This window comes from Thamnophis elegans, chromosome 1 (genome assembly GCF_009769535.1).
Source record: "Thamnophis elegans isolate rThaEle1 chromosome 1, rThaEle1.pri, whole genome shotgun sequence".
In the NCBI taxonomy this organism is placed as follows: Eukaryota; Metazoa; Chordata; class Lepidosauria; order Squamata; family Colubridae; genus Thamnophis; species Thamnophis elegans.
In genome coordinates, this window is record NC_045541.1 from 21927462 (window position 1) to 22050651 (window position 123190).

Consider the following 123190-nt stretch of genomic DNA (forward strand, 5'->3'; position numbering starts at 1 on the left):
CTTTCCCTGTCATAACACCAGAACAGCATCTTCCTCAAGATTAGGAAGGCACCACATCTGACATTTTGTTATAGAACATTGTAGACCTGTTTCTTCTCCCAGACGTGGGGTAAGACTCTCTTTGTGTATTTTGTGTTACATTCTTATGTGGTCCTGAATATGTGTTCTTTTTAAAATCTTCAAGGGAAGGAGGGAGGAAGGAAGTCTTATCATAAAGGGCCTGATTGTAAGAACGTATCCAGCCAGTTTGCCTTACTCAGTTTTCTGTGTGAGTCCTAGCTAACTTTCAGCCTCCTGCGGTTTATTTTTCTGTTTCTTTAATTGTGGTTTGAACTGCATTGCAACATAGCTGGTATAGTATACAGTGGCCATGTAAAATATAAACCAGGATAACTGGGTGGAGATGTATTGTAATTCTAATGGATGCTGGAGATCCACCGCTCTGTAAAACCCTCTTGTGATTTTCAGAAAGTCTTTAGATATAGTTTTATTTCACCAGTCTTCAATTTTAGCTAAATTGTATTGGCATTCATTGGAGGAGGGGGGTGTAGTTTGATTTACTATAAATGTGTTTTGAAAAACAATTTTGTTTTATTCTTTGTTGTGTTTATAGTTGTCACTTACAACACACACAAAGCCTTTAAAGCTTGGCAGGCAATAAAAGCTGCAAAATAAATACATGCATGCAGGAAAAATTGAATAAATACATGCATGCAGGAAAAATTGACACTTAAAAGTCAGAAATGTTAGGAAGAATAGATGTCCAACCATAAATAGAATAAGGAGGACTCTGGGCAGCCATATGAATATACAGTCAATTATCCCAGCATCTTTAACAAGGGACAATGATTATCAAGTGAAGAATCAGGAACAACAGCTCAACTGAAAGAATAAAAGGGTACATCAAAGTCAAGAGCCACAGGAAGCAAGTCATCAGTATGAGCCCTGCAGTGACTGGATTTGGCCAGAACTAAGTGAAGGAAGCTGGAGCAGAATATGGATCCCATAGGGGAAAAAAATTCACTGAATTTGTTGTGTGTAAAAGGTAAATTAAATTGGTTTGATTCACTCAGAGGTTGGTGTTTGGGGTTATTCTGTCCTCCTGTTCTTAAATATTTTCACTCACCTCTAATGAGGAGGTTTCTGGCAACTGTCTTTTTTTTTAAGGGGATGTTCTGGTATTTTTCTGATCTTCTCAACCATAATGGGATGAGCCATTTGATATTTTCAGACAACTACAAATCTTCCTGAGAAATAGCGATCCAAAAGAAACTGAATCTCTATGATTTCTTCTGTGTTGCCATCTTAATTTTTGGGCAGATCAAGCTAGATCAATATTAAGGCAAAGAAATAATAATTATCTTAGATTTAGAAGCTCAAACAAAAATTGCTACTTTTCTCCCAATAACCAATATACCAATAAGCAAATATTAATGTCTAAACTAGCTTCACACCTATATCACAGTCCCCAAATTTAGGAAAGCTGTACCCTAAGCTCAATTTAATGTTCTTCCTACAGTTGTTTTTGAAGGGAAAATATAGGAAAACTCCATAGAAATTCTGAGGCTGCCTTGTGACATGTAACCACAGCCATTGTTCTTCTCATATTGCCAGTTTCACGGGGACATTCACCACCAGTTGAATACCCCTTTTATTTAAATTTCTAGGGACTCTGATAGCTTTTATTTGCACTTTTTTTTTTGACCAATGACTAAAATAAAGTTCTTTCTGCCTATTCTTCTGAGTCTTCTTCTGAGTCTTCCTACTACTTTCGTCTCTTGTGTTTTTACAAACACTATTCTCCAAATCCATTTAGTCCTAAACTTAAGAAGCAGATATTTAAATAATGGAACCACTTTGATTTCTTTGCTTCATAAGATAACGGTAAAGGTTCCCCTCGCACGTATGTGGTAGTCATTCCCAACTCTAAGGGGACGGTGCTCATCTCTGATTCAAAGCCAAAGAGCCAGCACTGTCCGAAGACGTCTCGGTGGTCATGTGGCCGGTATGACTAAATGCCGAAGGCGCACGGACTGCTGTTACCTTCCCACCAAAGGTGGTTCCTATTTTTCTACTTGCATTTTTTAATGTGCTTTCAAACTGTTAGGTTGGCAGAATCTGAGATAAGTAACGGGAGCTCATTCCATTATGCGGCGCTAGGGATTTGAACCACTGAACTGCTGACCTTTTGATCGACAAGCTCAGCATCTTAGCCACTGTCCCTTTTCTTTGTTTCATAGCTGAGTGAAAAAATGAAATCACATTCCTCTAAATCGAAGCTTGGCAAAGGGTTAAATTCAGAATAAACATTCTTCAAAGTCTATAGTCGGACTATCACAGAGGCAAACAACCTACTGTGTTCTTATGTGGTCTGCTAAGTTATGAGTTCTGTTCCACACCTACTCTTCCCTGTCTTTCAGCAGGCTCTGTTTAGTGTTCTGCTGCAGTCACTTTCCATCAGCATGATTAGTCTGCTTTAGGAGTTAAATTGGAGACAGTTGTTTCTAAAATGGTGCCGGAAGGAACATGGAGGGGGAAACATAGGCAAATATAAATGTCCACAGTCTACACAGCTTAATATGCTACTAATGATATGATGCTTTCCATACTGCCAATACATTCATTTTCCCAACTTTAATCATGCTTCCTTAAACAAAATTTGTCTGAGAGTTCTTTATGCAGCCATGCTGGTTTCTTTTGGGAGCTGTTATTTTTCTTCTTCATTGGTATTGTGCTAGACTGGGCTTTTGTAATCTAATGTAATGAGCCTGATGCTTTGAGGGCAATGAGTTGAATCCGATTGGCCTTCCTTACCTTCAGCTTGGCAAACTTTAAAGCCATTCACAAGTGTCCTTCAAGAGCAATAGATTTGTTAATTAATAAGAAGCCCTTAAATCCTCTGCCAAGAAACAAAAGGTTTAGCATGCTCAGCTAAATCCAACTGTGTGGATTGCATGACTTGCATTTTTCTACATTAATCTAACATTCCCCCCATCCCCCATTACTGTTGATCAACTAAGTAGTAGTGAGTAATAACAATTCATTAGCTCTGTGATATGAAGTGTGGAAACAAATGCCTCTGAAATTGGTAACCCTGAAGTGATAGTGCAGCATTTAAAAAGTGTGATTTTTAGGGTCTTGATACTACAGTCATAGCAATAATCCAATATTCAAAAGTCTTTCTTAAATGGTACCAGGAGGCAGTGGTGGGTTCTGACTCCCGTTGCAACTGGTACCCTGCAATTGGGCCGGCTGTCTACCACATGCATGCTCATAGCATGCACATGCGTACCCACCACTTGTGACTCACCAGCTGCTCGGCGGAATGTCGTGCAGGCGCTGTACACCCCATGCACATGCACAAATGCCCCGATCAGCTCAAGTAGAGGTAAGGAGAAAGGGAGGGCAAGTGGGCCACAGGCACCATACCAGAATGGTACCTGGCATCTGTACGCTCGTACGGGGGCATACTGTTCGTATCTCACCACTGCAGGAAGGGCAGAATTAAGAAAATATAGTGTAGTTGACAAGAACAAGGAAACAACAACTACATCAGTGGTGGGATGCTGTCGGTTTAACAAGTGGTTTGCTGAGCGCGCACAGCACTGAAAATGGAGCATTTAGAAGCTCAACTGCTTACCTTCCAAGTCAGCAACTAAGTAAAACAGCTGGGGGGGGGGATCAGCTGTGCCACAGGATTGAGATGAGCTAGAAAGCCGGAAATAAAGGACAGGATAGAGCAGGGGCGGATGGGCGCGCCCAACTGATCGTCGGAGCTACCAATTCACCTGAACCAGTCCGAACCGGTAGAATCCTATCCCTGAGCTGCATGGGTTTAATTAAGATCTCTTTATTTAATGAAGTATAGGTAGTCCTCGACTTACAATAGTGACCGCTTGAAGTTACAATGGCACTGAAAAAAGTGACTTATGACCACTTCCCACACTTACGACTGTTGCAGCATCCCCATGTTCAAGCGATCCAAATTCAGATACCTGGCAACTGACTTCTATTTATGATGGTTGCAATATTCTGGGGTCATATGATCACCTTTTTCAACCTTCTGAGAAGCTACATCAATGGGAAAACCAGATTCACTTAACAACTGTATTACTAACTTAACAACTGCAGTGATTCTCTTAACAACTGGGGCAAGAAAGGTCATAAAATGGAGCAAAACTCACTTAACAAATGTTTTGCTTAATCACAAAAATTATGGCCTTCACTGAGGTCGTAAGTCGAGGACTACCTGTAAATACAGAATCTCAGAAACTCCAATAGCTTTTTCCTAGCCTCCTTTATAGCAAGTTAATTCAGGTGGATTTTCCTTGAAATGCTTTTTTTCCAGATATTTTCCACACTTGGCCTGAGCTCTCATTTGTAGTGCTTCCAGGCAAACGGAGCTGCCTATCTTCTACCTGCATCACAACACTCCATGCGTGCCAAAATAGGGGGAAGCTTGTAGCACCTGCAGCTTCTTTCCTCATGTTGAGAAATGTAGTGAGGTCCTGTGGATGCCACTGATGGTAGTAAGAAAACACTCCTACAAAAATTGGATTGTCCTACGGTTACAGAAGATGCAAGGCAGAGGTGGGTTGCTAATATTCTTACTACTGGTTTGGGTGCTCCTGCACACACGCGACACTTCTGTGCATGCGCAGAAGCATCTGGGTGGGTGGGCGGAGCCTCCTGCCGCCACTACTACTGATTCGGCCGATCTGGGCTGAACCGGCAGCAACCCACTTCTGATGCCAGGTGATTTCCACCTGTAGAATATGTATTAATATCAGCAACATTAGGTTCTCAAAGGAAAAAAAAATGTTTATAAGAATCTGGTAAAGGAAAGTGAAGAAATGAGTTAGAAATAGGCCAGAGTAGATGGGGCATTCTAATGGAGGTTGAATTTTCAACGTATAGCTTTCATTGACAATGATCCATATTTAACAAGGGTTGATTCCAGATTAAGATGCGTCTAATAAGGCTGGTGTAAGACGGCTTTTTCTCCCTTGCAGTAGAATTCTAGTTCCAGAAATGAAATGTATTGAAAATTGGAAACTCCATTATGAATGGAGGAGATAAAAGGTTTCTTTTGGCCAGAGAATGGAGCTGGAATTGTGAAGATGGACATTCTCATAAAAGAATCGCCTTGTGGTCATTGCTAATAAATAAGCTCACTTTAACAGAAGCCAACTGTGGCAATTTAGCATTTTTGAGTATGTTTGTTTGTTTATTGAATTTATATTTCTGCCTATTCTCCCGTGGCAACTCAAGGCAGAATATAGAATATAAATATACAGAATATAAAACCACATTTAAAACAATGAAAACTAACAAAACAAAATCAAATAAATTAATATAGTACAATGTAACAAAATCACATTCCAACCCCCACCACAGGCAACAGCAGATCACACGGGCCATTTAATGGGCTCCATCCCACTGGGTTCCCCAGGCCCGCTGGCAGAACCAAGTCTTCAGCGCCTTCTGGAAGAGTATTAGAGTGGGGGCCATTCCAAACTCTGGGGGAATGATGTTCCAGAGAGAGGCAGCCACCACTTCTTCTGGGTCCCACCAGGTGTATCTCACTCGGGAATGGGACCCACAACATTCCCTGCCACCCTGCTCTGATGGGTCGGGTAGATGTGACCGGCAAGAGATAGTCCCTCATGTTACATCACACCACCCACTCTTTTTCTAACGATGTCTTTGGGCAATGGAGAGGCATTGTTGGAAATTCAAATGAAGGCTTGAGAATAGACTTGTGGGTGCCAATGCAATGGCATGCATATTACTTGCATTAACAAGTGTCTTGTTTACTTCTCTTATTCTATATCCTACTTCTCAAACCAAAGCAGAAGATGAGTTCAAAGTTACAGATGGACATGTTTATTGCCAGTACAGGATCTAACCGATGTGAAAAACCGAGCAGAAATAAACCCCGTGGTTATTTCCATTTTCTGAAAACAGGACAAAAGAAAATCAATCTAAAAAAGAATGATTGCTGTTAGAAAAGCAGGTGAAGGTGAAATACAGATCAGAAGACAACGGCATCAATTCTTTTTTTTAAAAAAAAAACAAGATGAACTCTACATCTGTTATGGAATTATCACGAAAGGATCCAACTCCATCAGGGAGACTAAATAAACAGAAGAAATATAAATCAGTCTTTATCTTTTTGCTTAAATAGATATTTCGAACTTCAGGCTGGAAAAAAGTTTCAGAAATTAGCAGCTCCGTGTATCTGAAAAGTGAAAAAGACTCACTGACTGTTTTGCTGACGGAATATTTAATCCCGCAACCTCACAGGATGAGCTGTATTAATCAGTTAATGAGACAGAAGTATTCCCCTGAGAAGGGTCCTCTCAGTACAGTGAGCATGTTCTCTTGGAAAAAATAAAGGACCAACTTGAAAAGGAAACAAATCTGAAAGAGATTCATAAGGATAAAACCTTTTATCTTTGCCTTACACCCAAAAAAAATTCAAGATCAAAGCCAAGGAAAAAAACTTTACAAAAATACATAGTAAACTTTTAAAAAAAATTCTAAAAACAAACAGCACAAGTAGTCCTTGACTTACAAAAATTCATTCAGTGACTGTTCAAAGTTACAACGGCATTGAAAAAAGGGACTTTAACCATTTTTCACACTTATGACCGTTGCAGCATCTCTATGGACACATGATTTACATTCGTATGCTTGGCAACGAACTCCTATTTATGACAGTTGCAGTATCCCGGAGTCATGTGATCCTCTGTTGCGACCTTCTGACAAGCAAAGTCAATGGGGAAGCCAGATTCACTTAACAAATGTGTTACTAATTTAACAGCTACAGCGCTTCACTTAACAAACGTGTTACTAATTTGTTGTGGTCCAGCAGGATCCGGTTGAGTTGCTGATGGACTCGGATAGCGAGGAACCATATGAGTCTGCCCTGGATGATGTGGAGGACCCTGAGCAGGGTTCAGACTCAGAGCAGGGACCAGAGAGGCTGATTGGCCACCAGGAGGCGCCTGAGGCATGGAGTAATGGGGAGGATCAAAGGCAGTTTGTCCCTGATGCTAGATTGAGAAGGGCTGAGAAGGAAGCAGCAACTCCGTAGGCAGACTCACAGAAGATGATTAAGCACAGGTGGTTGTTGATTGGCCCCTCCCAAGAGAGATTACAGGTGAGGCGTTGGGAGGGAACCTTTGCAGGAAACAACCGTTCGAATTAGTAGTTAAGAAAATCTATCTGGATATTCTAGCCGTGTCTGTTCGTTTGGACTATCTCGTTTGAACTATCTGGGTTGCTGCAGAGCTACTCTATTGAATGTGAGTTGCCTGGGCCTTCAGCCAAAGGATTCATTATCTCAGTAATTGAACAGTGGCAAACAGCCAAGCCTGTGTTCTGGTTTATCCACAGGATGGGAGGTCAGAACACTAATTTAAAACTACAGCGAACACTAATTTAAAACTACAGCGATTCACTTAGCAAACGTGTTACTAATTTAATAACTACAGGGATTCACTTAACAAACGTGGCGAGAAAAGTCATAAAATGGGTCAAAACTCACTTAACCCATTTCTCGCTTACCAACATAAATTTTGTGCTCAGTTGAGGTTGCAAGTTGAAGATTACCCGTAAATTTTGTTTTTAGAAGACAATTCAATTTCTCTATTTTCCACGTGAAAGACTGTGCATGAAGTGGTACCATTTCTGCAGCAAAAGTTAAATGATCAAAAGGTGTTACTGCTTCCTGGAGAAGAATGTCTACTCTGTCAGGCCTTATTAGCCAGGCAAAAACTACAGGAGGGAAGGGCTCCCCCAGATAACAGGAATCCATGCTATATAGGGCTTTATAAGGGATAAGCAGCAGTTTGATTGTGCCTGGTAACCAGTGTAGCTCATGAAAACTAAGGAGTCTTATCAGCATGGCTGCCACTGCTCAGGCTCTTGCATTCTGGATCAGCTGAAGCTCCAAGCACTCTCCAAGGACAGCCCCATCTAGAGAACCTTACAACAGTCGGTTGGAACATTGTATTTTCCAGAAGAGGGGGAGGGAATGGTCACACGTGGGTTGTTGTCAAAGCCTGATTGGTCCAAAGACTGAGAGAAAACGCTTAAATACTGGTGCCTTCCAGTCCTATCCCAGTTTCCTCTCAGTCTTTTCTGGTCCAAGAACTGTTGAGAATTACTGGTAGGATTACTTTATTCAATTTGGTCTTATTTGGTTTAATTGGGCATTTAAAAGATTTCTAAATTACTAAATTCAGCAGCTGCGGCCCCAAGGGACAGTTTACTGCCCCAGGCGGTGGGGGAGGGCCCAGTGGGGCATGCTGCCTCCCCCCCGCAGGCCCAGAGTCTCAGCCGTCCCCGGGTGCGGGGGTGCCAGCTCTCCTTTCAGCTGCTGGAGAGGCTGCCTTCTCCCTTAAATAGCCAGGAGATGCAGCAACAGCGCCAGGAGGCGCGTGTGAGCCGCTTGCGGAGCCACCGTTTGATTAGGGCGGCTGCCGCGTTCTCTCTTCGGCTCGGACCGCTACGAGCATTCCTGGGGGAGGTGGAGCGTGCCTGGGAGCCGCGTGGCCTCCCCCGTCCTTGCCTGCCTCAGCACGGCCTTTCAGCAGGCCATCGGAGCCGCAGACCGAAAATGAAAGTTCCAGCGGCCATGTTGGCTCAGTCGCCACGTGTGCGAGGACCGGGCCTCGACCCAGGTCCATTGGCTGGTGCGGTCTCTTCCTTGGAATGGCAGGCAGCAGAGAAAGCAGGCCCAGGTCCCGGTGGGGCCTACAGTGGCTTGGAATCCTCCATTCCTTCCGGCTGGACGCGTAAGTGGGGAAATGGAGGGGGGCTTGGAGTTTCCCCAGGGCCAGGTGGCAGACCTGGCGGCAGGTGAGAAAGCCCTTGCAAGGGGAGGGGGAGGGTGTTCCCCCCCCATGTCTTCCTCTGACCTGAAGTCCTTCTCGTGGGAGGAGGTCAGGGGCTGCATTGTGCAGGAACAGTTTTGTGGCTCCGAGGTTTTCACATTGCAATTAACAGTAAGGTCTAAATAGCTTGAAATAGACCTATACTAGTGTCCCTTTATTATAAGGCTAGCTGATGAGAGCTAGATGGATTGTAATAGACTATACGAGTCTCCCTTATTTGTTTATCAGCTCAAATACAACTATATATATATATACATATATGTACAAACGCACTTTACAGCTGTGCTTAATTCAATGCCAGTAAGGGATGACTAGCAGAGAGAACTTAAGGGCTTGCAATATTAGTCTTCCTTTTGCTACTGGTGCCCGGGGATTCTACCCGGGCCTACTCTGGGTTGGCTCTGCCTTCCTCCTTCAGAGGTTAGCCATTTGGGATCTGTTGTTCTGTGGGGCCCAACAGAGGGCCGTGCACATTTCTGGGGACTTGCATCAGATCTACATGTATGAGCCTTTGACCTTTATCCCAGGGTCTGGGGTTGGTCCCGCCTCAGGCCTTTTTTTTCCCCCCCAAATCACTCCTAGGGGTTGGTTTTCCTGCCCTGGGGTTCCCCTTCCTTCCAGGTAGAGTGGGGTCCCTCTCTCCCTCCCCCACTCAGGGGATCCAGGGGGTGGTGGTGAGTCTAGGGTCTTAACCCGTGTGCAGGTAGGCTCTCCCGGGGCCTGGTTCTGCCTATGGTGGTACGGAGGATTAGATGGTTCTCCGCCCCTTCCAGAAATGGAGGTCTGGGCCGCGCCCATGTTGGGCTATGTTCCCCCCTACTTGATCCGCGGTCAATAAGGAAAATGGAAATTTGCTAGGAAAATAAAGTGGACTAAAAGTTAAAAAATAAATAAATAAATAAATAAATAAATAAATAATAAAAATAATAATACTTAAAAAAAAAAAAAAAAAACCATTTCTATTGAGGCCAGGGGTTCTTCCTGGCCTGCTTAAATCTGTAGCATTCCTTTTTGGAGATTGTGTTCCAAGATGTCAGGTGGTGAGTTTCTGTTGCAGGCTAATCCTATCTTTGTTATGTAGAGTAGACTGGCTCAGGCCTTTTAATCGCAGCTGTGGCCCTGGATGGGCCCATCTCTGGGCGTCTTGGCTCAGACTGTTTGCTGTGCCTGGGGCAGGCTCGGTGCATGGCCAGCTGGTGGGGGGGGACCTTGATGCCTCCACCCACTGATCCTGGCAGGACCACGTTCTGCCACGGCCATGGTCTGGAAAGAGATCTCGACTCCTCCCTTGGCACGGAGGCGCTGACCATTCAGTGGATGCTTCCTCCGACTTGTCTGGGGGCCTGGGCCATTGGCTCTAGAGTAACTGGGCCCTTGCCTGGGCGATTCAGTTGCAGTCCGTCACCTTCTAGCGGCTGCCCTGGTTTCATCGGGCGCGCTGGGCTTCTAAGTTGTCCTCCCGTTGCCGCTGCGGGGGTCTCCCTCTGCGGACTCAACTCCCGGTAATTTAGTCAGGCCTCGGTCAGTGACTGGGGCAGCGCCGGGAGCGCTTTCACGTCCCAGGGAGCCTCGCCGCCTGGGTCTCTTCTGACTCGGGGCGGCCCCGCCCTTCCTCCCTGGGGCGACTGGGGCTCGCTCAAGTTTGCGTCCAGGATGCTGACCACTTCGGTCACGTCGCCCGGGCTTCATTGCCGGCGTCACTGACTGAGGACCGGCTCGGCCCGCTGTCTCTGGATGACCATGCCTTCGAGAGGCCTGACCCCTGGGGGGGGGGCTCTTCCCGGTCCAAGGATGGAGACACGGGACAGTTCGCCCACTTGTGACAGCTGAGCCGGATCTAAATCTTCTTTGTCATGTGCCAGCATGGATTTCCGATTCTGTCAATAATCTTGCGTTTTTCTCTTCCATTTGTAGGCAGTTCTCCAGCTCATCCCTCAGGAGCGCCTACGGCTCCCTCCTCTGGTCCAGACGGTCCAGCCACGAGGGGGGGGCAGCACCCCTTCCGCTCAGGGGGGGGGCTTGACCTCAGGTCGTCCCATTGGAGGCCATCAGCCGCTAGGCATGTTCTCAGAGCGGCCGGCATTGGACGCTTGGGCACGGGCCTCTGCTTGCCTCGCTCCCGCGTTGGTTCTCTCCACCCCGCCGGCTCTTTGGGGGATCCCTCCGTCCGGGAGCCGGGGGGGGGGCCTGCTACCCGGTGGTTCAGGCCATTGCCCTTCTTCTCGGCCTTCAGGGAGTGCAGATGACTCCTCCGGATGACCGGGGCCTGGAACGCCTCTCACATCTGTCTGCGGTTCGGACGGGTGGCCGGAAGGCTTAACGGGCCCTCTCGTTTCTGCACCGCTCTAGTGCACAGGCGGGGAGAGCGTTCTCCCCCCTTTCGGTCCTTCGGGGTTTCAGGCAGGAGGCCCCTGGCCTGGTGGCTCTTCGGGGGGCTTATCTTCGCTCCTCGGCTCTGGCCGGTCATCGCGGGTCCCTGGGGTTCCCCCCGGGGCTTTTCCCTTGGTCTGGTCTCCGTTCTCTGGATTTCACTAAGACCTGGCGGCCCGGGCGGCTTGTCCGCGCCCCATCCTGGGGGCTCTGATTCCTTGGCGGGGCTAGCCTATTCAGGTCTCGGTTATTTAGCGCCCGTTCTAGGAGCTCGGAGCCCCGTCCTGTTCCTCGGCGGGCTTCTCCGGCGTCCACCTCTTCCCTTTCCGCTTGCCTGGTGTCGGTCATAGGCTCCAGGTCAGGGGAGGGGGTGTGTCTGTCCAGGAGCTCCACCTCGGCCTATGCCCGCTGGCGTAGGGCCTTAGGGATGTTGTTCGGTTCAACCTCCCTCTATCAGATCGGGCGAGATGTTTCTTGAGCAGGGATAGTCCCACCCGCCGGACCCTTGGACTCTCCTGGGGAGCCTCGTCCTGGTTAGGGGGCTCCCGGTTCACTCTCGGCAGGTGGTCGCTTTCGGGGCTTACCCTTCGTCACTGGAATGGCACTAGTGCTGTCCCGCCGGGCTCTGCGCTTCCCTTGGGCCCGTAGCTGGGCATCGCGTGACCTCCCGTTGGCACGGGGACCGCTCAGGCCCTCATCTGTCAGGGGGGGGGTCTTCTCCAGCCCTCGGCCGGAATGCTCGGGACTGGACGTCTGGGCGGTGGGGCCTCTGTTGCCCCCAGAGTCGAGAATCTCCCCGGGCTCTCCTGTCTCCGGGCGGCTCGGCAGCATCGGGCGGCCCTGACCAGGGGAGCGGGCCTACTCCCTCAGTCGTCGGTTCTTTTTTCTGGCGGATCTGTCGACGGTTCGACACTCCCTTGCTCGCCGCTTGTTCTATTCCTCCCTGGGGTTTCACCCATTTCCTGTCCTGATCTGTGGAGGGCGCAAGCGCCCTCGAAAGGAGGTGACCTGCGGTCTCGGTATGGGTTCCTCCCGTCCCCCTGGTTCCAGGTCTCCCCGGAGGGGGGTGGCATGGGGGCCCTGATCGTGGGGGTGAGCCATTAGGACCTAGGGGCCTTGGTTCGCGGACCTCGTCCAGCTGTCGGTGGCCCTCCGCGGAGGCGCCCGCGGGAAGGGTTGGCCTGGCAGCGGGGGAGTGGTGGTCCTGCTTCGCCTGGTCCCTGGGGTTGCATCCGGCCCATGACTCTTGTCCGGCAGCTGTTGGAGGCTGGTCTAGCCACCGGGGTCCCTCTCGACTAGGGATGCCTGGGGGCCTTACGGGCCGCGGCTGCGGTTCCACCTGGGTATCGTCCGGCGGTGTTATCCGCCTGGCTTCCCCTGGCTTCGCCTGCCTGGGCACCTTTCTCTCAAACGTCAGGAGTTCCTGAAGGAGGGGCCTGACTTCGGAAACCCACAAGTTTGTGCCGCCTGGTGGCGGAATTGTTTCAGCCCTGGAGGGGGTGGGGTTCTCCCTCTCTCAGGTTCCCCTGATCGAGCTTCTCGGGAGGGGGCAGCTTCTGGGTTTCCCTCTGTCCGCGGGTTCCCCGTGTGTTCTTCCCCCTTGTGCTCAGGGGGGGCTTCCTCGAATCTCTTCGGTATGCTCTTCGGCTGGCTCCCTTGTGGAGGTTGTCTCCGCCCGGGTTCGTGGAGTTGGGCACCCTGCTCTGAGGTCGTCCCCGTCGCCTCTAAAGGGCGGGGCGAGGCTTCGCCTTCCTCGTGCCTTCTTCCCGTAGGTGGCCACTTCCTCCGCTAAGCTCTGGCATTGGTTGGGTGCGCACCGCGCCCTGCGGCTCCATCGCCAGCGGACCGAGGGGTCCGTAGGTCGAGTCCTTGTGGACTGATCCTCCAGCCGGGGGTCGCTGGGTTCGAGCGTATCTTCAGCCACCGTTGGCGTTGGCTGCGCCGGGCCATTGCGCAAGCCCCCGGGGTTTTGGGTCGACGGGCCAGTCCCGTCAGAGTTCACGGCCCAGTCTATTAGGAGCGACACGAGCGTGGCCTTGGGGGCCGCGGGGGGGGCCAGTTGAGGCCGTCTGTCGCGCGGCCTCTGGATTCCCCGGCTTCTTCCTCCGGCGCTATGGTCTGGAAGCTTTGCAGATGCGAGTGTGTCCTTGGTGGCAGGACCCTCTGGGGGTGGCGGTTGAGGCTCCCCTTGGGCCCTGGTGGTTCTCGTTCTCCCTCCCTGGGACGGTAGCTTGGGTATGTCCCACGTGTGACCATTCCCTCCCCCTCTTCTGGAAAAAGGACGTTGGTCTTACCTGAACGTCTATTTTCAGAAGGGGGAGGGAATGGTCACAACCCGCCCTGAGACCTTTCCGTCGGGGCCAAGGGGAGGGCCCGGGTGGTTCCCGGGGGTTTTGTTGTGTGTTGTTTTTTTGTCTTTTCAGTTCTACCGTTCGCCTTCGAGGAAACTGGGATAGGACTGGAAGGCACCAGTATTTAAGCGTTTTCTCTCAGTCTTTGGACCAATCAGGCTTTGACAACAACCCACGTGTGACCATTCCCTCCCCCTTCTGAAAATAGACGTTCAGGTAAGACCAACGTCCTTTTTGTCCACTTCCACTCTTTTCGAGATAGCTGCAAGAATCTATTGAAGGGGTGTCAACTTGATTTCATTGAGGGCCACATCAGGGTTGTGTTTGACCTCGGGGGGAAGGGGGGGCAACAATAGGTTCTGGCAACTTGGTCGGTAAACCAAGTGGACTTTTAATGAAAATCATGTGACCACTGGCTGTACGTAGTGTTACTTTAGATTGGGGTCAGGACATTAATCACAAACAGCTAAGTAAACCAAAACAGCGGGGAGTTTCTGGAACTTGACTCATAAGGAAGTAGGCAAAAGGGAAAATCTTATAACCCCTTTTCACCACCTTGGGAATGCTAACCTTGGCAATGGGGTAATTAGCACGAAGGAAATTAAATTTTGCATTTACATTTATTGGAGAAAGGCTTACAGGACAGTAAGCAATAGGGAATAAATACATCAAAAGAAATGCGCTGGCACCAGTGGTTTGCCTAGCACACTCAAGGTTGCCAGCTGCATAGGAGGCAAACAAAAGCTTTTAGCATGAAACTGATTAGGCATTTCAGGGTCAGCAGTATGAATACTGGAAGGCTGTAATCAACTAATTCAGACTTGAGTTTATTAACTTGCTGTTAGCGCTGTTTAGAGACTGGCTGCACTGCACGGAAAGGCAGCTCAGCAAAGGATAATTTGCTCAGGCAATCTTTCTGCTTTTTGTGGGGGGAAATAAGAAAAAAAAGGATCAGGCACAGGTACTAACTGATTAGAATGGCAAACATTATAATCAGAGACAGAGATGCTGTGAAGGTTATAAATGCAAGCACTATAAATTCATCACTGTCGTAACTGTGAACCATTGTTGTCGGAGGCAGTCACTAAACAAAAGCTGCTTGTACTTCCTTTCACCATAAAGTTTTGGGAAAGGCAATTCTGAGTTAGACAAGAACCAGTGGAAAAATAAGTTGAATCAAGGTCCAGTCTCAGCCGGAACAGTTTTGCTAGGTTTTTACTCAACAAAATTCCACATGAATGGATCTTTAAGCCTCTCTGAAATCCAGCAAAATGTACCTAGATCAGACATTGCTCTTTAACACTTAAAAGGTAAAAGAGTTGTAACCAAGATAAGAAACCAAAGTATTCCAGTAAATGGAGACATCTGGCCTAATCCAGCTGTGGATGTATACACTGTAATATAGCAAGCTCTGCCATAGTTTACAAAACAATCTAAGTCAGGGGTCTCCAACCTTGGCAACTTTATAACTTGTGGACTTCCAACTCCCAGAATTCAACACTGGAAGTTTTGAAGAAGAGATTGGACAACTATTTGTCTGAAATGGGATAAGGCAGTGATGGCAAACATTTTTTGGCTCCCGTGCCAAAAGCGGGTGAAACGCAGGGGGGCCATGCACGGGTGTGCCACACCCCTATGTGCACACCACCCTGGCGCGGATGCGTGCGTGACCAGCACACACAGACCACTTTTGGCATGGTTTTTCACCCTCCCCAGGCTCCAGAGGTTTTCTAGGAGCCCGGGGAGGGTGAAAACAGCCTCCCCCTGCTCCCCCGGATGCCCTCCAGAGGGCAAAAAACAGACCTACGGGGAAACCAGAGGTTCGGGAATGGTGGCTTCTGGTTTGTCCGAAGGGCAAGTTTTTGTCCTCTGGAGCCTTCAGGGAAGGCTACGGAGGGCAAAAACGGCCTCAAAAGAAGGCCGAAGTCAGCTGGCCAATGTGCGCATGCGCACTGGCCAGCTGACAGGGCAACGCCTCGCCTGCCCTGATAAATGGTTCCATGTGCCACCTGTGGCACGTGTGCCATAGGTTCACCATCACGGGAATAGGGTTTCCTGCCTGAGCAAGGGGGTTGGGTTAGAAGACCTCCAAAGTGCTTTCCAACTGTTATTCTATTCTATTCTACTGAACAAGCTGTAATTTGCTAGTTTATCACACTAAACTATATACCAGCTCTGCTGGCTGGAGAATTCTATATACCATGGTTTTCAAACCACAATGAGTGGGTCCATATAGTACTGCTAAGCCAAAACTAAGTAATTTACATTATGGCTTAGTTAAATGTATAAACTAGTTCTCATGTTAAGCTTTCATATAAAAATATGGGTGTTCCATCACTAGAAGCTTTTAAGAATAGTTTGGAGAGCCATTTGTTCAGAATGGTATAGAATTCTGGGAGCTGAAGTCCTCAAGTCGTAAAGTTGCCCAAGGTTGGAGACCCCTGATCTGTGACTTGGCTTCTACAACTAAGCCATAAATATTTATAAACTACTGGGTTGATATGATAGGCTAAACCAAAACCAGGCAGATTACACTGATGCTTAGCTTATTCAGTAAACTCAACTGATTAGGTCCGGCTTCAGAAAATGTTATCTGGAAAACAATGGAGAGTCTAGTTAAAACAAAGTTTTATATTCTAAAAGACTGATCCTTTGTCCCTAAGTCTATCCTCCTCTAATGTGAATAACTTCAATCACTGCTTGACATTTAGTTGAAATGTTTCAATAAAAAGAGAAAAAACAAGCCATTTGAAAATGTATTAATTTAATCAACTTATGGAGAACATTTAGGACCATTTTATTAATAAGCAACTGATGTCAACATTGTAACAGTAGTTGTACAATTAACTTATCAATATGTGATCAATATGTTCTACATCATTAGCAGAAAATTCAATTCTTCCGTTAGCTAGTAATATAGAGGATTAACTTTTTAAATTTGATGTGCAACCCCAAAATGTTATGTTAAATGTATCCATGGATGTGCTTTTAAACTTTTTTTTATTGGAACCCCACTTGAAGCTTTAATCTGAATTAAGGTTGGCTGAACCCCCCCCCCTCCGCTTTTCTCCCATTTACGCCATGATCCAGACCCAAACTAATCACCCTACTGCTACATAAAAATCCACCACCATAAGGCAAATAGAGAGATACATTTAACGTAACAATCTAGTTCCTAATATAGGCACGTTTAGTATAAAGTGACTCCTAAATTAACTGGTTTTCTAAACTGAAAACAACACAACTCTATTCTTCTCCTTAAATTCAACATATGTTTCTGAAATGGTGCACAAACATGTGCCATTGAAAGATCTAAACACCAATACTCCGGTTTCCAATGTTGAATTTCAAGCTCTCTCCTGCACATCTTTAAGAAAACCAGATCTAACCAGTTACATTCCAGGCACAAAAGGTTGATTCCCTCTTGCCCATTTTCTGCTACTTGTTCTTTTTCACAATCTACTTTTGAAAGGCCTCCCCATTTGCCTCACTATATGGGGGAAATCACAGTTTGATCCAAGGTCCTTCATCTGTGTGGGGACATAGTTGTCTCATTCTTTACATCTCATTACTTGCTATGAATTGGAAGCAACTGTGAACAGTGGGCAACTGTGACTGAAAACTTGTTCTACCAGGGTGGCACCAAAAACATTTTACTAATATTAAGCTGATCCTGTAAAACTGATGTTCAAGGGTACTTCAGGCAGAATCTCCCAAAAACTTGCTTATGGCTTATCAAAATGGACTTTTTCTCTTGCAATTTTCATAATAACTTCAGTTACCTTGAAACCTATTGAAGAGTCATGCTGTGCAGTCTGCAACAGGGCCTACCATAGTCCTCACTGAGAGTGTCTGGAAAAAGCCCGTAAGAAGGCTAGAACCAGTCTGAAAGCAGCAAGGCACTTTTCCAGGCTCACTCATCCTCTCCATGAGCAGTCCTGACCAGTTATCACAATGTTGTATTAAGCATCTTGTCTTATTTAAAACATTTTCATTATTTGGTAAGAGCACCTGCTGGGAGGTGCTCATGCTATGATTAGACCCTCAAAAGCCAGGGCACCACACAGGCTTCTAGTTTGTCTCCAGCAGTTTTGCTCCATAAGGGAAGAGGTTTCTGAGCTTCCTTACCCTCTTGGCTCCTGCATGGTTGTGTACATTTGGATACGTGGTGAAAAGTATTGCAACTTAAATGATTTTGACTCTATGCGTATTGGATTCTCATGAAAGGGCAGCAAGGTATTACAATGCAGCAGTGGAGAAAAATTAAACATGCCATATACCAATATATCGCTTTCACAAGTCTGTCGGTATGCCTTGAAAAGATAAGCAACAGCTTCTTTATTTGGTGTATTTCTGATTCTTTTTTAATGAACATCACTTTTCAAAATTAGCATTCAGCTAGTGCATATTTTACAAGTAACTCCTGCTAGTACTCCAAACGATTTAACAATTAAAAAAGGTTTAGCAAAATAGGCATAAGTAAAGCAATTTACATTGTTCACAGTTATCTGCATTGTGTCTTTCTCCAAAAGCCTGTTCACCTTTGTGACTTCACAATTACTTTGATAGGACTGTACCCACATGACACAAGATAATACTTCATGATTTCAACACTCCTTTTTATCTATAAAGATATGGAACATATCTGCAAAATATATAATTCTGTGCGACCTAAGGAAAAAGAGGATTAAGAAAATCCCACCAGTAAAATAAACCAATTGAGCACCTTAAGTGAGACTAGAAATTTGGGGGATAGCATAAATTTGGTCACAACAAGAGAAGACAACCAGGAAATTAAACTTCTGCTTTAATTCTATCAAAAAGGCAACTTTATTCCCTGTAACATACATTTGGTTTATATTTGGTACTCTACAAAAACAAAATCCAAATCCTCCATGTATCCCCGTACGAGTAAGAAACTAAACCAGTAATGGTAAGGATACCTTACCCTAACCCAGAAGTAAAAATTAATGCCCATATGTGGCCGTCTTTAACTGGAATCCACTTGGATTCCATCTGCTGACAAACAGTTTTGTGCTTCCCTTCTCTATAGCCCCCTGCATCTTCATTAGAGTCTACTCTGAAGAAATGGGACTTTAGCGAGATGGAGTCACAGAGTATTTGAGCACCTCTCTCTTTGGCTGACTACATCTTAACTGAGACCAACGGGCAACTAGATGGAGTGATCCAAATAGCCAATCTCTATTGAATACAATTTTATTTCTGTGGATTAAATTTAGAAAATGGCTGCCTGTTTTGTAATCATGGTAATGCGCCATCAGTATTACAGCATAATAATGTGTATATGCCTATTCTAAAAGTATGTTTAAGCCATCTGCTATAGCAATCTTTAAGATTTGAACAAGTGTTGATTTTTGTCTTGGACCAGATAACACTCATGTTTCTGACTTTAGCTACATAGTTAAATTTGTATATTAAACTTCAATTTTGTTATCAAAGCAGAATAAAAGCTAAAAAATGTTTCAAGTACTTTTGTTTATATATGCTTCTTTACAATGAAACTGATTAAATCTCCTTCTTTCACAATAATGGATTTGGATGGGTGTAACATGTAAACAGTTTAGTCCCAATAAAGCGATCTTGATATAGGCATGCTTAGTAAGAATAACTTACTCTAAGGAGCAGCTCTTGGATTAGCATAAAATAATATCCCTTCCCTCAGCTTTTCTGCCAAAAGGAATTTTTGCTCAGGAGATTCTATTCTATCATTGACAGAATAAAATTCTAGACCCATTGCATGGTTTTAACTATCCCGTGAAATATTACATTATATATTTAATTTAAATGCTCTCGGATACTTTTAGAAACTTGGTATTTTGTTTTTGTGGGTAAACAACTTAAACATTGCTTTGATTTGTAAAGGCTGAAATCCCCCCCCCCCCCAAATGGAAGATTAGAACTAATAGCACTATTTTTATTCTATTCTTAGGAAAAGTTGCCCACTAAAGTAAATGAAGACTGATTATGAAGTTTGACATTTTATGTAACAATGAATTCCAATATCGAGAAAGAAAGGTTTACTTTTCTGGCTCAGTAAGGTTGATAAGAGGATTTAAAAACATTTAATTTTTTAAAAATAGTATCAGAGAGGAAAACATGTTTTGTCTCCTATCCAAATATCAACCTTTTTTTCCTCCAATTGCAGCTTGGTATTGCTTCTCTGCGCTTTAACTGTTCAACAGAAAATCGTATTTCAGTTAAATATATTGCCTATTTTTCATCTGCTTCCCCAAAGTGCTTTTCTATCAAGGAAGTCTCCAACCACTATCAGGTTCACTCTCAAACATTTCAGCACCTACAGCAGGAAAGCCATCCAAATAGGTTAGCAATTGCATGGATCTAACTATACTCTGAACTGACTGCATCTGAACAGTCTTCACTCTGCAATTGAAAGGAGAAATAAAATTTGCAGGGAAGGAAAAGCTTTTGAAACTAAGTCCATGCTATTTTTGGATACTGGGAAAAGCTATGAGAGTCAAATATTATTCTTTCCGGTACTTCAGTGTGGTGAGTAACAAGGTTATAAAAGGCTTCCATTCCCAAATATGTTATTGGGGTCCACAAATTGTTTGATGGATTTCAGCATCCCAAAGCCAACATCGGATACACATTCTTTCAGCCAGCGTTTTCGTAACTTGCCCACTGGAAGAAAAAAACAACAAAAAGTGTCTTTAATATTCACCATAATAGCAGGAACCAATTAATCTTATGGCCATGAATGAACAAACACTGGGTGATAAATGTTTTTATTCAAAAATGAGAAATGTTTTGCTTTATTTGATTTATTGAGCCCACCAGACTATCAAGCTCATTAAGTTCAATGTATTCCCAAAGGAAACCTGGATTCCAGACTGCCTTTTCTCTGTACAAAGTATGAAATTTAGATCAAGTTTAGGCAAAGATGATGTCTTGCATTAAATATAATTAAACCGAAGCAGCATATATTTACATGTGAGTAGAGAATTCTGTGCTCTGTTTCAAACAAACAATGCAGAGATTATAATGAACTAGACAAATGTTATTTTATGAAAAACACTCAGGTTATCAAATAAACAAGAAAACACATTTCTCAAAAGTAGGGTGACAGATTTTGGCTGTAGTTCTATCTGTATCTATATTTAGGAGTTACTTCCTCTGAACCCAGTCAAATACTTTATTTAACCAAATGTGAATAACTACACAAGGAATCTGTCTCCGGTACAGACACTCTTATTGTACATGCAAAGCAAATAATAACAACAATAACAACAATAATAATACCAATAAAATGGGCAGTAAAGACAATAATAAGAAATAATACTACACCCCACATTAGATGGAGTAATAGATATTAGGCATTGTTTAACCTACATCTTAGTATTATATTTGCATTCAAGACCATTGCTAGCTGTTACTATTTTTACATAACTTTTTGGGGGGTGTGTGTGGGGGGCTTCAAGCTAGTCTTGACTCCTACTGACTGCCTGGACAGGTCCCTGTAATTCTTTTTGCAATGTTTTTGAAAATGGCTTGCTTTCTTCCTAAATCTGAATGGCCCCAAGTCACCCCAACTGGCTGTGTGCCTTTAACTACTACCCCAAGCTGGTTTCCCCCCACAACTTAAAAAATTATAAATATGAATATAAACTTGACAGTTTATAACACACAGCCACAAAATTACAGTTGCTTTAAATGAAATCAGCTCTATCATTAAGCAAGTATTATAACAGCATTTAATTTTTGATTGAATAAATTGAAGCAAGTGTTGGATACAGCATGAATTTAAACCAAAAGCTTGATGTATTTGTGTGATACATCATACAAATGTAAGGGGAAAAGGAAGTCGCAAACAAAGGATGCTTCTTGTCTTAGATGCCTCCCTCTCCCACTACCCTCTTCAACTAAATCTAGGATGCCCCATGCTTGAGGTAGCTGGTTAAATTGCCTCAGGGATAATGAATGATATGAACAGAGTATTATTGTTTCTTTCCCCTGCCAACTATCAGCCTGTCACTAAGCTCTCTGGAAAAACAACAACAACAAGTCTGACCAGGAGCATGTTCTCAGCCACCGATGTGCCAACCAGAGCTAAAGAGACAATGTATAGTCTAAGCCACTATACTCCATTATCTGTAATATTGTTTAAGTGAATGTATCCTGTGGATATAGATGTAATTGTCTAAAAAAAGACTGAAAACAACTGGTCCAACAAGCTGGAGCACATTAAAGCCCCAGCAGGATGTCCAACAGCTAGCAGGCCTGTCTTTTTCCCCACCTCCACAATAATGCGACTCCACCAGGGACTGAACTGATGTCTGAACAGCCACCAAACAGCCACTGCATATTTAATGAAGTTGCTCACCGAGTGCTGGAAAACAGAAGGTGCTTGGACTGCATCATTAGTTCTGTCACTATGATAATTTACACATCTATCTTGTCACATTTTCTATGCTTTATACTTTTACAATAATAAATCTAACATACATTTGATTAGCGAACCGGAAAGTAAAAAAGCTGTGCAGCGCACACCGGTGGTCTTTTATGAACGTATTTGGTAAAGAAATTAACCCATTTGTAGCATAAAGTTGCAAACCCTGACTGTCAATTTTCACTGTGTTAGAGGCCCACAGTTGCTTTTTTGCAAGTATAACCAACCAGGCAAGGGGTCGTTTAAAAAAAAAGATGATTTTATTTTGCCTGGAAAATATAGAGCCATTTCTCAGATAAAATAACAGATGCCCCACCTGACTACATGAATTCATGAGGCAGGGTGTCTTGCAGTAAAAGGTACAACCTACTTTGCCTCTTTTCCATAGTGTGTAAATATAACACTGTTTTTTTAAATATCCAAATTATTTGTTACTTGCAATCACTGATGTACATATGTAACAAGCATATATATATGTAACACTCTTATAGTGAATCTTTAATCTTTATTCTGCTTTAAGTTTATAGTTACTGCTTTTATTCCACCTAATTCATTTTAATTAAGACCCTTTTTAGGTCTAGTGAAAGACGTAAAAGCACATTATTTTATTTTGCAGTCTTTAATTTCACAGCTACTGCAAATGCTTGCTTTTACACATCCCTTCAGCCAGCCTCTTAATATCTATAGTGGATTTGCTTCAGTGACATAGCTGAATAACAATTTACTTGAGACCTTGAAACTGCAAGTGAATATTCATGAACATCTCTTCAATAAACACAAAAAATACTGCCCAGCTGATAACTGCTAAATGAATCAATCAAACCATTTTTAATCAACAGAAACAAACACAAATGCAAAAGATTAAGCTATCTTGAATATTGTAGAAATATTTACGAACCTAGCAGAGTTTTAATTGCTTATTTTTATTCCAAGTGGTTATTTTATTTATCTAGGCTCAAAGATACTACTGTCTCTCTTCAAGATACTTATTTTAACACATTTGGTATATTATAGTGGACTATTACATTTAAATAACATGGACAGCCCTAACATGAGTGTTAACTACTGCACTATAATACACAGACACACAGATGCAAGCAAATGACAACGGTGGCCAGCCCACCTATACTGAATAGACTCATCAATGCAAAATCTACACTTCTCATGATTCCTACTCTGCATTTCCAAAGCTACTGGCAATTGGAAGATCAGCATAATAGAAGGGAAGTCAAGAGAAGTTGGAAATGTCCTCTACTCTCTCAGCAAATTTTGTCTTCAAAATACAATGCTTTCCCACGGAATGGAAATGTTTCTTTTTTCTCGTTTCAAATTATCCTTAGCTAACATTAAATGATATATTTATACACAAAATAAATACTGAGATGAAAGCAATAAAGTTATTTGCAAAGGGCAACTATTTCTCATGATTCGAATTTCTCAAGATTTTCTTTTTCTTTTTTTTCCCCCAGAAGAACTGATAGGAGTAAACACTTTGGTATAAACTGTCTACTTCTTTCCATAAAAGCAGTAAGTACTATGAAGATTGAGTTAAACATACTTTATATTCCTTATAGCCTCAAGTCCCAGACTACATCTGTTTTCTTTGATACACAAAACCAGAGTTAAAATAGCTCCATTTATCACAAGATGATTGTGGTAGGCAGACAAACCAGGCTGTCTGTTTCGGGATAGTGAAAGCAACTGTTATTAATCACAATTATAGGGTGAACTCTGAAGAGGAATTGCATCAATATTCTCCCTTCCACATGCAGGAACAGAAAGAAACAGTAAGAATGTCATGGTAAGGCCTAAAGGTCAGTAAATAATAATAAACAAGGATACTACCAGTTTAATCCCAAATCATAAATTACAGCTCAGAATAAGTATTAAAAGTCACTGGGGGAATTTAACACATGGTATTTGATAGAGCTACAGAAATGCCTTTTTGCAAAATTGAAAAATACAAAATTCAAAGTTTATTTATATGCTCTGCCAGAGAGCCAGACTCAAAATATGAAGAAGCCACAATTCTTTGGTCAAAGTTTTAAGGCTTCTATGACTATTGCATGCAACATTCCTTTGTTAAACTTGTCTCCAACTATATCCTTAGTTTTAGAATAGGCAATAAACATAAATAGAACATGAGTTACAGAAATACTACAGCCATTGTTAGCTGCTAAATTTCTGCTTAAATAACAAATGTAGCTTCATGTAGCTTAACTCATGGACAGGCAACCTAGTACTGTGGAGATCTGATGCTACAATCTCTTTCAACTGATCAGGGCAAGAGAAATGAAAGCCCAAATCATCTGTACAATAGCTGGTTGCCTACTCAATTGTTCTCTAGATCAATTCCAGACACTTCCATTGATTCTGCCTACTGGCTCTCAATGTTTGCTTCTAAGGCTGATGCAGGCATTCCCGCGAATGCCAAATTCAACATAGCAGCCACAACTCATTGGTCCCAGTAGCTCACTTCTCATTCCATTCTGCCCAGGAAGACATTTCAGATTCATGGTGAGATTTCCAATATCCAGTCTGTAGCAAATCGTGAGATATCTGCTAAGAAATGTTACAGAACCAATGCAGACTTAGAGCATTGCTTCTGAGTACTCTTGACTTATATCCTCATAGGGACATTTTGTTTATTTTTAGGTGGGAACCCATGTTTTCACATTTATTTTATACCCGAATGAGTGGAATATCCTAGAACTGAGCTCTTAAGTTGGAACTGTTCAGGCCATGCCTCCTGCTTTTCTTGTTCAATTTCCAAGCAATACAAAGCAGAATATGGAAAACAAAAGGAACCAGCAACCACTGTAAGAAATAAAGTATGCAGTGGGAGACAATCTATCTCCTTTGTCATCCTACAAACTTCAGGTACGTTTGCCTGGATGAGCGGTATTAGTGAATGAGAACTGCATGAAAAAAGCATGCATTGTCCTTTGCATGGGTATCACGCACAGCCCAGATCTAGGAGAGGTGTCTATCCACACCACAGATGCCTCTGAGAGGTGTCTATCCACACCACAGATGCCTCAGCAGCATGCCTGGTAGAATGTACCATGATGAGATTTGGTGGACAGAGATCTCCTAACCAATTATTCTATTTGAGAGCAAAATGATATAGAAAAACAACATAGGTGGATTGAAGACACTATTTTAAAATATGCATTCAGGAAACAACATTCATTTGGCCATTATAACAAAGAGCTGCTAGTCTTGAAAATATATCATTGTAATCCAGGTTGAAGACAGGGAGTTTGCATCCATTAAGTAAATGGTGAAATACTGTCAGGAGCAACAACAGCTTTGACAAGTAATCAGATAAGTTAATTATTGATATACTTGGGCAGATGATCATTTTACTTCTATGCATTGGAAGACATGGGCTCAAAGCTCATCACCCAGAGGCAGCCATTAGAAGCACATTTTTTTTCAGATCAGCAATTTATGGAAACAGGTACAAGTTGTTTGAAAGATTCTCTCAGAATCCCAGAAAAAGCACTGGAAAGATATAGGCCCATGATGGCGAACCTATGGCACCCATGCCACACGGAGGTCTCTCTGCTGGCACAGGAGCTGTCGCCCCAGCTCAGCTCCACTGCACATACGTGTGCGCCTCCCACCAGCCAGCTGATTTTGGGGTCTCTGTTGCCCGTGCGAAAGACTCACGTGCATGTACATGGGGATATCGTGGGTGCACGCATTTTTGGTCCCAGGCTTCAGGGAGGCCTGCTAGGCTCAAAATGGGCCACGGGGGGGCATGGGCAGGGGGAGTGTGTGTATGGGGGGGTTGTGCGTGCATGTGCAATGGGGCAGGGCGCACGGGGGGTTGTGTGCACACTGCATTATGGGTGTAGGCACACACACATGCACTTTCACACACACGTGCGTGCTTTTGGCACACGAGAACAAAAAGCTTAGCCATCAATGATATAGGCCAAGTGATTTGGGGGAACATGCTGGCATTAAGGAGCTTTCTTTGATCAATGACACATAAGGGGGAGAATGCTGAGGAATTGCGAACAGGAATAAAACACTTCTGTCAGATATATTGTTATGAAAGAAATGGTGAGTCTTCTGGATTTTAGAGAAAATAGAAATCCATCTTACACATGAAAAATGAGTTCCAGTCACAGCAGGCTGTTAAATTTCTAAATGAAATCCATTAAATGCAGCATGAATTATTAGTACAGAAACCGTGAGCCTTACAGTATACTGTAGAAGAGATTCAAATATCAGTATAACCCACAGGATGGAAGAATTAGAACTGTAATAATTAAAATCTGAATCTTTAATTAGGGTGGAAGTTGCTGGACCACATGATTAATCAGCTTCAAAACCAAAAAGACATCTTTTTTTCAAAACAATATGGCTGAATATCCCATTTCTGAACACTGAGAGGACGAATCCAACTAATATTGTTTCAAGTGCAATATCTATGAAAACCACTGTGGTCATCTCCTAAGCAAAAAGAGAGCATTCTAATGTCAATAAGACAATAAGACATTAAAGCAATGTCTTATTGACATAAGTGCAAGAACAATATTTGACTCAAGCAGTTGAAGGGAGAGTAGAAATGGTTGAGTAGAAAGCAGCATCTGCCTGTAACATTGGAGTTGTGTGAATAAAACACTTGGAAAAAGAACGGCTGATAAATAACTTTTCCTACTGTAATTGGAAAGACTTTGGTCATTCAAACTATCCACATTTTTAAAAGAAATTTCAATCTTTAATTATGCCTCTACTTTTCCTACTTTTTCCTTCTTTTTGTATTGATGGACTAACTGAAGCAAAAATAGAAGTTGAGATGCTCTGTCTTTTCCTTGTTATCTGTTGATATTTTGCCTTTGTACTGAGCAAATACTAATTAGATTCTTTCTTTTCTTTTTCTACTGAAAACACTTTAAGCCCATTTATTATTCTTAATATCCTTTGCGGAAGTCATTTCAGTTTAACCTAATACTTGCCTGACAGAAGCATTACATTCAATGTTTCCGTTTTTACCTGGCCTCCTTTCCTGGTTTTTTTCATGTGTTTTTATTTTGTCATTAGATTTTCACTAATCTTTTGTGTAGCCGAAATAGCCTCCTGTCTTCCTTTCCTTCTCACTAGAATAGTTTTCTTTAACAGTTAGTGACTACATAATTCAGGGGTGTAAAACCCGATCACATCAACGGGCTGAATCAGGATGTTTTTTGCCTTTGTGGAGGTGGGGTGGACATGGCTTACGTGGCTCAAGCCACCAGTTTGACAGGCCTGACATAAATTGTAAGTCTTACTTTCCCTTATAATCAAAAACATCAGCATTATGTGATCATTCTCCCACCCAATGTGCTAGCTACTTCCACTTCCTTTTTCTATGCTCTAAATAAGAACTATTTACAAGATAAATTAAGGGTTTTCTGGAATAGCTATGCTTGGCAAGGTTTCTCTCTCATGAATCTGGATTTAAGATGAGGCTACCAAAACAAACAATAAGAAACAGAAAAGGGTATATACATAAAATTCCTTTAAAGTCCCAGCTTTCATTCTTTGTCTGTCAGGGTTGTTAAATTTCATGTAAACCAATCCTGGCTTACTGTATTTCTTTCCCCCAAAATGTGCATATGGAAGCATTTTACATATCTGCAGTCCAGGTGTCTCTATGCATTTATCATAAGCCACATTTCAAAAAAATGCTCAGATCAGGAGAGAGAGAGAAAAAAAAAAACTTCTGAAACAATCTTCCTGTATTTGTAAAACAAATCTGTTTCATCTGTACCCATGCATAATTCCTTTTTGCAAACAAAAATAAACGGAGAAAGAAAATTTGGAAATAAAATTAATTGATAATCAGCCTCACTGAATTCAGCTTTAAGTTTCAGATCTGTATACATAAACTTTTGCTATGCCAGGAGTTCATCTATTTAGACCAGTCAGCCGCATAAAAGTTGGGGTTAAGATTGGAAAGCAATTCTTTAGGCACTGAGCTGTTTTGTTCCTCTTGCTCTTCTCTTCATACAAAAATTGAGTGTCTGCAATGAAGAACCTCCATAGCTGTTGATGGATATTAAAAATCATCTTGACTTCCCCCATCTTTCCCCAGCTGTGCTGGCTAGTCTAATTTTCAAGAGCATTCAAGCTTTCAACTCAATATCTGTTCCCACTTGATTTAATTATTAGAAACTCCTGCTCAGTTTTCAATAGTATTGCCAGCACATAGAAGATGACCACCCTCAATGAAAAATTAGTCTTCCTATTTGGTAAATATAAGTGCTTTGTAAAAGATTCTCCATTTCATAGTATAAGATAGCCACCAAGAGTATCTGGATTGTGGTTGGAGATAGGCAGGTAGGTAGACAGACAGGTCAAGTGGTAATAAGAATGATTAACACTATCTAAAAACAGGACTTCTTCAAAACAGGAATGGAAAGCATTTTGTATGATTTATATTTTTAATCAAATAAGTCAAAGTGACTAGACTAATAAAAATATAAAACAGCTCACAATTATCTTTCAGTCTGTTCACTTTTTCCAATTTTATAATGTAGTTTTAACTCAAAAGATGACATTTTAGAGAATGAAAGAAAATATTTTCCACTTTTTAAAAGACATGCAGAACCTACACATAATGGATTTAGGGCTGAAAATGTTGAAAACTGACATGGATCAGTTTATAAACTGATGTATTGTCACCAGCCATTTTGCCAGAAATTATAAATGTAACATTTTAGACATGTATCACAGAAAAAAGCTTGGGGATGTAATCTCTGTTATGTAGGTGTCTGACATATATAAAATATCCTAAAAATATTAAACTCTTGTGCTGTATTTATCTTAATCTTACTCCTACTAATCATCTCCCATCCCTATGTTAAAAGGCATGTTTTAGTTGGACATTCTTCAAATGTGACAAAATTTCTTTGTTAGTTAGTTGCCACACTAAGTTTGCTTACTGTATAGGAAGCTTCTGTCAGCTTGGAAGGTATATAACAATGTATGTCTAAAACAACATATACTGTAAATATTCCTAATACTAGATATTAGGGTTGTGTAAAATATTTAAAACTCAAAATGGATTATTTCAACCTTGACAGAAATATTCCAGATTGACAGTATTTCATTCTTGACAATTGGGCCCAATTTTGGGATAGTTGTGGCTATATATTCTGAAACTATTTGGCCATAATAAGCATCACAATAGCATGCAGTCTGAAATTGGAAAACTTATTTTGGAACGTTTGTATAATTTCACATGTTACACCTGTGTACTTGACATCTATACATTTTGGTTCTGTGAGCAAAAAAATGAATCTTACATTTTCTGAGAACTAAAAATGCTATTTTAATGTATGCATTAAGACTGTTTCAAACCAACTGGGATTATAGGAAACATTACAAAGTCATCTGTATATAGGAATATGGCAAAAGTATTTTACATAAAATACAAAGATGAAAAAGGAGATCAATGAAGGTTTCAGTTGTATGGTCTCACATTAAAAAATTAATACAAAGGGAGCCTATAAAATGTCTGATTCCACCCAGATTAGGCTCTTGTTCTATGTATTTCATTACTATTGGCAGGTTACTGTACAACCATGTGTGAGTAAAAAAATATATCTATCTGCAGGAGATTCCTCTAATTAGGGGTCCTCAACCCTGGTCTGTGGCTCAGTGCTGGGCTGCAGCCTGTTTGAAACCAGGCCGTGGAAGTGGCATGTATATACGTGTAGCTGCATTTGTGAAAGAGGGGTGTGTGAAACCATCCCATCTATCCCCCGCTGCTTCCATTGGTCTGCCAAGCCCGAAAGGTTGGAAACCGCTGCTCTAATTCTTTCCACAGGAGTATCAAATACAAAGCATTTTACACACTGACAGATAAGTGTACAATTCTCTTAGGTTTCTCTGTGTATTAACTGAACATGCCTGACAGATTCTAAAACTGGCTAGGTCACATGTTCCAGCCACTCTATAAGCTTCCAGGAGAGATGATGAGTGTTTTATTTGCTAATGATGCTAAGCAGTCTAATTGGGCTATAATCTGCAGGAGTATCTTTTCTCTTTTTAGATATATATGAATCAAACAGGCCTACTACAAAGTGAGTAACTAAAAGTATGATCTGTAACAATACCTCCATGATGATGTGACAAACTTCCTCCATTAGCAAGGATTTCATCTCTAGCTGCTGTCTAAAAGGAATAAAGTAATTTAAATCATTCAGTTGTTCAAGCAGGGAAGATAATATGTTTCATTTAGTCACCAGCAAATATAAATGAAGGGGGTATTGCACTATTTACACTTAAATAAGGACAGTAGTTTTACCTGCAATTTACCTTTTGAGAGACATGTTTCCAAAATGTTTTTAAAAGTCCCTGATAAAAATGAAAACAATCCCTTTCAAAGCATTTTCACGCTGAAGTTCTATGTAAACATAATATTAGTTGCAATATGTATCAAAAGTGCAATTAAATAGCAAATGTTAGCACATCTTCATCCTCACGCTTAGTCCATTCAATTCTGCTAATAAGTAAAACTTTGATAGAATTCTGCAAATATCCTGGATTGCTTTTAAAACGCAAACAAACAGAAAAGCATCTCAGTTATGGTGTTAATTGGATGATGGGGGAAATAGAAGTTAGGAATTTTTTTTAGAAATGAGGTTAGAGTTTGGGAGGAAAAACGTAGGAAGGTTCAACTTGATAAGAACTTAATAGCAATAGCAATAGCAGTTAGACTTATATACCGCTTCATAGGGCTTTCAGCCCTCTCTAAGCGGTTTACACGTGGCACGACAAAACCGCGGTCCACTAAAGCGCGCCCGATTAAAGCGCGTACCTGACGTCATCAGCAGCGCGACAAATAAAATTAAAAATAAATTAAATTAAATTAAAATTAAAATTAAATTAAAGCAAGCCGATTCACATAAAGGTAAGGGTTAGGTTTAGGGTTAGGGTTAGGTTAAGGGTTAGGTTTAGGGTTACGTTAAGCGTTAGGGTTAGGTTTAGGGTTAGGTTAAGGGTTAGCGTTAGGTTTAGCGTTAGGTTAAGGGTTAGGCTTAGGGTTAGGTTTAGGGTTAGGTTTGGGGGGGTTAGGTTTAGATTTATGCGTTAATTTTAAATTTACCGCTCACAGCGTGCTGTTTTCGTCGCGCTGTGATGACGTCACGTACGTGCTTTCATCAAGCGCGCTTTAGTCTACCGCGGTTTTGTGGTGGAACTGGTTTACAGAGTCAGCATATTGCCCCCACAGTCTGGGTCCTCATTTCACCCACCTCGGAAGGATGGAAGGCTGAGTCAACCTTGAGCAGGTGTGATTAGAACCGCTGAACTGCAGATAACAGTCAGCTGAAGTGGCCTGCAGTACTGCACCCTAACCACTGCGCCACCTCGGCTCTTAGATGGGAAAACCACCACGAAATTCGAAATCAATGAAACAGATGACCAACAAGGTCATAAAAAATAAACATCTCCTTAAAGCTATCAAACAGCCAGTTTCCCATTTAACTTTGGTTTAGGTAACAATTAAACATACACTTTATCTAAAACATTTAAGTTATTAACTATGTAGAATTACCTCTATTTCTTCATAAACCCGAATAGGGTCACTAATTCCTCTGTAGTTAAAGCCCAAATAGAAGTAGACACATGCACCGGCATCATACATCTGTGTCACCCTGTTTTATTTGGGGGGAAAAACATATCAGATCAAATAACTTAGTATTCTTGCACAGAGTCCAATTTAAAAATAAACGATATGGCAATACTGGGATGTACTTGTACAAATATTCCCAGAATTTCCAGCAGCAGGACTTACATTCCCAATGCAACATTTTACTACGTTAAAAAAGAGAGAGCGCAAAAGCTATAGGAAAAAGGAAAAAAGACAGCGGGATGTTTTCTTCAGGAATAGCAAATTTATGTGAACCAGAACAAGAGTTAAACTCAAGTATTCCCATCGCTCTTAAATTTGGATTATTAAGTTTTATTTTCAGCCCAAAGCCCCAAAGTAACAAAGTACCCAGCCAGCATCAGGATATTCTGGGAAGTCCATACATCTCAAAATGGCTACGGTTAGAAAACATTGCATTATAAACAACAATGCTGCTGAAGCTGAACTAACTATGGTTGAAATTACAGTTTGATCAACAGAGAAAAACAAAGTTCATACTATAACTTAGAAACCTGACTTGTTTTGACTAATTATGATTTACAGTTTGTATGACAAACTGTGGTGACTCTAAACAAGATAATGGCTTGTTGTAATTTAATTTTCTTTGCAGCAATTAGGAGATTCAGCTGTTGCAAGTGGGCGTCTTTAGCTATTTTACAAAAACTGGTCACCCAAATAAATAAGGCTGCGTAGCATTAGGCCTTTGGTGCAAAATGATAGCGACGATATTTTAAAAGGATTTTAGAGGTGATAAAGATCACACTATAGGCCTACACATTTTAGAACTTAATTTATATGAAGATGCTTTACCGACAGGTAGTAAATGGTGGAAACTGAACACCTTTTTCTTTGCATTCTCTTGTCATTCTTTCCTTTACATTTTTGCACAGATCTATAACCCTAAAGATAAAATAGTACAAAAGTTAAAAAATCAAAATTATTTAAAGTACTCATAGGTAACATTTTGTGACTGATATAAGAATGGGTTTATTGTAACCCAATACAAGGATTAATTCTGGATCATTAAAAGTAAAAATATGCCTACAAATTCTGCTTGGTTTTTAAATGTACATATTGCCACAAAATAATCAATAAACAACATTTAATAAAAACTGGAATTATATTTAAACATGTTACAATTTTTAACTTGATTAAAGCTCCCTAAATTTAAGGTCTAGATGGATAGTTCTCTTTATCAGGGCTTTTTCCACCACAGGCAAATTATATTGGCTCCACATATTCCTCTCAATGTGGTAAGGAGAACCAGTTGGTCAAGTAAAGATTACAAATTTGATTACATTAATTGTAATAACCAAATATACATAATGTATATATACTTGGTACTTGAAAGCCACAAGATCAAAAAGGTCTGAATGGTTATAGAGCAGTCTCCTATAACCTAAAGCCTTAATTGATAATATTTTGGAAATAATGGAACTCATTTTTGTTTGGGAAATGACAGTCATAACAAATATTAGAAATGTGAAGATGAGCATTTCCAACTTAACAGTCTCTCAGAATCACAAGAACAATTACAGAACTAAATTTAGATGGTTTTTAGAAGATGCTAACAATACGGCCATTTAATTAAGCAGTTCTAATTTTAAGATTTTGGGTACTGTGTTATATTTTTATAATTTATTCTTAAGTTCATATTAAACTTTACTTATGCTCATTAGGACATCACCAGAGAGATGATGATTATCCTTTTCTTTTAAACATCAAGATTTTTCATTGGCTCAAAAAGTGCCTGATAGCAGAAGTTCTTCTATTGTAGGATGGGGAAGTTAGGAGCCTAGTGAACAGGTTTCCTTACTTCATCAAGAATCTTTGATGTATTATTATTGAAATAAGTTTCACATAACTGTGAAATATAGTTTTTTTCTATTATTCCAGAAAAAATCTTTATATTCTACAAAATACTCAGATCATTAAAACCTAAAACCACCACTTTCTAACAAATTTTCCAGAAAAAAGACATAAAGATATGTATTTTCACTGAATAGAGAACATTTTGATTTTACCTATCCCAAGGAACAGATGTTTCGAATGATTCTCCTATTATATAATAATCCATGCCAAGGTCCTATTTAAGAAATCAGAAAAACCTTGGATTAGTATGCCATCTTAGACTCATATATTCACTATGTATATATATATGCAACTGAGAATAGTTAAGATATTACCAAGGCAACAGACCTGTACTTATCTAATTACTGTATTTTTCAGAGTATAAGATGCACCCGAGTATAAGATGTACCAAGATTTGGACGAGGCAAATTTTGAAAAAAAAGTTTTTGCACTCTGCAGACTTCGCAAAAACGCCCCCATTTTTTGCAAAAACGCCCCCATTTTTTGGAAAAACAGCCTCATTTTTTGTCAAAAAAGGGGTATGCATAGCCTTGGTGTGGCTTGTAGAGTGCTTCTGGGGGCTGGGGCAAAAAACAGCCTGGTTTTTGGTCATTTTTGCCTTCCCAAGCCCCCAGGAGCACTCTGGAAGCCTCCTGAGGCTATGCACGGCCATTTTTGCAAAGGGGGTTTGGTGAGGCAAAAAATGCTGTATTTAGTGGATAGGAGGTACCCAGATTTTCAGCCTCTTTTTTGAGGCAAAAAGGTGCATCTTATACTCCGAAAAATATGGTAAATGACTAGGCTCAGTCTAGGAGTATGGAAAATGTATCTGAAACTTTCTTTTAACTTCCTGTCCTATCAAATCTGTCTGTAACATATATTGTGGATTCGATGTATACCTTATGAGCAACATTGTAAAACTATATAATTTTATAAAGCACAAAGACAAAAAGAAGCAAAACAATTCAATTTCCATGAGTATTGTACAAAGTTCAAAGACTATGTATTTACTATCTAAAACCAAACACAAGGGGAAAAAAATACAATAAATATAGTAAAAGTATAAAAATTGCAAGAAAATCCTGAGCAAATTAATAGCTAACAATACCACGAGGTGGAACCAGATGGTTTCTAATAGGTACTTCTTGTTGATAATTTTTTAAAAAACATCTTTTTTAGAGGTTTCTGAAAAGTGATCTCCTCAAAAGATGGGTAATTGCCTCTTGGTCACAATGTCACTTAAAGTTGTTAGCAACTTTCAATCACCATTCGATGTACACGGGACATTTTAATAGCATATGTTCATATGCCTTTCTGAAGCCCTGAAATATGGTGCATTTCTGAACCGAATCAGTTCAAATTTTTTTCTTGCTTCATTTCAATATCTTTTCAAGGTTAAGCAGAGTGGGAAATTATATATATTTACCATATTTTTTGGAGTATAAGACGCACTTATACTCCGGTGCATCTTATACTATGAAAAATACGGTATATATTGTTCGAAAAATAGAATAAACTTACCCTAATATAAGCAATGACATATGTCAGCATATAGCCTCTCTGCCCATTGTCTTCTCCAGCTGCAAGACCACTGCAATTTGAAAATATTAAAATATTATACTTTCTAGCTCTAAAAAGTCAACAACTAGCCATTCTGATGATATAATAATAGTACAGGTAGTCCTCCACTTATGATCACGACTGAGCCCAAAATTTCTGTTGCTAAGCAAGGCAGTTATTAAATGAGTTTTGCCCCATTTTATGACTTTTTGCCAGCGTTGTTAAGCTAATCACTGCAGTTGTTAAGTGAAACATATGGTTGTTTAATAAATCCAGTTTCCCCCATTGACTCTGCATGTTGGAAGCTGGTTGGGAAGCTTACAAATGGTGATCCCAATGGGACAGTGCAACTGTCATAAATACATGCCAGTTGCCAAGCACTTGAATTTTGATCATGTGACCATGGGGATGTTGCAACGATGGTAAGTGTGAAAACTGGTCATAAGACACTTTTTTCAGTGCTGTTGTCACTTCAAACGGTCACTAAAGGAATGGTTGTAAGTCGAGAACTACCTGTACTTTAGTTGCTAGAATTTATATAGATTTAGTTCTAGATATAATAATTGACATAAGAAGTTATACATGCAAATGCATATATACACATAAGGTTTTCAAGTGACACAAAGTCCATCGTTACAATATGTTGATATGGGAACCCTGCAGTTTTGCACTGTTTAGAGACTGAGAAGATAAAGGACAAAGGCTTTTTGCTATTTGGAAAAAAATATTACGCAGGATTTAGAGAAAAATCATTTTAAAAGATTGCTAACACAGTATAGTGGTGAAGTTGGACCAGGAAACCTGAATTCAAGTCTGCAGCAGACCCCAGAGATATTGGACCTGTCCCTTTCTGTCAACCGGTCTCTCTCTGAATACTCTAAAGCAGTGTTTCTCAACCTTGTCAACTTGAAGATGTCTGGACTTCAACTCCCAGAATCCCCCAGCCAGCATTCGCTGGCTGGGGAATTCTGGGAGTTGAAGTCCAGACATCTTCAAGTTAACAAGGTTGAGAAACACTGCTCTAAAGGGTAGGTTTTTTTGCTAGGACAACATATGTCAATCCCCACTTCTCCCATAGGCTTAAAGTATGAAGAGGAAAGGTAGGATATATATGCAATAAAGCAGACTTTTCTAGCCCTGTCAATTCTCTGCATTAGATTTATGCTCATTAGTCAAATTCCTCAGAGTAGGAGTATTTTGGTTTGCTTTTAAAAAGGACACTGCTTTAACTCCACTTGTTGGTGCTAATGAGCACTGCTCTATGGGAGAGTCAGGGGAGTAGGTTGCTAGCGACGTGTTTGATTACATGCAGCAAGAAAGGCAGTTTAAATGGGCTTGGGGATGGTTGATGCCATGGAGCTATCTTATTTCTGCTGTTACTGGATCTTCAAAGGAGCAAGGACCTGAAAGCCAACTGGGTTTGCATTTTGATAAAGTGATAGCCAGACACGAGTAACAGCTGCCTGGTGGGAAGTATAACAACGTCTTTTAATAGCTGGCTGCATTTTCTCCCTTTTTCTCTGGCATTGTGACAAAGAACACAGTGTGCAAAGGACAGTGTACAAGAAAAAACCAATATGGGGCTACTGTACAGAATCAGTAGCTAGAGCAACTAATAGAAGCTCTATTTTATTCCTCATTTTGTAGCTTTCAGGCCAAAAGCAAAGCACAATTAACCAGGGATGTACAGGATACGGAGCAAATTGATTATGAAATTATACACGCGCACACACACTTTCTAAACTTCAAAAGTATGTCTTTGAATCTGAATGTTTTGGGATGTTTTGGAATAATCCTTTTATAGAATAAAGTTGAAAAGTAAAATGCTGTTAGCAAAATCTGTAAAACAACTGAAGTTAACAAAAGATCTGCTTAGCAGTAGCAATGCTGCTTTTTTTTTAAAATGGAAAATAAAGTTGTTGTAATCTGAATAAATATCTTCACCGTAGTTTCATTATCAGACCCATAATCAATCAAACCAGCTGGACACAAATTACCCTTCCATTACTCAGCTTATAAAAGTGAAATGTTTTCTGTTTCCTTGCAACAGCACAGAGCAATAGGTGACAGGAGGTGGGATTTATATAATGAATCAAGTTCTGTTGATTAAAGACAGACAATTTCCTATTTAAAACAGACTTGTTCATTCCAGCTGTAAGTCAATAATGAACATTATTATACCTTAATCTCTAAACATTACTCCCCTTCCCTGCATTGACTCATTTAGTATCAGAAGTTGCTTTGAAATATTAAAAAAAATATTATAAACAGACATGACTTCAGCTGTATGAGATAAGTATTTACATTTTATTGTAACAGTTACGGCTTTGCCAAATTGCACACTTCGACAAACTAATAGCAATAATATTTGTAATATTTATTATAAAAACATGAATATGTAGAAGTGCAGCTAAAAAGAGACAACAATGTTAGTTAGTTCTCACTTTTCCATTTTCTATAACTGAAAATGTGTGATACCCAAAGGTCCATCCAGTTCTACTTTGAAAAGGTTTTAGGATAATAAATGAAAAGTAGCAGTAATAAAACTTTAAAAATCGTACCCAAATTTTGCAGCAATATCATAAACTTGCTTTTCGTGCTGGAGGACTTTCTCTCTGTTACCCTCAAAGACCAACGTAGCAACACATAATACATTGGGATCAAATCCTTTGAACTGTGGAAAGAAAATACCTGCATTATATTATTGTAACATGCATGCCAAGAGCTCAGTTATTATTGTCACTAAATTCATTTTCATATTACTTTTGATAAGATCTATTTCAAAAGTAAGAAGCATGACATGAGGTTTTTTAAAGGATGAAGTTGAAAATTCAGTTTTTGAAGTTTTTAAGGCCCAATTAAACTAAATTTCAACTACAAAATACCAACAAATATATTTCTTCAAGCAAAATCCAGAAATAACAAGAGGGACAACAGAGGGACAACAAATGTTTCATTTCTTTCAGCACAGAAATGCAGAACAAGAGGGATCAATCACTGTCTCATGTTATAACTTACCTTCTTCCCCCATTTTGGGTTTCAGTGGTAAAGATCCAAATACTTGGGAGAAGGGAGTTATGGTATGTTTAATATTGGATTATCTACAAGACTAATAATGTGTTTTTTACAGGTTATAAAATTGTTCTTAATGCAGAGAGTAACTTTTTCTACAGAGGAAGACAATATATTGCTCTAACCAAGATTTAATACTATATTTGAATGATGGAATTCGATATTTCTGGCAATATAATGCTAAACTGTAAATGTAGCACTCTGATTGTTTATACTGTAAACAATTTAGAAGACAATATAGAATGTTTTATTTTTTATTTTATAAAAAAACTGATAGATGACTTGTTAGGTTTCAATATATACTTTCTGATCCTACTGAAGGTTTTGTTAAAGAATGATTTAAAAAGATGTGTTCTTTGTTGATATTTGAAATGAGAAGATGCAACAGTTTGTTTCTACATATAGACTGGATTTAATAATAAGTTAAAGAACTGAGATAATTGTATATCAATAGTATTAGACAGTATTATCACCGACATACTTTTTAAAAGTTTTTGCTAAACTTTACTATGCAAACTTACAAAATATTTCTGAACTCTGTGTATCACTCACAATAATATCTCACCAGAAATAAAATCTGGAAAAATCAGTTTAAAAACATTCCAAATTATTAAAAAAAAACCAACTAAAGTTTGGGTTTATAGAAGATATCATAATTTAGACCCCAATCATACATCAAGAAAAACACCAGTTCAGTCCTGAGTTCAACAGCCCCTTGTAATACTTCCTCTCTCTATAGTTCACACTTCAATCAGCCTCCAGTGGTAGCTACTCCATAATGGCTCCCTCAGGGTGCCATGAGCTCTTAAACATCTTGCTGTTCTTGTCCATACTTCACCCCAGAAAACCTTCTAAGTAGCCTAAGCCAAAGTAGCAGATCCCTCCTGCTAGTCTTCTCCAGGCAGGGCAATTAGTTTTGAAAATAACATCCTAACATCCTAGGTTAAGTTCCAACCATCTCACCTCACTTAAAATGGAATACTCAAAACAGTTTGAGTAACTTAAACTAGAATGAGATATCCAAAACATTTTGCCATTCAAAATAACCACATTTTGGATTGCAAAACACATGCATCTGACACTGATCACTATCGAACTGCTGGACCCATCCATACTAAAACTACTTTCTGTGAAACACACAAAACTATTAAAAATGTGTAGGGGTTTTATTGCCAAAATTAAAATTAGATACCTTTGTGATGTAAAATTTTTTCAGTCCATCCAATAGTGATGTAAAAATAGATGCAACCTGTGGTTTAAGAGCATGACCTTGCCAAGAAAGAGAAAAAAAAATTGTAAGACAACAGAAAGATGAATAAAATGCAGATATGCAGAATGGGAATGTATGCAATACATTAATTATTTGGATGCATATGTATGCACTTCAAACCCAGGAAATTTTGAAATGTAGGGTGAAATAAGGCATTTTTGCATAAACTTCTACTTATTGATCTAACATTTCATGATATGTAAATTATACATTACATCATTCTGGTGTACTTCCTGGATTTATATTCTCTAGTATAATTGTATGGTAGCCTTATCAAGACCCAAGCACACAAAGAATGTGGAACTTAATTCTCCTCCACATTCTAAGGGCTTTGGGGGGGGGGGGGTATCACAAATAACACTGAGTGTTTTACCTTTTTTACCAAAAGGTTTTAGTGCAATCTCTGCTTATTCACTGAAGGGATATATTTTAGCTAAGTTCAATTGTGTCCTTAAACTTTTAATGAACTGACTTTTACCATAATTGCTGCTCCTACACTTGGGGACTTCTCTTTGGAGAATTTTTGTTTGTTGCCTTGCCATTTCTCATGAGAGGGGATTTTTTCTATCACCCTGTTTTTACTCTCCCAATTTCATAAATAATCACGATAGGCCTCACCAATTGTCACTAAATACATCAAAACACAAAGAGGGATTAGAATATTGCACGTGCTATATGGAATATAATATTGCAACTGCAACCCTACCAATAGACTACTAATGCTTACAGAGCGTTTAAAAGTATGTTATGTTTCTCATAGGACATCTGCTCCAAGTAGAATAGTACTTATTTTCTTTTCTAAAAGCCTATAAGTTGATCTGTGACTAAAGTTGGGATTGCACATTTAATTTTTTTTTAAAAAAATGGTTGCATGATCAAGTACTTGTCCTAATTAGCTGTTCAAGAAATTTTAATCTGATTAACTAACAAATCAATATTATAGCCCTGGCATGTTTTAGCAATATTTGAATTTCATGAAACCACTTATTGGTTATTAACAGATGAGAAAACAGTAAATGCTAGAACAAATGTATCGATGGCTCCTCTTCAAGGTAGTAAGTTGCTGAGAATGACTTACACATCATGTTTTAGTTTCTTGACTGCAATATTGGGTTACAATTTATCAAGGTTAACATCAAAGGAAGCTTACCCGAGTTCTCAAGAACAATTTAGGACGTGTCTAAGAACTCCAGAGCATTGTATGCGATTTTTGACATTTTTTAAAAGCAAAATAATGTTACTTCTAAAAACAGATCGGTAGATATCACTAGCTACTGCAGTTACAAGAGCGCATGCTTCATGTTGTAGTTTTGTGATAACCTGGATAGTTCTTTGAATATTGACTGCAAAAATGAGCTGATGATGATTAACATCAGATGGATAAGACAGTAGAAAGTTGCTGCATACAAAATAATTATAGGAAGAAAAGACCGTATAATGCAGAATGCTGCTTCCAATTCACTATTTACAATTAAGGGAGATCTGGTTACAGAGTACTTAGTATTTTTATCAAAACAATTCCTAAGCATTTAGTTAAAAACCTACCAAACTGAAACTGTACATTGTCCATCAGGCGAATGGAAGCAGGAGCACATCGCTATGGGAAAAGGAAAAATAATAGTGGTGAAACATACAAATCAAATTATATCAATGCGCCTGGAAAAAAACTGGCATGAGAATAAGTACTGCTGTCTGACCAACACTGAACTTCTGCAAAGGGTTTTCATCATTCCGTAATAATTCCTCAACACAGGGAGTCAAGATTAATGGTTTTAAAATTTGAACCATAATATATTGTTATATTGGGCCATTCAACTTTCTAAAATATAATGCTACATCATAAATACAAGTTAATTGTAACAGGTCAAAAACCACTTCAGAAGTGTGATAGCAAAGAAAAACCCTGTTGCTTAAGTCTGAAGGATGAATTCAGCCACCAGTTTCCCTTGGTCAAACAGTAAAATGTATATTTGTGTGTAATTTGCTCTCCCTCTGCAATCTGCCCTGAAGAATTAGATGGCTCCCTTGAGCGGGTTTTAGGTAGGGTTCCTGGAATTGCAATTGAAGGCAGGGAAGAGAAAACATGCTTGGATGTTAATTTTTACCCAAAGAGATACAGTTGTAAAATCAGAGGTAAATGACAGTTACTTTAAAAATAGTCAATAAATGACCAGAGCAAATACAAAATAAAGATCATGAAAAGACAATGGAAGATTTGAGCATTTGAAGAATACAGTGCCATTCAAGAGCAGAGAGGATAAAGAATAAAACATGTATCCAAAATATATAAACAAATAGAAAAACAAATAGAAGTGTGCTTGTACAATGGACTGTTCCATCTACTATATTCTGTCTTCTCCAAAAATGTCCCTGTGGTTTCAAAGAATAGCATAGGATCTGATATTATGGGAAAATTAAGAAATGGGGAAAGAGAGAAGGCATTCACCTTTTTTTAATTAGACATCAAAAAGGAATATAAATGAAAAGAAATAGAAGATAGGAAACAATAAAATACAAAGTAGTAAACAAAAGTCTGGGAGATTACAGCTTTACAATGTATCATTAAATACCTATCCATTCTAGATTATACTACTTTAAAACAGTAAGAACCACTATTAGATTTTATAATAAGAATGCTGCCTGAAATTTGAAGTTTCTTCAGTTTAATATGTTAATTGGGTCTCTATTTCAAAATTATATTAACTAGGCTTTTATTAAAAAATATTGATTTTAATGTAATGGAAATAAATGGAAAGCCTTTTCTACTTCTGAAAATTTGCCTGCTTATCCCTTTCCTTCTTATATCTTAATTCCTTAGATTTATCAGAATAACAGAGTTTGAAGGGATTTGGGGGGGGGTGTCTTCCAGTCAAATATAATTAAATACATTAAAATATTTTTTAATATAAACTTTTTTTTAGAAAAATCAGTTGTTCAGCTACACAAGAAAACACCTTCTAAATTCTTTTTAACATTGATAGAAAGTTTAATAATTTGAAAAAAGCATAGTAAAATAACTAATGCCACTACACTTCCTAGAAGAGGACATTTTATATTTTAAATAACACAACTTTAGTCCAAACATGCAAACAATAACAATTTTGTATTATATGAAAATAGTCTACATTTAGGTTTAATCACACCAAAGTATAATTTGATTTTAAATTGGATTTAAAATACTCAGGACTAATTAAAGACCTGCCAATTTTGGTAAAATTTACTCAGTAATTCTCAAATGTATTAAACATTTTACCTAGCTCTCTTTGGAATTGTTTAGGTTATTGAATTGCAGTTTTAAACATGTTCCTCAGCCTGAGAGGCAAGTGTAGTAGGGCACAAGCATGGCATCTAGTGGAAGTACTTCATACTGCAGCTTTTTAAAAAGTGCAATTAAATACAATTTGAAGACAAGGTTACTTTACCTGTTTTGCTACTTCTCTTAAACAGGCCACCCCTTTCTCAAAGTTTGGAAATACTACAGAGCCATACTTTTGGTATTCAGGGACTGGTCGAATTTTTATTGTAACTTCTGTTATCACTCCAAGGATTCCTTTATAAAAAGAGGAAAATAATCATTTTGCTACTGCAGCTGAAAGATATAGAGAATTTTATGATTTCATACCAATATCCAAAATCCTATTCCACATATTATTTAAAGCCATTAAAAATGCAAACCACACAATAGTGTAGTTCATTTCTTGAAATGTTTCCCATCCTTAAAATTCCAAATGATAACGTACAGGGAATGCAGTATTTCTCAAACTGTGAGGATTAGCCTTCCAAATAGCATAGTATTTATTCACTATAGCATATTATAAGACTAAATTTTTAAAACAGTATTAAAGTTGTTATTTAATCTTCTGAAATGTAACTAAAACTCAATCTGTGAAGTAGATTTGTGAAAGGATCCTGCACAAAGTACTGCTCTAGCACTCATTAAAACGACAATAATTCACACTATTTAGTATAAGCAAAACATCTAAATATGTTTTTACTTGAAAATATAAATTATTTAAAATGGAAATGACTTCTGACTACAAAAAAAAGATAGACATATTTTGGAAAGAAACATTTGCAGGTCTATGCAAATGAGCTCACAAAACTATGTTGATGCCCAATAAACTACTGCTGGTTTCAAAATCCAATCTACTTTAGAAACCACACGAATACAGTGGCTGTGTGGTGATACCTATACCATGATTTTATTCTGGCTTAATCCAGTAAGTGAACTCTGCAGTTGTGATTTGTAAATGGTACTTTATGGCTAAGTGTAATCGATCATACAATTTGTTAAAACCGTGATTAAATAAAGCATGATTTTGCACAATGCCTGAACCCTGTTATTTATTCAAGTCACTTCAGTTGAGAGTTAAGAAAATCTGACTAGTCATTAATTTATGCTAATTATTCCTCAATATGTTTATTTGGTTCTTCAAACATATTAAGGATTTGATTCTGAAACTCATTATGTTAAGAATTTATCCATAAGGAAATGTATAGAAAAGCTTTTCTGAACTATGAAAAATACTATCCATAATTAGGCAAAATATCCAGGGTGAGATCACTATCTGTACTAAATAAAATCAGTAAGTATAACAGTACAGGTAATCCTAAAATGCTTTATCTAGATTCCCATATCTAACACAAAGTTAGATTTAAGATTTAAAATGGCTCTTCCAACACTATGATTAAGTAACTAAATGGCTGCCACATGGGGAGCAGTTGCTCTCCAAAATATACTAGCCATGGTATGACAGCCAATAAAACCCCCACACCATTTACTCGAGGGGGGGGATGGTGAAGCTGATCTTAGCTATCTACCTCTAGCCTGTATTCAAGAAGTTCCTTGCCAAATGATGCACATGAATGCATGCATCCACCATTTAATTTGCTTTGGACTGCTGTTTGGGCTCATGCGATAGTTCAGGTAAAAGTAGTGGAAGCTGGTATCTTGCAACATGTCAGCATCTCACTTTTATGTTATTGTTTTTTTCAATCCCCATTATGCACCAAGGTAAATGTCCCTAGGAACCACACGTAGAATTCAAAATATAGGATATAGGCTCCATAGTTTGAGATTGAGAGTTGTTAGGCTCACAAAATAGAGCTGTGCTGTTTTGTGTAGAATTGTATGAGTCAGATGAAGGCAGTGGTATTTGTAGGAAGTAAGAGACATGTGGGCAGAAGACCAAAGCAACACTGCCCTATTGTGACACTGGACCTGTTCCCTATTATATGTGTATGCATGTGCAAAAAGAGAAGAGCTTGTGGTGTAACAGTGCATTGTGGCAGTCTATATTTTGTTGAAAAACCTTGCAGGTGCCCATGATTGTACAGTTAGTAAAATTCCTTTTCCTTAACTCGGAAGTATTAATTAAATATTATGTTATAAAAATATGTGAAAAGCATTAAAGTATTGCAATATTTTTTTTTAAAAAAAATACCTTCAGATCCTAAAATGAAATGATGAATATCAGGTCCTGTTGACATGCGTGGTCCTTGACAGCTTTTTTGGATTACCCCTTTGGGTGTTACCATTTTTATATGAACCACCTGTATAAAATAGAGTCTGCTTAATAGGACATATGAGAATATATAAAATATGCATTTATATTAAATGCCAAGGAAACACTAATCTTCATCCTATTTTGCCATTGTAGATAGAAACAAGGAAGAAATTGACACCACAGAACTTTGTAATTCTCTAAATAATATGATCTAGTAAAAAAAAATTGGTGCCATCTTAATTCTTTTCCTACCAAACCACAAAATGCAGAGGAGTATTTACATTGCTTTCTTTTCATATGTGTCAAATAAACCCAATATTTGTCAACCACTAAACTATATTTTAATAATTTTTTTCTGCATATCAGCTATTTGTTAGAAACAGAAACATTATACAAATGCAGAAGTTGGATTATTTATTGATAAAAAATAGAAAAAAATAATAATTATAGAAAGTGTTTACCAGATCTTCAATATTTCCATAAATATTTTTCTTCATGCCTGATGCTCGGGTAGCTACCCATCCTCCAAGAGTACTAAATTCCATTGAGTCTGGTTCATGGCCTGTACAGTAACCACTTTCACCAAGCTAAAAGAAAAGAAAAAACCCATTATTTTAACCATATTTAGTTGTTAACATCCACTGCATAGTTCAGTTCTGTAAATGCTTTAAAAGCTACTTCACCTAGACAATACAAGTAATCCTCGATTTACAACCATTCATTTCAAAGTTACAACAGCATTGAAAATTGTGTTATGATCCTGTTTTGTGACCTTCTGACGAACAAAGTCACATGATCAAAATTCAGGTGCTTGGCAAATGGCATGTAGTCACACTCTCCTCGGGTCACATGCTCACCCAGCCAGCTTCTGACAGTCAATGGGGGAACCCAGATTCACTTAATGACATTACTCGTCAGTTGAGGAGTACCTGTATTCTACTTTTTCCTGATGGATTGTGTTCAAACAATACTGGTGTGGTACATTTGAACCACTATCAACTTCTTCTTGCTTCCAATGCTGAAACAATGAGTACACAGAAACGCTATCTAAATTTGATAATGGCTGGATGATGGTGAACATGACATTATATTGAATGAGTGGTGCTACTGTCAGTCAGAAGAAAGAAAATTCAACTTGTCCTGATTGTTGTACTCCACTTGGAAGAGTAAATCCATAGTCTGGTAAGGATCCTTAACTCTACCTCTCTAGGGATATCCAGATAGTGAGGGCAGGTAAGAAATGCAATTTTATGCTTTTCCTGAACCGTATCTTATTCATATCTTGATTGCAACCTAGTTAGACCATAGGAATATAGTCTTCTCAGGATTACCTTAGAAGAGTATTTGAAAGCTCTCCAAAAGACCAAAATATTGCAGCTAGGCAATTCTAGGAGTATAATATGCCTACAGTTAGTCCTTGTTTAGCGACCATTCACAGTAATTGTGAAAAAGTAACTTTGCAACCGGTTCTTGCATTTTCAATCAATGCGGGTCTCTAAAACAAAGAAAAGCTGAAATAAGATCATAAGGATGGTCATGGTTTCACTTAGCGACCACTTTGCTTAACAATTGTGGTTGCTAAACGAGGATTACTTGTATATTGAAATACTTGATCTTTTTGTAAAGAGGGGTGATAAAATTTAAGGCATTGGTGTTCACCTTTAAAGCCCAAAACATCCTTGGACCTGATTATTAGGAACTCTCCACCTTAGTATGAATATAGGTACATATTAAGATCAAAAGACATGTCATCTTCATCTACTTGGCAAATAGGAAAGGCCTGCTGTTTGGTATCAGAATTCTAAATCAAAGAATCTACATAATTACCATTGCATAATTTACAACAAGTTAAAACAAAAAAAAACCTTCAAACATTTAATATCTTTTGAAGAGAGTCTGGGTGAAGTTACCACTCAATGTACCATGAATTCACAATTAGAATGCAGATTCCCAAAGTACATGTTATTTAAAACAGAATCCATTACTATTACAAAGGCGTCAAACATTTTATTTTAAGAAGAGCCTTTTGTTCTTTTAATAAGCTATTCTAGTTAATACCCATATTTCCTTATTTGACTACATAATTTTCTTCAAGATGATAGCTTATTCTGGACCTAAATGAGAGATGATAGAAACATTCCCAAAGATAGTGACAATGTTGTTTCTGGTCAGTGACCAAAAAAAAGCCAATTTTTAACATACATACTACACCTGCTAAGATTAAAATAAACAGAAAAATTAATAACATAGCAACTGCCATTAGGCTGGATATAATGTGCATAACTATACAAATATATTTACTTTATGAGCCAATATATGGCAGTATATTTGGGGCTATAAAAATACCAGCATTCTCAAAGACATTTAATGATACCTGTTTCTCCAAGTCTTGGCCAACAATGCCAGCATCAACATGAGCAGTTAAATTTTTCTCATCTATCCAGTGAATCCTGTTCTATTACAAAAAAAAAGGGACTTGTGAATAATGCCGGCATTTAATTATTCAACAAAGCACAGTTAAAGTCAGTGATTAGTGCAGTAGTAGGCATTAATTATGTGTAAAAACCACCATTCCAGGAATGGAATGTTCCATCACCAAAGGCAGAGTTTTGCATAGCTATATAGACTATAAATCAATAGAGACAAGAAGATGAATGCATCTTGTCTATTTGCATTGCTGAAATTGCACATATGAGGACAAAAACATCAGTCAGAAATCAGAATCCATACATTCTTTTAAGAATTTAAGGAATTAATGAGATGAGGTTGAAATCAAATTTCATCTTACTTCAATTAACCGCAGATGTCGAAATAATTCTAACGTGACAATATACCAAAGACAAGGCTTTCTGAATAGTGAAAAAGTTATAATAGCAGAAATTATTTCATTCCTTATGTTGTTCTAACCTAGGCTTCCCAAGAGCATGAAGCAAACGCCTGGTCCCAACAAAAAACCCTTTTATTAATTTACTGTGAATTCTGCTTATTCACCTACAACAAAGTGTTTCAAGGGAGGATTTACAGTCACAAGACCTTATCTGGCGTAGAGAGCTGCCAGGCTGATATCTGCAAACTTGGCAAGGAGTCTCGGAGAGTCACAGGCCAATTAAGCAAACTAATTGTCTCCTGAAATCTCCACTCTGCTTTTGCTCCTCTTTTATTTCCTCTGGGAGGGGCCATTCATCATCCACTGTGGCCTTACTCCCAAGTCAACCCCTGTTCTTTAGCTGTTCCCTTCCTCTAGCAACTCTGTGCATGCGCACACTGGGAATAGGCTCCAGTTGTTTGTTTGCCTCACTGATGTCTGACTCTGAAGGCAGCTAATAGCTGGCATACAGCTCTGGCCCCCTCTCTGCCTCCAACACAGAGCCCTCATCCGAGCTTTCCCCAGACTCCAGGACTGGCTCATGTTCCTCCCCAACCTCCTCACTGTCTGAATCTGCTGCTAGCTCTGCTGACCGATGTCGGGCATATGTTCAGTCTTATTCAAGACATGATTTTCAAGAAGAAAATAGTAGGCGTGTGCCAATTTTAAACTCTTTGGTGTAAAATTGTCACTTGTCTTATTTTATGCTCTGATATCCATGTATTAAAGTGATATTACAAATATTACTTTGAACTGGGGTCAGACTTAACCTGCTTTTATAGAATATAGGTTTCTAAAACTGTTCCTCCACTAATGCTTAATCCCTACACAATAATTCCTTGATGAAAGAATTTTTCCCATGCTCTTACAACATGATCTTCATCTTTTCCACTGTGAGTGTGAGTAAAAAAGCCTTAAGTAATTAGCAGAATCAGCCTTCAAGTTATATTTTCCACCTATTCATACAGCTATCCCAAAACAGCTTCAAGGTATGCAAAATCATTTATGCTTTGTCACTCATAACCTGGGAGGAAAACCAGACAGCTTAGCAAACAGAGGCAATGATGAAGAAGAGGCATCAGCGATAGAGACTGCACATTTCATGCTAATATTGTTTTCTACCAACTCAAGGATGTGTGGGGGAAGAGAACAATCCTACCAGTAGATTTTTACAGTACAAAGAAGAATGGAATTCCAACTCTATTGATAAAATCAGTTTTCTTCTCCTTCTCCTAATCTGTTTAGACAGCATCTGAATATATTTGTTACTTCAGGAAGGGTGAGAAAATCCTGCTTCTCAATGTAAAAATCTACTACTATGAGGTTGGGTTTGATCAAAAGAAATGTGACAACCTTGGGCAAGGATACACAGGTTGTAAGAAAAGATGATAGGGAAATTTGTAGATTTTAAACCTGAATTGTTTTTATTAGGTATAATAACAGAGAAAACTGATAAGAAAAGTATTTTGGCAAAAATGCACCCGTTTTTGTCCTGCAGAGTGTTTCTGGGGGCCGGGGAGAGCAAAAATGTGACACGCAGAGGGTTTGGGAGGCCAAAAATGCCCGTATTCGATCTATAAGATGCACCTAATTTTCACTCACTTTTAGGGCGGGAAAGGTGTGTCTTATACTCCAAAAATTATGGTAAATACACAGACAACCTGTGTTTAATAAGCACTAAGTAATATATTTAATAGAAAATCAATAAAATAAAAAATGTGACAAACTAATATTCTGTAATGCATGAAACCACAATTCAGTTTAAAAAAACACTCTTACAGCACATTAATTCTGACAAAATATTCATAATTTTTGATTGAATTTTATGTCTTTAGCTACTACATCAGTTGTGAACCCTGAAAGATTTTTAAAGTGAACTAATGCTGAAATGGTATTATCTCTAATGCAAGTAAACAGCAAGAAAGTGACCCTGAAAATATAAAATCGGGTCTAAAACTATTTAATTGCTCACTCTAATATTTATTACCACTGACAAAGTTCAAATCTAAATTTTCATTGATTGCTACAAAAGAATGTGGATGATCGGGGTCATGAATCAGATTCAGCTGATTTACCACAATCTGGATCTTACTTTTTTAAATCACAAGCTCTACAAAATCCAATGTATTTGATGATATGTAAAATGAGGTGATAAAGCTGTCTCCTAATTCCATATTTCATACGGCTATCAACTAGAAATGATGTCTCAACTTATAGATCTGGTCTCACAAAAAATGTACTGCCATATTTTTAAAGTGGTCTTTTAATCACAATTTTCTCCCTAATAGCCAATCAATTAGTTCCCTTGTGTGGTCCTTGCAAGCAGAGTATTAAACAGTTTCTTCACATGTGTTATTACCATAAATAAAGGCTTTTTGCTATTTCAGAAACTACTGAAATTAACTGATGAAGTTGTCATTAAAAACCTAAAGGAGGGTTCCAGAGGGAACTGTCTCTCATCATATCTATATCAATATATATAATACGGATAATTTTAAATTTCAAGTTTTAGGCTAAATTAATGAAATGCTATTAGCAAGATTGATACTCATTGTCTAAGTCCATGATGGCAAACCTATGGCATGCGTCCCACAGGTGGCACATGGAGCCATTTGTTAGGGCACGTGAGGTGTTGCCCTGTCAGCTCCAGTGTGCATGCATGCGCTGATCAGCTGACTTCGGCCTTCTTTTGAGGCATTTTTCACCCTCCAGAGGCTTCCTTGAAGCCCCCAGAGTGCAAAAAACCGGTCCGACGGGCAAACCGGAAGTTCAGGAACTGACTTCTGGTTTGCTTGTAGGGCCGTTTTTCACCCTACAAGTGGCTACTGTCCATAGGGCCGTTTTTTGCCCTCTGCTTCAGGAGCCTTTCCTGAAGACTCCGGAGGGAGCGTTTTATGAGCAAACTGGAAGTCCGTTCCCAAAATTACGGTTTGCCCATATGGCCGGTTTTTCGGGCTCCAGAGGCTTCAGGGAAGCTCCTGAAGCTTCTGGAGGGGGGCACCGGCGGGGCTGTTTTCGCCCTCCCCAGGCTCCTAGAAAGCCTCTGGCACCTGGGAAGGGTGAAAAAAGCATGCCAAAAGTGGGGGGGGGGGGCAGTGCTGGTCGCACGCATAGCATTATGCCCACACACGACCCCCCCTGTGTTCCCCCTGCTTTGGGCACACAAGTCAAAAAAGGCTAGCCATCACTGGTCTAAGTTATCCTGATTCTCAAGACCAATATTGTGAATGCTTTTGCTGGAAACTGCTGATCACTTACTGAAAATATTTTACAAACTCATGTTATTGGTGCAGGAGATGTCATTTAAAAAGCTAATTCTTACCAAATAACTTGTGAAACATGAGAAAAGCAAATTAAAATGTTTACACAGATACTTAAATATCCCACAAGTGATGACATAAATTCCAGAAGAATTAAAATAGTCAGTGAATTAAGGGGAACCTTAAACTAAGTGAAACATTATATGAATGACATTCTGTGAAATACTCGACTTGCAACTGTTTTGTACACATACCATTTGTGAAGTGTCTAGTGAAACAATTGTTCTTTTTTCATCAGGAGGACACTCAAGTGCACTGGTAACGTTTGTGCCTCCTACAGATATGAGAAACAAATCAATTTATATTTCATTTGTTATTTCAATATTAGTTCCTTAGATTCTAATTTATGATATCCACTGACAGAATAGAGAATGCTGTGAATGAAATTATGATGTAAGCAAAGGATGAGAACAAGCAGAACAAGCCATAGCCCCAAATATTTATGGGATTTAAATAAAAGATGCATATAAGAATTTCCATTAAAAAAAAACATGTGCAAAAGTATTTGCTATTAAAACTAAACAATTCTATTTGACACATCTTAAAATACTATTGTGCTTTGGGGCCTGCCTTAAAAAATATGTTTTAAAAAATGTTGATAGCTTGATTACTTACCACCATAAGGTATAATACAAATATTATGCTTGCAGGCTATTTCCACAATTTTAACTACATCATCATGGCATTCTACAAAAATGAACAGAGCAGTAAGAGTTTAAAATATTATATTTTAACATAAATTAACATTTAGAAGAGTTTCCTAATAATTAAAATATTAATTGTATTAAAAGAATGAAGTCACCAATATTTTTAGACTAAAAAGAATCCTTGATGCAAATTAACCATTAACTATGGGAGAAACCTCCTTTTAAAAAACAATTTTGAGCCCATACTATAAACATTTTAAGATGTGCAAAAAATTCATGACCTGCAAGATTCAACAAATTTCCCAAAAAAGGTCAAACAAACAAAAAACCAGTCAAGCCCAAGAGTCTTGAAATATACTTGACTCTTAATATCTTAAATTAGTAGAGTCTTCCAGGAAAGACTTCCCATAAACTTTGAACTCCAAAGTCCATGCTCCTAGGACCCAGACCAAGTTTCAGGGAGGGAAGGCACAGCACCCCCGAGGCTGAAATGGTGATCTAAGTTATTTGGGTCTGCACAGAATGCTTCTTTTCTGTGGCAGTTAGTACTGTTCTGATTAATACATTCCAATTTGTGATCACTAATAATTTCCATACTAGAAGTTTTCACATTATCAAATGTGTTGAATGGCAGCTTTGCAGCATGCTGCCCAATGGTCAGCAAAATTTTCAGGTACTGGGAACCCGACTGATTTCATGGATACAACCTCTGTTTTAAAATCAGAGTATTTCATTAGCTCCAATGGGGTATAGTTGTTTTAGTCATGCCAGGAGCAATGTTCTTTTAATCATGCAAATTAAGTTCTACATACAACGCTAAGAAAAATTAACTTTCTTGTGATTTCCTTGTAATATTGTAAGCCTCCCAGAGTTACCATGTGGTAATATGGGCAGCCAATACATTTTACAAATAAAATATAATAATAAAATAGTCTACTATATAAGCGCTAGCAACTGGAGCTGGGATTAATTTTATTATTATGGTACTTACGGTTCCACCACAAAACTGCGTTTGACTAAAGGGCGCTAGCTGACGTCATCACAGCGTGACAACAGCACGGAGAAAAAAGCACGCTGTAAACGCTAAACCTAAAATTACCCCTAAACCTAAACCTAACCCCCTAAACCTAATCCTAAACCTAACCCTAAACCTAACCCTTAACCTAACCCTAAACCTAACCCTTAACCTAACCCTAAACCTAAACCTAACCCTAAACCTAACCCTTACCTTAACTTGAACCGGCTTGCTTTCTAAGCGCTATTTAAAGCGCCCTTCTTTCTCCGCGCTCGCTGTTGTCGCCCTGTTGATGACGTCAGCGACGCGGTTTAATCGGGCGCGCTTTAGTCGAGCGTGCTTTTGTCGTGCCACGGGTACTTATATACGGTGATTGTCTTTTCTCATACAGTGTTAGTAAACAATCACAAATCTGCTACAAATTTTGCTTATTTCTGATAATGCATTGTCCCTGAATAACCAAGATAATCATAAAATGACATGCCTTTGAAGGAAAGACATAACACGTGCCATTCTCATGATCACATGGAATGTGTTCAATTCTGCATGTCGACAGCTTTGTGTAACAACTGAAAATACCATGCTCAGAAGCTTGGAAAATAAAGGAGCACATCTTGAATTACTGTAATCCTCTCTAAACATTAATGTATTTCATTCTAAACATTTATGTATTTCAGAAAATGTTATAGCTCATTTGTTTAATAGGAATTGATTGTCTAAAAATAATGTTCAAAAGCAAGTAATTTTAAGACTTGTATTTGACTTTTAGAAAAAATGGGGCTCTGCATATACTGAATTAACATTTTATTCTTTATATATTTTATTGATTGGTGCTCTGTTTATTCTAAATTTTGAGTCTTCCCTTTACTTTGGAAGAAATGTCAAGAGTCAAATGCAAATAAAGGTTGTGCTTTATAACAGTTCAACCAACATGCAACATAAACAACATTCTTGGCAGATTCGTGAGGCTGCATTTCTGAACTACTTTTCTAATACATACTTTGCATTCTGAGGTTTCTATAAATTGTTCTCAATTCCATTTTTTTCCAAAATTGAAAACACTGTTACATAAGTTCAGTAGGAAACGGAACAGGGAAGTGCAAGAATGAGAAAGGTGTTCTGAATAGCTTACCTGGCCATACCACTACATCAGGAACCCCGCTTAAACATTCCTTCCCTGAGCAAAAAAATCTCGTGTAGGCAATGACCTGAAATACAAAGTAAAAATAAGTCTCACAAAACATCAAATGTTGAAAGCAAGCTGTTAGGGATGTAATCTTAGTCTTGGGTTGGTTTTATATAATGTATATATAATATAAATATAATATAAAAATATTGAGTTTCTGTCGTGATGGACTCTTGTGACGAGCCGATTGACAGATGATGGAAGCAGTTAGCTTCCTCCCATAATTGGGGCTTACCAGGGGTTGTAAATATCTAATAGATACCTTTCACCCTGGCTTCGCTGATAACGGATAAGAGCCTGTGGCCTAATGGCTAAGAAGTCTGCCTAGTATGTAATATAGCCCAGGTTCAAATCCCAGTAAGGGTAGGCTAGCTGATGAGAGCTAAATAGCTTGAAATAGATCTATACTATCTCCCTTTATTTATTTATCAGCACAAGTTAAAAAAAAACATAAAGAAAAAAATAAACACACACACACACACACACATATATATATATATATGCCATGATTGAATAATGTATCTGTCACTTTAAATGCTCAAGTGAGATGCGATTGGATGCTGTTGCTTTATTGGCCATAAGAGGGAGTAGGAACTACTACTGTTTGTTCCTGTATGTTCTCCGTGCTTGTTATTGGAGTTGAATACTGTATATTGGATGATGGCTACTCTGTATGTTAGTTACCTGTCTACATGGTGAATCGTGAGTTGAGCATCTGTAAACCAACGTGTTGTATCATAGACTATGTATATAATTCAAGATTACTTATCGCTTGTTTTGGAGAATGTTTATCCCATGACCTGACAAATGCACGCACGACAAAAGTGTGCCGACAAAACCGTGGCGCTAAAACCACGACGTCATCAATACGCCGACAACAGCGCGCCGACAGAAGCGCGATTTAAGTTAAGGTAAGGGTTAGGTTTAGGGTTAGGTTAGAGTTGGATTAGGCGCGCTTCTGGTTGTCGCGCTGTTGTCGGCGTGCTTCAGCACTCATTCGCGGCGCGGTTTATAGAACTCGTGGTTTTGTCACCGCGGTTTGGTCGGGCGCGCTTTTGTCGGTGAACCGTTATCCTACTTTATTTTTGTTATCAGCGTAATGTTATCCTTGTTTTAACTTTGGCGGCTGTGATTGATAGTGTGGACTATTCAGCGGCACATCCTTCTGCTACTCAACTCTAGTCTCCAAAAGGAGATAGTACTTAACACAAGCAATTAAGATAGCTATTTTGGGCATGCTGATTTTGCTTACCATGGGCTCTAAAAAATCTAGATTCCGCATTCCTGTGTATAATGAGATTTTAGCATTTTGGAGGTCTTGGAGAAATCTTCACTTGCAATGGAGGGAGGTTATATCGCTGACATTTAAGGACGGCTTCAAAGTAAAAGAAAGAAAGAAAGAAAGAAGAGAGAGAGAGAGAGAGACAGATAATTTCTAGTGTATCTATCAGAAAAAAATGAAATCACACTCAGAAGAGCATCATTTTCAAATTGCTAAAGGAAAAGCAATTCCGACTCTCTAGCCAGCAACCTCTCTTTAGCAAATCAATTGCTTTCCCCCCATTTTTATCAGCTCATCACACAGGCAAATCCTTTGGAGGGTCTCTGGAGCAGACCTTAGGTAAGTGCATAGAAATATTGAACAAATGAAGTTATTGCTAAACAAAACAGAAACGTATGTGTAGATACAATTCTTAGTACTTTTTATACACACTTTTATTCACAGGCCTCCAGAGACAGTACAATAAACCTTTTTCTAAGACAGACATCTTGAAATACTGCAACAAGTTAAATCAGTGATCTATCAATGTACAAATGTACGAAGTTTTTAAAGCAAACAATCTGTGCTTAAGAAATTTTGAATTAACCAGATTATTATTTTCAACTATAGATCCTCACATGACAAGATTACTACCTGGCAATAAGGCTGGAAAATCTTTATGTCAGGGTGGTAGAGGACATGGACAAAATAAGCAGTTTTAATGTTTTAAGTGAACGATATATAAAGAATTAACTACAAGTTATGATTAAAAAACACACACAGCCCATGTATTCACTTACTTTAGGAGTAGTTTTATGTTCCATATTTGCACCAAGATTTTTCTCTACCCAATCTTTCAAAAGTGGGAATATCAGTCCGCCTATTCGGTACCTGAATCCAAAAGCATTTTCCATCAGTTCCTTCCAGAGGGAAGCCTAGTAAAACCCTGGTGCTAATTTCTTATTGAGATATGCACAAGCAGTGGGCAAATAATTTCTAGAAGTAAAAGTCTGAGTATCGGGAAGGATGGGGATCTTAAAATATCAGTAATAACAAACTGATAAGAATTTAATATCTGAAACTTTAAGCATGAAATAACTTGCAAAGAAATATTGCTATGATTTCTTAATAAGAACTTCAACTCAAAAACTTTTCAGAATTCTGTCATGGACAAATACAGAAATAACAGTTACATAATTTTTAAGTTCAGATAAAGTATTCCACTGCACATTAAGCAAGCTATGACAAATCCCCATGCTAATTACAGCAAATCAAAACATAGAAGCAGATTATTAATGCTGTTTCCCCAAAAATAAGACCTCCCCGAATAATAAGCCAAATCAGCTTTTGAGTTCATGCATAAAATCAGCCCTCCCCAAAAAATAACCCTCCCCAAAAAATATTGCAATACAGCAGCAGCCATGAGGTGACCACGCTCGCTGCCTCCTGCACCTCAAAAATATAAGACCTCCCTGAAAATAAAGCCAAACACTTATTTCAGGGGTCAGAAGAAAATAAGACCCTGTCTTATTTTTGAGGAAACACAGTAGTTTTTGCAATGGAGGGGAGCAGTAATGGAATTTAGTATTGGCATCGGTATTGTTTCGTGTATTAATAAGTCACTTGATTCCCAATGGCAAATTATTCAAGAAATTGAAGACGGATAGTAGTCAGGAATGGAAAATATGAGATTTCCGCACTGAGCTTGCAAACAAAATTAATTTTGCTACCCTAATGTATCTTGTGCAAAGTGATGCATACTGGGACAAAACCAGTGTAGAAGTAGTCTTCATTTAAAAATTATTTATGTCTTTAGAGCAACCAAAGGAGTAAATGACTTCTTTATCCATTTTCTAACAGGAGACGACAAAGTTACAAATGGATAAGGGTTCAAATTTTAATTCAGAAAGAATATAATCAAGGTATTTCTGGTTCACCTCAATTACAAGAGCAGCTATAAAATTGAGGAGATACAAATAAAAATATTTCTTTATAGAATGCATAATTGTGTTGGTACTTTTAGACAAATTTGTTACTGCAGAATTTGATAAAGATGGTGTAGATCAGTGGCTCTCAACCTTCCCAATGCAGCGACCCTTTAATACGTTCCTCATGTTGTGGTGACCCCAACCATAAATTGGTGTCTCGGTTCCTAAGACCATCGAAATATGTGTTTTCTGATGGTCTTAGGCGACCCCTGTGAAAGGGTCATTCGACCCCCAAAGGGGTCCCGACCCACAGGTTGAGAACCACTGGTTTAGATGAATTTAATAGCAAATATATGTCGCTCAGTGTTGAATTGTAGACTCAGTTTCAACCGTGGAAATATAAACAGGAGCAAACTCCACATTAATCTGCACTGATGATGTTAGATAGTTGGATAATTAAACATTTGCAAGCAAACTAAGCTCATAGAGCACCAAGGACTCAATACATAACTTTAAGACAAGCTTAGATTAATGCGTGTAAGGTAAACAGTATATGCCCAAACATATCCCAACAGTAAATAAACTCTAACTGTAATTACTTCCTAACAAAAGAAAGGCTACTTCAAAGTTAATTACCTATATGCCTCAGCAAATTTGTCTGTGATTATGTATATGGCAGCTTGCAGCTGAAATATTTGATAAAAGTAGAATATGACAGAAATTGCTATTGCTCATTCACACTGGAAAAGAGGACAGTTGTTCGTGTCACATAGAATACAACATGGATGCATAATAATGAGATTTTTTTGGCTTTCAATGCTAGTACTCATTTCTTACAATATGTCATAACTTCAGTGTAGTCATTTTTCTGAAAAGAAAAGAAATTATTTATCTTACTGTCTCTACAGCTGTTACCTTTTTCCGGTGAATTCTCCTTGCCCCTTCTTATTGAAAATGAATTTTGAGTCATTGTATCCCCATCCATTCCACTTAAAAACTTCTTGCCTTAAAGAGAAATGAGGATTAAAAAAAATGTGCTGTTAGTTCAATATTTCCAACTTGTTTGGTAAATTAAATAGCAATAAGACTTTTTCCCCTCTCCAATCTTTATTTTGTTCTCTGGCAAAAAGGGAGTTATTAACACTCCTGAAGACATGTCACTGGGGGAAGGCACCTAATAGGTTTTCATCCTGTGAAAAATACTAATCTCCTTCTGCCTAATTCTGTTAGAACAGTTTAATGCCAACAGATATTCATCTGATAAAATAGACCGTTGATCTGAGAAGCATAGAAAATCATAAATTTGTTGAGCTTGTCAAGTACCTCTAAATTCTTCATTGTCTTAGCTATATAGTCTAAAAGGTACATTCTCCAGTAATCTATTAATAGCAACACCTACTACCATTATGCATACATGCCAGTCATTTTGCTCTATGGAAGCAGGGCTGCTGTTTGAAAAATCTTTTTCAGAGCCCACGGCATTGATTAAAATAGTTACCCCATGAATGGAATGAATAGAATGCAGACTTAACAGAATATATGCAGCTCCAAGGCTAAAAACTTTTCAATGTTACTTAAAAGACTTTCAACCATTTACAGAAAATTGATCATTTCAAGTAGCTGAGGGTAAGGGTCAGAGTTTTAACCATGTTAATCAAAAGGCCTTCTAGTTTGTTACGTAGGAATAGCAATGGGGGAATGAGACATAGCAAAGGAAACAAACCAACATTGCCAATCCCGTTTTCAGCACATTAATAAAAACATTTCCTACAGATGTCACTGATTCTAACCATAATAATTGGTTAGCTGTCTCCTTCTCATCCATTTTTTAAATTTTAGATGGCAAGGATCAAAGCAGGAAGCATCTTTATAAGAGATTATTCACTAATAAATGGAATAAAAAAATGGCATCAGTTAGTTTGCCAAAGCTCATTTAAGTTCATCATGAACACTGATAGGAGGGGACACGTTCTTTTCACTGACACTGGACACGCACATTGAAAAGCAAATAAACATATAATAACTTAAATATGAAGTAGGTACTTGTGAGATAGCGATTTTGTTTTCCTTAATATTGTCATAAAGACATTAGTACAAAACAATACCAAAATTGTTTTGTAGAAGACTTTTGAGTTTTACATGATTAAAAAAAAAAATCTAAGAATTAATTAAAAACATTAAATTTCAATAGGATTTAAAGTATTTAAAGCTTCATATGAAAAAGAACTCGGCCCCAAAATAATATATATTCTAATAATCTTAGAAACAAATCAATGAACAGAGGTTTGTGAATATGAAATATATCACAGCAGGAAGAAATAGCTTAAATGAGACAGCCAAAAGGACTCAAAATGGAACAGGGGGGGAAAAAGAATATCCATGCAATTCTGAGAAAATCTGTGTGTCTCTCACTGGATGAAGTACCAGAAACTTTATCTGGAAATAATAATGTTCTTATAGCTTAAATTTTTCAGTTTAAAGACCACCAAAGTAGTACACTAGCTTCTGATTTAGCTTTTTCAGCAAGTATGGATTTCTCCCAACATCTCCTTCCTTGAACTTTATTCTAAATTGAGAAATAATTTAGGTGGGGGGAAAGTAGGAAAAACATTTACTTCTTTTCCTGACTATAACCTAAGAGGAACACAAACAGAAAGAAAAAGCTTGTTAGATCACTCTCCATATTTTGACCACTGAAATTTTAATTTAATTTTTAAAATGTGTTATATTTAATTTACCATCCAGAAAGGAATGTTCCTGTTGCTGAACTATTCTGTGAATTTATAAATACAGTTTTTTAAAAACCTGTATAATGTTATAGCACCTCTTGAAAAAAAAAATCCTCCAAGCCTGATTAATTGAACAGGAGTTAGTTCTCTTCATAGCAATTTCACAAGTATATGTCGGCTTTAAAGTTAATGAAAAGTTTAAATCATTATTCAATTTGGAAAACAATTTCAAAAAATAATAATTTTCACAAGTATGACAATTTCTGAAAAAATAATTGTTCTGTAATATGTGCTCTCTTTGAGTCAGCTCTGATTTTGCTTCTCAAGATCAGACAACTTTGACTAGGTGCTGCCACCTGGTGCGATACAGTACAAGCATTTACTGTTATTTTTACAAAATAAAATTATGCTGGGAACGGATGATTAGGCCTTACAGATACACAGAAAAGTTCTGTTAGATAGAAGCACCTTATCAAGTTTTGCTGATTTTGAAAAGTGAAGTACGGTTACTAGATGGAAAAACCATCAGGAAATGCCTCAGAAGACAAGAAAGGTAAACTATTTTTCACACCTGTAGCCAGGAAAATAATGTGGACATGCCCATGAAGTTATTAAAGTCAAGCTCAAGAAGATTTTATTAAACAAAAATTCACTTTCAAAAAATGTTCATTAAATACTGTAGAATATTCCTGACAGTGGTTTATACATTAAAACCAAACCTTGTGGAGTGACAATTGCATCCTCTTGGTATGATAAATAACTGGAATTTACTCATGAAGTTTTTCAAAAGGGATGTGCATATATATGAAAAAAGGTGTTTATTAGTGATATGCTAAGCAGCCATGGGTTCAAAGGTGACTACTGGTAGATTTAGTATGAATTGTAGATACGAAGATAACAAATTTAGTTTGCAACTATTACAGATTTGATATTCTACCACATATGATAATGTGCAGATCTGTTGACTCCAGGTAGAGTGTAAATACCTTAATATCCAAAAAACCCTAACCATGTTAAGAAACCACGAAGAAGGAAATATACCCCTACCAATTTATTATTGCAAGTAAACTAGTGGGAGACGCCAGACTCAGATTGATCATATTACTACCTTGACATTGAAACATCTATAAGCAAACAACCAAGCTCAGAGAACACCAAGGACTCAGTTTAACCCTGAGTTGTCTTCTCTCTTCTACTATTGGAAGATTCATTTACCTAGGAAGTATGTTAGCACTGTTAATGCTATCATAATTGTAATTATTATTTTTAATGTTATATGCATAGCACAATTTATTACTATACGATATTTATAAGCTACCTAAATTTGCTTCATCAAAGCAACATAGAAACACTTGCAATAACTGAGTCAACAATGATGAAGCATCAAAATCTCCTGAAATGTAGAGTTACTCAGGGTTGTTGCTCTTGCCACTTCTACAGTATTTAACATTCACATGAAACTACTGGATGAAGTAATTTGCTGACATAGAGTCAGTTAACATCAAAATGCTGATAACATCCAGGTCGACTAATTGATGCTATCAAAGTTCTTTTGTAGTTTGTGCTCATTTGCTTTTGGCAACGCTATAACTGCCCTCAAACTTGGGACATGCACCTCTAAACAAATTTAACCAAGGTATCATATCCCATTACTTATAACATTTTTCAAAAAGAGTTCACTCTAACTTCTTATTTATCATCCATTACAATTTTGGAAACTTTGCAAGGTTTTCATTTTAGCCAGGCTGGAGTCAGCAGTCCATTTGGAATATTTTAATGGTACTGCTATGAGTTTCTGGTTATGTCCATGGGGTGCTGGCTCAATAGAAACTTTAAGCTATATGCTACTTTCTACGTTCCTCTATTAGGACTCCAGACAGACCTTCAATTTTAAAGAAATTCCCAGGCAAGGAATGTAAATTGTACTTACTGTTACTTCTTTCACACAAGAATTACATCCTCCCAAGTTGCCCAGTTTTGTGCTACTAGTTGTACAACATGTCACACTATTAACTAAGTTTGTTTTAGAACTAATATGGTTGTCACTCCAAACCTTAAGTAAAACCCTTGTATATATTTTAAAGCTAATGATCCAAATAAAGATTTCAGTTTGCTACCCAAAGGTACACTGTCCACTAGGAAAGTTTTTCTGGCCCAGATCGATAACTCTAGTATTTTCTTAGTTCAGAGGAATTTATTTCTGTGAAAAACATCAAGCTAAAGCACTGTAGTGGGAGGCTAAAAAGGTAGCATAATTTACTCAATTTATTCAAGTCTTATGATCATGTTACCGTGCCCCATTGTAGTGGCTGCTATGTTTGCATCTGTCTAGCATTCCTAAATGTATTGTTTTTGAAGGGTGGTAATAGAATTCTAATAAGCAGTAAAATAAAGGGATATATGCCATCTAGGGATGCAGTGGTTTAGGGATTAAGACGCTGGGCTTGCCAACCGGAAGGCTGGCAGTTCAAGACTCAAGTATTACGTGACAGGGTGAGCTCCTGTTCTTGCCCCAGCCGCTGCTCACCTAGCAGTTCAAAAGCGTGCAAGTGCAAGCAGATAAATAGATGCCACCTTGGTGGGAAGGTAATAGCGTTTCGTATGTCTTGATGTGTAGTCATGCTGGCCACATGGCCACGTAAGTGTCTTTGGACAATGCTAGCTTCCTCAGCTAGGAAATGGAGATGAGCACTGCAGCATGAGAACCACCCCCTCACCCCTCAAAGCAGCAGGAGCAGCGGATGAGAGGGCCGGGCGGCTAGGCAGCAACCTCTGACTCTGAGCTGGCCAAGCACTCCGGACTGCAGAGGTGCGTTGGTGAAAAAATAATGAAAAGAGTGACACTATTTCAAACTTTTGTGAGAGTCTTTAATATTTGGAAAATAATTTTGTCTTTGTGGACCACCAAGAGTCATATTTTAAGAAGCACTGTCGCAGTACACACACACACACACACACACACACACACACACAGAGGTACCAACCCCTGCAGTAACCCAAGACAGTGTTGTAAGGGCTGAAGCTGGTAAAGCATAAACAAATGGATCTCAGGACAGGTCTAATTATTATATAAACATGGAATAAATATTCATTAACTCAGGGTAACAGAAGGAATATGCAAACCCTAGTGCTGACTAGGAAATTTGATTCCCATATTTGAATGTCTAGCTACGCAGTTTCTGAAGCTACTGTTGTTTTGTTACAATGTGCAGTGTTGTTTCTGGTATGTAAGGATACTGCCATGGATAATGTGAAATCTGACCAATGGGAATATAGGAATGATTTTCTTTTGTTTCCAAAGCACACAAAGCAATGAGTCCATTTGCAATTAATCTCAAGAAGAGAGAAAAAAATATCATACTATCCAAACGCTTTACTTGAAATCCTGAATATAAAAAGAAATCAATAAATACTAATAGCTTTATTATTTTTGACTAGATTCCTGACAGGATAATAACTATACAATTGGTAAAACAATATCCTTTACATTTAATACAAATACAGATAGTCCTTGAGTTATGATGGCAATTGAGAATGAATTTCTGTCGCTAAATGATGCGGCCACGAAGCACAATGTCAATTGACCATGCTGCTTAGCAATGGAAATCCTTGCAGTCCCCCCCCCCCATTATTAAGCCAAGATCGTGGGTCTTTAAGCCTCCTCCTTGCAACTTCCTGCCAGCTTCCAACATCCAAAGGCAGTGGGGAAGCTGGCAGGAAGTTGCAAGTCCCAAGCAGACCATAGGCTGACAGGCAAGTAAATAGTTGCTGCTGGATGAGAAAGAGAGCAATGGGATGTGGGTGGTTGGGGAGGCACAGGGCAAGCATAGGGGGGCCTGGGATAGTTGCTGCTGAATGGGAAAGGGAGAATGAGGGTGCACAAATGGTGAGTGAGTGGGAATGGCCTGGAACAGTGTGACTGGAGGGTGAGGCACACACAGTGTGATGCAACAAAGTTCAGGGAGGGTGTGTGAATGGGCAAGACTTACTCAAGCAACTTAAAACTTTTCCTGTAGGCTTCTCCATTGCATTTGCTTTTGGGAAACTGCCAAGGATGGTTACAAATTGCGATCATGTACCTTGAGACAATGTAACCATTATAAGCGCAGCCCCGTTTTCAAGAGCCCTGATCAAAATCACATGACCACAGGGGTGCAGGAATGGCTGGAACTTTGAGGACTGGTCATAACCATCACTGGTGGTTACGTGTTTGTTCAGTGCTGTCGTAACTTTGAATGGGTGTTGAATGAGTGATCATTAATCAAGCTTAACCATTAACCCATATATACAGATTCTCCCACGTATCCTGCTGTGCTGTCTCATCATAGTGGGGTGGGGGTGTTCAGGAGTATATGCCAAGAGTATATATTCCCAGAAGGGTCACCCAGGCATAAAGGTAATCTCAGCTGACTAGCTAAAGCAAATAGGCCCCTCGATATTGAAGGCAGACAATCATTTTAGTGATAATGGCAAAGACATCAAATCATGTTTTGCTAGAGAAGGCAATAATAAACTATTCCTGTTTTTATCGCAAAGATAAAAAATATAAAATGATAAACAATATAGTGTCGGATGATGAGCCCTTCAGATTCGACAGTGCTCAACAAACTACGGAGGATGACCTGAGGAACAGCCTTCAGGACATTGATTGCAAATGTTGCCATTATAGGTAAAGAATATCTGAAGCTGCAAAAATAGAATCACAATAAGAACAATAAAAACAAACACGAACACAGGGAAAGTTCAACACAGTGATGCTTTAGGTAGTGTCATGTGCAGCAGCCTATTGTAATTATCAGCGTAATTTTCCATAAGAGATGCACTGGCTGTCAATTATTTTCCAGGTGCAATTTATAGCGCTCATCTTTAAAATCCTAACTACTCAGACACTGGATATCTCTGAGACCTTTCTCAGAGTTGAACTGCCTGTCCAGTAAAAACTAGGGAGGACTTTCTCAAAGACTCACTACTGAGGGAATGTCATTTTTAAGACTCTGGGCTCTTTTAGTAATATAGTCCGCTTTTGGGTCAATTTACTGAGTGACTATTTAAGCTACTTTTTCCTTATGTTTTCAGAGAGCTAGAAAAGCATGGCTCATCAGAAAGGCATAAGAGGACAAGTAAGATCACACTGTGCTAAAAACTGGCTCATTACACTGATTGGTTTTAGTTGTATTGCTTTATTTTTGTTTTGTTTTTAATCTTCTAATATTAACAATATAGTTGTCAGAATCTCCAGCAATGAAGCAGCATAAAATAAGTAATACATAAGAAATAAAAACAATCTAGAAGGTGTACCTTTGGTTCATGTTGTTGTTGAACATTCTTCCCATATTTTAACCTACTTTCATTTGTTTCCTTTCCTCCAATTTGGGATTAAGAAACACTTTAAAGTGGTTAAAGGCAATGGGTTAGAAACCAGAAAAGCATCAGATCTACTCCCACTTTAATTTGTAACTTTGGGCCAGAAATATTCTCTCAATCCTAGGAAGAAGACAATGGCAAACCACTTCTGAAAATGCAGCCGAGTAAATTGCATGGACTTGTCTAAGCAGTTGTCAGGAGTCAACATGTACACAAAAAGATTAGAAAGGTTCTCTCAATTATATGCATCAGTTGTTTATGTCATTTATCCTCATGACATCATATGGTTTTACTTTAATTGTGTACCTAAGTGAATTAAATTTCCATTCAGAAGGAAACACATTTCAAGAATAGCTCAGCAATATTAACTCCTGAATCAGAAGTAGGTTAATGTCTCTTTGGCAGGAATATCTGCCTTACCTTGCCTCTCCTGCATTAGAAATCAATGAGACACTGCCAGTTCATTGCTGAATAAGAAGCTAAAGTGCCAAGGTATATAATGACCATTTCACCACTCATAAATTGAACTTTTCTTTTTCTCATCATAAAAAAATGTGATAAGGCAAGGAGAGAGACTGGCTATCTGTATTTTTTTCTCTCTCCTATTGGTCAGCTCTAGGGAATTCCACTTGTCCTCTGGAAAGATCTGTGCCTGATGGGAAAACAACAGTGAGGATACTAGAGATGTTGAGAAAATTTTAAGACCATGGAGTATGAAAGATATGCAGTAGTGACATTTTCTATTATTGTTAAAGCCTTTTGTATATTATGGTATTACCCAACATATAGGTTGTCCTCAGCTTACAACCACATTTGGAAGTGGAATTTCTGTTACTAAGTAATGTGGTCATAAAGCATGATAACATATGATTGCATCACTTAGCGATAACAATCTCAGCACTTCCTGTTACTGTTGCTGTTGTTAGCTGTTAAGTGAATAATCATCCCAATCCAAGGCTTGGGATTTCAATCCAAGGCTTGGGACCATTTCAAACCTGGTCCCACCCACCCAGGGAGGGATCTTGTTAAAGAAAGAAACTGCCTTGTTTTTAACTCCACCCATCAGCCTACCTCCACCACCACCCCCTACCCCCAATCAGCTCTATCCTTTTGGCCACCTTATATCTGACCAAAGAGCCAGAGTGGCACAATGGTTAAATGCAGTATTGCAGAGTTCAATTCCTCTGATCCTCGCCAGTTGAAGGTTGACTCTGCCTTCCATCCTTCCGTGGTGGGTAAAATGAGGACCCAGTTTGTTGGGGACAATATGCTGATTCTGTAACTCTCTTAAGAGAGGTCTGTAAAGCATTGTGAAGCAGTATATAAGTCTAAGTGCTATTGCTAGTGCTGTCTGTCTGGCCTTGCAGGGCAGCAAGCAGCTCCAGAATATGGCTTTGGGGCCAATTGCCATGTTGTAGCTCTGAAACTGCAAGAAGCTAAAGTCACAGTATAGCATGAAGTCCTTTATAGAGGGAAACCCAATCTCGGCTCATCAATCAGGGCAGTATTAAGTAGCTGCCTCTGGAAGCCTCAGAGGTGCAGCACAAAACAACCCCCTCCCCAGCAAGCCTCAGGTACCCCAGCCCAGACTTCCTCACTGCCCTACACCCCAGCTACTTTCTTCTTGAAAGTCTCCTTCAGCTTTTTGATCCTTGTTGCTGCTGAGATGTGCTTGCCCTGGCCCTGCTGTGAATTCATCTTCCTCAGGTCTCAGAAAGAAACCACCATATGTGATCTGGGGGAGAAAAGTCTTGTGCAACCGTAGCTGCTTTGTGAAGAGCCAGAGCAGGCAAACTTGGTCAACAGTAGGAATAAGAAGATGGATGTCAGCTAGAGTATCACAGGCCACAGAGTGTAGAGGGTGAAAAGGTCATAGATGTGAGGGAGATAGGCAAAGTAAAGAAGTTGGAAGTGCTCTTGGGGTCATAAGCGCATGTGGGCTGCCTAGTGCCCAAATTTTGATCATGCGACTGTTGGGGGCACTGCAACAGGCATACCTTTCCGGCCCGGCATAAGTCCCTTTGTAACTTCAAATGGCCGCTTAACAAATGGTTATAAATCGAGGACTAACGGTATAATAAATTATTTTGATGAATCTAATACTTAATAAAACTTTTCAAGTTATTTATATAGTTGCTTGCAACTCTTCTATCACAACAAGTATGCATTTTTAAAAAAAAAGGAAAACTGCACTTTTAACTGCTATGTGTGATGGAATGTGTGGATGACCTTGTGGAACAAAGGGAAGAGTTGCTGCCTTGGGAAAAAAATCAGACAAGAAAAGCAGGATCCCCCAGTAGCTTAATTGGCAAAGAAAGAAACCAAGAAGAGACCCACCCTACTGGGTCAATCAGTTAAAGTGGTGGTGGGAAGTTCGTTCTTCTGGATTTGTAAGAGTCTATTAATGTAGCTTTACAATAAAGTAGAATTAGTTTATCTAATCACATTTCCTGTCTGGTTCACCTGGGAGGGTTGACAATATGCATAAGGACAACTTACTTGACAAGTATTGTAGAATATGCATTTCTTGTTGGTGGAATGTAGTTAACTATTTCAAAATGAACTTGGAATTCTTTTGCCACTGGTATTTAAAAATTTACATCAAGAAAATCAGCTAATGGCAGCACCAATCTAGGCACAGAAGTTAAGCAAAGTTGGCCCTCTTTAATACTTGGATGGAATATCTCCATGGAATCTCGGGCATTTACACTAGATCAGAGGTGTCAAACTCAAGGCTTGTGGGCTGGATCCAGCTCATGGAGTGCTTAGATCTGTCCCGCAGGGCTGCCCTGGAAACAGCAAAGAATCAGCCCGCAGTACCTCTGCCAGGAAAAATGGAGCTGAGTAGGGACATGCGTGGTCCTCCTGAGCTCCGTTTTCGCTGGCAGAGCAATCGGGCCACCACAGGCGTCCCTGACACAAACAATGTCAAGCTGTCTGTGCCCACCATAACCATGTCCCTCGGTTCCCCCCCTCGAGGTCAAACACAACCCTGATGTGGCCCTCAATGAAATTCAATTTGACATCCCTGGACTAGATTATGAAGGCAAAATAACATCCCAGAAAGTTATGGCAAATTATCTCATGCTGGCACCCAGAACACTATGCAGACATGTCCATGAAATCATCTGAGTTTTACTTGACTCAAAGAATATTTTATTTCAGGTAAGCTCATTAGTAAGCTCCTGAATATATAGTAGAATATGGTTCATAAATATTCTATTTTGGGCATATAGTCATTTATGATGCACCATTTTTTGCACACCTTTTCAAAATGTTCCCTTATTATTCTTTTGTCATATACTGGCTGAACTCTAAAGGGCCACAGCTGATTATTTTTTCCAATATGTTCTGTCCAGAACAGCCCTTTATTTAAAGAATACGTACATTCATTTCAAAATGACATCTTTGTTTCCTCTACCACCCCTCACCACAAAAGTACAGGTAGTCCTTGACTTACAATAGTTCATTTAGTAACCATTCAAAGTTACAAAGGCACTGAAAAGTTACTTATGACCATTGCAGTTCCCATGGTCGTGTGATTTACATTCAGATGCTTGACAACTAGTTCATATTTATGATGGTTGTAGGGTCCTGGAGTCATGTGATCATATTTTGCAATCTTCTGACAAGCAAAATCAAGATTTACTTAACAACCGTGTGACTAGTTTAACAACTGCAGTCATTCACTTAGTGTGGCAAGAAAAGTTGTCTGGGCTTAATTGTGGTTATAAGTCAAGGCCTACCTGTATCCTTAGCCTTATTTTAGCAAGCTGAACTCTAAGCCATCCTGGCTAAATATAACAAATTTCTCAGGGCCAAAGAAGAAAATGAGTTAGAGATCTATCTCTTCAAATGTTAGCAAAAGGCAAACATAAGGAAAATCCAAAGGACTATTTGGATGCTTCCAATTCTGTCTGTTGTTCATCCAAAGCTTTTGTGTGTTGCAAACTAATTTGAAAACTAAACATTAAGATTATTAGACTGAGCTTTGAACTCCTTAATTAAAGGTGAGCTATAAATTCAATAAAAACACTGGGGCTTAAAATTATACTGCTCTTTATAAAACTGCTAAATTTTGCTCATTACCCACCTGAACTGGTTAACTTATAGTCCTCCTTTCAGAACATTTCAAGATCTTTTTACAATTATTCATAAAATCTCAATACATTTTAAAAAGGAAATATTAAGCCTAAGATTAGCTGTCCTGCATAGAAAAGTTCTAAGTAACTGAGACATACAAACCTATCACAGGCAGAAGTCAGTTAAAGAAATAAAAGCAAATGTTTATGAACTGTATAACGTTTTATACCTACAATTGTACACATCTAGCATTTTAATCTTTATTGCCAACCATTATAAAGAAAATGCAGTATAACATCACCATATCTTTACAAATATATTCTATCTCTCTTTGTGTGTACACACACACACACACACACACACACACACACACACATTTCCCTGAAAACAAGACACGGTCTTATTTCTTTTGACCCCTGAAATAAGTGATTGGCCTTATTTTCAGGGAGGTCTTATTATTTTTGAGGTTCAGGAGGCGGTAAGCGTGGTCACCTCATGGCTGCTGCTGTGTTGCATTATTTTCAGGGAGGGCTTATTATCTGGGGAGATCTTATTTTCAGGGAAACAGGTTATATACATACATACACATACATATATAAACTTTACATTCAACAAGGTCCAAATTGTCCAGAAGTCTTCATCACACACACAAAATTACAAGCCACAAGCATGATGAAACTAGAGTTGTAACCTATTTTAGGAGTACTAACCAGGTGACTTCCACTGTGCTTCTAACAAAATCTTGCTCATGACCAAGTAGGAGAGTAGAATGTAGCTATCTCAAGTGCAACAACTGTCTCATCCTCCAATGTCCCAAATTCACATGACTTTACACCATCCAAATTAATATGTCATGATCAAGAACTGTAGTGAGGCGCAAACTTAGGTCCGCATATTCACTGCTGAATTAAGTATGCAAGTATAAGTACTTTAAGAAAGACTTAAGTATGGGGAACTAACAAACTTTATGACTAAATTCAAGAGGCAGCACTTTCAAACGCTAAGCAAATTTATCAACCTTCTCCACTGATCAACTCTTCGACAGACACCAACAGGTTTGCCCGCTAGGATTCACTGGGACTTAATAAACATTTGCCCGCCTTCCAGCCCCACAAAGAAGAGGAGTTTTATATTACTACTATTATTATTTCCTTTGAATGCTTCAACGGTCTTTCAAGCGGACCGTCTATCACCTGCTTGGATGTCAGGCAGGGATTAACACGCGAGGAATTGGCACATTTCAAGCTGACAGGCAGGGCAGGGCGCTGCTCTCCTCTCTCCAGCACCGCTCAATGAAAGGTGCCAAGGCGCGGACGGGCGGGCAGGCCTCTCGGGAATCCCGCAGCCACCGGCGAGAATCCGCAACCGCCGCCCTCGACCAGTTTTCCCTCGCTTACCGTCTCTTGGGGAAGGTGCCCGACTGAGATCCTGGTGGCGTCGCGGCTGCTCGCCCTCGGCACTGGCTAGCGGACAGGTCGGCCTCCGAAGCGCCGCGCAGATGGCCCGAAAGGATTCGCAGCCTCCGGTGAGCGGCGGACTGGGACCCGCCACCTCCCCCGTCTCCGGGCGCTGCCGCCGCCATTTCACTTCCGTGTTGCGCCGTCAGGCGCCGGTGGGGTTAAAAAGGTGCGCGCGGCGTCCAATAGCAGTTATAGGGGGTCCCGTCGTGCACCGCGCCTGCGTGTCTCTCTCTCTCTCTCTCTCTCTCTCTCTCTCTCTCCCCTCTGTCCATTTATAAGCACGCGGCAACAAAAAAGAGAGAGAGAGCGAGAGAGGGATCCTCCATCCCTATTGGCAGGGCGAGAGGAGCTCGCGCCTTCTGAATGGCTCCTCCCGCCTCGAGTTTAATGAGTTTTGAAACCTTCAAAGGGGCTTAAGTGTCCCTTAGAACTTTGCCTTCCTCAGGGTATTTGATTTTGCTTCTGGGATATCGGATTTAAACGTCCACAGGTCACCTTAGCTGGAGCTGTGGGAGCTCTGCGTTTAAGCAGAGTTTTGCAACAATGGTACCCTGTGTTTAATTGTACAATTGTTCACTCAATTGTTCAGATACGCACAATGCACTGATTGTCTTCTTATTCCTCTGTCTGGGTTTTCACCACCCACAGCCACCAATTAATTAACCAGTTTTAGCCTAATGTTGGGGGTTGGGGGTTTGTTTGTTTTGCAAAAGTTGCCAGAATGATGATACTTCAATCGTCTTTTGACTTACAAAAATTGGGTGAAGTCTTGAACCCATTTCCATGGAAAGAATTTATTGGGTTTGCTCATTGCATTGTTTCCAGGAGCTGCAAAAAGGCTTGATGCTAACATAAGGATTTACCCAAGTTGCTAAACTCAGTTTTATGGCCCCCTTTTTTCTTCTTCTCTGGTGGGTTAGGGAAGGCTCCCTGACTGCAAAGAATGTCAAGGAAACTTGCCAAACGCTTATAAGCAGCACACTTTTAAAATTTAATGCCTCATAAAGATAAATGTTTTCTGATCAAGAAAGCAAAAGTGACATTGATAAGACTATTATTGTCAGTTTCTTCATGCATTTTTCATTCAGAATCCATCAAGAAAACAGATCTTTTGCAGTTCTGTATGTTAATTTGGCATTTTAATTTAACCTATTCATATCTCACTTTTATGTATTTTTTTTTAATAAATAAAGTGGCGGGTTGGACAGAGAATGGGACTGGCCGAAAATTTCCCATCTGGCTTTCATGGCTATGATAGTTCTGGAAGTCTCCTGGTTTCTATCCTGAAGCATTAATTACTAAACCAAATTTACTCTATAATTATATTATAATTAGTGAATTATCAATATGTTTATTTTTCAACGCAAAAATGTGGTCAATCTGTATATTAAGATAGCAATATAGGAATAAGGTAAAGGTAAAAGTTGCCCTCGTACATATGTGCTAGTAGTTCCCGACTCTAGGGGGCGGTGCTCATCTCTGTTTCAAAGCTAAAGATGTCTCCATGGTCATGTGACCGGCATGACTAAATGCCAAAGGCTCACGGAACGCTGTTACGTTCCCAACAAAGGTGATCCGTATTTTTCTACTTTCATATTTTACGTGCTTTCGAACTGCTAGGTTGGCTGAAGCTGGGACAAGTAACGGGAGCTCACCCCATTATGCAGCACTAGGGATTCAAACTGCCGAACTGCCGACCTTTTGATCGACAAGCTCAGCATCTTAGCCACTGAGCCACCGCATCCCCGCAATATAGGAATACATATTTGTAATTCCCAAAGTAATCTGAATTGGATCCTGTATGTCTCTGGTCTGATCTTCCATATGTTTCTTGTTTATTCTTGCTCTCCTTATGAACTTTCTTACTTCCAAGTTAAAAGCAGACACATCTCTCTCTCTTACTCTTACTCCCCCCCCCTCTCAGAAATTCAAATAAAATAAGTATTTGGAACATACATATATGTAAATATACAAATATATAGGTCAACCTGTGGAGAAATATAATCTTATGTCACAGTGACACTTTTAAAGCTTTTTGTTCTGTGTTAATTTTTTAAACCAGATCAACTGCTTACGTTTTTAAATATAACTGGTCCAATAAAATTTGCATTGTATTTCTTCAGTGTTTTTAGACTAACAATAGCAATTAAAGAAATATGTGAAACAGCATCAGTTTACATTTCCTTAGGAAAAATAAACATAAACTAACAATAGTCTTGTATGTTTTTATTACAGTCTAGCAAAATGTCTGAGAAAGTTGCTAAATTTCATCTTATGACAGCCACTGTTAGATATTTTGAATCTAATCGATGCACAGAGAATAGATTTTGATAAACATGTTGATTTATGAAGTTTATTTTTTTTCCTGATCTATGATCATCAAGCAAGTAAATAAAAAATACAACAGGCCTCGTTGTAAATTGGGAAGTAACCTTCCCAATTTCTTAAAAAAAATTAACCGAAGAGATTGTGTAACTGGGCGATGCCAAAACACTTGTCTTTTGAGTGATATTCAAGTGTTACTCAAGAGAACATAGCTTTAACAAGAACACCCACACACTTTTCATAGTTTTGGGAAAATACTATCTGATTATTAAATTAAGGACAATTTTTAAAAAACGTATTTGAGAATGTAGTCTTCTAATTTTGGAATTTGGGTGTATTTTGAATATTTTAGAAAATTTCATACAAATAGCTTTAAATAGTTGCCATAGTAAGGTGCCCATTTAGAAAGAAAGAGATAATCATGACCAATCCACAAAATGATTAGTTCTCAGAAGACTAAATATAATTAGTCTAACAAAACCTGAATATAAAATAGTGACGAGGCCCACCCATTTCATAGAAAGTAGGACTTAATTTTTTTAAAATAAATTAATTTTCAAAAATATTTCCCAATTTAATAAGATCATCTTTACATCACACATAGGACTCAAATGTCCCACACAGCATGCACAAAAAACCCCAAAAACCTAAAAACAAAAAATCCCTATCTCGAAGCATCCTCAACTGACTTTCTGGGTAGTCAAATATCACTAGTTAAAAGGAGAAAGCCTTGGAAATGAAACTAGCTTAATTTTATCAGAATTGATGGGGCTACAGTAACATTTCAGTGAGACAAACGTAAAGTTCTTCATTCAGGAATTTAAAAAAATACCAATGTACAGAGATGATATGAGATGTGAGGTATCTGACTTAGCTTGTGAAACTGTGATAGGTGATTATAAATTGAATATAAAGAGCCGAGGTGGCGCAGTGGTTAGAATGCAGTACCTAAGGCTACTTCTGCTGCCTGCAATTTGGCAGTTGAAATCTCACCAGGCTCCCGTTTGACTCAGCCTTCCATCCTTCCGAAGTGGGTAAAATGAGGACCCAGATTGTTGGGGGCAATAGGCTGACTCTGTGAACCACTCAGAGAGTTAAAATGGAGTTTGATGCTTTTTGTCTTTGTGTTTGTTTTAATACTGAATTGAACCCAGAAACTAACTGGTAACCCAGTGCAACTTGTGGAGCAGAAGTTTAATCTGTTTTGTCCTAAGGACACACATAACTGTTTGCCCTACCACATTCCACACCAGCTGAAGCTTTCAGATGCAGCCCCATTTGTTTATGAGGCTTCGAGGGCATTCCTGTTTATTTATCATATTTATATGTCCTCCCTTCATAAAAAAATGTGACTCTGGGTGGTATACAAAATAAAAATGCCAAATTTACAATACTAAAATTAATTCCACGATTAAAAGCATGAATATTACTTGCTAGAAGATAGCATTGAATATTATTAACAAGGGATCCCCGCCTCAGATCACCATTCCTTTAAGAGCCACAGGCCTGTTGCCACAACTAAATTTTGTGGGACTTCTGGAAGGTTGGCAAAGATGGGAGTACTTCAAGACAGGGTGGGAATGATGTTGTACAGGGTGGGTGCCATGGCAGAAAAGGCTTGTCTCCTGGCTCCCATAATGTTCCTTGCATATGGAACCCACAACATATCATTTCTGGTGGAGCTGATGAGCTCGGCTGATATAATTGGGAAGAGGTAGTCCTTCAAAAGGCCTTTGAAGGTCAAAACCAGCAGCTTGACTTGGACCAGAACAGTGGAGGGATTCAATTTTTTTTACTACCGGTTCTGTGGGCGTGGCTTGGTGAGTGGGGCGTAGCTTGGTGGGCATGACAGGGGAAGGATACTGTAAAATCTCCATTTCCTTCCGATCAGCTGGGGCTCAGGAGGCAGAGAACAGATGGGGGTTGGGCCAGACAGAGGTGGTATTTGCCAGTTCTCCGAACTAATCAAAATTTCCATTACTGGTTCATCAGAACCTGCTGAATACCACCTCTGACTCAGAAGCAAATTAGCAACCAATGCAGCTCGCTAGGCAGAGATATAATGTGTACTATTATAGGAGTCTCAATAACCCATGCCACCAATCCACAATCCTCTTCAAGGGCAAGCCCATGTAGAGTGCATTACAGTTGTCCACCCAGATGGTGACTGGGACATGAATGACCATGAACAGATCTCCTGATTAATTTATTAGGTGCCACCTTCCTACGGTAGGAGGCAGCTCCATAGAATCTCATAGTGATAAGGGCATGATTTGATCGTGACAGGAAGGCCACAGACAGTCCCTCCAATTCCAGATCACATTGCTAACAAGAAAACCAAACCAGGTGTCCAACCACTGTCCTGTTTTGAGTCCTGGATGACCTGGGATAGACCCATAGCTATCATGGTGACTCTGAACTGAGCCCTCTCATATCCCACTCCATAAAAGGCAGATTGAAGTCCCTCAAGACCGTAATTATAGAGAACTCCATTGCCAGCCCTAAGACAGAGTCAAGAAACTTCAGGCGGGGACATTGCTACACAGCACAGAGGCTGTTACAATAGAAATAGTCCCAGCTGATCCCTAGAACCAGCGGTGGGTTGCTGCCGGTTGTACTACTAGTTCGCAGCCTTTGCGTGCGTGCCAGATGCATGCGCAGAACAATTTACAGTGAACTGTGTGCACCCAGTCACTAAAAACCAAAATGGTGGCAGCCCAGCAGCAGTGAGGAAACCGGTTCGGGGGCATGGCAGGCCTGGGCCACTGCAAGTTCTGCGACCCTGTCCTGAATTCCACTACCGGTTCAACCGAACCGGACGCAACCAGGACGCAATCTCAACTTTAGGAACAGGGTCTCATGTCTGACAACTAAAAACTGTAAGAGCTACCTGAATGATGACCATTGTATCCTCATCTTTACCCTGGAATCTCACGTCATGCCACACCTGAAATCTAGCTGGGTACATTTCTGAGAGGCGAAAACCCACCTCCAGAACCAGCCAGGTCTTGGTAATGTATGCCAGATCAGTCTCTCATCAGTTAAATCATAGATGAGAGGAGTCTTATTACAACTGACTTGGGACTTATCAGCAGCAATAGCCAAAAGCAAGGGCCTCTGAAGATCTGACCAGGAAATTTCCGGGGTTGAGTGCCAGGAGGCAGAATGTGGAACTGGTATGACACAGGGCTCAATATGTGACCTGACTCAGTGTCCCACCTCATCTTCCCATCACCATCACAATATTTAATATTGTGCTTCAAGTTCTCCTTATACCACCCCGCTTATACCCCTTACCCTATGCCCACTGGCTTCCAGACATTGGGTATGAGAATATCTATTTCTGGTATTAATGTACTTTTGCAGAATTTGTTGCATTCTTTCAATAGAAATAATGTGTAACCCCTAATAATTCAATTGGGGGAAGTCAAACATATTTTTCCAATTTAGCAAAATGGTTCTGTTTTCAGCATCATTCTCAGATCTTTCTAACACATTTGCACAGATGGGTTTTATGAAAATATCCATACGACATCTAAATACATCAGCATGTTTTTACCCAGACTATTAGAAAATATTTTATTCGTGAATCTGGAAAAGACCACACCGCAATTAACCGAACCAAATTTGTGTATTCAGATTTGGCATACAGTATCTGAAATCAAAGATATTTGTGCCCCCTTTTAATTCTGGCTAAATTATACATGGTTTTCAAATCCAGTTTTGTGAACATGCATGCCTTTTGAAGAGCTGACAAAAGACATGGAAGGATGTGGGGCTAGTCACCTCTGATGATTATTGTCCTTAGGGATAAATAATCTCCAGGTGCTGGAGATTTTGTATTGGCGTTCATTGCATGTTTTATCATTTTGGCAGCATTGTAGTTAAGAGGGTAGCAAAGGGTAGCTGAGGGTAGCAAAGAAGGTAAACAGGCAGCCAGGTGATACAGCAGGGACATGCAGTCAGGGGAGGCAGGGGAGGCTGAGCCTCATCACTGTCATCATGAAAAGAAAAAAAATGTAAAAGGAAGAAGGCGAGAGCTGAGGTCAGGCTGAGCTAGTTGCTACCAGAGTCACCGTGGATGACTCTGCTTAGTGCTTAACTGTTTAAAAAAGCCTCTAAAAAAGCGCCCTCTACAGGAGGTGGCAGGAGAACGACATGCCTCATCTAGTCTGGCATTTTATGATCACTCGAGCAGAGTTAAGCAAGTTAAAGCTGAAAAATTCCTGATGTAGATGAGGCACATCGTTCTCTTGCCTCCTCCTGCAGAGGGTGCTTTTTTAGAGGCTTTTTTAAACAGTTAAGCACTAAGCAGAGTCATCCATGGTGACTCTGGCAGCAACTAGCTCAGCCTGACCTCAGCTCTTGCCTTTTTTCTTTTACATTTTTTTTTCTTTTCATGATGGCAGGCAAGAGCAGAGTTGAAATCCTCTCTGAAACAGCGGGAAAAGGTATGTGTGGGTCAGAGGGAGGGGGAGGAATTCAAACTTCATCCTCCTGGTGCAACTTTGTGTGTGTGTGTGTGTGTGTGTATGTTTGAGGGGGGGAGGGAGCCTATTGAGACAGTTCTTTAGTTTATGCACTATGTAACACTCTAATACTATGCCTTTGGGTCTTCTGAAATTTTAATTATCCAATCATAAGCAAAAACAATGTTTTCAGTAGAATGAAATTCCACTTCTACTTACACCTGCCAGCCAAAATGCTGCTAGTGGTATTGCTAACACAGGCTGAGGAGGAAAACTTAAATTTTCTGAATCCTGGTGCAACTTTGTGTGTGTGTGTGTGTGTGTGTGTGTGTGTGTGTGTGTGTTTGAGAGAGGGGGGAGGGAGGAAGGAGGGGAAGGGAGAAGAAAAAAAAAGAAGGAAACTTATTTAGCAAAGGAGAAAAACAAATGCTGTCACTTTAAATCGGAACTGAGCATGCCTGGCTGTGGAATTCTGGGAGTTGAAGTCCACAAGTCTAAAAAAATTGCTGCCTCACCAGCCATAAACCTCACCGCACGTCACTGTGATGCAGTGCACTTTCTCGTAACCAATGCCTGGGCCAAATGATGGTTTCTTTTTCAGCTTTTACTCACAGACAGTGGCCAGAAAAGAGTCAATATAATTGTTTAGGATTTGAAGATGAAAGGCTCAAACCAAAGTCACAGGTAAAGTGTTACTGTGTACAATTTTGTATGCAATTTTGTACTGCGTAAGCATCGCAGTTCTAAACTATTCAAACCAAGAATTTCAGACTAGTAGCATAAGGTATTCTATTATGGACAGAAGAATGTAAGACTTTTCTTGTAAAGTACTTCTAAACTTGCTCGATTGTAGTAATGTCCGATATGTGGTAAGGATTCCAGACAGTTGAACAGTATGTAGATTTTGTAAGCTCTACTGAGCAGTACAATATTTCCAGAAAAAAAAACTTTGCAGAATTAAATTTACAACTTGTGCATTTTTATCAATGCTGTTAACAATGAACTTTAGATTGTCATCTATTATATTAAGAAGAGGAAGAGAGTACAAGCAATAACATCTGGGCATGGTTTTGTAGTAAATCTTATCATGGACTTGGTTGTAATTTTTGTCAGTGGAATATCTGCCAAATATACTTTTTTGGAGGACAAGTTCTAGCAGGCAGCATTGGAGAAAGTATGATGATATTTTGTGGTCAGTGCCTTGGGGATCCAAATAAGTAACCTTTTGCTAAGAGTATGTTATGAGAACATTCTTTCTAGTACTTAGCAATTGTTCTCCTTCCCTTAGCAAGTGCTAGATTGTGAACTGGTGTTATGCTGCTTATCTTAATTGCTACAACTAAGAAGACACATAAAAGACAAGCAAAAATAATGAACCATACAATGATGCAACCCCACAAAGTTTGCTAAATTGGTTTTGCACAGGTGAGCAATTTAAAAAAAAATCTTGCTCAATTACATAGAAATTGCTCAGCTGGCTAAATAGCCCTTTCTCTCAAGCATAACTGAAGGTTGCTGCATAGATGATTTAGGTTAGGTTGCAGCATAGATTTACCATATTTTTCAGAGTATAAGATGCATCTTTTTCCCTCAAAAAGAGGCTGAAAATCTGGGTGTGTCTTATATACTAAATACAACATTTTTTGTCTTCTGAAACCCCGCCCCTTCACCAAAATGGCTGTGCATAGCTTGTAGGAGGCTTTCAGAAAGCTCCTGGAGCCTGGGGAGGGCAGAAATGAGCAAAAAATGGGCCGTTTTCTTGCTCAATTTCGCCCCCGCAACCCCCAGGAGCACTCTATAAGTTTCCTAATGCCCTTTTTTTGACAAAAGGGCCCGTTTTTGCAAAAAAAAAAAAAAAACAGGCCATTTTTTTCTCATTTTTGGCCTCCCCACCTCTCCAGGAAGTCTCTATAACCTTCCTAAGGGCTATTCATGCCCTTTTTTGAAAAAAAAAAACACTGGGCCCGTTTTCGCAAAAAATTGGCCATTTTGGGGAGGTTTGCAGAGTGCAAAAACTTTTTTTAAAAAAATTGCCTCTTCAAAACCTTGGTGCGTCTTATACTCCAGTGCATCTTACATGTCGAAAATACGGTATTCAAGAATCTGGTAAATTAAAGTCCAACACTAAATTGTCCCCAGATAAGAGGTGAACAGAATTATCCAGAGATTAAACTAGGCGTTCTTGTGAGAATGCAATGGCTCTAAACTGATTATGTATTTAACTCCGCCCTTCAGTTCTTCTGCATTCTCAGCATAGGTGTTGGTTGTAAGTGTAAAAGTACTATCACTTCAAAGATCTTCCATGGTGCCCTTGAAGTTATCAAAGGAAATAATTGAATTCATTGTGACATGAAAATCATATCTCCCGTGATACATTGTATTCAATCAATTTATATTCCCTCTTCATATGGGACTCTAACAAATTATAACTATATGTGTATCAAAGCTAACCTATGCAAATGTTATTCATTTGTTTAACTTCCTTAATACTACTTTAGTTCAGAGCCTGGATTTCCAATATTCTAATACTTTTTTTGGTGCACATGAGGCTTCTTGACTTGTGTTTTTGTTTTTTTGTACATTTAGTCTTAATTAAAACAAGGAAGTTAGCAGGCTGTAAAACAAATTGCCCACTTCAAACTTCAACTCTGATTCCTGTATTGTTTCTGGATCCTACATATACCTGAGAAGCATTTTCTGAAAATAAATTTCATAAAAATGTTTGCTTACTTATAGAGAAAATTGAGAGATAAGATAACTAATAGAATTCAGCTGAGAGTTGACAGGTGGAACCAATCTCATCATCAGACAGCCTTTTGATAAATAATTAGTTTTTGAATAGATGTCAGCTCCAGGTCAGACATTTTGTGGAAATGCCCATAATATTCCATAAATAGGAAGAGCATTCCCTTGAAGAGCATTTGGAGACTTCAGCTCGTCCAGAATGCAGCCACGCGAGCGATTGTGGGTGCACCTCGGTACACCCATGTTACACCTATCCTCCGCGATCTGCACTGGTTACTGATTGGTCTCCGGATACGCTTCAAGGTGCTAGTCGTCACTTATAAAGCCCTTCATGGTATTGGCCCTGGGTACTTGAGAGACCGCCTGCTGCCAATTACCTCCCAAAGACCCATTAGATCACACAGATTAGGCCTCCTCCGGGTTCCGTCTACTAGCCAATGTCATCTGGCCACTACCCGGGGGAGGGCCTTCTCTGTGGCGGCTCCGGCCCTTTGGAACGAGCTCCCCGCAGAGATTCGGATCCTCACCTCTCTCCAGGCCTTCCGAAAAGCCGTTAAAACCTGGCTGTGTCGGCAGGCCTCGGGTCGATGAGTTCCCTTCCCCTCTCGAATCGTGTGGCTGTTGGTTGTTTTAAATGCCCTGTACTTTTTGTTGTAGTTTTTGTGTTTCCCTTCCCCTCCTTGGGTTTGTGCGCCGCCCTGAGTCCCGCCGGGAATAGGGCGGCATATAAATAAAATGAACCTATGAACCTAATATTCTGTTTTATGCGATCTCTGGAACTTAAAATATATTACCCACTTAGCTTTTGTTAGCCTCTGCTAACATCCTCAGAGTGTAAAAACTACCATTGAAGAGATATCTGCCTTTATCCATCACTGATCAATTTGGCCATCCACCTGCCTCCCAACTGTAATTAGCTCTGATCGCAATGTCTATCTCTTCTTCTATAACTACACCTGGAACTCATATTTTTAATACACACACACACACACACACACACACACACACACACACACACTTTTTCCAAACTCTTCCTTCCATGAGTCTTGGACTCACATTCTCAGAAATATTAGTGAGGTATTTCAGTTATTTGATCTGAAAGCTATTCAGCCATCCATGTCAATATTCCTGGTAAAGTGTAGTTATATATAAAAAAAAATCCCACGGCATAGCTCTGATCAGTAACAGGTGATAAAAGTGGAGTTAGGATATGGTGTTCTTTGCAATATAATTGAATTCTGTGGCAATTCTTTTGATTTGTTTCTAAAAATATTTATTTTTACATTGACATAAGGTTATAGGTAAGATAAATATGACAGGATGTACTGTATGGTTAGTTTGTGAAGCTAGAATAGTAAAGGACAATTCAAATATCCACTTAGTTTGAAGCATACTAGGCAAATTTCAGAAGTTAAAGACGTATTTGTCATTCAGAAATACTGTGAGAGTATTGAGGGAGGACAATATTTTTTTAAAAAATAGTAAAATAAACAATTAAAAGAACAACAGTTGCTAAAACAAAACAAAACAAAACTGAGTAGCTCCCAATGGTAGTCAAGATTTTTGCAAATAAACATGCAATCTTGAACATACTTCTGGCCTAAGGGACATAGTTTAGTGATTAAGAGATCAGGGTAGAAAGAGAGAGACTATGAATTCTAATCTCACCTGGATACAAAGCTATCTGGGTGACCTTGGGCCAGTTACTCTCTCTCAACCCTTGGAAGTAGGCAATGGCAAAGCACTTTCTGAAAAACCTTGTCAAGAAAATTGAAAGGACTTGTCGAGACAATATATGAGAATTGGACACATTTGAATGGAAAAAAAACCCCAAACCCTGGAATAAATTCCTCTGAGCCAAGTGAGAGTTATATGTGAAAACACAGAATCAGGATTTCACTGTTAAATGGCTATGGAAGCTGCTCTGGTATGGACGATTGGTATCCCAAAAGAAAAGCGATGTAGTACAACTACTTTATATCAATCTTTCTTTTGTTGATGCCACACAAATATGGTCAATATATTGACTAACAAACGCATCTTACCTGTTTGAGGATAGTATGTATCAGTGGTGGGTTGCAGGCGGTACGCCCCAGTAGGGGCGTACCGGAGTCTGCCCGGAGCACCGGGTACCATTCCGGTACGGTGCTCCGGAGGGCCCACCCACCTGCCCAAACTCGTTACCTGTCCTTTAAAGCCTTTGGTGCTTCCGAGCATGTGCATGGCACGTAAAGCACCTGCACAACACTCCGCCGAGCAGCTGGAGCGTCATGGAGGCTTGCGGAGGCGTCGCTGGAAGGTACAACACATGCGCATACTGTGTGTATTCTTGTGGAGGACGCCGGTACGGTTGCAACGAGATCTGGAACATACCACTGGTATGTATACAATGTAGTCAGCATATATAGGAAAAATATTACATTGGACAAAGTATCCACAAATCTAAATATGAAATATTTTGCAACAGTTTAAATAAGAGATTGCTATTGCTATTGGAATTGGGATAATTGTCTAAGCTAAGGGTGGAGTCAGTCCATTTTTTAAAGCTGCTAATAAGCAGTTTATCCAGGACAAGCAATAAAGCAAGCTTAAATAAATGGATCCATCATTTTTGATTTTTGGGAGGAGTATAATCCCATCATCATGAGGCAAGAATCCTGCCCCACATATCTTTACTTACCAACCATAAATTCAATTCAGTTTGCTAATTTCTGCCTACAGTAATTCTTTGCAGATATTTCTTGATATAGGATACGACTTTTAAACTTGGTGTTGACTTAGTGTGTCACCAGCAACTGCACCTGCCTGCATCCCGCGGGTGGCGCTTCGCTTATTTGTATGGCCCGGTTTCTAGCATGCTGCGGCCCGGATGTCAGTCCACAGACCGATGTGGTCAGTCACATCAGACCTAAAATATCTCTCTATGTGCTTTCCCATCTTTAGTACGCAATATCACAATATATAGTATTTACTTTATTTTTTGCCATTTATGTATACTTGTAATAATCATCTCCATTTTCCTTTGATCCTTCATATCTAAATTGTCAGATCCATAGACCTTCTTTTAAAATTTAAAGTATCTGCTGTTATTGCAAATACTGTTGCTAGGGCAACAAATTTACATACAAAAAGGATTTGTAAGCATAATTTGTATTCAAAATTATGTGCACATTCATGTCCTTGACGCATCTCTGACAGCACGACAGATTTTTCAAGCAATGTCCTCTCCCTGTACATTCTGGTTTTGGCCATCAAAGAAGCCTTTCAGAATTGGTGCCATCTTCTGGAAGGAACACCTTACATCACAGGGGTTATAGTGAAACATAAAACTTAGCCTAGAACATCTACAGACTTGTCATAACTTTACTTGAAAATAGGCAGACATTTTTTTCCCATGTTGATTTTTCAATCTCTTTTATTCACCACCTGCCCAATGCTTTATCATATGAGTGAGTATATTTCTAGCCTTACAATACTCCTCAACTTCAGTTCTTGGCCCAGAAACCTTGACAATCTTCTTCTGATACCTTCTTTGGAGGAGGAGGAGGAGGCGGCCTCCATATGGATCACACTCAGAAAACCACTTTACCTCCTTCCTTCTCCTTTTCCTGAAAGATGGATAATTGCACCAAAATGGCTGGCTGTATATTCTTCCTTTTTTTTTTTTTTTTTGAAGGGGGAGGTTTTGCAATGCTGTCGTGGTATTTCTTTATGGCCATCTGCTACTGTACTCAGTCTCAAAATGGGAAGTGCAATCATTTTTTCATTTCATTTCATTTTACTTTATTTGTATGCCGCCCTTTTCCCTGAAAGGGACTCAGGGCGGCTCGCAACTCAAGGGAGGGGAAAAACAGACAAAGTTACAAAACATAAAGACCATACACAGTTAAAAAAAGCACAACAATCATACCATTCGAAGTGAGGCTGCAAGTCTTTAGCCCCAGGCCTGTCGGAACAGCCAGGTTTTAAGGGCTATGCGGAAGGCCTGGAGGGTGGTGAGGGTACGAATCTCCACGGGGAGTTCGTTCCAGAGGGTCGGAGCAGCCACAGAGAAGGCCCTCCTCCGGGTAGTTGCCAGTCAACACTGGCCGGCTGATGGAATTCGGAGGAGGCCTAATCTGTGGGATCTTATTGGTCTAGTGGAGGTAATTGGCAGTAGGCGGTCTCTCAAGTACCCAGATCACCTCCCACTCTCACAAAAACTGTGGGATACAATTTCCTTGGACTTTGCAATAGAGGTACCAATGTATTAAGGGTCTTGTTGCTATTTGGATAGTAGCTGATCTTTTTTTCAATGTCTCATTTAATTCCTCATTAATGCCTCCATCTGCCACTGAGATATTTTGCCTGTTCTTTTAAGAACTGTTCCTCCTGGTATATTAACAGCTTCCTTGCCCTGGTGCCACTTAGTCCTACCACCCCCTTTTATCTTGAGGATGAGGAATACTGGTGGAGTGTCTTCCTGGCAGAAGAGGGACATATTTCAGTATGTGGTTCATTGAAAAGTCATTATGGATAATTAATGCTCCTGAGAGGAGGCAGATGATATACACATTTACACCTACACCTCCCCCTTTGCTGTTTTCATTTGCTATATTCTGAGAAAACCAGTCAATCCAGAAATCCATATTAATTGCCCAATTCTGTTCTCCCATAGAACACAGATTCTGCAGTGTGATAGAGGTGAAGGAATGAAAAATGGCATCATCATGATAGAGGCGAAGAAATAAAAGATATAAAATAATCTTGTCCCTTCACCCCTGCACTAGAAGGCACTGCCTGAATAGGTGAGGCGGCTCTGAAATTGTGTAGGTTTTGTTAGCTCCTAAAGAAAAACGAATGGCAACGAGCATAGGGAAGTGTCAGAAGGGACTTCAATATCCATGGCGATCGAGTGAAGAGTTGAAATACTTCCCTTTCTGCTGCTTTGAGACAAGGAGAAAAATGGTATTATTTTTGGTCTTTCCCAACATATAGAATGTGAGGATGGAGGCCAGAATTGCTGTGAGGGGTGAACTGTGTCACAGGTTATATACCACTTCATAATGCTTTATAGTCCTCTCTAAGCAGTTTACAAATGTCAACATATTGCTCCCAACAATCTGGATTCTCATTTTATTGACCTTGGAAGGATGGAAGGCCGAGTCAACCTTGAGCAGGTCAGATCAAACTCCTGGCAGTCAGCAGAGTTAGCCTGCATACTGCAATCTAATCACTGTGCCCAGTGATGGATTCCTATTGGTTTGGCCAAACTGGTAGTCGCTTGACAGCCTGGGTCCCTGGAACTGGCAGCCGCCATCTTGTTTTTTGCTTCTGCGCATGCACAGAGCAATTTTAGCTGTACTGCACATGTGTGCACAGTGTGCATCAAGCGCACGCGGCGGCACATCACTGAGCGAACCAGCAGTAGTCTCTGCCGGAACCCACCCTGACTGTGCCACAACAGCTTGTAATGCAGTCATGCTGATGCCAACAATCAATAAATATTCAGCTTCAAAAGCATGAAGTTCAGATCAAAGAATCTTTTGAAATGTGAGAAAACAGGAAGCAGCAACCACAGGTATAACTGCAATAACAAGTATAAGAATGAATAGTACCCTCACAATAAATGGTTTAATATAGCTTCTGCCATGTTTGAAACAACAGGCTAGTTAAAACATTGAGGACTTAATCTCATAGTTATAGTTTGACCTTAATAACTTTCAAGTGATGCTTTAATTATATATGTAATAGGGCTGTGTAGTACTTCAGATTTAATTCCAAAAAAAATTAAGCCTGCTTTGTGAATATGTGAAGGTGTGTTCATAGGACTTGTCCGCCACTTGGAGTTTTTCTATGGATCATGTTCCAAACAGCTTTTAGGAATAAGAGACAATCTGATTAGATTATCTAGACAACCTGTCTAAATAGTATGCAATTTTACACAATTTCATAGGTGGAACAAGCTGGTACAATTTGCATCATCACATTATGTCTCAACCTTTGCATATTCTCATTGATATTTTGCAATGTAATACATACGCAGGCATATAAACTGAAATCTTACGTGGCCTTTATAAAAATTATCTCTTATGGATGCAAACATAATTATGATTTGTACCTGCAGTTAAGACTATCATGCCACTCTATGGTCACATGATCGCAACTGGGGCTTTTGGCAACTGGTTTGCATTTAAAACTGGTTGCAACACCCTGAGGTTACATGGTTGTGATTTGCTTTCCTTTTTTCTGACTTCCACCATAAGATACCCATTGGGGAAACTGGATTCGCTTAATGATTGCATGATTCGCACATCAAACACTTGATTCTCTTAATGACTGATCTGTTTAGCACTGCCATTAAAATTGTTGCAAAACCAGGTTCAATTTTACTTATGATTTAGATTGGAAATTGTGAAATGTCACATATGGAAATATGTGGCGTTAAATAAAGGGAAATATGAAATAGGTTAAGGATCAGAAACAAACAAGCTAGGAGACTGATTACTACAAAGTGAATAGAGAAAAGTATAGATAAAAAAGATAAACAGATTATCATGTCCCTGTCGGAATCTGAATCCGGAGGGGAAGACAAACAGCTGACACATAGAGAGAGAGAGCGGTTCCGTTGGTGGTGGAAGAAACTGGGAAAGGGCAATTCAGGTTAGGCAGAGCAGAAGAGAGGGAGAACAAGATAGAAGGGGTTCTGATGAAAACCAAGACCCACCCCCTTTTCATCCTAGGGCACGCAGGGAAAAACGCAGAAGAGAGCAACGTGGGTTGAGTGGTTTACAAGGGAGGAAAGGGCCCCAACTCCCTTCACAAGGCACACCTGGGGATGGTGTTTAAAGGAGAGGCAAATGGGAGGAGCGGTTGTTGGGAACAAGCCCTGAGTTTATCTTGTGTTCACTGCTTATCTGAGTTCTTCCCAATTGGTTTGATTTACTGCCACCACCACCACCACCCCCGCTGGATTAATTTACCTTATTTTGCCTTGTTGGATTTATAGTTGGAAGTTTTCTGTTTATGACATCGGGACTGAAGTATTGTCAGCCAAATACTATTACAGGTTGGTGAAAGAGCTCTCTCCAAGCCGAAGAGTTGAAAGGGACATTGTGGGTACAGTTGGTGATAATAAAGGGACTTATACCAGTTCTCTGGCTGTGTTGCCTTTGTGTCACGCCTATCACACAGATAGAACAAATGAATAAATAGATACAAATGAATACATGTTAAACTATGGATGTGGTTTGCTTATGGGCCTGTGTCCAACTTGTGTGTGAAGATTGCATCTATGTCTGAGGACTGGAAAAATGCTGTTACAGGGTTGTTTGCCAAGGAAACGAAACCTTAGCCAAGTTCCCAAGCAGAGGAGGGAGACGGTAATTTTTATTTTTCCACCTCATTGTTTACGTATATAAAATAAAAGGTAACAAGAGTAAGCACAAAAACCACAGGGATCTTATATTGTTAACTGTGCCTGAAAGTATTTTGCAAGAATTTGATTAAAAGATACCAGATGTAACAATGAATGAAAGTTGGAAGTGCTCAGTGGCTTCACCCTGGACACCATACGGCTTGGCATGTGCAAGCCAGATTTTTTTTTTGTCACTGAGAAATGGATGTGCATGAAAAAGTTTATTGTGCCTTGGTTGATTTTAGGAAAGGATATATGAAATTAATAGGCTTCCATTATGAAATGTTATTCATAAATATGGATTTGAAGTTTCCTGAAGGAATTAAGGATTCTACAAGAAATAAATAAAACATTGTGTAAAAATAAATAGGATGTTTACCTTAGTATCAGAATTATCCTGTCATTCCAGCTGCACCAAGGATATGTATTGTCCACTGCTTGTTGGATGTATTTTTCAACAAATGTATCAGGAAGGTTTTATGATTTGAGTTTCTGTGGAATAGTGTCTATGCCTTCCAGGAAATTGTTCCACTTATGAAATGCTTTTGATAGCCAAATATTTCTTTTTTAAAAAGAACAAGGAGAAGAAGGTGCCTGAAAGCCTCTGGTGATATTAGGCGTGTTGTTGGGAATATGCATATGCAGATGTCTTTGTATAATGGTAATGCTGAGTTGTTAGCTGAAAACTGAATGCATACTTTGCAATGAATTGAACAAAGACTGTATGATGCAATGACAAGTATATGTCTAATAATTAATATGTAGTCTGGGGTGAGCAATTAATTTTCCCAAGGGGCCACATGTGAAACTAGGACTGTTGTGTAGGACCAAACCAATAGGGCTGCCCTCACTCACACTCTCTCCACTGCTTACTCTTTCTGCTACCCTCACCCCTACTGCCACGCCGCCTCTACTGCTATAGCCAGAGAGGTACAGTCAAAGAGCTGGATGTGGTCTGTAGGCCATAGAATGCCCAACTCTGATGTAGACCAAGATGATTATATTTAACAAGGAAAATTGAATGGAAGTTTGTAAGTTGTATATTACATCATAATACTACTACAAGTAGGCTGATTTATGTACTCTGCTAAAACAGTGTTTTGTTGGAAGAAACGTCCTTCTGGGTTCACTTTCAAGTGGGGGGAAAAGACACTGGAAACATGGAGGCTGCTTCGAAAGATGGTTTTAATGGTAAACAGGATCACATGGCTTGAGGTCCTGAACAGAAAAGAGGGATCACATGCTTCAAGATGTGTGAAGAAGAAAAAGGGCTGAGATGCTTAAAGTCCCTGGTTTTATCTGGCCTTTGATCTTGTATTCTGATTGGTTGTCAGACTCTCATGGGACTATGCAGGGGCAACTCTGTAAGCTGTGAGTCCACGTTTGGTTGAGCATTGCTTCTTCCCAGGTGTCCTGTGGTGAAATGGGTAAAGGGCTAATACTATCATGCTTTAATCCCATCACCCTAGAAGTGAAAGGGGAGATCTTTGTTATGTAGAATAGACTGGCCCAGGCTTTTTAATGGCCCGTTGACAAAGGTAGGGGCTATTAAGAGTGAGTCTGCTTCCTGCCTAAAACATGTTTCTCCATTTCTGATCCAGGGAAATATAATATTCTGCCTTTTCAATATTTCCCAGGATATTTCATTTTTCTAGGACAGGGATGGCTTTTGACTTCCTACAGTTTACAAAAATGAGTGATGAGACACAAAGAAATATGTTGAGGTACTTGGATTATAAGGACATATTAAAATAAAGACTGAATTGCTAAATAAATATGTAGAATGGGTAAACAAATATATACTATGAGTGGATTAAGTGAGTGGATTTAGACAAAGGGAAAGACCAAGAAAATTATAGTTCCATGGAGTTTATGACATCCTGAAAAAGAGATATATAAAGAAGAAAACAGTGAAGAGTGAATTGTGTGTGGATGTGGTGGAAACATTCATGACTGGGAGAAGCATAGGAACAAAGGCAGGCAATGAATAGGCATAGCAACTGAATCAGTCAATGGGAGCTTAAACAGATCTGAGTCTGTGCAGAGAATTGAAACTAAACAGTTTACTGTTCTGAGAAGTAAGAAAGCAGTCTGTCTGTGCTTGTCTGTTGAAACTAACTATGCTTGTGTTTGCCTCTAATTCTCCTGCCTTGTGTTTACTTGGAAGAACCACCTGTTGATATTGTACAATTTATTCATCTATTCTTATGTATATAAAGAGGTTAATGAAGCCAGCTGAATCAGTTATCTGTGCTTTCTGGATTTGAATTTATGCAACAAACTCTGACATTCTCTCCTTCCCTTGCCCTCTTAACCCACCCTTTCTCTCCCCCTCTCCCTTGTTCCTTTTTTATCCATGTAGAAGGTACCGTATTTTTCAGAGTATAAGACGCATCTTTTTTCCTCAAAAAAAGAGGCTGAAAATCTGGGTGCATCTTATACATTGAATACAGCATTTTTTGCCTCCCGAAGCCACACCCCCTTTACCAAAATGGCCGTGCATACCCTTATGGAGGCTTTTAGAGAGCTTCTGGGGGCTGGGGAGGGCAGAAATGAGCAAACAACGGGCCGTTTTTGCCCCCTAGCCCCTAGCAGCACTATAAGCCTCCATAAGGCAATGCATTTTTTTTATTGTTTTCATGAAAGATGGGCCATTTTTTGCTCATTTTTGGCCCCCTCCCCCCAGGAGCACTCTGCAAGCCCCCCCCCAAGGCTATTCATGCCTTTTTTTTTTTAAGAGAGGCCCGTTTTTTTTAAAAAAAAATGCCGCTTCAAAACTGTCTGGTGCGTCTTATACTTCGGCACATCTTATACTTCGAAAATACGGTAGTTAAGATTGATAGGGTTGATCTACGAGTGGGCCACATACAGACATACAAAACAATCACAAGTACCTGGCTATCCCACAATCACATGAGAGGGCGAGAGAAGACAGCAATATCCAAGTACCACTAAAGGATAAGACAGGCTTTGAAGAGCAACTCCATGGGAAGAACAAGATCCGTACCATCAACACTTATGCCCTGCTTGCAATCAAATACCCTGTCAGTATAATGAACTGGCCAAAAGAGGACTCAGAGGCTGCCAATGTGATGACCTGTGTAAGGGGAGAAAAAATCCATGGGAAAATTGCAGGTAATAGGCCTAGGAATGAGCTTGCAGGCCTCATTGAACCAAAGTTTTAAACTAACATAATTGTAAAATGTACCAGATATATTTCAAATGTGCTGATTGGTGTCTGACTTTTGTGCTGCTTTTTCTGCAAAGTTTGTCCTTGTATGGATATATATTGAGAGGAGGAAGAATGAGATGGTGGGAAATGAGGAACTAAAAGTAACAAGTGTCTAAGAGCTTCAAATGTACACGGGTGTATGTGGAGACTGTCTGTCAGTAAGACAGAACAAGGAAGTAAGTTGTGAAATGCGTGCAGAAAAGTATAAAAAGGATGTCTTGGGTAAGATGACTAGATGTCCCGATTTCAGCAGGACGGTCACGCTTTATAACCTGGGTCCTGGGGCATTTTAAAAAACTCCCGATTTTCTGGCTTCATGTTGAAAGCCCAGTGGATTTGCTGAAGAAATCCTAATCAGGGCAAGACAAAAGACACTCTGTCTAACCTCTCTCTCTCTGTCTCAGTACTTTCATTGAAGATATTAAAACTGTAAAGCAAGAAAACGGACCCCCCCGCGCCCCTTTTACCTCATTTTATAAGAAAAAATGACCTAGTACCATAGAGCTCCAGGAAATACGTGGCTAGAGAGGTCGCAAGTGTTACTTCGTGGATTTTCTGGAGGGGAGGGGCACGGAGGTTGGAGGTCTGCTCGCGTGGAAAAAATGGTGGCAAAGTTTCTTTGAAAAATATTTCCCTGACTAATTTCACCATTTCAATTTGCTCAGTTCTTTGTATTAACATCTACATCATTCTGGGTTGACTTGGAGGTGCAAGCCTGCTGGTAAGTGAGCTGGGTTTTTTTCTTTTATTTTTTTAATGTATTTTAAAATAATATTTTATTTATTGTGAATAGGATTTTTTAAAATTCTGTGTGGATTCTTTTTTTAAATTGTCTTAGACTATTTAAAAAAAGATTCTATCCAAAATAAATTGAAGTGAAACCATGTTTAAAAATTCTATGTACAATACTTTGAAATATATTGTGCATAGAAAGAATAGTCTGAAATGTTTTACTTCAATTTATTCTGTGTGGATTCTTTTTTTAAATTGTCTTAGGCTATTTAAAAAAAGATTCTATCCAAAATACAAAATACCAGCTGCAGTTATTCACTTAAGAACGGTGGCAAGAAAGGTGGTATAATGGGCTTAGTGACCAAAGTTACAATGGCATTGAAAAAAGTGACTGATGACCATTTTTCACACTTAGTGACCATTTTCACACTTAGCGACCGTTGCAGCATCCTCATGGTCACACGATCAAAATTTTGATGTTCGACAACAGATTCGTATTTATGATGGTTTCAGTGTCCTGGGGTCATATAATCACCTTTTGACAAAGTCAAATGGGGAAACCAGATTCACTTATGTTACTAACTTATCAGCTGCAGTTATTCACTTAAGAACTGTGGCAAGAAAGGTGGTATAATGGGCTTAGTGGCCAAAGTTACAATGGCATTGTAAAAAGTGACTGATGACCATTTTCACACTTAGCGACCGTTGCAGCATCCTCATGGTCACATGATCAAAATTTTGATGTTTGGCAACAGTTATAATTTATATTTGTAAATTGTAGTTATGTTGAAATAAAAAAAATATTACAATACTATTTTTGCGTTATATGAAATTTTTTGTTGCTCCGTATAAAATTTTTAATCAAGCCCCCCTCCTCCCCGGTCAAAGGTGTCCCTCTTTACCAGTGGTGGGTTTCAAAAATTGTTCGAACCTACTCTGTGGGTGTGGCCTCCTTTGTGGGAGTGGCTTGCTGCCCATAGACCCATAGACCCATTAGATCCCACAGATTAGGCCTTCTCCGAATTCCATCTGCCGGCCAATGCCGGCTGGCGACCACTCGGAGGAGGGCCTTCTCTATGGCTGCTCCGGCCCTCTGGAACGATCTCCCCGTGGAGATTCGGACCCTCGCCACCCTTCAGGCTTTCCGTAAAGCCGTTAAGACCTGGCTGTTCCAGCAGGCCTGGGGTTGCTGAGTTCCACCCCTACTTGAATTGGTTGTGCTTGTTGTGACTTTTAAATTGTTTGTATCATTGTTCTGTTTTGTTTCACTTTTTTGTATTTGTTCCCTTCCCTCCTGGTTTGTCAGCCGCCCTGAGTCCCTTTGGGAATAGGACGGCATACAAGTCGAATAAACCACTAAACCACTAAACCACCACCCATGTGACCGGATGGGAATGGCTTGCTGTCCATGTGACCGGATATGAAGATGCCAACAACACTTGTCAGAACCACCTTAAATTACCTCACACACAGCACTGGCATGCATAAGAATATGATGTAAACTTGTTTTTTAAAAGGCATCTTTGGTTTGCGTTAAAACAACTTCAACACATGCAATGTTCTGATTGCACCACAAACGCAGTAGTCATCCTTACCTTTCACAGAGGCACTGAGTTTCATAAATATGAGCATGATAGTGTAGAATAATCATATCCAAGGACCAGTGGTGGGTTTCAAAAAATTTTGGAACTTCTTCTGTAGGTGTGGCCTGCTTTCCGGGTCCACTGGTGGAACCTCTTCTAACCGGTTCGGAAGATTTGATGAACCGGTTCTACCGAATAGGTGCGAACTGGTAGGAACCCACCTTTGCTCTTTACCAATCTGAAAATCTGGTCACCTTAGTCTTGGGAAGAGTTCAAGGCCACTGGTCATAGTTAATCCTAAGTGGATTCAGCTATGTCAGTGGACCTTATTGCAATAAGTTGATAATGTAAGTAATGCTATGTTGGCTTTCATGTTCCAAACTGCTCACGAAATAGGAACCTCTGATCTTAAAGTAAGTTTTATTGCTTGTGGTTTCTTGTGGTTTCCTTTTGTTTTTTATTGGGATATTTTTACGACACCTGGAAACTCCTCACAACTAATTGAGGTTTCTATCCCAAGTCCAATACCCAGGAACTGCACCAGTGGGAAAAAGAGTGGGCGGGATTTGGGGAGTATCAAAGCCACTGTCCTGTAGAAAACCCTGAGCATCCAGGAATCACATCAGTAAGATGGCGTCCAAAGATTAACTGCTGAGAGAATACCGTACCTCAAGTAGCAGCAAACATGGCAGAAAGATCAAGCAGGAGATAGTGCAATTTTTTAAAAATGCAGTTTGATCTTTTCCCCATTTGTGAATAATTATTTTATATTGAGAGGAAAATAAATTTGTGTCTCCAAGAACTAAGGCAGTGATGGCAAACCTTTTTTTTTGGCTTGTGTGCCATAAGTGGGGGGAGCACAGAGGGGAGTGCGCAGGTGTGCCGCAACCATAATACAATGTGCGACTCCCCAGTGTGCATGCGCGCATGACAGGCACTTCCCCCTATTTTTTGCATGCTTTTTTCGCCTTCCCCAGGCTTCAGAGGCTTTATAGGAGCCTGGGGAGGGGGAAAACAGGCCCCCCCGAGGCCCTCCGGATGCTTCAGGGACCTTCAGGAGGCTTCCCTGAAGCCTCTGGAGGGCAAAAAAAGGCCCTACGAGCAAACCAGAAGTGACTGAACTTCCGGTTTGCCCATAGGGGCGGGTTTTTGCGCTCCGGAGGCTTCAGGGAAGCTCCTGAAGCTTCTGGAGGGCTTCTGGGGAGGGGGGGCTCTTTTCATCCTTCCCAGGCTCTTATAAAGCCTCTGGAGCCTGGGGAGGGCAAAAAATGGCTTTAAAAAAGGCTGAACTCAGCGGGCCAGCGCGCGCATGCGTGCTGGCCAGCTGACAGGGCAACGCCTCACGTGCCCTGACAAATGGCTCCATGTGTCACCTGTGGCACGCGTACCATAGGTTCGCCATCCCGGAACTAAGGTATCCCTTTCTGCAACCTCAAGAGATATTGGGGGGGGGGGGACGGGACGTGGACATGACACTTTATTTTGTTATCATTTGGAGCATCAATTATTACATTTCTGAAGAACCCAAAAACAAGAAATCTGGAGCATCAAGATTCATATATTAAAATGGCTGCATACATTTTGAACTTTTTGCCACAGTTATTACACACACACACAAATGTAGTCCTCAACTTACAACCACTTAGTTTGAAGTTACAGTGATATTAAAATAGTGACTTTTGATCATTTTTCCCACTTATGACCGTTCCAGCATCCCCATATTCATTTTTACACACACGCATATAATACAATTTGGGTCACTTTTGGCATCCCCCATGGCCACATGATTTACATTCAAAGACTTGACAACTGACTTCCATTTATGACAGTTGCAATGTTCCAGTGATCACCTTTTTCAACCTTCTGATAGGCAAAGTTAGTGAGAAAACCAGTTTTTTGTGTGCATGCTGGGGGTGGTGGGGCTCCCAACCGGGCTGATCATCCTGAAATCCTTTCCCTAAAAATAAGCCCTAGTGCTTATTTTGGAACCCCCCAAAATATAAGACTGGGTCTTATTTTCAGGGAAACACACTGTATATGTATATAACTGAACCAAAAATTTCTGTTGCTAAGTGAGACAGTTGCTTTTCCCCATTTTACGACATTTCTTGCCAAGCTGTTAAGGAAATCACTGCAGTTGTTAAGTTAGTAACATGGTTGTTAAGTGAATCTGGCTTCCCCCATTGACTCTGATTGTCAGACGTTTGTACAAGTTGATCACATTCCCCCTGGACACTGCAACTGTCATAAATATGATCCAGTTGCCAAGCACACAAAATTTGATCGCATGACCATGGGGATGCTTCAATGGTTGTGTGAAAAGTGGTCATAGGTCACTTTTTTTAGTGTCTTGAGTAACTTCAAATTCTCCCTAAATGAATGGTTGTAAAACAAGGATTACCTGTACCTTACCTGTATATACCTGTATATAAAGGATTATACAAATATTTGTGGGAGTTATCTTAGGATACCGTATTGACTGCATTTTGTCACACCATCTTTAATAGTTCATGCTTATACAATCATTTCATATTGCTTAATTTTAAATACTTTGTCTTAAATACTTAATACTATTTAATATAAAAATAGGGGGTTCAGTTGAAGAGTAGGCTCTGTAGCACACTACCTGTTAACCGATTCTTGATGATAAAATTGAAAGGCATATTTGAAGAATTGGGACATTAATTATTTCGGACTTGGGCAAGTTAATCGGGGTTTTAAATTCAGGACTTCGTTAAGCGGAGTTGTTGGCTTGGGTGATACACGAGTGTTTCTCAGTCCTAGAACAGCCATAAAACAAAATGGAGGCATTTGTGTGAATCACCCAGAATAGTTTTGTGTTTTTTATGACCACATTCACCTCCTGTGGACCTGTTTTTAGCAAATAAAATAGATGAACAGCATAACTTGCTTCCCTTTAAACACCCATAGCAAGTTTCTTTATTCCATGCAATGTGAAGGGATTTCCCCTCAGAGATCAGCATCTCTATGGCTTGTTTCCATTCTTGAGGATGAATTCATCTGGATAGATTCTGATTTTTGAATTTCTCATCTACTGTGTAGCAGAATTTTTAGAAATTATTTTGGACTGGAGACCATCACACCATTCCACGAAGTACAGATTTATTTGATTTATTTATTTAAATAAATCAGGGGGGCATTTGCCCAGGTTCGCCTGGTGCACCAGTTGTGCCCCTACCTGAACCGGGAGGCACTCGCGACAGTCACTCATGCCCTCGTGACCTCAAGACTGGACTACTGCAATGCGCTCTACATGGGGCAGCCTTTGAAGAGTATTCGGACACTACAACTTGTCCAGAATGCAGCCGCGCGAGCGATTGTGGGTGCACCTCGGTACACCCACGTTACACCTATCCTCCGCGAGCTGCACTGGTTACCGATCGGTCTCCGGATACGCTTCAAAGTGCTAGTCGTCACTTATAAAGCCCTTCATGGTATTGGACCTGGGTACTTGAGAGACCGCCTGCTGCCAACTACCTCCCACAGACCCGTTAGATCGCACAGGGTCGGCCTCCTCCGGGTTCCGTCTACCAGCCAATGCCATCTGGCTACCACCCGGGGGAGGGCCTTCTCTGTTGCAGCTCTGGCCCTTGGAATGAACTCCCCGCGGAGATTCGGACCCTCACCCATCTCCAGGCCTTCCGGAAAGCCGTCAAAACCTGGCTGTGCTGGCAGGCCTGGGGTTGATGAGTTCCCCTCCCCTCTCGACTTGTATGGCTGTATGACTCTTGTGTATTTTAATTACGTGTATTGTGTTTGTATCCCCTTTCCCCTTTTGAGTTGTTCGCCGCCCTGAGTCCCTCCCGGAGAAGGGCGGCATACAAATAAATTAAATCTTAATCTTAATCTTATTTTGGTACCGGAGGTGAAAGATAAGCCTAAAGGGTGTGGCGATGAAACTCTTTTATATAGGCTTACAATATAAGATTATTGAGGCAATGGCCTGAATACCAGGGGTGGGCTGCTACGGGTTCGCCCGGGTTCAGGAGAACCTGTAGCTAATGTTATGGCTGGTTCTGAGAACTTCCAAATCCCACCCCTGGCTGGCCCCACCCAACCCTCCCCTCCCAGGAGTCTCCATGCAGCCCATTTTGGATGCGAGGTAAGTGCAGGGCCCACGCGGAGGCTCGGGGATACATACACACACGCAAAAAGCTAGACTTTACTGAAGTTCTTTGCCGTCTTCCAGTGCTAGCTGATGTTTTTAGTCTAGGTCTGGTAGTTCTACAAGATGGGAATACACAGAACATTCTGGTAAATTTCACTTTGTATTTGGTTATGTTCCACAAAGATCCTATTTAGAATTTTTTAAATTCTAAATGTACCCATCAGCTGTTCTGACCTAAGCTTCCCAAGAGCATGAAGCAACTCCTTGTCTCGACGAAAACACCTTTTATTAATTTACTGTGAATTCTGCTCATTCACATGCAGCAAAGTCTTTCAAGGGAGGATTTACAGTCACAGACCTTATCTGGCCTGGAGAGCTGCCAGGCCAATATCTGCAAAACTTGGCAAGTAGCCTCAGAGAGTCACTGCAAACTCCACTCCCTTTTCGCTCCTCTTTTATTTCCTCTGGGAGGGGCCATTCATTGTCCACCAGTGGCCTTTCTCCCAAGTTGACCCCTGTTCTTTAGCTTTTCTCTTCATCTGGCAACTCTGTGCATGCGCACACTGGGAATAGGCTCCAGCTGTTCGTCTTCCTCACTGATGTCCGACTCTGAAGGCAGCTGATAACTGGCATATGGCTCTGGCCCCATCTCTGCCTCCGACACAAAGCCCTCCTCAGAGCCTTCCTCAGACTCCAGGACTGGCCCATGTTCCTCCCCAACCTCCTCACTGTCCGAATCTGCTGCCAGCTCTGCTGGCAGGCCACAACATCAGCCTCAGATTAGGATACTATATCTGATTTATAGTAACGCCCAATCCTTCTTCTCGATTTAGGCTTCTAAGAAGACAGTATGGCTTTGCAGATGGCAGGGTTAGTAAGGGTCCTGAATGGAGCATCTGCTCAGATAAATTCTAATCTGATACTTCCTAGTTATGGCATTTGCATCTGGCATGGGATTTGTGTAACAACCATCTGTTGATCCAGTCCAGTTGAAAAGTAAATTACTAACTCATGACTGCTAGTGGCTTCTGTGGTATCAGGCTAAACTTGGCAATATGGCAAGAGGAGTATTGTAATGCAAATCTTGTCCCCTTTTGTATGTATCATGTACATGTACATTCAGAAGGACTAAGGCTTGCATTGCAATGTTCCATCTGCCAGTTTACAGGTAATCGTCAAGGTATGAATATCAATAGCACTTAGACTTATATACCTCTTCACAGTGCTTTTACAGCCCTCTCTAAGCGGTTTACAGAGCCAGCCTATTGCCTGCAACAATCTGGGTCCTCATTTTACCCACCTCGGAAGGATGGAAGGCTGAGTCAACCTTGAACTGGTCAGGGTCGCACTGCTGGCAGTGGGCAGAGTTAGCCTGCAATGCAGCATTTTAACCACTGCGCCACCTCAGCTCCTGAATGGCTGTTTAACGACTGTTTGAAGTTATAAATGCATCCCTAATGTGTACTTATGGTAAGGGTTCAAACTTGTGATCAACAGGAGGTCTCTTTTTTCCCCCCAAACTGGCAGGGAAAAAAAAAAGCTTTTAAAAGCATATTTTTTTTACTACCAGTTTGCAGAACCAGGACAATCATGCCTACCAGTTTGGCCGAACTGGGCCAAACTGGGAGTATTTCACCCAGTTTCCATCCATTATTCCTTGTGTGGCCTTCAGGTGCTTTGGAAAATAGCTTGATCCCTTCCTTTCTGTGGTAGTCCCTCAAATATTGGAACACTGTTATGTCTCCCCTGGTCCTTCTCTTCACTAGACTAGCCATGCCCAGTTCCTGTAATTGTATGTGGGGAGGAAATTGAGATTTTACAATATCCTTCCCCTGCCATGCTCACCAAACCATGCCCACAAAGCCATGCCACACCCAGCAAGCCACATCCACAGAACTGGTAGTAAAAAAATTTGAATCCCACCACTGAGAGAGTAGTATTAGTACCTCACTTGATCTTGATTGTATCCCTCTGTTAATGCAATTTAGGATTGGCTTTTTTGGCTGCCACTGCACATTGCTGGCTCATATTTAGCGGGTTGTCCACTAAGACTCCAAAATCCCTCTCACAGTCACTGCTATTAAGCCTGGTTTCACTCAATTTATATCTGCACTTTTGTTTTTTCTTACCTAAGGGTAGGACTTTACTTTTCTCTACACTGAATTTCATTTTGTTAGATAGGGCCCAGTGTTCAAGTCTGTCAAGATCCTTCTGGATCTTGAGCCTATTTTCTAGGGTGTTAGCTATTCCTGTCAGTTTAGCATCATCTGCAAATTTAGCAAGTTCCCCTTCTATTCCTCCATCTATGTTGTTTATGAAGATATTGAAGAGAAATGGGCCTAAGACAGAACCTTGTGGTACCCCACTGCTTAATTCTCTCCATGTAGACTTAGAGCCATTAATATAATCACTATTCTTGAGTGGTTATGTATTAAAGATACTCAGTGATTATTGCCCTTATGAGCCACTGGGTGGCACTGTTTAGTAGAAATCGAAAAATGGGGACTCTGGAAACAAGATTCTCAAATCTTGCTAAAGTACAGGTAACCTCAGGACACTTTTCCGACAGGGTTGTAAATGCAGCAGATGCATTTATGCAAGGCTACCTGATTCTGGCTGGATCATCTCTACATAGCGACATAAATATAGAAAACCTTAGGAAGTCGGAAGGGGGTCTGGGAGGGGGGGAGGGGTTCATGGGGGGGGAGGGGGGGAGGGTGGAAATATAGATTCAATTTTTAAAAATGAAAATGAAATAAAATGTTTGAATGAAAAAACCTTAAAATGTTAATGACCATCTAGCCGTCATCCAGATATTTGCATTCTAGATATGATAGTCCTGTGATGGCGAGCCTATGGCCTGCGTATCAGAGGTGGCATACAGAGCCCTTTCTGCTGGCACGCATGCCGTCGCCCCAGGTCAGATCCCTGTAGCATTTCTTTCCCGAGCTTATGTTTCCCTGCCAATGACAAAACAGAAGCTCACGAAAGAAAAAGATCTTACCTCTTGCTGCGCTACTGGTGTCGGGATGCCCTGCCTCCCATCGGCCAGCAGTTCTTCGGGCCTCTGCTGCATATGTGCGCATGTCAGCGCATGTCCACACATGCAGATGTTCACACATGTTTGCACAAGTGCATGCCTGCACATACATGTGAATTGGGGGGGTTCCGGTACTGGTTTGTTCGTGTGTGACCCGTCAAAACCGCGCTCGACTAAACCGTGCCCGACTAAACCGCGTCGCTGACGTCATCAACAGGGCGACAACAGCCAGCGCGGAGAAAGAAGGGCGCTTTAAATAGCGCTTTGAAAGCAAGCCGATTCAACTTAAGGTAAGGGTTAGGGTTAGGGTTAGGTTAAGGGTTAGGGTTAGGTTAAGGGTTAGGTGTAGTGTTAGGTTAAGGGTTAGGTTTAGGATTAGGTTTAGGGGGATTAGGTTTAGGTTTAAGGGTTAATTTTAGGTTTAGGGTTTACAGCGTGCTTCTGTCTCCGCGCTGTTGTCGCCCTGTTGATGTCAGCGACGCGGTTTAGTCGGGCGCGGTTTTGTTGGTGAACCTTGTGCGTGCACTGCTCACTTCACTCTCTCGCGCTGATCACACATTGTTTGCGCATGCGCAGTTCACTGTTAATGGCGAAGACCATGAAAAGCTAATAAACAAGATGCCATTGATGGCAATGGAGACCAGGGTACTGGTTTGGGGGCGTAGCCAACCTGGGTCATTGCGGTTCTGCGAGCCAGGACAGATTACCACTACCGGCATTTCTGCACGCGCACATTTAAGTTTGGCCATGCGCACACGCACGGTTTGGGCACTAAAAAGTTTGCCATCACTGTGATAGTCCCAATTCACAGCCCCTTGAGGATGGAATAGTTTCCTGTGCCCTTACTGTTTCCTTCAGACACTGCCGCCTCCATTTTAAACAGAAGGTCTTTAGAGAGACTTTCAAACATCAAACATTTATGGCCTCAGTTAATCAATAGAAGTTTTTTTCGCTATGCAAATGGGATTAACTATTTTGTTTGTTGTATCCAACTGGTTCCTACTTTGACTGGAGCTTCATAGGCCCCTTTTTCTTATCTTGAAAAACAGCTGCAGTTGGCATTGGCTGAACACAGAGGCCGTCTAAGCACCTTGCTCCCCTGAGCTAGAGCTTAGTTTGTACCCAAGAGGTAAAAGAGATGCGGGCCAAGAAGATGAAAATTTAGGGGGGAGAGACGTGGAAATGGTAAAAACAGCCTTTTTCAGTAGCTGGTACCCCAATCAGCCATACTGTGAAGTAAACCGGTTTATGTTTGGAAATGAACATTAGACATGTTTGCCTCAGTAGAGGAATATATTTTGCTTTCTGTAATCCATGAAATCGATTCAAAATGATATTCAAATTTATTTGAATATTTATTGAAGAAATATGTATTAGTTTATTTCATCTCAGGTCAACCTGCTTAGAAAAAAGCAAACAAAATACATGCAGACATATATAGTGTTTGTGTGTGTGTGTGTGTGTGTATGTATGTACGCCGTTTTTACTACTGGTCCGCAACCCGCTAGCTAGCGTGCGCTGTTCAATGTAAATTGTTTTTCGTGCATGCGCAGAACAATTTATAGTGAACCGCACATATGGAGTCACTAAAAACCAAAATCGCGGTGCCCCGGGGCAGCAAAGGAACCAGTTCAGGGACATGGCATGCCAGGATCGCTGCCAGTACTGCAACCCAGGCCTGAATTCCATCACCGGTTTGGCTGAACTGGGAGCAACCCACCTCTGATGTACGTATGCATATATTAATGACCCTGTAATCCCTTGCATCAGGGTGGTATCAGGTTGACTGAATGGAGCCGAGTTTTTAATGGCTGGATGCCCTTCCTGACGCCTACACAAAGCTCCCAGTAGCTATTTTCTCTTTATGCCCAGAGAGAGAAATATCTGCCAGTACCTGGGATCAAACTCACAGCCTCCTGATTATGAGGCAAGAGTTCCACTCAAGGCCACCATGCCACTCATTTATGTTATATATTTATATACACATTTATTCATAGAAGTGTGTGTATGTGTGTTTGTTTGTTGGGTGTATGTATATACCAGTGACGTGCGGTGAGTTTTATGGCTGGTGAGGCACCTTTTTAGACTTGTGGACTTCAACTCCCAGAATTCCACAGCCAGGCATGCTCAGTTCCAATTTAAAGCGACAGCATTTCCCCCCCTTGCAAAATAGGTTTTCCCATTCTTTTTCTTCTCCCTCCCCCTCCTTCTTCCCTCTCTCCCTCCCCCCTCTCTCAAACACACACACGCACACAGAGAACTTGGATCCCTCTCTCACTCACTCACTCTCAAACACAAACACTGAAGTTGGATTGGATATATTTTCCAAAGGCTTGAAAGCAGCTCCTCTGCCATACCCCCCCCCCCTTCCCATGCTGCCTTCCCATCGAAGCCTTTGATTGCAGGTGAATCACGTTGCCTTTTCAGTGAAGCTGGGCTTATATACTTTTATCCAGCTGTGTGTGTGTGTGTGTGTTTGAAAAGGCAATGTGGGTTCTGCATGCAATCAAACTTTTTGAATTCCTCCCCCCTCCCCACACACGCACCTTTTCCAGCTGTTTCAGAGAGGATTTCAACTCTGCCCTCATGGAAGGCCAGAGCTCTGAGACTGAGCTAGTTGCTCCCAGAGAACTCTAAAAAGCCTCTAAAAATGCCCTCTACAGGAGGCGAGAGAACATGTGCCTCATTTGCATAAGGAATTCTTTGCTTTTTAACCCTTGGTTAACTCTTAAAAGGCGAAAAATTTCTTATGCAAAAGAGGCCCCTAGTTCTCTGGCCTCCTCCTACAGTTAACACTAAGCACTGTTCCAAGTCACTGTGACTTAGAATCTGGTAGCAACTACCTTGGCTTTAATTATTTTAAATTATTTTAAAAAAAATCTTTAAAATTCTTTCCTTTTCCTCATGACTGGTGAGGCCACGCCTCCCCTGCCTCTAGTGACTGCATGTCCCCGTTATATACATACATGCACACACAAACAAACAAACACACACACAGACTTCCTGGGAGGAGCCTGCTGGTGGTGGCAGCAAAAAATCAGCTGCCTCCGAATTCCTGGCTACGTACCTGTTTAGAGGATCTTCCATCTGACGTCTTATCAGGTTTTCTTATCCTTCAGGCAAGAAGGAAAGAAGAAACTGTTTTGCTGGCAAATGCTCTTCGATTTTTGCAGCTTTGTGCTTGCAAGGAAAGGGGGGCTAGCCCAAGGCAGAACGGCTGTCCGTGCTGGGAACTTCAAACTGCCTTGTGCAGGACAAAGTAGGTCTCCCCCACTCTGCTCAAAGTTTTGTTTGATTTAATCTTATCACGAGCTGAATCCGTTTACTGCGTGGACAATAATTGTTTATCAACATTTTAGCTTCTTTTCTTTTTCTCCTCCGAAAAATTATTTACTTAGAGGCTTTTAAAATGGCGCCGAGCAGGCTGGTTTCTCCGGTAATAACGAACACTTTTTGCTAATCCTCACAAGAATTCAAAACAAAAGAGATTGCTTATCATATGTTTTGGTTTCACAATAGAAGAATTTTACTCCTTCATTAACCTTGCTTATCTGGAAGTTAAATGGTGATGAATCTGCTGAACGGTCTTGTTACAATGTTTACTCACTGAAAGTTTTGCCAAGCCTTAAACTTCAAAATAAAAGCCTCTTTACTTAAAGCTGCATATTCAGGCAATAGAGTTTTATTAACTGCAGGCAGATAAATTTTGAAATGGCCTCAAAACCAAATATTAACTTGAAGTCGTCACCCTCTACTTCCAGGGGCACATCCTCAGTGCCTGGCACAAAGCTGCAGCCTCCGCTTCCTACGCCCCCTGCTGGGGATGTGTTAACGAAAGAATTTTTCCTGAGTAATCTAAGCGAGGCTCTTAATGCACAGACAATTAAAATGGAAGATAAATTTAGAGATAATAGAGAGGAGAGAAAAGAGGAAATAAAAGAAATGAAAGAAGAAATTAAAAGTGAAATAAAAGGACTTAAACAGGAGCTGTATGAGAAATTTGAGGCTAAGGTTGATAAAATTAGAGACGACATGCTGAGTCTTGTAACTGTATTAACAGAACATATTTCTGGAGTGGAAGATACTCTAGAGGTTCTTAATGATGCCAATGCTAACTTGACATTGAAAACAGAGGTGGTGGAACAAAAAGTGGAAAATGCTGAAAAAGAAATTATTATGATACAGTACCGACAAATGGAGTTCGCATTAAGAGTAAGGGGGCTGCGTGAGGAGAAACAGGAGAACCTGAAACAGATCCTATCGGAAGCTTTTGACCACCTGATGGGAAGACCAGGGACCAACCAAGACTGGCAAATTGACAAAGCTTACCGCGTTAACTCCTGGCTGGCAAAGCAGAAGCAGCTTCCTCGAGACATCGTTATATATTTTACTACAAGAGAGCTTAGAAATATGGTACTGCAAGCGTCTTATAACACTAAGCTTCAAATTGGCGGTCAAGACCTGGCTGTTTTGAAAGAGATACCACCTCAAATGTTAAGAGCCAGGAGAGACTACGCTTTTTTGGTCGAAGAACTCAGAAATCGTCAGATACAGTATAGATGGGATGCACCATTTGGCATCATATTTACATTTGATAAGCAAAGGTACCGCCTCAACTCTGTATGGAAAGCCCGAGATTTTTATTATAATATATTGAAGGCCGGACACCCTGCACCATCTGGACCTAGAGAAAGACCACAAGAAGGACAGGATAGACAGCAAACTACACAACCACCAGACAAGATGGAGCATCTCTCTTCTCTAGAAGTGCAAGGTGCTATGGAACCAAGACCTAGCCGCATGACTACTAGACGTATGGAGAAACAAGCTAAAAAGCAACAGCATCAACAATCATCGGCCATCGATCAAGGAACTACAATAACAAATCTGGAAGCAGTGGGAGGAGCTAGACCTAAGGTTAAACAGGCCGTGCAGGAAGCTCTAAAAATGCTTCAACCAACCAAAGATGACAACTAAGATTTTAACATGGAATGTCAACGGACTGAACTCTCCACAGAAGAGGAAGAAAATATTTCATTATCTCAAACAGTTTAAGAACGATGTAATTTGTTTGCAAGAAACTCATATCAAGTCAACTGATCAAAAATATTTGATCAACTCAAAACTTGGTCAACATTTTGCAGCTTCTGCTATGGAAAAGAAGAATGGTATAGTTGTATACTTAAGAAAAGATATGAAAGCTGAATTAATAGAAGCAGATCCCTTCGGAAGATATATTGCTTTAGACTTAATCTTAGAAGGGAAAAAGACATTACTTTTGGGAATTTATGCTCCAAATCAACAGCAAGATAGATTCTATAGAAATCTTCATGCTAAATTAGTACAGTGGGACTATAGTTCCTGTATACTATTGGGTGACTGGAATGGAGTGATAGACACTAAGAGAGATAAGAAGATTTCCCGCCTAAATACCAAGATGCGAGCAAAGTTACCCAAATCTTTCTTTGACATTATGGATGATTTTGAATTGAGAGATATTTGGCGAGAAAGAAATGCAGAGGAATATGACTTCACTTTCTTCTCGGACAGGCATCAATCCCTCTCAAGGATTGATTTTATTCTAACCACTAATGATTTGCTTTCTAGGGTCAAGAAAACAAAGATTGCAGCTAGGGTCCTTTCGGACCATAACCCAGTTTGGATGGAGTTGGGAAGGGTAGTGCAGGCAAGAAGGTCTTGGAGATTGAATGAAAACTTATTTAGATATGAAAAGTATATTAATGATTGTAAAAAATTATTATCTGAATATTTTGTTTTGAATATGAATAAGGGTACATCTATGGAATTTGTATGGGACGCAAGCAAAGCGTATATGAGAGGAGTTTTGATGAATATAAATAAAACACATAGAAATAAGCAAGGGTTAAAACGAACAGAACTGGAAGAGGAAATTAAGAGAAAAGAGCTGGAGTTAACAATGAACCCAGACGATACAAAGGTTAAGGAAGCTATTAACATATTAAAATCTCAATTTGACATGTTGATCTCTGACCAGGTAGCTACTAATTTATTATATGCAAAACACAATACTTTTTGTAATGCAAACAAACCTGGCAGATGGTTAGCTTATCAGATTAGGAAAAAAAGGAAAACTCGAAATATATCTAAACTGATTTATAGAGGGAAGGAGGTGTTTCAACAGGAAGAGATTCAAAAGGCTTTCTGGGAATTTTTTACAGAACTGTATAAAGGGGATAAAATTAATGGTTTAGACATAGACAAATATTTAGACAAAGAGAAAATACCTTCAGTTAGAGAAGAACACAGGCAAAAATTGAATCAACCAATAACCTCGGGGGAAATCCTGCAGGTAATTAAGCAATTAAAGTCAGGGAAAGCACCAGGTACAGACGGCTTGACAGCGGTTTACTATAAAAACTTACAGTTAGAAATGGTAGAACCTCTTAGAGAATTATTTAATATGATTCAAATGGAAGGTAAAGTCCCTCCATCTTGGAAGACAGCGTTTATATCTTTGATACCCAAAGAAGATCAAGATACTACTCAACCCAAAAATTATAGACCTATTTCATTACTGAATGTAGATTATAAAATTTTTACTAAAATATTAGCAAATAGGTTAATGTTGGTCATTCAACAATTGATACATACGGACCAAACAGGTTTTATACAAGGGAGACAGATGAAAAGTAATGTTAGATTAATTATTAATGCATTAGAATATTTGGGAAAGAACAACCAGATCCCTGCTGCGTTTATATTTTTGGATGCTGAGAAGGCCTTTGATCGAGTTAACTGGCAATTTCTGCTGAAGATACTGCAAAAAATGCAGATAGGAGATAATTTTTTACAGTCAATTAAAGCAATATACCAACAGCAAACAGCACAAATCATAGTCAATGGAAGTTTAACAGACTCTTTTCAAATTGGAAAAGGTACAAGACAGGGCTGTCCTTTGTCCCCATTATTGTTTATTATAACTTTGGAAGTATTGTTGAATAAAATACGGGGCTTGGATGGTTTAAAAGGGATCAAGATTAGGCAGCAAGAATATAGAGTCCGCGCTTTTGCGGATGATTTGGTCATAATATTGGAACAACCGCAGGAATCCAGTATGGTTTTAATGAATACGATTAATCAATATGGTCAAGTGTCAGGCTTTAAAATAAACTTAGGAAAAACCAAAATATTAGCTATAAATATGAATATTAAACAAAAGGAAGAATTAGGAGTGATGCTAGGATGTGAGGTAGTTAAAAAAGTCAAATATCTTGGAGTTAACATTTTAACTTCAAATGGGAAATTATATAAGCATAATTATGAACCACTTTGGCATAGCATACAGACAGAGATGAAAAAATGGGAGAAATTGCACTTATCTTTGCTGGGTAGGATAGCGGCAGTGAAAATGAACATTTTACCAAAATTTTTATTTCTTTTCCAAATGTTACCTATACTTAAAAAAGATGCGAACCTTTTAGAATGGCAGAAGGGTATCAACAAATTTGTGTGGGCAGGAAAGAAGCCGAGGGTAAAGATGAAAATAATGCAAGATGTACGTGAGAGAGGAGGATTGAAACTACCTAATTTAAAACTATATTATGATGCAGTGGCATTATCTGTAATTAGTGATTGGACTCATTTAACCAATGATAGAATATTGAATATTGAGGGACACGATCTGGTATTTGGTTGGCATGCTTACCTGTTATTCAACAAAAAATTGGATAAGAATTTTAAAAGTCATATTTTAAGAAATGCTTTATTGCGGGTTTGGAAGAAATACCAATATAAATTAAATGACAAGATACCCATGTGGGCAATTCCTAGACACGCAATTGAAAATATGAATACAGCACAAAAACAGGACAGAATTACTTACAGACAGCTTCTTACCTCGGAAAGGGGGGTACTACAATTAAAATCTTTAGAGGTATTAAAAGAGGAGAAGGTAGTTCAAACATGGTTCCAGTATGGGCAATTACAGGCTAGGTGGAAAATAGACCAAAAAATTGGTTTTATCCAAGTTGAGGATAATCTGTTTAAACAAATAAGAGATCAAAGCTTAATGCATATAAAGAGGATATATAATGTATTAATACAGATGGATTCGGAAACAGAATTAGTTAAAGATTGTATGATAAAATGGGCTCAAAATATTGAGGAACCAATAATGTTGGATACATGGGAAAGAATCTGGGTAAGAAATGTGAAATTTACACAAGCTCAAAATATGAGAGAAAATTTTTACAAGATGTTCTATAGATGGCATTTAGATCCTAAAAAGTTGGCTTCTATGTATCCGAATGTACAGCCTAGATGTTGGAGGTGTGGTTCTCTCGACGCTACATATTATCATATATGGTGGACCTGCCAAAAGGTTAAGGCATTTTGGATAAAAATATGGTGGGTCATGCAAAATGTTTTTAAAAGAAGGATAAAGTTTATTCCTCAGTTAGTTTTACTAGGTATATGTACTGACTTTACAGTGGTAGAGACCAATTTGATTCTGCACCTGATAACTGCAGCAAGACTGTTGGTGGCGCAATATTGGAAGAAGGAAGACTTGCCTACAATCCAAGAATGGACATTGAAAGTAACAAACTTAGCCGAAATGGCTAAAATATCGGCATATCTCAAAGATCATTCAAATGAGATATATAAACGAGACTGGGAAAAATGGATTGACTATATACAAAATAAATACGGGACTAAGAAATTCCAGTTAGCCTATGCTTAAGATCAGAAATGATTTAAACTGTTAAAAGTCAGTTCAGTAAGAAGAAGCTAAGGTCAATCTAGAATGTCATTAATTTCTTTATTTCTTTTTTCTCAATAGATTTTAGACTGTGTTAGTTAAAAATCCATACCGTGTACGGGTTCTGGGAAGTCGGGGGGGGGAAGGAGGAGGGGGGGTGGAGGGAGGGAGGGGTACACACAACAAAAAAAAATTGTACTTCAATGTCTTAATGATTGACAAATGATGACATATTTGTGGTTTTTTTTTAAAGAAAAATAAAAAAGTTCTGTTCAAACACACACACACACACACACAATAACCAGATCAGAAGCATGGGCACCCATTCGTAACACACACACACACACACAATAACCAGATCAGAAGCATGGGCACCCATTCCTAATCTCTATTGCAAAATGGCAATATGTGTGCTGTGACATCACAATGCAAGCTCTGCCTTTTTGTATTTGCACATGTAGAGTGCATAGTACAGAGTTTGCATAGTGATATCTCCTCAGTCCCCCGCTATGTGCAAAGATGCCTATGGCAGTATTGATAGGGATAATACTTTTAACATCAGAAACTGAAACTACTTAAACATCATTTCAAGTGTCAAAATGTGGATTCTGAGTCTTGGTTCCTCCTGGTTTTCCCCTTGAAAATTTTTTTTTTGCTGTAGATCTGGAATATCTAACTTTGCTTTAGTACAATGCGGAAATTCATTTCTTCTGTTTTCAATGTTAACTTTTTTGTGCCTGTTTCTCCTAAGCAGGAAAAAATGAAGAAATGTTACATTTCTGGCGGTTCAACAACTTGAAAAACAAGTATTAGATATATTTTAAAACATCTCACTCTGTGGATGTCCTTGAACTATGATGTTTATTGCCACTGTCCATGGGCTCTGCTGCCAAGTGGGAGCTACAATCAAGTGTTGATCTGGAGGGTTAATGGATTTGAGCATCAGAGACAGTGGTGGGATGCTGTTGGTTTAACTACTTGTTTGGTGAGAGAGTGTGTGCACAGTACTGAAAAGTGAGCATTTAGAAGTCAGCTGCTTACCTTCCAAGTCAGTAACGGTAAGTAAAACAGTGAGGGGGGAGGAATCAGCTGTGCCTCGTCATTGAGATGAGCTAGAAAGCAGGAAATAACGGACAGGATGTGGCGGGTGGTAGGGCCAACTGAGCTACCGGTTCGCCTGAACCAGTCCGAACCGGCTGAAAACCACCTCTGATCAGGGAACACACAACTCTAAAATGATTTCCAAAGTGGATTCAAGGTAGAGGACGCTTCACACAGCAGTCTGCACATGAAGCAGGGATATAATTATAATTGCTTCCCCTAGCAGTACAGGTAGACCTCAACTTACGACCACCATTGAGCCCAAAATTTCAGTTGTTAAGTGAAACACTTGTTAAATGAGTTTTGCCCCATTTTACAACTTTTCTTGCCACAGTTGTTAAGTGAATCAGAGTTACTAACCATGAATCTGGCTTCCTCACTGACTTGGCTTGCTGGAAGTTACAAAAGGGGAATACTTAGGATGCTGTGACTGTCATAAATATGAGTCAGTTGCCAAGTGTCTGAATTTTGATCAAGTGACCAGGGGGAGACGACCATTAAGTGTGAAAAATGGTCTTGTCACTTTTTTCAGGACTGTTATAACTTTGAACGGTCATAAATGAACTGTTGTAAGTCAAAGGCCTACTTGTATTTATTTATTTATTTTGAATATGTTGTTCCAATTCCCGGGATTTTGGTGGTCCAAAGCAAAAGTGGAAAAAGAAATACTGAAACAACAAAGAACATACAATATTGTATATTGTATGTAGAAATAGTGGTAGCAATAGCAATAGCAGTTAGACTTATATACCGCTTCATAGGGCTTTCAGCCCTCTCTAAGCGGTTTACAGAGTCAGCATATCGCCCCCACAGTCTGGGTCCTCATTTCACCCACCTCGGAAGGATGGAAGGCTGAGTCAACCTTGAGCCGGTGAGATTTGAACTGCTGAACTGCAGCTAACAGTCAGCTGAAGTGGCCTGCAGTACTGCACCCTAACCACTGCGCCACCTCGGCTCTTCAATATATGGTCTCCCAACTATCATGTTATAGGCCAATGTTTCTCAACCTTGGCAACTTGAAGATGTCCGGACTTCAACTCCCAGAATTCCCCAGCCAGCAAATTTCATTACTGGATGGAGGAGGGGGTCAGAACAGGTGGCCATATCTCCAACAATGTTGGAGATGTGGTTCTCTCGATGCTACCTATTTCCATATATGGTGGACTTGCTAAAAGGTTAAGGCATTTTGGATAAAAATATGGTGGATTATGCAAAATATCTTCAAAAGAAGGATAAAGTTTACTCCTCAGTTATTTTTGCTAGGTATAAGTACTGACTTTACAGCGGTAGAGACTAACTTGATCCTGCACTTAATAACGGCAGCAAGACTGTTGGTGGAGCAATACTGGAAGAAGGAAGACCTGCCTACAACTCAAGAATGGACATTGAAAGTTACAAATTTAGCCGAGATGGCTAAAATATTGGCATATCTTAAAGATCACTCAAATGAGAGATATAAACGAGACTGGAAAAAATGGATTGACTACCGTATATACAAAATAAATACGGGACCAAGAAATTCCAGTTAGCCTATGCTTAAGATCAGGAATGATTTAAATTGTTTAAAGTTAGCTTAGCAAGAAGAAGCTAAGACCAATGTAGAGATGTTATTAATTTCTTTATTTCTTTTTTCTCATTAGATTTTAGACTGTGTTTGTTAAAAATCTATACCGTGTACGGGTTCTGGGAAGTCAGTGGGGGGGAAGGTGGGGGGTTTGGGGGGAGGGTGGGGATATATCTTAGGCTAGACACAATGTGTTAGATCTCAATGCAATGTGACTTCACATATATACTGTTTTTCTTTATTTTTTTAAAAAAAATAGGATAAGCCAAGTACATCAATATATAGTGGAAATACACCAAGGGAAGGAGGAGTAGGGAAGAAGAAAGATGGGTAGAGAGGGATGGGAGAGAGGGTGGGGGGGAGGCGAAAAGGAAGGGGGGGAGCGGATCTGGAGAGAGGAGTGGTAGAGGGCGAGGGGAAGTAGGGTAGAGGGGGATGATGGAGGGAAGATAGAAAGTTGGAGGGTGGGGGAAGAAAGAGGTGTATGAAGAATGGAAGAGGTATATTGGGCTTTTATTTTCTGGGGCATTGTTGACAAGAGGAATTGATGCAATTATTGTTTAATACTGTATGGTGTATACATGTGAGTGTATGAAAATGAAAATAAAATATACTAAACCTAAAAAAAAACAAAAAGGGGTGGCCATATGAATGCTTGGGATAAAAGTGTAACAAACCCTTTTTTGCTTTCTCAGATTCCACAAGCTCAAAAACTCCCAGATCATAATGTAAAGATGCTGTCCCACTTACCTCAGGTGGACATTCCAAAGCAACAGAAATACAAGCTATTTTACCTACAAGAAACAATGGGCATTTTGCCTGACCTCTCAGCCACCCAAGAAAGAGCCTCCAATAGGAGAGTAAAGATACGGGAGAGTGTTAAAGCCTTGCCATTCATATTGCCAAAATAGGCTCATACCTGAGTTGTATCAGTGGTCCACTTTTGGTTTTATACGATGGTTGATCTAGGTATCTTTTCAATTGCTTCATCATCTTGCAAAGTGAAGGCTGCATGTGATGGGCAGCTGGAGAAAAGCCACTATAGCTCCGTGATGGCGAATCTATGGCATGCGTGCCACAGGTGGCACACAGAGCCATCTTTGAGGACACGTGAGGCGTTACCCTATGTCAGCTCCAGTGCGCATGCATGCTCTGCCCAGCTGATTTTTGGCGTTCCAGGGGGCAGGGGGAGGCCATTTTTGCCCTCCCCATGCTTCAGGAAAAGTCTCCAAAGCCTGTGGAAGATGAAAAATGGGCCAACGAAATTACGCTTCCGACTTTTGTGCCTTCAGTGGGAGTCATAATCTTCTGGTTTGAAGCCTGAAACCTTCACCACTACCCCAGGCTGACTCTCCTGACTACATTAGTATATTACTAGATTAGTATAAGTTCAGAGTTATTTGTAAAACTGGTAGTGGGACCAGCTACTCTTTGCATCACTTTATGCACTAAAGTCAAGGGTGAGGGAAGGAAACCTAATGCCAGAATAATTGTTGGAGGAGTCCTGGAAAATAATATCCTTGGGCAACCATGATGGGAATGGCCAGTTTGAGTGATACAATATAGTTTTATACAATATCCACATGACTCTGAATCATTGATATGCTAACAGATAACTACAAATGGGAGGACATGATAGATCAAAGGTAACAAGCTTGTACTCAATCCAGATAAGACCGAGTGGCTGCTGTGCTTCCCTCCTACTAATTGGCCAAGTGTTCCATCTCTCAGGCTGGGGGGTCAAACAGTACGCCCCTCAGACAGGGCCCGCAACTTGGGAGTCCTCCTGGACCCACAGCTGACTTTTGAACACCACTTGTCAGCTGTGACCAGGGGGGCATTTGCCCAGGTTCGCCTGGTGCACCAGTTGCGTCCCTACCTGAACCGGGAGGCTCTCACAACAGTCACTTGCGCCCTTGTGACCTCCAGACTGGACTACTGCAACGTGCTCTACATGGGGCAGCCCTTGAAGAGTATTCGGCGACTTCAGCTTGTCCAGAATGCAGCCGCGTGAGCTATTGTGGGTGCACCTCGGTTCACCCACGTAACACCTATCCTCCGCGAGCTGCACTGGCTGCCTATTGGTCTCCGGATACGCTTCAAGGTGCTAGCCGTCACTTATAAAGCCCTTCATGGTATTGGACCTGGGTACTTGAGAGACCGCCTACTGCCAATTACCTCCACTAGACCAATTAGATCCCACAGACTAGGCCTCCTCTGAATTCCATCTGCCGGCCAGTGTCGACTGGCGACTACTCGGAGGAGAGCCTTCTCTGTGGCTGCTCCGATCCTCTGGAACAAACTCCCCGTGGAGATTCGTACCCTCACCACCCTCCAGGCCTTCCGCATAGCCCTTAAAACCTGGCTGTTCCGACAGGCCTGGGGCTAAAGATTCATTGCCCCTATCTCGAATGGTATGATTGTTGTGCTTTTAACTATGTATAGTTTTGTGCTCTTGTCAAACTGTTTGTATCCCCCCTTCCCTTTTTGAGTTGTGAGCCGCCCTGAGTCCCCTTAGGGAAAAGGGCAGCATACAAATGAAATAAAACTCTAAACTCTAAACTCTATTGGGCCCCTTTGTCAAATATTTCTTTGAACTACTCATGGTTCTAATTTGGGAGAAAACTACATCATTCAATTTTCTTCTGAACCATAGTGATTTGGCTGCTCCAGAGGTGGGTTCCCACTGGTTCGGCCGAAATGATAGTATTGTGGCGCCCCCAAACCAGTTCTCTTGCCGCCATTTTGTTTTTGCCTTCTGCGCATGTGCAGAGCATTTTTTGTTGCAATGCGCGTGTGGGTACGGAGCACATCCCTGAGCGAACCGGCAGTAGCAGCAGCTGGAACCCACCCCTGGACTGCTCCATTAGTGATGTGGTAGTTTTTAGTTATTTATTCATGGATAAGCTGGACCAGCAGAATCTGTGGGAAAAAATTGGAATATTCTGGAATGTCCCATCCCTGGAACAGTGAGTATTACATATTCCTAGTAATATTAAGGCACTTATGGTAAGTATTGAAGGCAACCATGTAAGCAGGAAACTGCTTGCTCAGAAGTCATTGTGCAAAAGTCTATTTGGACCTCAATGCATCTGCATCTAGACCAGATTCTGGTACTGTATATTGAATTAGGCAGATGATGTTTCTACTGGAAACCTGATAACAAAAAATGCTTGTTGATAAAAGAGAGTGAACATAAATATGGTTTTAGTATCTGAATAGATAAATGAAGAATTACTATAAGGATCCTATGGACCCAACTGTTAACTACACACTTCAGGAGAATCATTATCAAAAGATAATGTCCTGGAGAAAAGGTTGGCTCTTGAATCCTGCTTCCTGGAAGTCTCAATTTCCACCTAGTAGCAGCGAATTCATCTAGGCCAGGGGTGTCAAACTCAATTTCATCTAGAGCTGCACCAGGGTTGTGTTTGACCTCGGGGGGGGGGGTGTGAGGGTTGGCATGGCCACCTCAACATCACTCGTGTTAGGGACGCCTGTGGTGGCTCTGCCAGTGCTGTGGAGTGCTCTGCCAGTGAAAACAGGCTCCTGAGGTTAGTTTTCAGCTGTGACAGCCTCCTGCAACCTTTGCTGTTTCCAGGGCGACCCCACGGGCCAGATCTAAACAGCCTATGGGCCAGATCCAGCCCACGGGCCTTGAGATTGACACCCCTGATATAGGCCATTCCCATTTGTCCAATCTTCTACTGAATCTAGGATTTGTTTTTAAAAATTCAATAGCATAACCTGAAGACAAACAACTCTATATCTAAAATCAAGGTGTTGTATACTGAAAGAAAGTCCTCACAGTTACGAATGACAGCTCGGTAGCAGCCAGGCGCGTCTTAGCCAATCAGACGCGCCGGTCAGTTGCCGAGCTGCTGGTATATAAAAGGCAGGCTCTTCCAACTGTCAACTGATTCTTCAACTGGCAGCCGAACATACCAGTCTACCTGGAACTGCTTCGCTGCTTCTTCTCCACAGACTACCGGTCTAATCTTTGTTACAATTGTTTCTACCGTGCTCACAGCCGGTCTTCCTTAGATACTTTGTTAATAGTTACTGTTATATTAAATTGGTTACAGCGTTACCGAACCAGAGCCTCTGTCTTCATTCTTAAGTTACAATACAAGGTATTGTCACAGAGTTTGGAGAGGCTACTGAACAGGTAATACAGGCTTACACCCTACATATGGAATTCCTAGAGTGTAAGACTCCAAATTATTCGACTTCAGTTTCCCTGTAAAAGGCAAAGGAGAGTTGCCATTGCCAATCTAACCAGGATCTAACTGCTTATTAAAATAAGTTGGATAAGCTTAGGAGGCTTCCAGAGGCTACCTCAACAACAGACAAACAGCTGTTTCTTTTCTTGCCTCTATATGAGAATAGAACTATGGAGCAATGAATCCTAGACCAGTCACTTCCTCCAGTTACAGACTAAACGGATAATGCATGTTATCAAATGTCTTAAATGAAAACCAAACAAAATTGTTTCTTGGGCATTAGCTTTGTGCCGATTATGCATAGTGATTAGCATTATGCTAATTATAATAGGACCCCCATGACCCTCCAGATATTGCTGAACTAGATTTCTGAGCACCTGTTAGCTTGGGTCACACTGCCTGGGACTGGTAGGAATTGTATTTAGTAACTAGCCGATAAGCTGGCGTTGCCCAGGTATTTATTTATTAGGGGGGAAATGTCCGGACCAAATGTAATTTCTAATGTTATCCCCCTTACCAGAGGGAGCTCCCTTGTGGAATACTGTGAAGCAATTACCATGGCAATTCCACTGTGCTGTACAGTAGAAGCCACTACGGCAGTACTGCAAAACAGGCTGTATCTTAATAGAATACACACCCCGAAGGGTATTAGGGGTGTCTTACCTCCACAGTATTTTTTTCCAGAGAGTAAGTCATCTGTGTACCAAATTTGATTGAAATTGCTCAAGGTGTCCCAGAATTATGCTGGACACAAACACACACACACACACACACACACACACACACACACACACACACACACACGGCCATAGATTCTCCATCCCTGATAGGCGATTTGATCAATTCTTAACCTTTAGGGAATGTTAGTAAGCCTATACTTGGTTAAAACACGGTATCCACAGACAAAAGAAGGCCTTGATATGCCGAAAGTTTCCATGTTTTTCCTAAACTGTTTATCAAAAAGGCGTTGCTCCATACTTCCTCTTTCTGAGCCGCTGGGCTTATTTAATCTCCATTAGCAAGCTGATATTGCCTCTTGAGAGGATCTGGATTTTATTTGGGCAGGTGGCTGTTGGTTATGGTCATTGTGTATAGTAACCAGTTTGCAATTCAATCCACATTTATTGTGCTGTTACTCCACCAACCTCTGGCAGCATTGCAAAGCTATTGTCAACAATCCAGTTAGGTGAATTGTTACGTGATATTCCACCATGAGCAGACCTCTCTGGGTTCACTCAAGTCTAAATTTTCAGGACATTTAATCAAAAAAGCAAACAAAATTAAAAAGTCTGCATTAGGCGGTCTCTCTTACTGTAAGTAAATATTGGTTTTGAAAAAGCTGTAACATAGGAGACTAGAAAAATAGTGCATGTGTTCCAGTGGTGGGTTTCAAAAATTTTTGGAACCTACTCTGTGGGTGTGGACTGCTTTGTGGGAGTGGCTTGCCAGCCATGTGACCGGGTGGGAGTGGCTTGCCGGCCATGTGACCAGTTGAGAGTGGCCAAGATGATGTCAGCATTCCCAGTCAAGATAGAGTTATAAATTACACAGAAAAGAAAGAGGCATCCATACACCTGAATTTAACTTCAAAGCAGTGGCAACAACTTAAATTCATTAAATAATAATGTTAGGGCTATGCACTGTTTTTGAATATGTAGGAATGTAAAGCCCACAGCATCTACTTAGTACTTTTTAAAGCAGCGGCACCTTTTTCCTGGATTCATGACATATCTACTTTCAAGAGTTGTGGGTGGGGTACTATATTTACAGTCTTGTATTCTCTTCAGTACTTTGTTTGGAACAGAATCCAAAGTACCATGCAGTGCTAGCATTTGTACTAAAGCTAGGCAAGTTATTTTACAGGGCTCTGAGCACTCCTCCAGATCTGGTCAATGAAGCAGATGTTCCAAAGTACTCCCACAACTTTCCAATGCTTTGAAATCCCACCAAATGATTTATACAAGCCTATTATATTCTGGCAGCCCGGGAGGGAGGGGGCTGGGGGGGGCATAAAGGGAGCCGCAGCTCCTCTGTGAATGGGGGCGGGGCTTCTCTTTGCCATTTAAAGACTGCAGCAGAGAGAATCCCAACTTTTTTCCTCTCCCTCCATTCAGAGTGGAACTGCTCCAGCCTCCCACCCCCCCCACACATATACATTGCCCAGAAACCCTAACCTTCGCGCTCTTATCCGCACTCTCCTTGGCTCCTCACGACTGCAATAGATGTCCAGAATCGGCTTTTGGGGCTAATGGGGGCTTGGGTTTCCAGCCCTTGCCGCTTCTGGATGTCTATACTACTCGTCGCGAGGAGCCAAGGAGAGCGCGGAGAAGAGAAGAGAGGCACTCCACGAAGCCGTGAAAGCAGTTGGGAGAGGCACGTGGCTTGGTTTAGCCTGCCTGGACATTGCAGCAGCAGTCCCAAGTGTGCCAATATCGCCATTTTCTCATCGAGGCGTGCTTCAAGAGGGGGGGAGTGAAGACCTTTTCCGGCTGGTGCAAAGGACTTCCCCGGACTTGCTTTAGTTAGCACGGGCCCGCACCGCTACCACCAACAATCCGGAAAAAGTCTTTACTCCCTGCCTCTTGCAGCACGCCCCGATGCAAAAACACCAAGGCCTTGTGAGATCCCCGAACTTGTCAAAGACACCAGCTGTGCCGCGTAAGCTTCCGCCACTGTCCCCACCCCCACACCCATGCTTTCTGGCAGCCAGGCATCTTAGAAAAGTCCGGGGACCTTGCAAATGCCTTGCGAGGTCCCCAAACTTGTCAAAGACACCAGTTGCGCCGTGTAAGCTCCCGCCGCCATCCCCACCTCCGTGCTTTCTGTGGCCCTGCTCTATAAGCAAGCCCGCGATCCTTGCAAGGCCACAAAAGGTCACCGGACTTGCTTATAGTGCAGGGCTGTGGCAGCCCCCCCGCCCCACGCTTAGTTGCAGCTTACTTATCTCCTCAGAGTTGGCAGGCAGCAATAGAGAGCCAAACAGGAAAAAAGGTAAGTGGGTTTAGATAGGGTTCTTAAGAAGCGGGCGGGGAGATTGGTGAGGTAGCCAATCAGTGAGTGGTGGACGGGGCTAGGATAGTGCGGATGGGTGGGGGGAGTGAGCAATAGAGCAGCTTCCGGAGGGGTGGGGGCGAGCGAGCGACAAGGCTGGGGCAGGCGTTCTGGAACTTAATTCTGGGTTCACCGATGGAACCTCTTCTTATCGGTTCAGTAGATTTGACCAACTGGTTCTACCGAATCGGTGCGAACCGGTAGGAACCCACCTCTGATGTGTTCCCATCCACAATTTATCCCACTACCAACTGCTGTTACCAAACTAATTTCTCCTTGTTCCCATGGATTCCAATGTAGCGTTTCCTCTCACATAAAGCCAGAGGTGGGATTCTATCGGTTCCTACCGGTTCGTGTGAACAGGTAGCTCCGATGATCAGCTGGGAGCAAACCAGTTCGTTCCAATGATCAGGTGGGCCCGCCTGCCCCTGCGCTTGACTGACTTATATCTTCTCAGGTGATTCACGCAGCAGAGCGGATTGCCGCACCTCAACTCTGTTACTCACCAGCAGTAACAGTTTTAAGAAAACAGTAAGTTTTTTTTTTAAACTGTGCACACATGCAATAATCAAACTGGTTGTTAAACCAGCAGGATCCCACCACTGCATAAAGCCATATTATTACTTAAACATGTGAATGATTAGGGAGTGATAACATATCACCAACATGTTACGTACCTAAAGTTTTGATGTAATGCCATCTGAGTGGCCTAAAATGCTAAGTAGATTGGCTTTTAAGTTTCTATTGTTGTCTTTTGCCCCATTATAATCTATTTAATTTGTGAAGTGTCCTAAACATTATTTCATACCAAGATGTTTACTGTTTAAGTAGCATTGCCATATAATATATATCTTATAACATACAACTATAGAAAGGAAAGCTTCATCTGTCAACAGATGATCTAAAGGAGACCACAATTCATCTCCAAGAGCCCCCACCTGTGTTCAACGGTGAAGGGACACAGGGCAGAAAACATCCTGCAGAAAGCACATCTATACAACACAGTCCTTTCAGCAGTTCCAAGAAGGCTCCACACCTATTTGCACTACTCAGATGCGTGACCCGACAAAAGCGCGAACGTCATAAACGCGCCGACAAAACCGCGGCGCTAAAACCGCGATGTCAAAAGCGCGTCGACAACAGCGCGCCGACAGAAGCGCGATTTAAGTTAAGGTAAGGTTTAGGGTTAGGTTTTGGGTTAGGTTACAGTGCGCTTCTGTCGGCGCGCTGTTGTCGGCACGCTTCAGGGCTCCTTCGTCGCGCGGTTTTGTCGGCGTGGTTTTGTCACCGCGGTTTAGTGAGGCGCGCTTTTGTCGTTCGCGCATTTGTGGTGGAACCACTCAGATGACACTGAGGACACAGACAACCCTCCAAGTGGCCTCAACTACTCTCTAAAGAGAATGCAAATGACCAGCTTTCTGCAAGGAATATAAATCCTTCCATTCCCCATGATCCGGTTAGAGCTGAAGGAGCTTCTTGGATGAGAAGCAAAAGGTCTTCAAAGAAAAAACAGAAAATCCAGTTGCCTCTTGAAAAGGGACCTTCAAGACAACCATGCTGGATGACTAAGAATCTCCATAGACATTTAGACCTAAAGGATACCATCATATTAGAATTTGTAAACATTGGAGAAAATATTCCGATCCTTGAGAATGTTCAAAAGACATGGGCCAAACAAGTAAGGAAGTGTTTAGGAGAGAATGACAAGCAACTTGACCATTTGATGTGATTTATGTAATAAACGGTCTGTGGGGCCTGACTTTTAGTACACCTTGTATTGCATACCAATTTACTAATATTTGTATACTGTAGCTGGCAGGCAGTCTGGAGGCCTCAGAATGGTTTGACATTACATTAAACAATCCCACAAATGTTCTCCGTTTTTCCCCCCTGCAAGTGATTCATCTTTTATACACACCACTGCCATGGCAATAAGATTACAAAGCTTGTTTGCCTACTGCAATATTCCTCACATTTTCTGTTTCTACAAGTTGTGGTAAGATCTTATGAAAATCAGGAAATTATTTTATCTATTTATAACATTTGGTTCCTACTTTCCACTGAGGAAGATAGGGTACATTAACCCAATCCCTTTCCTCTTCGGCTCACCACCAGCACTGGAACTGTGCATTATAGTGTTGAAATATAAGAACTCTGCTGGAATTAATCATTGAGCTTCAGGACTGATCTCAGTTTTGAACTTCAGTCTCCAGCATCCTAGACTAGCATTCTGAATTGCTATATTATGCCAGTTCATGTCTCAATGAGATGGACTAAGACTGGGGCTCTCTCATAGCTTGTATAAATGGCTTGTTTGGTTTAGGTTTACTATGTTGAGGGAAACTTGTTAATGTGCAGACTGGTTATGTCTTAATATGGAATATCTATTTATTAAATTTGTATGTCATTTATCTCACTGTCATGCAGTTCTGGGCAGCTTACACCAGAGCTGGTATTCAGCAGGTTCTGATCAGTTCTGGAGGAGCGGTAGCAGAAATTTTGAATAGTTCAGAGAACTAGTAAATACCACCTCTGACTGCCCCTGCCCCCATCTATTCTCTGCCTCCCGAGTCCCAGATGATCAGGAGGGAATGGGGATTTTGCAGTAACCTTCCCCTGGAGTGGGGAGGGAATGGAGATTATACAGTATCCTCCCACTGGATTGGGGTGGGAATGGAGATTTTACTGCATCCTTTCCCTGCCATGTCCATCAAGCCATGCCACACCCACACCACACTTACAGAACAAGAAGTAAAAAATTTTGAATCCCACCACTGGCTTATACCATCATAAAGTCAAATGGGTGAATAGGCGGCAATATAAATTCAATAAATAATAATAAAAGCACAATCTAAAAACCATAAAAGCATTTAAAACAATATTTGTGTTAATTATTTATAACATTTATATAACTGCCCATCTTTCAACTGACTCTGGGCACATTAAAACAATATGAAAAGACCGGACAGATTTATTGATATCTCCTTGAGCATAGGTTTATCCCCACCCCCTGGCTCTTTTTTGGGTACCTTCTAGTGTGGATCCCTTGTAGCCTAGCCAATCCCTGCAATTTGCTTGGTAAGATTTCAGAAGTGGTTGCCATTGCTTGCTTTCTAGGGCTGAGAGTGATTGAGTGGCCCAAGTAATCCACCAGGCTTCATACCTAAGGTGGAACTATAATTCTCTAGTTTCTAGGCTGGTACTTGCACCAAACTGGCTCTCATTCACCCCATCTAACTCTTTAAAAAGAAAGAGCCATATGAAGGGCTGGAAATTGAACACCATTGGTTCAGTTCAGTTTAATTTTGAAACTCATCATTTCAAAAGGTTGTGCTTTTTAAAAAAAAAAACACCTTTCAGCTTTAAGGAACAGGGAGGTACAATTTATATGGGAGGAGATACCAGCACCTGCTTGAGAAGCAAATATCTGCATCCACTGGCTCTTTCAGAAGCTCAAGTCCATCCAGGCAAAGTAGTATCAGCTGCCCAAAGTCCTATCAGCCTGGAGAGGCCACCAGCAAGTCCTGGAGTGGCCTTTTAGAATAGAATAACAGAGTTGAAAGGGACCTTGGAGGTCTTCTAGTCCAACCCTCTGTTTAGGCAGGAAATCCTACACCACTTCAGACAAATGAATATCCAACATCTTAAAAATGTCCAGTGTTGGAGCTTTTACAACTTCTGGAGACAAGTTGTTCCACTGATTAATTGTTCTGTCGGGAAATCTCTCCTTAGTTCTAAGTTGCTTCTCTTCTTGATTAGTTTCCACCCATTGCTTCTTGGTACCACATATACTGTACCTGTGCATTCTGCTTTTCTTGCCTAAATGTAGAACCTTACTTTTTTCACCATTTCTTGTGGACAGCTCACTTGCCCTTGCAGTGGTGCATCTTTCAGGCCTCCATGCCCTTCAGTGTGAAGCAGCCAATTTAATGTTGGATCAGAGAAAACCTCATTTCTCTTCATAACTGGCTTTCTTCATCTCAGCGGGGCAGGGGGGGGGGCGGCGCGGTGCAGTGACAATCTGCCTGAGCAGA

General features: G+C 40.4%; 1 protein-coding gene across 1 annotated transcript; it reads right to left on the reverse strand.

Annotated features, from left to right (window-relative positions):
* Positions 1 to 16620: 16620 nt before the first annotated feature.
* On the reverse strand, positions 16621 to 71002 carry AGPS (alkylglycerone phosphate synthase). Its single transcript, XM_032211703.1, is given in 23 exon segments — positions 16621 to 20287; positions 30170 to 30227; positions 31612 to 31711; positions 32518 to 32607; positions 33732 to 33793; positions 35080 to 35149; positions 37680 to 37792; positions 39383 to 39459; positions 41006 to 41057; positions 42883 to 43010; positions 44905 to 45013; positions 45429 to 45554; positions 47342 to 47422; positions 51348 to 51427; positions 51769 to 51840; positions 53948 to 53972; positions 53974 to 54023; positions 55254 to 55281; positions 55283 to 55351; positions 55353 to 55376; positions 56063 to 56153; positions 58106 to 58195; positions 70764 to 71002. Coding segments are annotated over 23 exon segments (1902 nt in total). The 5' UTR covers positions 70949 to 71002; the 3' UTR covers positions 16621 to 20165.
* Between the last annotated feature and the right edge of the window lie 52188 nt (positions 71003 to 123190).